Below are 144,179 nucleotides of genomic sequence, written 5' to 3'. Positions count from 1 at the left end.
TGATAGAGGGATTTCAGATCATGGGAAGCCTGGGTGCTGTGGATAAAAGCTGAGTGTCAGCATCATTATCCTGTACCCCGAGTGTCAGTGTCATTATCCTGTATCCTGAGTGTTGGTGTACGTGGAGGGGGGGCCCCGGTCCAAATTTTGCACCAGGGCACATCAAACTCTTGTTACGCCACTGCATGTGTGTTCGTGTTATTTAAATCCTTACCTTGATTGATTTGTTTTGCTGTTTCTGAGATATCCAGCTTTTAAATTGTACACTAATGAGCAGCAAGTGCTGCAGGATGGGACATTGCTCCTTCAGCTTTTATCCCCTCCCTCTTTATTCCCCACCTCCTTCCTGTGTCTGACTGACAGGTCCTTCTTGTTTCTGTGACCTGCCTCTGCTGACCGAGATCTTGCACAAGTGCTGTCTGTGACTGTGGCATAGCATGTAATGTCCCTCTTGATTTCAGGTCAGGGTAGTGGCTTGTCAGTCAGACACAAGAGGCAGGTGGGGAATGTGGAGGGGGGCAGGAGAGCTGCAAGGGCATTCTCCAACTCCCAAAATCTTGCTGCTCATTTGTATAAGATTTTAATGCTGGAATTCTCTGAAATTCACTTTTGTTCTTTCTCTCTCCATAACATTTTTATTTTTTCCGTGCACATAGCTGTATGAGGGCTTCTGTTTTGCAAGTAGATATAAATGATGCCATTCATTTTTAATATTCATGTTAATAGAAAACAGGAAAAAAAAATGTCAAGTGGGATGAAATTGTGCAAAAAATGCAATTCTGCAGCTGTTTTTTTGGGTTTTGTTTTCACAGCGTCTATTGTGCAGTAAAAATGACCTGGTAACATGATTCTTCAGCACAGTATAAGTAAAGTGATACCAAACATGTAAACCTGTATAGATATTTTTTTTTCACTTGAAATTAATAAAAGAAAAAAAAATTGTGTCATCATTTCTGATAACGAAATGTTTTAATTTTTCCATTAATGTACCTGTGTCAGCGATTGTTTTCTACTTGGTGCTAACAAAGCAAGGACTAAAATATAACCTTTAATTCAACACTTTAAAATCAGTATATAAAGTCCAGTGCAGAAAACAGTGCAGAAATCACGAGAATATGTGTGACGCCCTGGACTAGCCAGGTAGTCACAGATAGCGCCCCGCACAACACCAGTCCCACACAGGTAACACCAGCCATACACATAAACCCTAGTCACCTCCCTCAGTGCTTAATGGACACACCAGGGGGGCGGAGCCAGGCGGTTGGCACGCCTACCGAGGAGTTCAGAGGGCCTGAGGCAGGAAACACAGTCAGTCTAAGTAGTTGTCAGTGGAGTGCTGTCAAGACAGTGAGTTGGTGGTTGGAGAGTTGAAGTGCAGCAGGCCTGTGGTGACAGGTCTGCAGTTGGAACTGACAGGTGCCAGGGTCGTAGCCCTGGTACCTCGGCTAGGAGGCAAACGGTGGCCTTAGCCTGCAGGAGCCGGGAAGATAGCCAAGTGGAATCGTGGTGGACCGGGACAGGGTAGAGGCCCGCCGGTACCGACTCGGGGAACCGACTGGAAACCGGAGCACATAGGGGGGTACTCAGACCCTGAAACGAGGTCCAGAAGCTACTGGACTGAGTTAATTCACTGATTGAGGTCTGGACTATAGGTCCTTTCCCACCCAAGTCCCGACTGAAGACAACAGACTACCGAGGGGGATAGAAAGCCACCGCACAGGCAGAGAGATCCCATGGGCCAGCGTCTGCGGGCAAACGGGCTTTCCCGACACATATACCGCTGGGGAGCGGACTCCCGTCGCTGAAGCGAAGGCAGTCTACATACACACTACACGGTGCAGGAGAAAAGCAAAGACCACCGAACCGGGTGGGGGACCAGACGCAGCCGGCTGCGGGCACCAACCACCATCAACTTTGTTTACCAGAGACTTGTGTGTGTCAATCACAGTGAGTACCACAGTGCCATCCGGTCGCGCACCACCCTGCACCGCCCAGCTCCCCCCAACGGGTCCCGGGGCCATCATCCCTGCCCACGGAGGGGTTAACATCTTGCTGCATAACCATCTCCCCCGGGTTCCCCGTAACTGCAGCGGTGGTGTCTACACCTTCACCACATCCCATGGGTGGCGTCACGAACTCAAACACGGCTCCAGCCGTACACCTACCTACCACCCCCCTACGTAGCACCAGCATCCTTTCAGAGCGAAGTGACCCCGGGTCGGAGGCTCTCGAGCCACCCACCAACGAGCCCGGATACGAGCGGCTCGGCTGCGGCTGAGCGCAGGGCGGTACATATGTATAGAAAAACACGAGAATAATATATAAAAAGGATAGATCTTAGCCAAAGGTTCCACTGGCCACCTAGCACATCTGACCATTGCAGTGTGCCACTGCAGGCTGTATTTCTTTAGTCACCCTTAAAGGGAACCAATCACCAGGATTTTCGTAAATAAGCTAAAGCAAGGGCTATACTGGCACTATCAGGCTGATTCTATACATAAATGTAGTTGTCAGCTCGGATGCTAAGGTTTTGAAATCTGAGAAAGTAAAGTTTATAAAATCCTATAGATTGTAAGCCTGCAATGGCAGGGCCCTCTTCCCTCTGTACTAGTCTGTCTACTGTAACTTGTGTATGTATTCTGTATGTAACCCCTTCTCATGTACAGCACCATGGAATCAATGGTGCTCTATAAATAAATAATAATAATAATAATGATAATAATAAAATGAGCAGCTTCTTGAGTGACAGTTGCACTGGAGCAGATCATATATTCAGTGTTATCCCCTCCCCCTGTTAGAATTAGCATAAGTATTATACAAACGACTCACTGTGTCTGTGGAAGGACCTGTGTGAGGTCATACCCATGTGACCTGGTATCCAGCTTTGGGGGCTGAGGCCCTTCCCCTTCTGGTCACATGGGTATGACCTCACACAGGTCCTGCAAGACAAAATGAGTCGTTTGTATAATACTTATGCTAATTCTAACAGAGGGAGGGGATAACTATGAATATATGATCTGCTCCAGTGCAACTGTCACTCAAGAAGCTGCTCATTTTACAAACTTCACTTTCTTGGATTTCAAAACCTAAACATCTGAGCTGACCACTACAGTTATGTATAGAATCAGCCTGATAGTGCCAGTATAGCACTGGCTTTAGCTTACATACGAAAATCCTGGTGATTGGTTCCCTTTAAGGTGATCTATACCTGCCACTACAGGCTATTTATTTAATTTATCTCCCCTGATGAACTCTCTATTTAAAACCTGAGAGGGAAACGCGTTGGGAGGGTTCCCTTTTTTATATCCAGGGCAGCTTGCATTACTTGGGTGCTGCCCTTGTAAGGGCGGAAGCATTTGCATGGGGCACGACAGGGGTTAGGACTTCACTACCTGTTTGGACCCTACCTCTGTGTTACCCTCGTATCCGCCTATCTATTGGTCTGCAGATTTGGGTGAGATCTATCCATTTTATTTATTATTCTCGTGTTTTTCTATACATATTCTCGTGATTTCTGCACTGTTTTCTGCACTGAACTTTATATGCTGATTTTAAAGTGTTGCATTAAAGACTATATTTTAGTCCTTGCTTTGTTAGGATTATTAATCCAGGACTTTGGGCAATATTTTTCTGCGTGGCAGAATTGCTATATCCTTTTCTACTTGGTGAGCTAATGTTTTGTTTCTTATTGCATCTTTTTTTCATTGTGGCAACCAAAAAAGGAAATTCTGACATTTTGATATTTTTTATCTTTCTGGTTTGATGCAGCGATGCCACATTTATTTTTAAAATTTGAACTATTTATTTTTAATGGATGAAAAAGTGGGTAATTCAAAATTAAAAAAAAAATCCTATATGTTTTACTTTTTTTGTCCCATTAAGGGACTTTAAGGTGCGATTGTCTAATCACTTGTACTATACGAGGGGCTGCTGATAAGTCTTTGGCTTTGTGATCTTTTTTTTTTCTATGGTTACGAATGTTACATCACATGAAAGCCTTATGTGTCTAATATATGTTTTCAACATTTTGTGATTGTTGCTTATGGCAACAGTGTTTTACACACGTCGGAATACAAATGATGGAGTCCAATGCAATATTCACAGCAAGTGAGAGCAGAGGAATGATAAAATTCTTGTTTCTGCAAGGAAAGTCCGGGAAGGATATTCATGGTGATATGTCGCAGACATTGGGGGATCAATGCCCTTCATATTCCACAGTTAAGAACTGGGTTGCCAAATTTAAAACGGGCCACTTCAGCACCAATGACGGGGAACGTCCTGGACGACCGAGAATGGCTGTTCCGGAGATTGTCAATGCTGTGCACAACCTCATACTGGAGGATTAATGAATTTCAGCAAAAGCAATAGCAGACATCATGGGGATTTCCCGTGAACGTGTTTTTGTCATTATCCATTAACATTTGGACATGATGAAGCTATCTGCAAAGTGGGTCCCAAAATGTTTGACAACAGATCAGAGAAGCATGCAAGTGAAAACTTCCCGGTCCATTTGTCAGCGTTTTTGGACTGACAAGAATTTCCTGGATCGACTGGTCGCTATGGATGAGACCTGGATTTATTTGTATGACCCTGAAAACAAGGAACAGTCGAAAGAGTGGAGGCACAGTTGTTCTCCTCATCCAAAGAAGTTCATGGAGCAAAAATCAGCCACTAAGGTGATGGTGTCTGTGTTCTGGGATAAGCAGGGCATGCTGCTAGTGGACTACCTTCAAAAGGGTTCCACCATCAATGCAAGGTATTACATTGAACATTTGGACCAATTGAAGACAGCTCTGAAAGCCAAAAGCAGCGGCAAGCTGTCCAAAGGAATCTTGACCATGGCAAAACTGGCAGAGCTGAGCTTCCAGCTGGTTGACCACTCACCTTATTCACCAGATCTAGCTCCCCCTGACTATCATCTGTTTCCAAACCTGAAGAAACCCCTCAAGGGTACCAAATTTCACTGATGCCATGGCTGCTACGGATGCCTGGTTTGAGGCACAACCAAAATCCTTCTTTTTGCTAGGCTTACAGAGCTTGGAATACCGATGTAAGGCCCTGTGTCCACGGTGCGTTTTTTCATGCTTTTCTGCAGCGTTTTCAACTGCACCTTTTTAGTGCCCAATTGGCTGCATTTTGATTTCCCAGCAAAGTCTATGGGAAATAGGGTTTTCCTGTGCCCACCATGCAGTTCAAAATGCTGCGTTTAATTTGCATATTTTGTGGCAAAAACCATGCATTTAAAAAAGTAGCATGTCAATTGTTTTTGCCATTTGAGGTGCGTTTAGATAACATAGAAGTCAATGAGAAACAGGGAGTAACCAAGAAACATCAAAATTCCAGCGTTTTACCTGCTTTTTAGGTGCAGAAAACATGCGTTTTGTACTACTAAAACGCATGCTTTTTGCACATCAAAATAATGATTTCATATGTCCCTTTACATACACACATAGTCCGACAATTTATGTAAAGATAATTATCATTTTATTGCTATATTTCCGTTTTTTATTAAAAAACCGCTATAATTCTATTAAATCTTGCTATTTTCTTTTTTTTCATACAAATATTTGTGTCCCTTTTTTTTCTCTTTTTTCATTTTGTTTGACTGTTGTAACTTTATTTATCATTGTCTTGATGTTCAAAACGCATGTGTCAAAGTGCATTTGAAAAAGCATCTAAAAAGCGCTAAAAACGCACCAAATACGCGGCAAATACGCATGAGTTTTCAGCGCTAAAGTTCTGCAAAAGGCAACTTTGGCTAAGGCTATGTCCGCACGTTGCGTCGGAGTACCTGCAGTTTATTCTGCACGTTTTCCTTCCCTTGGTTTTTGACCATTTTTTTGCGCTAAAAACGCATACGTTTTTACCGCGTTTTTAGTGCGTTTTTAGCGCTTTTTACCTGCGTTTTCACTTGCGTTTCTGCAGATGTGTTTTTGAGATCAAGACACTGAGAAATAAAGTTGAATTAGTCAAAAAGAATGAAAAAAGAGAAAAAAAAGTATAAAATTTACTTTTAATAAAACTATATGGGAAATTATCATTTTTAATGAGAAAATAGTGGTTATGCACATTTTTTCAGAAAAATTGGTGAAGTTTCTAATTTTTTAACATTTAAATTTTCGGTTATTGTGTGTGTGTAAAGGAACATTAGAACCCATTAAATTTTGTCCAGAAAAGCATGCGTTTTTGGAGCCAAAAACGCAGTGGAAAAGCAGGTAAAAAGCATGAAAAACGCAGGAATTGTGATTTTGGTTGCGTTTTGCCATTTCTCATTGACTCCAATGTCAAGGAAACGCTGCAGAAATGGCAAAAACAACTGACATGCTGCTTATTTTTCAGCATGGTTTTTGACCACAAATATGCAAATTAAACGCTGCAGAAAAAAAAGCAAAGTGCAGACAGGATTTCTGCTTTTCCCTTAGACTTTGCTGGCAATCAAAAACGCTGCTGCTAAAAACGCTGCAGAAACGCGGAAAAAAACGCAATGTGCGAACATAGCCTTATTCAATTAAGGACAAAATGTGCATTTAGAACTGCAAGTAGGGAAAAGCAACGTGGACACATAGCCTTAGAGTGTGTTGACATCTGTGGAGAGTATGTGGAATAAATGTAAAGTTTCATCATCCTATCTTGTTTCTTTCTGGGTAAAGCCAAAGACTTATCAGCAGCCCCTTGCAGTATATAGAAAAAGTCCAGCTCACCCAATGGAGACGGCCAAATGTTTGATCGGTGCACGGAAAAGAAGGCAGTATCCCTCTGCAACAAGACGTAGTATAGAAAATTATCCAGCATCCAGATCAGTAAATTGGTTAAAAATCAATTTTCCTTTATTCCAAACTTCATAAAAGCATAAAATTCTCCATCATGATGAAGAACGCATCACAAGGCGTGTAAGGTGGACGCGTTTCGGACAAAAAACTAGTCCTTAATCTGAGACAACACATAATACATCTGAACACATACTTAGGCTGGACTCACACGAGCGTATGGCATCCGATGCGAGAGCATCGGATGCGATATGCTAATGTCCCCCGGCTCAGGCTCTGCTGCGAGCCTGAGCCGGGTGTCATGCGACTGTAACCCGATCTTGCGATCGGGTCACAGCTGTGAAGCTGAGTGCAGGCGCTGCGGAGGAGAGGGAGGGGTTAATCCTCCCATCTCCTCCATTGTCAGCCTGTGCGTAGATCGCACTGCACTGGGATAACATCCGAGTACAGTCCGATGTATCTCTCGCATCCATTCACTTGAACGGGTGCGAGAGATACGGCGGTAGCAGCAAAACGCAGCATGCTGCCGCTTTTCTCGCATCCAGAATCTGGATGCGAGAAAAGCTGACCAACAGCTCAACCTCATTGCCTAACATTGGTCAGAGTGCAATGCGAGAATTTCTCGCATTGCACTTGTCCGATTTTCACGCTCGTGTGAGCGTACCCTTATAAAAGGAACCACAGGAAGTCATGGAACAATCAAGGCTGAACAAGGCCACCTGATATGCTGAGTAATGAATCGCAGTAACCCTTACAGGACACTCAAAATTTCGTTTCTAACATTCATGCCTGTTGGAGTTCTACTTTGTAACATTAACATCCATTTTGCCTCACGGCGCAATAATAAATCATTTAAATCTCCACCTCCCCTCAGTTTCTGCACTTTCTCTATTGCATTAACTCTAAAGTGACTCAATCACCTCTATGTATATGCACAAAATGACGGGAGGCGGCTGATAAACTGCGTGTGGTGGTGTGACCTACGTCATAAGCGTGCTCCGATATGCGGCGTCTTAAAGTTCGTGAAGTATTCCCCACATACTGGATATTGCAATCCGTACACGCTATGACATAGATCACACCAGCAGAACCGCAGTTCATCAGAGACTGAATTTTAAATTCTTTTTTTGTAACAGAGGAAACAGTTTTGTCCGTATTCCACATGAATCTGCACAGCCCACAGTTTTTCTGGCCGCATTTGTAAGACCCACAAGTGGGTAGCCAATTCCTTGCAGTTATTTCGTTGCCCAGAGTGTTTTTATTTTTTTCTTTTTGGAGTGATCACTAGGGGACACTCTATTAGCGATAGTTTTATTCCTCCTAGACACGAATTTAACTCCGTTTTTTAATATGTTTTTTAACGTGTCATCTACATATAAAATCGGCAAGAATTTTTTAATGATATTAACAATCCGATAAAAATCGGTACTGTAGCTTGTTAAAAAAACAATAGGCATATGACCTTCAGCAAGAGCAAGGGTTTTTTTGGTATTATTTCTGCTTATTTTTAAATAATCCTCTCTAGTTTTCTCATCCGTTTTTTGTTTAGCGCTCTCTATATTTTTATTAGAATAGCCCCTCTTCTTAAAGCGCTCACCAATAATCTCACATTGTTTCTCATATATATGGGGTGTAGTACATGTTCTCTTGGCCCTTATAAACTCCCCCGTGAGGATATTAACTATTACATGGCGCGGGTGACAGCTGGTTGCATGCAATAACGAATTCCCTGCTATTGTTTTTCTGAAAATATCACAGTCAATTTTCCCTTCCTCCAGGTTTGCTTTCAGTAGAATGTCCAAAAAAGGGATTGTTTGAACACTATACTGATATGTAAACCGTATATTGCATGGATTATTGTTAATGTAAAAGGCGAAGCTCTCAATGTCGGCCACTTCACCATCCCACACGATTATAACATCATCAATAAATCTCTAAAAAAGAAAAATATTGGCAGAAAAAGGATTTTTTTCCGAAAAAATATATTCCTCCTCTCACCAAGCCATGAAGATATTGGCGAGAGAAGGTGAAAATCTAGAACCCATAGAACAACCTTGTACCTGTAAATAAAGATCATCCAGAAAAGAAAAAAAATTGTTTTTTAACAAAAAATAAGTAACTTCAATTAAATAGGTTTGTAAATCAACTGAAAAATTACTATATTTTTGCAGGTAGATTGTTAAAGCCAAAATGGCCAAGTCGTGGGGGATGGAGGTGTACAAACTTTGCACAACACAAGATAGCCAGCAAAAAGAGCTCCGCCACTTCACCTGTGAAAAAATATTCAGAACATGCTTAGAATCCTGCACGTAACTAGGTGAGATTTTAGCTAGGGGGCTCAATCTAACGTACAGCCACTCTGACAAGTTCTCATTGAGAGATCCTATGCCAGATATGATTGGGCGGAAAGGTGGTGGGAAAATTTCCTTGTGCACTTTTGGGAGTGCATGAAGCAAGGGGATTCTGGGATACAAAGGACAAAAATAAGCAACGTGGACACATAGCCTTAGGGTGGAAACACATCTATGCGAGTAAAATCGGTCCGACTGGGCTAAAAAAAACTCGGCTGATTTTAGTTCACGTTAGGTGCGAGTGCAACGCAAGTGCGATGCTATTTCTGAGATTTTACTAGCGTGTGTAATGCGTGTGTAATGCGTGTGTAATGCGTATTTTTTACTATGTCATCTGCCATTCAGCGCTGCTACATGGCCGCTAACAGCAGACACAGACAGCCATGTAGCAGAGCTGAATGGCAGATGACAGCAGACACAGACAGAGCCGCACTGTCATAATGAACTCGGGTGAACTTAACCCGATTTCATTGTGATGCTGCGGCTCTGTCTGTGCCGCGTCCTGATTAGCGGTCACCAGTGAAGGACTCACTGGTGACCGCTAATCCCCTGAGTGACTGAAGTTAGCAGCCCTCTCTCATATACTCACCGATCCCCGGCGCTGCACGACATTCACACTGCTCCGGCGGCTTTTACTATTTTGAAAAAGCCGGTCGCTTATTAAACAATCTCGTATTCCCTGCTTTCCCCGCCCACAGGTGCCTATGATTGGTTGCAGTGAGACACGCCCCCACGCTGAGTGACAGGTGTCTCACTGCACCCAATCACAGCCGCCGGTGGGCGGGTCTATACTGTGCAGTGAAATAAATAAATAATTTAAAAAAATGGCGTGCGGTCCCCCCCAATTTTAATACCAGCCAGATAAAGCCATACGGCTGAAGGCTGGTATTCTCAGGATGGGGAGCTCCACGTTATGGGGAGCCCCCCAGCCTAACAATATCAGCCAACAGCCGCCCAGAATTGCCGCATACATTATATGCGACAGTTCTGGGACTGTACCCGGCTCTTCCCGATTTACCCTGGTGCGTTGGCAAATCGGGGTAATAAGGAGTTATTGGCAGCCCATAGCTGCCAATAAGTCCTAGATTAATCATGTCAGGCGTCTATGAGACACCCTCCATGATTAATCTGTAAGTGACAGTAAATAAACACACACACATGAAAAAATCCTTTATTAGAAATAAAAAACACAAACACATTCCCTCATTACCAATTTAATAAGCCCCAAAAAGCCCTCCATATCCGGCGTACTCCACGGACCTCCAGCGTCGCTTCCAGCATGAAGGTGACAGGAGCTGCAGAAGACACCGCCGCTCCGGTCACCTCCAAGCAGCAACTGAGGTGAGTAGCGCGATCAGCTGAGGTGTCACTGAGGTTACCCGCTGTTTCTGGATCCAGCGGTTTTCAAAATAGTAAAAGCCGCCGGAGCAGTGAGAATGCCGTGCAGCGCGGCGCCGGAGATCGGGGAACGGTGAGTATGAGAGAGGAGGGGAAAATGACCGACAGACTGAGAGAGGGACAGAGATAGTGACGGACCGACAGAGAGAGAATAGAGACCGAGAGGGAGAGACCGACTGACAGGGAATAGTGATTGACAGACATTGGGAGACATCACTCGTTTCCAGTGTTTTAGGAAACATGCGAGAAATGTATTTAGAAAATCGCATGTCACTAGGATGGTGTGAGTGCCGTCCCGTGACATCCGATTTTTTACACGCTCCCATAGACTTGCATTGGAGAAACTCGCAGTAGAAACTCGCAAAAAAGCAGCATGCTGCGATTTTTTTCTCGGTCCGATTTGGACTGAGAAAAAAATCGCAGATGAGAGCTGAATCATTCACTAACGTGTCCGATTCCAATGCGAGTTTTTCTCGCATTGCTCTACTGCAAGAAACTCGCAAGTGAGAAGCAGCCCTTAGAGTGTGTTGACATCTGTGGAGAGTATGTGGAATAAATGTAAAGTTTCATCATCCTATCTTGTTTCTTTCTGGGTAAAGCCAAAGACTTATCAGCAGCCCCTTGTATATTGAAATACGACCACAGTTATATAAATGACAGTAGACAATAGCAACCCATCTTTGTTAGAGGCAAATACTGGCTTTGTGACAGAACCAGTTTCTGCCAGCAATAGTGCAAGCTTAGCACTTGACCTTGCATCAAAGAAGGAAGGGGTTAATCAGAATGAAACACCTATAGATACATGCCATTAGTTTGATGTATTAAATGCTTATGATTGTCCTCAATGCTAATAATATTAAACTGGTGGTCTTTCACCAGTACTCCCACTTATCAGTTGTTTCCATCTCTGGCAGTGGACACATGGGGAAGTAGAGCTCTCTTTACTGTGTAGTGGCCATTCTAAGTTACTTTATCTCAACTCCTATTTAAAGGGAATCTGTCACCAGGTTTTTGCCACCTAATCTGAGAGCAGCATAATGCTGAGACAGAGATCCTGATTACAGCAATGTGTCACTTACTGGGTTGCTTAGTGTAGTTTTTATATAATCACTGTTTAATCAGCAGTAGATTATCATTAGAGGACTACTTGGTGTGATGCCAGGTAGTCCAGCATATTCATGAGCTCTGTATAACTGCTAGATCTGCAGCAGAGAAAACATTGATTTTATCAAAATGACCGCAAACAGCTCAGTAAGTGACAACTCTGGAATCAGGGTCTCTGTCTCTACATTATGCTGTTCTCAGTTGAAGTAGCAAAAATCTGGTGACAAATTCCCTTTAAGTGAATAGGAGCTGAGCTGCAGTTCCTGGGACCGGCCACTACACAGTAAACAGAGCTCGGCTGCCACAGTTTGCATCTGTCCAGTGCCGGAGCTGGAAACAACTCACGCAGACAAGCGTAAAAATTGGATCTGTGTTATCCGATTTTTGATTGGAAAACAGCCTGACCCATGTTATTCAATAAGGCTTTTTAGATTAATTACCTTTCTCTTGGCCCAACCATTTGTGAAAACAAAAAGCGCTATCTTGGTCCAGTTCAGGAACCAAAATAGTGTATGCAAATGGCTGACAGCTAATACTCTTCTCTGGTATTTGGAAGAGCACATGGATCTGCTCTCGGAGCTAGTGATGTCTGCGATTTACGGAGGTTACTAGCCAGTTTTCATACGCTCGTCTGCGGCCTGTGTTAACCGCTTCAGCCCCGGGGCACTTTCCGTTTTTTGTGTTTTTGTTTTTTTTCGCTTTGTCTTCCGAGAGCCGTAACTTTTTTATTTTTCCGTCAATCTTGCCATATGAGGGCTTGTTTTTTTGCGGGACAAGTTGTACTTTTAAATGAAACCATAAGTTTTACCATATGGTGTACTGGAAAACAGCAAAAAAATTCCAAGTGTTGAAAAACCGCAAAAAAAGTGTGATGGCACAATAGTTTTTGGGATGTTTTATTCACGGTGTTCACTATATGGTAAAACTGATGTGTGGGTATGATGCCTGAGGTCGGTGTGAGTTTGTAGACACCAAACATGGATAGGTTTACTTGTATCTAAGGGGTTAAAAAAAATTCACAAGCTTGTCCAATAAAAGTGGCGTACGTTTTGCGCCATTTTCCGAAACCCGTAGAGTTCTAATTTTTTTGGGATCTATAGCTCAGTGATGGCTTATTTTTTGCGTCTCGAGCTGACGTTTCTAATGGTACCATTTTTGCACAGATGCTACGTAGTGATCGCCTGTTATTGCATTTTGCGTACAACTTGCGGAGACCAAAAAACGTAATTTTGGCGTTTGGAATTTTTTTGCCACTACGCCGTTTACCAATCAGATTAATTGATTTTATATTTTGATCGGGCATTTCTGATACCAAATATGTGTATATTTATTTATTTTTTAACCCTTTAATTTTCAATGGGGTGAAAGGGGGGTGATTTGAACTTTTAGGTTTTTTATTTTTTTTTTTAAAACTTTTTTTTACTTTTTTTTTTTTATTTTACTAGTCCCCCTAGGGGGCTATAGCGATCAGCAATCAGATTGCTCTTATCTATCTGCTGATCACAGCTATACAGCTGTAAACAGCAGATACAGTCACTTCCTGTTTCCCTCTGCTCCGGGCCGAAGAAAAACGAAAGTGAAACGTCATAGCTGCAGGCGTCATCACATGACCCTGTGCTACAATGGCAACTACCGAAAGTCACGTGATCACTCAAGTGACTTCCGGTGGGGGCGGCGGTAAGTGAAAATCTTCACGCGCGTATATACATCTCCCTGCCAGACTTTGGGAACGAGATGTAAGGGGTTAATGTTACAGGTGGAATGCGATTCCACTCGTAACATGTAGGCATACATGTCAGCTGTTAAAAACAGCTGATATGTGTGCCGATCCACACCGCCTGCCGCGGCAGGGGGCGGGGCTTAACGGGACACGCTCCATGACGGATACATCCGTCTATGGTCGTGAAGGGGTTAAAGGGAACCTGTCAGGTGCAATATGCACCCAGGATTACGAGCAGTTCTGAGTACATATTGCTAGTCCCTGTGTACGAGTCCTGGCTTCAAACCCATGTAGTGTGTAAGACTGAAAGTCCGCAATCATGTGCACTGAGCCGAAATCCAGGACTCGGACGCGATGGCAGCAGAGAGGTGAGCACGACCATCCTCTGAAGCTGCACATTCATTAGCATGTTAGCACATTCACAGGGCCAACTAGCCAGGGGAAATCACGCCCTAGTGACTAGTCGCTGGCCTCATTAGCATAAGATAAAAGATCTTTAGAAATACTTTTCCTAAAGATCCCTTTATATATGCTACTAGATAATGGGGACAGTTAGGCAGGGATTAGCAATTTGCACCCAAAACTGCTTGTGGCTCTGGGTGCATATCGCACCTGACAAGTTCCCTTTAAGCCTCGGTTCACATTTATCCTGTGCTCTATGCTGAGTTTCTACCTTGTGGTATAAGGGCATGAGAAAAAAAATGCTGACCGGCACTGCTCCAGAACCTCTTCACGACACATGACGTACTGAGTATGTCATGGATCGTGTGAGGTGAATCCCCGCGGGCTGCCGTGGTCAGTCCGCGGCGATTTGCACATATCTCAGCTGATTTCAACAGCTGACATGTGTGCCTGCCAGTCGCGAGTGGAATGGCATTCCACCCGTGCCTATTAGCCCCTTACATTTCGCTGCCAAAATCTGACAGCGAGATGTATCAGCGCACCGCCATTAGCATAACTTACCAACCCTATCGGAAGTCAAGTGACGTGATCACGTGACTTCCAGTGGTTGCCATGGTAGCACAGGGTCATGTGATGGCAATTGTAGCTATCATGAGTCACTTTCTCACACTGCCGGCAGAGGGCACTGTGTGAGAGTAAAGCCACTTTTCTCCAGATCTCAGCTGTGTAGGACTTAGTAAAATTTAAAAACAAAAAGTTTTACATTTTTTTCCAAAAATTAAAAAACCTAAACGTTCAAATCAACCCCCATTAGGCCCATTGAAAAATAAAGGGTTAAAAAAAAATAATATATACACATTTGGTATCGCCGCGTTCAGAAACGCCCGATCTATCAAAATATAAAATCCATTAATGTGATCGGTAAACTGCGTAGCAGCAAAAAATTCTAAACGACAAAATTAAGTTTTTTGGTCGCCGCAAATTTTGCGAAAAATGCAATAACAGGCGATCAGAACGTAGCAGCTGCGCAAAAATGGTGTTATTAAAAATGTCAGCTCAAGACACAAAAAATAAGTCGTCACTGAGCCATAGATCCCGAAAAATGAGAATGCTATGGGTTTTGGAAATTGGCGCTGAAAGTGCGCCACTTTTTTGGACAAACTTGTGATTTTTTTTAACCCCTTAGATAAAAGTATACCTATTCATGTTTGATGTCATCACACCGACGCATCAGTTTTATCATATAGTGAACGTGGTGAATAAAATATCCCAAAAAGTATTGTGCAATCACACTTTTTTCGAACTTGACATTCTTTTGCTGTTTTCCAGTACAGTATATGGTAAAACTCATGGTTTCATTTAAATGTACAACTCGTCCCGCAAAAACCAAGCCCCTATATGGCAAGATTTATGGAAAAATAAAAAATGTATGGCTCTCGGAAGAAGGGAAGCAAAATAAACCGAACGGCAAATCGCCCGGGGGTGAAGGGGATAATACAATATTGGGGCTAGTGCTATCCATTAAAACATCAGATAGCACTGGTCCGATTTATACGCAATGTGAGTGTACCCATAGGCAATATGTTGGAGGTGATAAGCTACTCAGTTGATAAGGAAATCCTGGGTATGGGTTCATTACTGCAATGAAGATAAGTGGCAAATTCTAACCTGACCAGGCGGGTGGGTGACCATCATCACCGGACACATTAGATGGACTTTCTGAGAGGAGAATTATTTTTTATTATATTTCATTGTTGGGCAATCCATAGTTAAAATAGGCATTTTGCTTTCTCAATGTAACGTTTACAGCCATAACATTTGTTTTTACACCAACATAGCTATATTAGCTTGGTAAATAATTAAAAGAGCTGTCTTTTTTAGGGGCCATTTTACCATACACATAAATATGCGTTTCATTTAAAGTGCAGATTAAATGCAGAAGAAAAGCAATTTCACCATGTTTATCCTCGACCATTTACTTATCATTAGAAATAGTGTCCACTGTATTGTACAGGGTTTTACAGTAATGGTAATAACACATATAACCTAGTAATCTATTGTTTTATGATGGTCATGTAATAAAGAAATTCTATTTATGGTGCTTGTTTTTATGGTGTTATTTTTTGTAATGTTAATTTTACTAAAAAAATTACTGGTGATGGTTACTTTTTAGCTTTTTTCTAACTAAATGTACTTGGATATATCAATACATACTGATAGATCAAGGCATTTTGTCTATGAAAAGGAAGACTAATCAAGTTCTTAGACAAAAAATAAATTCACCGATACCAGTGCAGCCTGTAACTGTTCACATCTATTTGTTTTCAGCAGTGGTGAATCAAGCAACAAACATTAATTTTGCTTGATATACCCTATTGATCGATATCAGAATCTTTAGGCTGGAAACACATCTATGCGAGTAAAATCGGTCCGACTGGGCTGAAAAAAACTCGGCTGATTTTAGTTCACGTTAGGTGCGAGTGCAACGCAAGTGCGATGCTGTTTCTGAATAAATTAATGATTTTACAAGCGTGTGTAATGCGTATTTTTTACTATGTCATCTGCCATTCAGCGCTGCTACATGGCCGCTGACAGCAGACACAGAGAGCCATGTAGCAGAGCTGAATGGCAGATGACAGCAGACACAGACAGAGCTGCACAATCAGAATGAACTCGGGTGAACTTCACCCGACTTCATTGTCATGCTGCGGCTCTGTCTGTGCCACGTCCTGATTAGCGGTCACCAGTGAAGGGCTCACCGGTGACCGCTAATCCCCTGAGTGACTGAAGTTAGCTGCCCTCTCTCATACTCACCGATCCCCGGCGCCGTGCTGCACGGCGTTCACACTGCTGCGGGGGCTTTTACTATTTTGAAAAAGCCGGCCGCTCATTAAACAATCTCTTATTCCCTGCTTTCCCCGTCCACAGGCGCCTATGATTGGTTGCAGTGAGACACACCCCCACGCTGAGTGACAGGTGTCTCACTGCAACCAATCACAGCAGCCGGTGGGCGGGTCAATGCTGTGCAGTGAAATAAATAAATAAATAATTAAAAAAAATGGCGTGCGGTCCCCCCCAATTTTAATACCAGCCAGATAAAGCCATACGGCTGAAGGCTGGTATTCTCAGGATGGGGAGCTCCACGTTATGGGGAGCCCCCCAGCCTAACAATATCAGTCAGCAGCCGCCCAGAATTGCCGCATACATTATATGCGACAGTTCTGGGACTGTACCCGGCTCTTCCCGATTTGCCCTGGTGCGTTGGCAAATCGGGGTAATAAGGAGTTAATGGCAGCCCATAGCTGCCACTAAATCCTAGATTAATCATGCGAGCCGACCTAACTGCACAGGCGCGAGATTTGAAAATGCGACGAGAAGGAGAAGGGCATCATCCCGTCAATCAAGAAAGGAGGACGGCGATCAGCGGCAGGAGGGGGGACAGGGGCAGAAAATGAGCCCGCCCATCTGGCCAACACAGGTAATTAGCATACCTAACGGACAGATTTTTGGGGGTTTTTTTTGGGGTCTGGAAGGGGAGTCGGGGCCAAGGTGCACCTTCATAGAATGCAGCCCAGGAGCTGCAGAAGGTGAGGCTTTTAGTTTAATAGGGACAAATCTGGTGACAGGTTCCCTTTAAAATTTTCTTCAAAGTAAACAACATAGGCAAGTCAGACCTAAAGGTTTTTGCCACCTAATCTGAGAGCTACATAATATAGAGACAGAGATTCCAACAATATGTCACCTATTTGGCTACTTGCCTTAGTTTTGATAAAATCATTTTTATCACCAGGAGATTATCACTAGGGGACTAGTAAACCTGCTGCCATGTAATCATCAATATTAATTAACTCTGTATAAACCAGAACCCACCAATTATTGGCAGCTTTCTGCCTATACACAGTGTACACACTGGAATCATTAACATCCATTACCATATTCTGACAATACAAGTGTTCTTTCTTATGGCATGGTATGCTTAATTTTTTTAGTAACATTAAAAATGTACATTGAAGTATTTGCTATCATCTGATGGTATCTTGTAGACTGTGAGCCCTCGCGGGCAGGGACCTCTCTCCTCCTATACCTGTTTGTGTCTTGTATGGTTTATGATTATTGTACTTGTGCCTATTATGTATAACTCTTTTCTCATATAAAAGTGTTAATAGAATAAATGACACTAAAATAATAAACACTAATATATGAATACAGTGTTACATCTATTAGTTAGAATGTGATTAATGCAGCATAAACTCAATTGTCAATGAATGAAGTTACATAGTGTTTATGAAATGTGCAGCTTTCCCCACTGATGTCTATGGGAGTCACAGGAATAACCAAGTGAGAACACTCCATCTTCTCTAATATAAGGCTGTAGCTTTGAGGTGCTGGAATGGATCAAGTTCTTATTGTGACACTGACAGGTGAGAGCCCTAGAGATGGGGCGCCCAGCTACAACCTGTACTCAGAGAACCCTCTAAGGCCAGAATCACACTTGCTAGTGCCTCGCGTGTAACTTGCGCGAGTCTCTCATGGTAGAACCCGGCATGGCCGCACACTCCCCTGACAGGAGCGGGTTGGTTGCATGTATCTCTATGCAGCTCAGACACTCCTGTATGCATAGTGTGCGGCTATGCCGGGTTCTACCATGAGAGACTCGCACGAGTTACACGCGAGGCACTAGCAAGTGTGATTCTGGCCTAAGGCCCCCTTCATGCGTCTGTGATAAAAAGGAATGTTTTTCATGGTCCGTACTGGCAATCTGTGTGCCGTGATTTTGGCACACGTGTTCTCCATGAGCTATCTGTGACAGCTCTCAGAGATCAGGAACTTTTTACTCACCTGTCACCGGCGCTGCTGCTTCCGGGTCCGCAGTGCAGTGAATATTCATGAGCATAATGAGCAGGCCTGGAAGCAAGTGACAGCAGCGCTGAAGACAGCAGGGCTGGAGACAGGCGATTATACACAATTAGAGTTGAACGGATCGATTATAATCCGGGTCCGGCGGATCCGGATCTGGTTGCCGCAGAAGTCCGGTTCCGATCCGGAATCCGCGTCAATGTAAATCAATGGGGAGTCGGATCCGGGACAAGAGAGGAGAGAGAGAGGAGGGAGAGAGAGAGAAGAGAGAGGAGAGAGAGAGGAGAGAGAGAGAGAGAGAGAAGAGAGAGGAGAGAGGAGAGAGGAGAGAGAGAGAAAAAAAAAAAAACGGATCCGGATCGTGCACCCCGAATCCCGGGTACTGGTCGGACTCGGATCGGGCTCTCAAACCGTGCGGATCCGGATTTTGCGGATCCGGGTACGCTCAACACTATACACAATCATTTTATTTCAAAGATACGTGTTTTCTCCAGTACATGTCACACCAATCACACCACTGTCTGGTCCGTGTGACATCAGTGCTGCTGGAGGAAAACAGACTTGCCTCTGTGCAGAACACGCAGTCACGTGTTTGCACCACATGGACACACGTCCATAACAAAAAACAAAACAAAAAAACAAAACAAAACAAAACAAAACACAGATGTGTGAACAGACCCATTGAAATGGTCTGTGTATATCCGAGTCTCCAGTACATATGAAAACTGACGTCATACGTACCGGAATCACTGAAGTGTGAAGGGGGCGTAAAGGAGTTGCTGATTAGTATGGCTACTTTCACACATCCGGTTTGAGCACTGCGGTTCAATCCGGCTGTGAAATCTATGCAACGGATGCGGCGAAAACACCGCATCCTTTGCATAAGTTTTTACATGCGGCCCGTCCGTTTTATTCTGGTTGCGGCACGCTACTGAGCATGCGCAGTGGAAAAAAACGCATGCGGCGACCGGATGCATTTTTTTCCGCATCGCGCCGCATCCGTCGTCCATAGGCATGCATTGAAAAATGTGCCGCAGCGGCCGGATGCGGCGCGATGCGGTTTTTATTGCCGTAGCAAAAAACGTTGCAGGGAACGTTCTATCCGGCCACGGCATTGGCTAAATCTGTCGCATGCGGCAAAAACCGGACCGAACGCAAGCCCCTGCGGCACAATACGGCACTAATGTAAGTCTATGCAAAAAAACCCGCAACCGGCGTAAAAAAAACGGTTGCGGTTTTTCTGCAGAGCGCCGTATTGTGCCGCAGAGCAAAAACCGGATGTGTGAAAGTAGCCTAATAGGCCTTTACTTTTTTCTTAGAAATAGTGTAATCTTGTCCATGGGTTTATCCCTAAAGGCAGAACTAAACAAAACCCAGCAAAAAGAAGTGAAGCTGTTTCTGAGGGGAAAAAAAGCTCTTTTGTGATCTGAAAAACTAGGCTTTTTAGTTATCATTCGTTTTATATTTTATATTAATATGCCGCTCCATTTTTAAATAATTAATACATGTATTCACTGCAATTCCTCAGCGTATATTTATGACCTGAATTAGGGAAGCAGTAGCTTATTCTGCCGACAACACATCCCGTTGTGTAAATAGGACTGTGCCGCTGACAATAATGGAAACTGTGGAACTAACAATCGTTCGTACAGAAGTCTGATAATTATTGTCACATGTAAATATCAGTAAACAAGAGCCCATCGGCTTTACCTGCCCATTACCGGGGCATCTCACTACATCATCCATCGGTGCTGGCTTACATTTACATGCTGTGATCGTAGTGTTTCTATAGGTTCTCCGCAGATTGGAATAGGCCGTTTTCACACGACTGTACAAAAATCATCAGCGTTTCATCAAGAAAATGTACATTTTTTTTCTTATCTGTCATTTATGTGAAATCCGTTTTTTGCAGCAGCATTTATTGATAATTTAGCTTCCTGTGTTACAGAATTGCAAAGTATCTGCAAAAAAAAAAAATGCCCCACTGCGGCACCATATGACATCCGATTTTTTTGTGACAGTCAATGAGAAAAAAAATCGCTCATCTGCACTGCCCCATTGAATGACATTAGTCCGTGTGCTACCCATTTTTTCATGAACACCCGGATATCCGCCTATGAACCTACCCTACAGACAAGTTCATTCGAGTGTATAAAAAATTCATCAGTTTTATCCAGAAAAATCTGGCGACTTTTTTCATCATTTGCACGCAATCCGTTTTTTACAGCAGCCATTAATATTTACAGTTTCTTATGTTACAATATTGTGATGTAGCCGTAAAAAAGAGGATGCTGTACTGTGGCTCCGTATGGCTTCCATTTTTTTTCCTGCACAACAATAGACTTGAGTGGGCGATCTAAACAGAAACACAGAAGAAAATAGTGCATGCCGTGATTTTTTTTTTTACATGAAAATTTGGTCAATGAAAAAAAAATTGAAAAAAAAATTGCTCACCCGAACAGCCCACTTGAATGACATTGCTCTAGTGCTGTCCAACCTACCCTTAGGACTCTTTCACAGGTCCGTGCAAAACGCACACGTTTTTCACGCTCCGTGGTGAAGATGCGTATGTGTGTGCGTGTTCAGCATGTGCTGTCAGTCTGCTATCCGTGTCACATCTGCATAGCACACAGACAGCATGAACTTCTATACTCACCTGTCCCCACCACTGCTGGTCCCTTGCGCTGCTGTCTCCAGCACTGCTGCTGCTTCCGGGTCTGCGGTGCAGTGAATATGCAATGAGCATAATGAGCGAGCCCGGAAGCAAGTGACAGCAGTGCCGAAGACAGCAGCGCTGGAGACAGGTGAGTATAGAAAATCATTTTATTTCAACGACATGTGTTTTCTCTGGTATGTGTCACACTGATGTCACATAGATCACATCAATGTATGGGCCGTGTGACATCAGTGCTGCTACAGAAAAACTGACATCGCCATGTGGAGCACACAGACATGCGTGTGCTCCACACGGACACAGAGTCCATGTCAAAACACAGATGTGTGTGCAAGCCCATTGATTTTAATGGGTCTATGTGTGTCCGTGTATCCAGTACATGTGAAAATGGACGTCACACGTACCAAAAACACGGACGTGTGAAAGACCCCTTATTCTCAGCAGCACATCTTTATCTACACAAGTGGATGTGCTGCACTTTATATGTTGTACAATTTCCAGATATGTTTACACAGTGCTGATGACCATGAACAAATGTTTGAAAAAATGTGTAGTAGGTTCACAAGAGTATTTGTGGTCTGAGTGAAACAGCACAAAGACACGTTATTCAAAAGACAAATGTCATCATGCACTAGTTTCTTCCATATGTCGGATGAGAATCGCCAATTCAAGTCTATGGGTACACAAAGTATAACAGATGCAATAGGGAGCCACCATGTAACATTGTTCGGGGTTTTTTTTACAGATACATTACAATTCTTTAACACAGAAAACTGTAAATGGTCTTGTACATTCTTAAAGGGAACGTGTCAGCAGATTTGGAGCCTATAAGCTGCGGCCACCACCAGTGGGCTCTTATATACGGCATTCTAACATGCTATATATAAGAGCCCAGGCCACTGTGTAGAACGTAAAAATAACTTTATAATACTTAACTAAACGGTCGCTGGTGGAGTTGGGTCATATGGGTGTTTCCGTTCTCTAGTGCCGGCGCCTCCTCTTTCGGCCATCTTTGTCGTCCATCTTCTGAAGCCTGTGTGAATGACACGTCCGACGTCATCCACACTCGCCAGCATTGAGGTCCTATGCAGTATTGTAGCGCGCCTGTGCGGGACCGGCAAGTGTGTATGGCGTATGATGCGTCATGCACCCAGGCTTCAGAAGGAGGATGAAGATGGCCCAAAGAGGAGGCGGGGCAATGGAAACACCCATCTACCCCAACTCCACCGCAGCGACCGTTTAGGTATTATAAAGCCATTTTTATGTTCTACACAGCGGTCTGGGCTCTTACATACAGCATGTTAGAATGCTGTATATAAGAGCCCAGTAGTGGTGGCCGCAGCTTACAGGCCCCAAATGTGCTGACAGGTTCCCTTTAACAAAAAAAAGAAGTGACAAGTGATTTCAAAAATTGTTCATGTTTTCTGGTTGAAATTCTGATGTTTATACACTTGTGTCAACAGTTATTTGGGGAAATTTTTGTTCCATGTAAATGCTCCTTTATAACTCATGCTTACCTTTGAATTGTTTCTTCATGTCGTACAACTCCGTTACATGGTTTCTACATGGGTGCACGACTTCGCTACTTATGCCTTCAATTTCTTATAAATTTCACAGCATGTATAAGCAATAAAACTGTGCATTGCAATCCGGTATAAGGCTAAGTGCACGTCCTGTAGTCATCTGTTAGAATGGATCCAGTGGGAAACTGATTTCTGCCGGATCCGGTTTTTTTAACATGGGAGACTATGGACAAAGATCCGTTAACAGATTGCTATTTAACCATCCATTGTACTTGTATTTGTAATGAATCCATTGTTTTCTTAACAGACCTGTTAAAATGGACGATAAATAGCAATCCGTTAACAGATCCGTTGTTCATAGACTCATGTTAAAAACCGATCCAGCGGACAACCGTTAGTTGACAATGGACAAAAAAGTTGTGTTTGCACAAATTTTTTGTAAACGGATCTCCAATGGATCCGTAATAATGATTACAGGACATGTGAACCCAGCCTCATTACGCTGCATGGCTGATGCATGCGCCCAATACCTCTCACTCTCTTCCCACTTCTTCTCCGCATTCTTTTTGTTGATAATTTCTTATGTCACAACTGGAGTCTTTCAGTTTAAGCCATTAATATTAATTATACGGTGGTCAGATAACGCCATATTGGTGTTAAACTTTCATGGTTATTTTCAAACAGAGTTAATTTAATTTTTTCCAAATTTATTTTTTTTCTACAAGAAAAGAATAAAAAAAAATATAGAAATCTCTAAACGTGGAAATGTTTTCTCAGCAGAATTCTAATCATTTGGGAATGTGGAAGAAGGGACATTTGCTTTGGAAGGGGAAAGGGCGTCTACCGGTGGCTGGGTCTGAAGAACGATCCAAATTATAATATCAAAAATAAAGTCTCAGCAACAACCAGAAAGAATTTTTTTTCTGGGACAAAATAATCATTATTACTAACATGTCTATGTATCCTTTATAAACCCTATGTCTAGTGTTTCTCATTCTATCACTAACTTTCTGTGATCCTATTTCTAGAGCTGGTTCTCGTCTCCTACCTCAGATATACTGCAGGCATCCTCCCTTACTCTTTCACTATAGACTTTACAATGATCTGCCTGCTTGCACTCTCCAAAATAGTCTTTCAGTCTGACATTTATTGCTTATTCTTGTTATTTTTGAAAACCAGTCGTTTTGATAAATCAGTTATCTCTTGACTGCTAACTGTACTGTCCTTACTGCCACTGACTGTCTCTCCCAGGAAAGGGTATCACTGACTGTCTCTCTCTCTCTCATATGCAATATATCTTTCAAGCCCAGCTATCTTCCCACAGTACCTTCCCTTACAATCTCACATTCGACCTCCATGTTTCCTGTCTCTGCCACAATCTACCCATTCCTAGCTGTTACACCCACACACCCATTTTCTATGTTCCGCAATCACTCCACCCAATTTCTAGCTGTCTCCTCTCTCTATCCATCAGAAGCCCTCGTATGCTATCTAACCATCACATTTCATCATGTCTAAACCTTTCATCTTTCTTTTTATGTGGATAATGGATTTTGGGCAGTTACAGGGCATTTCTCATACCATCTGCCCTTTAATGCTTAGTTCACTCAGTACTTTCACATGACTCTGGGCTGTCTCTCAGGCTAGGGCCTTGGGACTGCGGAGAAAGCACAGGTCGGGGTCTTCCTCTTATATAGCCTCCCTTTCTGCGTGATCTTCTCCCATGATGCACTTGGAGATGTAGGCTCATTAGCTCCCCTACAGAAGTTACAAATGGACAGTACATGCAGCGGTGAAAAGGGTTTCCTTGAGACAAATCCAAAGGCTCATGATCTGGTCTTCCATTGGTTGGCTGATGTGAGGGACTTCTCCTTCTCTGTCCACCTCTACCAGGCATGCGGGGAAATGCACTAGGACTCTGACCCTCAGTCATATGAAGACGAAGGGGTAGAGAGCTTCCATCTTCACAGGCTGCAGGCAAATCAGTGCAGGAATTGGCCCAAGCTGCAGACACAGGAAGTAGACGATCTTGCTGGGTTCCACCTTGCTGAATGTTCTTGCCCCTCAATGGGACACCTGCAGCAAGTTTGGAGTCCCGGTGATGTCTCTGGAGGTGGTATTTCAGAGACCCAGACTGAGTGCCAGCATATGAACAGTGAGGGCACTTATAAGGTCGTTCTCCTGTGCAGAAGACAGAACATAAGTAAGCATCAACAAAAAGGAAAGGAATACAATAACAAAAGTGTAAAGGGGAAAAAAAGTACAATGCATCACAAAGTATGTCTACCTCTGAATTTATTATCCACCTGCAGGCATGTTCAAAATAGTTGAAGATCCTTATAGAAATGCCATACATTTCACTGTTAGGAATACCACTTATAGAACAATCTCAGAAACAATTTCATACCTGTGTGTACACGGAGATGCACCTTAAGGTGATGGGAAGAACGGAAGGATTTGGCGCAAAATGGACAGTCTCTCCCAGTTGATCCTCGTTGTCTCTCTACCTGCGAGGAGTTGCCGCTCCATCCATTCTTATCTAGGGAAGAGATGAGTTGAGAGCTGAAAAATCAACTGATAAAATAGTACTTTTTTTTATGGAAACTCTACCTCAATCTCTATTTTGAAATGATACTGATGAAGTAGTATTTTTTATGGAAGCTCTACCATTATATACACTTCTCAACATTGAAATTGAAACACCAAGAAAAAGTCATGGTCATTATGGAAATCACAGGATAGATAGACACAGGGGCAGACTGGCCCATAAGAGAACCAGAGGATCCTCTGGTGGGTACTGGCACTGGCACCTGCTGGCAGGGCTGCCATTAGGGCATTACTGCCCTTACTGGTGGATCCTTCTTCACCAGGCCCCCATCTTCACTTAGTCCCAGTCACAGCTGTGCAACTACATGGCTAATTTCCATGTGAATCAATTCAGGCGTCTCGCATGTAAATTAGCCATGTGGTGGAGCCAGGGTCAGTGAGGCAGAGCATAGCGTGGGTGACGTCATCACACTGCTGCAGGCAACGTAGAGCCGTACAGGTGGCAAGGACCTGCAGCTGCCGGGCAAAGATGAGCACTTCTTAAGCTGAAGACCGGAGGGGGACGATTGCCGGGGTTCTGTAGGAAGGGCCCGCCAAACCCAGTCCCTGCTTTGCTTCAGCTGGATGTGCGTCTGAGGACGCACATCCATCTGAAATGCATTGAAACGCAGAGAGGATGCTGTGCGACGTTGGAGCTGGGGAGGGTGAGTAAAATGTTTTGTTTTTCTTTTTGTGGCTGACATATATACCAGAAAGAGCCCAGCAAGGGTTATATATACCAGGAAGGGCCCAAGAAGCAGACCTGTATACCCGGAGGGAACATATATACCAAAAGCGGGACATATGTACCAGAAGGAGCGCAAAGGGTGGAGATATATATATATATATATATATATATATATAACAGGAATGGCCCAGGAAGGGGACATAAATACCAGGCGAGGCCCATATATACCAGGAGGAAGGCATGTATACCAGGAGGGACCCAGGAAGGTGACATTCTATATATATATATATATATATATATTACCAGGAAGGAGTCAAATAAACCAGTATGGGGACATATATACCAGGAGGGGGACATATATACCAGGATGGGGACAAATAAACCAGGATGGGGGCATATACACCACGAGGGGCCCAGGATGGGGACATTTCTACCTGGAGACGGGTATATATACCAGAAGGTTCCCAGGATGAATGACTGAGCCCCTCCCCCTGTAACACCCCTGGCTGACTGAGTCCCCTCCTCCTGTATCACCCCTGACTGAGCCCCTTTCACCGAATTACCCCTGACTAGTGACTATATCCCCATCTCTGGTATCACCCTGGACTGACTGAGCCTCCTGTGTCTGAATCATCCCGGACTGACTGAGCCCCTCTTCTCACATCACCCCTGACTGACTGTGCCCCTTTCCCCCTGTATCACCCCTGACTGACTGCGTTCCCTCCCGCTGTATCACCGACTTTGGTTTCTTTTCCCACCACTGACAAAATTAGGCTTTTCATAAAAAGTAATGGTCTTATAGGTGACACAGTGATTTCTGTAAGGTGTATGGGGGATGTGAGGGAAAGCTCTCTTTTGATATCACTCCAATGCCACACATAACTGATTTAGGGCCCCCACCACTTTTAGTACATATAGCATGCACTCACATAATATACAGTTGAAACCAGGTTTCCATACACTATCTAAAGACACATATGCATGTTTTTCTCACTATCTGACATGAAATCAGAATAAACCTTTTCCGTTTTCGATCAATTAAGATTACCAAAATTATTTATATTTGACGAACGCCAGAATAATGAGAGAGAGAGAATGTTTTAAGGCATTTTTATTACATTCTGCAAAATCAAAAGTTTACATACGATTCATTAGTATTTGGTACTCTTTTCCTTTAACTGTATGACTTGGGTCAAATGTTTTGGATATCCTGCCACAAACATAGCACAATAGTTGGTAGGAATTTGGGCCCATTTCTCCTGACAGAACTGGCGTAACTGAGCCATGTTTGTAGGCCGCCTTGCTTGTACCTGCCTTTTCAACTTTGTCCATATATTTTCAATAGGATTGAGATCATGGTTTTGTGATGGCCACTCCAAAACATTGACTTTGTTATCCTTAAGCCACTTTGTAACCTGTTTGGCAGTATGCTTTAAGTCAATGTCCATTTGGAAGACCCATTTACGCCCAAGCTTTAAATTACTGGCTGATGTCTTGAGATGTTGCTTCAGTATTGTCACATAATCTTCTTTCCTCATATTGCCATATATTTTGTGAAGCGCTCCAGTCCGTCATGCAGCAAGATAACTCCACAACATGATGCTGCCACCCCCGTGTTGCACAGTTGGGATGTTGTTCTTAGGCTTCAAAGCTTCTCCATTTTACCTCTAAACGTAACGATGGTCATTATGGCCAAACAGTTCAATTTTAGTTTTGTCTGACCACAGGACATGTCTCTAAAATTTAAAATAAAAATTTGTTCCTGTGTGTATTTGCAAACATTAATCTGACTATTTTATGTTTCGTTTGAAGTAATGGCTTCTTCCTGGCAGAGGGGCTTTTCAGCACATGTTGATACAGTATTCATTTCACTGTGGTTAATGACACAATCTTACCAGCTTCCGCCAGCATCTTCACAAGGTCTTTTGCTTTTGTTCTTTGGTTGATATGCACATCTGACCAAAGCACATTCATCTCTGGTACACAGAACCCGTCTCCTTCCTGAGCAGAATGATGGCTAGATGTTCCCATATTATTTGTACTTGCGTAAATTGTTTGTGCAGATAAATGAGGCACATACAGGTAACTGGAAATTGCACCCAAGGATGGACCAGATTTGTGCAAGTCAACAATTCTCTTCCTGAGATCTCAGCTGATTTCTTTTGACTTTCCCATGATGCTGCACAAAAAAGCAGTGTGTTTCAGGTTTGCATTAAAATAGATTCACAGGTATGTCTCTAATTTACTCAGATGTTGCCAATAAACCTATTAGAAGCTTCCAAAGACATGACATCATCATATGGGCTGTCCCATATTGTTTAAAGGCATCGTACTCTACGTGTATGTAAACTTTGACTTTGCAGAAAGTAATAAAAATGACTTAAATATTCCTCTCTCATTATTCTGGTATTTGGCAAATATAAATAATTTTGGTTCCTAATTGACCTAAAACGGGAAATGTTTATTCTGATTTCATGTCAGATATTGAGGAAAAACATGAATATGTGTCTTTTTAGATAGTGTATGTAAACTTCTCGTTTTAACTGTATTTGCTGCAGAATTTCTACAATGGATGCCCCACAGCAAAGTAACAGCGGTAATATCTACGTAAATATTATGCAGATATTGCTGTGTTTACTAGTACGCAAATGGTTCATTCAACTTTACCACTGACCTATTCCTTTGTGTTGCAAAGGATGAAATCAGTGGTGAATATCCGCAGCATAAAGTGACACATTGTTCATGTCAAATCTGCAGCGGCGGTCAATTTGTTTAGCGGTTAATAGACATCAGTGGACATTTATCATTGACTTTTCACCAAAATGTGGGCGCCAGCTCTTTCTATAACATTAATCCACCACTCCAGCATTTTTGTTTTTTTCACCACTGGAGTGGTGCTTTTAACCTAAGGTCTCTGCCACTGTTTTATACTCACTCTCTGGCATTTTCACCTTTTTTTCCCCTGTGGTGTCATATTGTGAGTGCAACTTCTAACTGTCCTTAAGTCATAAATTACTTCACAACTGCTCAATACAAGTCTATGAGAGCCAGAACGAGGTTCTCATAAACTTGTATTGAGGTGTGACCTCTGGCTGCAAGAAACACTGGAGCAGCTGGCAGGTCACAAATTGTCGGAGACCAACAAGCTCGTCAGCACTAGAGGGTGAAGATGCCAGAAGGGGAGTATAAGAGTAAGGTGAGGGTCCTTAGATGAGAAACTCCACTCCAGCAATAAAAGTAAAAAACCCTGGAGAGGTGGTTTAAGAAGTGTATAACCTTGTATTGTATAGTAGCATGTTTTACTACACAATTGGTGGTCTTATATTTATTTCCATGTAGCTACATAGTGGGCCCCAAGATTGATTTTGTCTGGTGGGCGCAAGGTACTGGACAGACATGTTAATGATGTGCAAATAGAAAAAAAATGAATATACTTTTCAAAACATCTCAATTTATTCAGTCTTGAGTATGAGTGACATGCAGAAATACACAAACTCACATGCCTGGGCAAGCTTTTAATGAGGTTATTAATGGTTGTATGAAGAATCTTCTGCCATACTAAATGCACTTAGGTACGTAAATCATCAATATCCTCTACTGGCAGCAGCTACATTTACAATTGCTAACAAATGATGTCTCACACGTGTTCGAAGTCCGGAGACGCTGCAGACCATTGTACTACATTTACATGCAGGCTATGCACAGAAGCATGAGAAACATGCAGTCTGACGTTGTCATGTTGAAAAATAACTCCTAGGATACTTTGGAGAAATATCTGAATCACTGGTTCCCCGACCAAATCATTGTAAGGCTGAGCAGTCCGTGTCCCTGAAATGAAGATTACGTGAACCAAGCTAACAAACCTTTTGCTTCCGCAATATAAGCCCAGGAGTAGTACTGGTGTGATGTTCCCTCGTGAAGACCTCTTAATGGTGTTGCTCACATATTCACTAGACCAATTTACGACTATCATTGCAGCATCAAAGTCAGAAGTAAGGTCTGGTTCACACTAAGCGACAACGAGGTCGCTGTTACATCACCATTTTCTGTGACGTAACAGCGACCTTGTAAGTCGCTGTTATGATCGCTGCTTAGCTGTCAAACACAGCAGCCGAAGCAGCGATCATAACCACGAGAGCAGGGAGCCGCGCACACTGCTTAGCGCTGGCTCCTTGGTCTCCTACCTACAGTACACATCGGGTTAATTAACCCGATGTGTACTGCAGCTACATGTGCAGAGAGCAGGGAGCCGCGCACACTGCTTAGAGCTAGCTCCCTGCTCTCCTAGCTACAGTACACATCGGGTTAATTAACCCGATGTGTACTGCAGCTACATGTGCAGAGAGCCGGAGCCGGCAGCACAGGCAGCGTGAGAGCTGCGGAGGCTGGTAACTAAGGTAAATATCGGGTAACCACCTTGGTTACCCGATGTTTACCCTGGTTACAGCTTACCACAGCTGCCAGATGCCGGCTCCTACTCCCTGCTCGCTTCATTTCGTCACTCTCTCGCTGTCACACACAGCGATCTGTGTGTCACAGCGGGAGAGCGCCTTTGAAGAAAACGAACCAGGGCTGTGTGTAACGAGCAACGATCTCGCAGCAGGGGCCAGATCGCTGCTCAGTGTCACACACAGCGAGATCGCTAATGAGGTCACTGTTGCGTCACCAAAACCGTGCCGTAGCAGCGATTTCAGTAGCGATCTCGCTATGTGTGAAGCACCCCTTAGACTCATCACTGAAAAGGACAGACCTGTATTCCGGCCTCCATTGTCATCTTGCTCTGCACCATGATAGTCTTTGAGAGAGGTTGCGCAAGGTCAATGAAACACCTGTAGCTGGATGTCTGGATCACAGCCCATTGTTATGCAAACATCCTTTATTGGTTTGCCTAGTGAACACTCTTTGATGCCTAAAGCTGGGTTTACACACTGCAACATCTCAAACGACATCGCTGTAACGTCACCGGTTTTGTGACGCAATAGCGATGTTGTTTGCGATGTTGCAGTGTGTGAAACCTATCAGCGACCCGGCCCCTGCTGTGAAGTTGTAATCGTTACAAATCGTTCAGGACCATTCCTAGGTCCTTTGTTTCCCGCTGTGCAGCAAGCATCGCTGGAAAGTTTCAGTGTGTGAAAGACTTTGCAGCGACTGGTTAGCAACTTCCCTTTCAAAAGGCTGCTTATCAACGTCCCCAACAACCAGCTAGGTCGCTCTGCAGGTCCGGATCGCTGTTGAGTTGTTGGCCAGGTTTGCCTGTTTGACAGCTCACCAGCGACTTAGCAGAGACTTAGGGAGGTCGCTGTTACGTCACAAAACCGGTGACGTTACAGCGATGTCCTTTGCGATGTTGCAGTGTGTAAACCCAGCTTTAGACTTGGCATGTGATGTTCAATTTCAATTGGAGTACATGATGGATCAATCTCAGAACAAACAGTACGGCAATGTCTCCAAAATGTCACAGGAGATGTTTTTGAGCACAACAATACCAGGCTGCATGTTGCTAGTGTTAATGGGCATAGCATGTGTGGCCTAAACATGCTACCGTGGCCTGCAGGGTTTCAGTACTTGTTTATCATCACGTACATCTGGGACGTTACTGGTCAACAATTGTGAAAGGGGCTGCCAGAAGTGAATCTTGATTATTTCCGTTCCCAAGTGCATTCAGCATGGCAGAATGCTCCTCAATCAACCATTAATAACCGCAATAACCCCTTCATGACCTTTACATGTATGTCAAAGGTTGTGTCCCTGCCTTTGATACAGACTTGCATGCCAAGCCTGAATCTTTCCTAACAGATGATGGTTGATTTAATCAGCCATCATGTGCAGTTAACAGCTGTGAGTGTTAACATATTAAATGCCACCATCCGCCTCTGACAGTGGTACTTTAACTTCTCCGGCAGGGGGGTCATGTCATTCGGTCATTCTTCATGTCCATTGACACACTAGTAATGTTAATGTGGGGGCACTGACGAGTTGCTATCACAACAGAGGGTCTCCTGAAGCCCAATGTGTCTGTCATGAAGATAATACTGTAAGGCTATGTCCGCACATCTGCGTTGTGGCTTGACAACTAAACTGCAGAGTTTTGACAACTGTAAATACTGCGTTTGACAAAAAAAAAAATGCATCCAAAACACATGCATTTTGAATGCATTTTTGACAGTGCGGTCCCACTCGGCTCTGCTACATCTCAGAGCATGGCTGGCTGCTGACAGCAGACAGAGCCACCCGATGAGAATGAACTCGGGTGAACCTCCACGTAAGTGCCAGGACACAGGCAGTAGTGCGGGGTCCACAGCTGTCAGAAGTGGTTCACCCGAGTTCATTGTCATTGCACGGCTCTGTCTGTGTCGCGGCCTGATTTGCGGTCACAGGTGGACTCACCTGTGACAGCAAATCACCTGAGTGACGTCCCGCTGATCGCGTGGCTCCCTTCAGTGACTCAGGTGATTTGCTGTCACAGGGGGAGGACTCCAGCTGTGACAGCAGATCACCTGAGTGACGTCCTGCTGATAGCGCGTGACTCACTTCACTTGCTGCATGAAGCTCACAGCGAACGTTCGTGTTCTAAGGCGCTCCATGTGAATGTCAGATGCAGAGGTGCTGGAAGCGTCGTGGGACCTCGTGTGGATTACGTCGGACCTGGAAGTGATTTTGAGGGGTTAATAAAGTGGAGAGGGTTTTTTTTGTCTTTTATTTCAAATAAAGGATTTTTTGGTGTTTGTGTTAATTTACTTTCACTAGCAGTTTAGTGATGGGGGTGTCATTGATGCCTTCCATCACTAAGCTAGGACTTAGTGGCAGCTATGGGCTGCCATTAACTCCTTATAACCCTGATTTCTACCACCCCAGGGTAATCAGGATGAGCCGGGTAGAGTCCCGGGACTGTCGCATCTAATGGATGCGGCATTTCTGGGCAGCTGCTAGCTGATATCTTTAGGCCGGGGGGCTCCCCATAACATGGGGCTCCCCATCCTGAGAATACCAGCCCTCAGCCGTGTGGCTTTACCTTGGTTGGTATCAAAATTCAGGGGGACCGCACGCCGTTTTTTTAAAACTATTTATTCATTTTACTGCACGATATAGACCCAACCACCGGCGGCTGTGATTGGTTGCAGTGAGATAGCTGTTACTCAGCGTGGGGGCGCGGTCTGCCTGCCACCAATCATAGGCACTGGTGGGTGGGGAAAGCATTGAATATGAGATGAGCGGCCGGCATTTTCTGAAGCAGGAGAGGCCACGGTAGTAGTGTGACAGCAGTGCAGCACTGCGCCGGTCATCGGTGAGTATGAAGTAAAGAGGGAGATCGGTGTGGGAAAGAGAGATCGGTGAGAGCGAGAGATCAGTGAGAGAGAGATCGGTGAGAGAGCGAGGGAGAGATCCATTAGAGGGAGATATCGTTGAGAGAGCGAGAGGGAGAGAAATCGGTGAGAGAGATCGATGAGAGAGAGAGAGAAACCTGCGACACCTCATTAATTTCAATGGGTGGAACATGCAACCAAAACTCACTGAAGAAGTGACATGCTTTTTTTAGGCAACGAGTTTGACAAATATTTGACAAACAAACCGCTGCCTAATAAAAAGCATCGTGAACATGGAATTTTCTGATTTCTCATAGACTTTTCTGGGGAAGCACAACACATGCATTTTATCAATGACACAGGGCAGTTTTAAATGCAGCCAAAACAAAGAAAAAAAGCACACGTGCGCACATGGCCTTAGGGCTCGTGTGCACATTGCGTAATTTCATGCGTTTACGTAGCGTTTAGCACTATAAACACAATCAAAGACCGGAGGGAAAAATTCGGTAGGTGCATTATATAATCCAAGAATATATTTCAAAGTAATTCCCCAAATATTGGATTAATTATCCGGAAAAACTCCATCTATACAATTTACAAAAAATGTGTATAAACCACACACAAAGGAGTGCTATTTCCATAAAATATAACAATCTTTATTGAAAAAAGAACATACATATATGAATTTTAAAATCTCATTATTCATCAATAAACAAGATGTTTAGAGGTATAAGGAGGACTTCTTACCAGCAATCACCCCCCACATAAGTGTGTGTGTGGATCCCAATCAATAAATGCAGACCTGCATAATCAATACTGGCAGCAATAACAGAAAATCTGCTTTAATGAAAAGTATATCATCCCTGATGGGCCAGATTAAGTCAAAAAACTGCTGAACGCGTATCGCTCTCGCTTCCTCAGCAGGCTGGAGGCGGGGGTGGAAGACTTCCACCCCCGCCTCCAGCCTGCTGAGGAAGCGAGAGCGATACGCGTTCAGGACTGGGAGCTGCTTGTCTTCCCCCCACAGTTTGGATCTCCTGCCCCTTTTTTCTGTCCTGTATATGGGTAAGCCTTGATACATTCATAAACTCTACTTTGATAGTTATATAGAGTTGGGCGATTACCCTGGGATAGTCTCCAGGCTTCATCTTTTTACATATATGTGCAGCAGTTTTTTGACTTAATCTGGCCCATCAGGGATGATATACTTTTCATTAAAGCAGATTTTCTGTTATTGCTGCCAGTATTGATTATGCAGGTCTGCATTTATTGATTGGGATCCACACACACACTTATGTGGGGGGTGATTGCTGGTAAGAAGTCCTCCTTATACCTCTAAACATCTTGTTTATTGATGAATAATGAGATTTTAAAATTCATATATGTATGTTCTTTTTTTCAATAAAGATTGTTTTATTTTATGGAAATAGCACTCCTTTGTGTGTAGCGTTTAGCACTGCAGCGTAAGCGCGTGCGTCCCCAGCACAATCTATAAAGATTGTACATAATCCGTGCGCATGATGCTTTTTTGAACGCAGCAATTTGAGTGTCAAAAATTTGACAAAATCACTGTGTTTAAAAATGCAGCATGTCAATTATTCCGTGCGCTTTGGATGCAGCTCCCACTCTGTCTATGGCATTGGAAGCATCCCAAGCGCATGAAATCGGCATTTTTTCTGCAGAAACTTTGCATCAATGACGCAGTGTTTCTGCAGCGATTTGAATCGCACATGAGCTGTCAAATCACTGCAGAAATTTCTGCAATGACACGACGCAACATACGCTCGAGCCCTTAAAGATAGAGTTTAGTTGGCATTCATTTAGCTATATACATAGCAGTGCTAATGCACTGCTATGGATAGCACAAGTGATCAAATGATCGCAGCTTCAAGTTCTCAAAAAGGACTATTAAATAGAGTAAAAACATAAAAAAAGTTTAAAAAAAATATGAAAACCCCCCAAAATTTTAAATCACCCATCACCCCCATTAACTATAAAACCGTAAAAAAAACACACATAACTGGTATCACTGCATTTGTAAAAGTCTGATCTTTCAAAATATAAAAAAAAGTAATCCAATCTGTAAACAGTGTAAAAAAAAAAAAAAAAAAAAAAAATCGACAAACCAGAATTGTTTTTTGGATGCCGCAACATTGCAATAAGGCAATTAAATTATTGTATCTACACCAAAATGGTATCAGTAAAAATGTCACACACACAGCCCCATATCCCGAAAGTGTTAGGGGTCTTGGAAATGGCGACACAAGCAAAATGTTTTCAATTTTTTTTTCACCACAAAAATATATATACATATACATGTTTGGTGTTTGCGTATTATTACGGACCTGGAGAATCATATTGTCTGTCAGTTTTACCGTATAGTGAACATGGTAAATAGAAAATCCCAAAAACCATTGTGGAATTGTACTTCTTATTTTGCCATCAATGCACTTGGAATTTTTTTTCCCGCTTTCCAGTGCATAACATGATAAAATGAAAGGTGTCACTCAAACGTACAACTCTTCCCGCAAAATGACAAGCCCTGAAACAACCATGCCTGGGTTGTGATGGGGTTAATAGGAGGCCAAGGTCTGTTAGTGAGGGTATTTCTGCATGGGGTGCTCATACTGAATAAAATTGAGATGTTTGAAAGTTTTGGTCACATCATTTCCCATCATTTAAATATTAACATGTCTATCATTCTTATAATTTCCATAATTCCAAAATTTTTCCTTCTTGCTGATGCAAATTCAATCTCGAGGAGTGTAGTATCAGTGTTTTTCATAGGACACCAGAGAAACCAACCAATGTAATCACAAAGCTTTAAAAATAATTCCGTCTGTGTTACTGATGACTCCACTGTGTGGGCTTCTATCTTATGATACCTTTGTGTAAGATTAGTGTTGTCATGTAACCAAGTCGCAATTAGACCTTTTTCTATAGCATTTTGGTGATTCTTCTTTCTTTGAGATTTATTTACTAACAAAAGGATAAAAAAAAGTTTTCCAACATGTTAAAGAAATAGCTATTTTTTTATTTCACCCCACAGACCTGTATGTAATAACAGGCCACGATTACACCTTCTATGGGACCTTCGATCCCACCTTCTATGGGACCTTCGATCCCACCTTCTATGGGACCTTCGATCCCACCTTCTATGGGACCTTAGATCACACCTTCTATGGGACCTTAGATCACACCTTCTATGGGACCTTAGATTACACTTTCTATAGGACAGTTAAGAAACCCGCTGTAGAAAATAGGCAATATTTTCTGCAACATCTTCTTAATCTGATTGGTAACTATGGTAACATTGACGTTTTTGCCTTAAAATGTGTAATAATATAATTTATTTGAATATGTTCAATTTCTGCCCAACTGCAAAATTCACCGCCTCTATACTCATAAGGATGACATGTATGTCTGTCACACTGAGAAGAAAGCGATGAGAAGTGATTGACGGTTTATCCCACAACATTAAAGTGCTGCTGATCGCGTGTGTGGGCTGAAAATAGAAAGAAAAGATTAAAGCAGTTCTTTTACTTAAAAATCTGTACATATGTATTCCCACATGTAAGGCTCAGGTTTTAAAAATGTCTATCCACATCTTCTAGTCCTGTATTTCCCACTTCAATTTCTGATGCATGGACAAACGTAATGTCAATTTCTGTCAACTCAGGTGCTAAAAGGTGTCAGGCATTGTGTTCAATGAGACGGCATACAGACAGAACCATATTCCGCATATTGCGGCTACTTTAAAGTGAGGTTCCATTTTAAAGGGAATCTGTCACCAGATTTTTAACACCTAATCTGAGAGAAGCATAATGTAGGGGCAGAGACGCTGATTCCAGTGATGTGTCACTTACTGGGCTGCTTAGTGTGATTTTGATAAAATCCACTGATTAATCAGTAGTAGTTTATCATTAGAGGACTACTTGGCGTGCTACCAGGTAGTCCACCATATTCATGAGCTCTGTATAACTGCTAGATCTGCAACAGAGAAAACATTGGTTTTATCAAAATAATAGCAAACAGCTCAGTAAGTGACACATCGCTGGAATCAAGGTCTCTGTCTCTACATTATGCTGCTGTTAAATGGGGGAGCAAAAACCTGGTGATAGATTCCCTTTAAGAATAAATATTCCCACCTACTTGGTCCAATATCGACTAGGGGTCAGACTATATTGTGATCCCAATGTTATGTTTCTGAAAAACCAACTAACGATATGAAATGTGGTCCAGCCATGATCCACAAGTTGACAAGACCATGACAGAACAGTCAGCTGGTATCTAAACCCTCGGATATTAAATCCTACTAGAGAATATGTCCCATTTTTTTTAATTAAATGAGTGCCTATGTGTATGGTGTGTCGTATGAGTATATTGCTATACTCACCTACTGCTGCTCTCTCCGATGTCCAGCATCGCTCTTGCTATCAGTGATGTCACCGCTCTGCAGACTTGGAAGTGGTTTTTATAATGTTAAGGGGGCTTTACACGCTACGACATCGATAATGCAAATTCGTTGGGGTCACGGAATTTGTGACGCACATCCGGCCGCATTAGCGATGCCGTTGCTTGTGACACCTATGAGCAATTTTGCATCGTCGCAAAAACGTGCAAAATCGCTCATCGGTGACATGGGGGTCCATTCTCAAAAATCGTTACTGCAGCAGTAACGAAGTTGTTCCTCGTTCCTGCGGCAGTACACATCGCTCCGTGTGACACCGCAGGAACGAGGAGCCTCTCCTTACCTGCCTCCCGGCCGTTATGCGGAAGGAAGGAGGTGGGCGGGATGTTCGTCCCGCTCATCTCCGCCCCTCCGCCTCTATTGGGCGGCGGTTCAGTGACGCAGCTGTGACGTCGCTGTGACGCTGAACGAACCGCCCCCTTAGAAAGGAGGCGGTTAGCCGGTCACAGCGACGTCGCCGGGCAGGTAAGTAGTGTGACGGGTCTGGGCGATGTTGTGCGGCATGGGCAGCGATTTGCCCGTGTCGCACAACAGATGGGGGCGGGTACCCACGCTAGCGATATCGGTACCGATATCGCAGCGTGTAAAGCGGCCTTAAGTCCATGGAACACCATATCGAGGCTCCATATACTTTTATTGTAAAAGAGTCTTCTTCTTGCTCACGCATAGAGCGAGCCGGCTAGTTGGATTTGCAGTGACGTCACTGAGAAGCAGAGCAGAACGGTGCTGGACACCAGACAGGAAGACGATAGGCAAGTATTTTAACACATACACACTACATATCATGCACATATTAACACACTTAAGAAAAAGAAATATAGATAGGAGAGATTCTTTAATTTTGTGTTTACAGCATAATACTTTACTATTGTGCAAACCTAAACAGAGCAAAGATACTAAGAAAAACATAAAAAACCCAGTAGCTTATGTAGCACCCTTAGGGATTGTGCACACGTTGAGTATTTGCAGCATTTTGTTTTGAGAGCAGAAAATGCTGTGATCTAAAAGTACCAGCAAAACAAAAGACAGTTCTGAAATCTCATTCTAAAGCTGCTTTTTCTTCCTTCATATCTTAACCATCAATGCGTTTTGTTTTTTTAAAATTTGCAGCGTGTCAATTCTTTTATTATTTTTGCAGTATTTATCACCTAAATGCATAAAAATATACCGCAAGTAAAACTAAGCCACAAATCTGACTATTATACGCTGTGTTTTCCCTGCTAATAGAAGAAAACTCACCTGCAAATACTCAACATTGGACACACCCTTAAAGCGTAGCCGTCATTTTAATTTTTCTTTCATAAATCAATAGGGCACATGAAAATAAGTAACTTTGTAATATATCTTATCAGAGAAATCTGTTTCTTTCTGCCAAAATTGATCAGTCATTATTCTGAGGTAAAATCTGTATTCAGTGAAGACTTTCCCATTATGAGATAGGAGATGGCAGTTGGTACTGATGAGATTCTATGATGGCGGGAAGAGGGAGGAGCTAGAGACAGAGCTCTGCCCTCTCCTCACTCCTCAATATCATCAATACAGACTTTACCTCAGAATAATGACTGACCAATTCTGGCAGAAAGGAGCAGATTGATATTCTACATTTCCTCGAAAATAAGACAAGAGTTTATATTCTTTTCTGCTTTGAAAAATGCTCTGGGGTTTATTTTCAGGGGGTGTCTGCTGTATTAGTGCCCGAGGATTGCCGCACAGTCCTCGGTATCACTCCTGAGCTGACAATGACAGTTGCATAGATACACATGCTGTCACTCTCAGATCAGGAGTACCGCCGAGGATTGGAGTGAGAATGCGCTGGATAATAAAGTGAATGAATATTCAGCTTCATCCCCACATAATCCCGCCCACCACTGTAAACCCTGCACCCACACTCTATACCACCTGTGCATATCGCTGCTCGAGGATAGCACCAAAATCCTTGGTATCTCTCCTGAGCGGATAGTGACAGCTGCGCAGCTGCGCAGAAACACATGCTGTCACTCTCAGATCAGGAGTACCGCCAAGGATTGCAATGAGAATGCGCTGGATAATAAAGTGAATTAATATTCAGCCTCATCCCCACATAATCCCGCCCACCACTCTAAACCCTGCACTCACACTGTATACCACCAGTGCATATCACTGCTCGAGGATAGCAATGCAATCCTTGGTATGTCTCCTGAGCTGATAGTGACAGCTGCGCAGAAACACATGCTGTCACTCTCAGATCAGGAGTACCGCCGAGGATTGCAGTGAGAATGCGCTGGATAATTAAGTGAATGAATATTCACATAATCCCACCCACTACTCTGAGTCCTGCATGGGCACCCTAACTTTTTGCCTGCTGTATTACCAGTTCTGCCAGTCCAAGGATCGTATCGCAATCCTTGGCGACTCTCCTGAGCGGAGAGTGACAGCGTGTATGTCTATACACTCATCTGAGTAGACACTCTATGCCTGCTGTACTGTTTCACTGCCCAAGGATAGCACCACAGTGATATGGTACAGCAGGAAGAGTGTCGGTGCCTGTGCAGGCTTCAGAGCAGTGGGCGGGATTCTGGGTGGGGAAGAGGGTGAATATTCAATCATTTAATTAGCCGGTGCTTAGAGCAACACAAGGGGACAAAAAACTAACTTATCCAGAAATAGGGTTGCACAAGCCCTACTTCGGGATACTATTAGATTGAGTATGCAACTAAGGGCTTATTTTTCAAGTAGAACTTGCATTTTAAGCCTACTACAAAGCCTTACTCCAAAAAGGCCAACAAGTCCTGCTAGGGCTTATTTTTGGGGAAACAGTATTATAAAGTTACTTATTTTCATGTGTACCATTTATTTATGAAATAAAAATTAAAACGGTAGTTAGGCTTTAACGTTGTAAATGCAACTATACAAAACATGCCTGACGTTCTAAAGTGAAATCATCATGCAGACTTCTGCATGATTTAGTGATAATGTTTATGAAAAAATAGAATGAAAAAATGCACCATTAGGTGAGAGCGAGGAAAAATATACCAATATTTTTAGACTAGTTTCACATTTACGTCTTTATTACCACTTTTATGTCAAAATGTGGGCATAGGGTCCCTTTTATTGCCTCTCAGAATACTTTTAGGCTGGCTCCACACTTCCAAGTTTCGCAGCCTGTACTCAGTGATGCATGGTCTGGCTTAGGCTATGTGCACACAGTGCGTTTTTTTGACGCTGCGTTTTTGTGCGTTTTTGGCCGCTAAAAACGCACAAAAACGCACCTGCGTCGAAAAAACGCGATTTGGTGCGTTATTTTGCTGCGTTTTGCTGCGTTTTTGCTCACTGCGTCCTTATGCGTTTTTTATCAGTGAACAAAAAAAAAAGGTCTGATGTCATTTCCTTCTTCAATGTGTTCTTCATTCTCCACTAGTGTATGCAGAAGAGCAGACAGCTGCAGAACTACAAGGCTCAGCATCCTCCATCCAATAGTGTATGCAGGAGAGCAGACAGCAGCTGTCGAACTACAAGGCTCAGCATCCTCCTTCCAGGACTGTATGCAGGATTTCTTTGCCCCCCCAAACAAAAAAAATGACGTGGGCTTCGCCATATTTTTGTATGCTAGCCGGGTACAGCAGGCAGCTACGGGCTGCCCGCAACCCCCAGCTGCCTATTTGTACCCGGCTGGAACCAAAAATATAGGGAAGCCCTTTTTTTTAAATTATTTCATGAATTTCATGAAATAATTTTAAAAAAAAAATGACGTGAGCTTCGCCCAATTTTTGAGTCCAGCCGGGTACAACTAGGCAGCTTGGGATTGGAATCCACAGTGCAGGGTGCCCATGCTTTCTGGGCACCCCCACTGTGAATTGCAGTCCCGCAGCCACCCCAGAAAATGGCGCTTTCATAGAAGCGCCATCTTCTGGCGCTGTATCCAACTCTTCTAGCTGCCCTGATGCCGGGTGGCTAGCTAGGTAATAATGGAGTTAGGGCTAGCTGTATATTATCAGCTAGCCCTAAGCCCGAAATTCATGGTGTCACGCCAATATTAGACATGGCCACCATGAATTTCTAGTAAAGATAAAAAAAAAAACACAACACACAGAAAAATATTTTTATTAGAAATAAAACACAACACAATTAGTGACTCCATCTTTATTGAAATAAAGAACCCCCCTCCGCAGTAATCCTGGGTCAGGGTCCCGCGCCGTCCAATCCGGATCCAATATTATCTGATCGGTTTGCTGGAAGGCAAAGCGATCAGATGATGTGTCAGGATCAAGTGCCTGAATCCCATCACACATCAGCTGATTGTATAAAAGCCGATTATACAATCATCTGATGCATCGGTGCAAAAAAAAAAAAAAAAAAAAAATAATACTCACTTATGTGCTGATTACCGGCAGCTCCTGTAGCGATGGGGCGGGAGTCTGATCCTGTCCGATCGCTGCAGCAGCTGCCGGTAATCAGGGATGAAGTCTCCTGACGAATCCGCTGATGCCGGCCGGGCGCCCGCGTCACCGCGATACTTACGATCACCTGATGCGTCAGGTGACTGCATCAGGTGATCCATCGCCAGGTCCTGCATCTATCGGAGCCGGAGGTGTCCCAGCCGTCTGCACACAGCCACAGCGGCGATACCGTGAGAGGGGATGGGAGCAGGCATGGCACCGAGAGTCTGCAGACAGGTGAGTATAACTTTTTTTTTTTTTCTACTGTTCACTTTTGTTTTCGCAGCCGCTTCCACCTCCTGCCCAGACATGGCGCCGCACGGCAGCTGACATGCACAGGACGGGAGGTGGAAGCGGCGGTGACGGTACCGGGAGGATTCACGCTTCTGTATATACTGACAGAAGGAATCCTCTTCCTGTACACGTCACTTTGCTACCCACCTCCTGCGTTTATAGCTGCGTTTTTGGTCTTAGAAACGCACCAAAACGCAGCTATTTGCGTTTCTCATTGCGTCTTTCAACATCCCATTGAACTCAATGGATGAAAAGCGCAGTGAAAAACGCGGGAATAATTGACATGCTGCGTTTTTGTGGTCACCACAAAAACGCAGCTGGAAAAAAACGCTGTGTGGGGACAGCAAAAATGAAAACTCATAGACTTTGCTGGGGAAGCAAAGTCCTGCAGTTTTGAGGCCAAAAACGCACCCGAAAAACGCGCAAAAACGCCGAGAAAAACGCACTGTGTGCACATAGCCTTAAGGTCGCCTGACAAGCGACGAGTAGGACAATGTAATCTGAGTGCTGCAGCTAATCTCAGTGACTGTCATAGTTACATAGGTTGAAAAAAGACCTAGGTCCATCTAGTTCAACCTTCCTCCACCAATTTTAAATTTTGTCATTAAGTCACTTATAACCGACAATGTGTCTTGAGGAAATCATCCAGCGCTTTTTTGAAAGCTGTTATAGTATCTGCCATTCCTACCTCTTGTGGTAGAGCATTCTACAATCTGGCTGCTCTAACTGTAAAGAACCCTTTCCTATTTAGCTGCCAGAATCACTTTTCTTCCACTCGCAGTGAGTGCCCCCTGGTCCTTTGTATTGTCTTTGGAAGAAATAAGTAGTGTGCCAGTCCTTTGTATTGACCACACATGTATTTATACATATAAATGAGATCTCCTCTGAGACGTCTTTTTTCGAAGCTAAACATATCTAACTTTGTCAACCTGTCATCATATGGGAGGCCTTCCTTTCCTTGTAGTAGTCTAGTTGCCCGTCTTTGAACTAACTTTTAAATGTCCTTTTTAAAATGTTGAGCCCAAAACTGGATCCCATATTCCAGATGTGGCTTTACAAGTGATTTATAGAGGGGTAACAATACGTTGGGATCACGGGATCTAATCTCTCTTTTAAACACCCTAAAATCTTGTTTGCTTTAGCAGCTGCTGCCTGACATTGAGTGCTGCTGCTCAGCTTATTTGTAATAAGAATACCCAAGTCCTTCTCCTGATTTGTAGTCCCGAGTTTACTTCAATGTATACGCAGTTATAGGATTTCGCCTTCCTAGGTGCATTACTTCACATTTATCAACATTAAATTTCATTTGCCAAGTATCTGCCCATTCTGACATCTTATCCAGATCTTTTTGTAATATTGTACTATCAAGGCCAATTTTTAATATCCTACATAGTTTGGTGTCATCATCAAAGACTGACATTTTACTATCAATCCCATCCACAAGGTCATTAGTAAAGAGATTAAAAAGAATCGATCCTAGCACAGATCCCTGCGGCACCCCTCTGCTGACTATAGCCCATTTAGAGAATTTACCATTTATGACTACTCTTTGTTTCCTATCTTTTAGCCAATTCTTTACCCCTAGTCCTTGCTTCTGGAGCTTTAGTATAAATATAAATCACATCAGCTGCATTACCAATATCCAGATTTGTACTTACCCCCTCATAGAACCCCAACAGATTGGTTAGACACGCCTTATGTTTTATGAATCCATGCTGTCAGTTATTATATTATTTTCTGTAATATATTTTTGCATGTAATTCCTTAAAATGCCCTCAAAAACTTTGCACACTACTGATGTCAGGCAGTCGATTGGCTGCAGTGTTCATGTGACATAATGTCACGTGAGTTCTGGGAGATGCAGTGCCAGCATTGTGGAGCAACACCAATGTGGGGTGGTGAGTATAAGCTTTTCTTATTTTACTGAGGGACTCCGGCATTTAAGAAGGTGTCCAAGTAGTAAACATCCCCTTCAACTCTAATACCTACAAAACTTTATTCTGATGAATGTAGAAATACAGAAAACATTTGATTGTGATTATCCTACATGCTGTTCCAAAAGAGAGGCGTTGCTGTTCCTCTACAAAAAATTAACCAAATTAATTTGTTTTATTTCTATATAAGATATCTTTAAAAAGCTGGAACATGAATTTTTTTTAACAAAAAAACCCAGCAGCACATTTTTTATTTGTCTATGGGCCAGGAAACAGTTACCAATTTTCTGTCTACAACAATAAATACTTTCCGTTTTAAAATATCAGCTTCTGATGAAGATCAAACTTTATTGTTTGTTTGTATAGATTACATGGAACCATAAAAAACCCTAAAAACAAAGATTCTTACCTGGAAAACCCACTGTTTTCAGTACAATTCCAGATGACCCCTGGGGCAACATAACCTTGGAAGATGTTGCTTCCCCAATTGCTGCATTCATTGCTTGTCCCCTAGCAGATGCCCCTGCTCCATCCTGATCTCCATCCCCACTTTGCACTGCTCTTGCTGTGGCTTGAAGCATTTGGGAACAGGTGGCATCTCCAGGAGGAGGCAACCTCAATAAGAGGCCAGAATAGAAATTTTGATATCCAAGCAGCCTAGAAGAGGATGACGACGATGGGGAATTTGTAGTGGTAACATGTGGAGATTGTGATGGCTGATGCACAGGTGGTTCCTGACCTCCTACTCCTTTTATTTTGCCAAGATGGACCTTCATATGGTTCTTCAGAAACCATGATTCCTTGAAGCATCGTCCACAAACTGAACAACGATGATCAAAAGAATCTTTATGTTTACGCATGTGACCCTTCAAGAACCAGGATTGAGTGAAACTCTGAGAACAGATCTCACATTTGAACTCAGCAGGAGGCAGAGCTGGAGTGGGGGTGGGGGCAGGTAAAGGTGGAACAATCTTGGGCAGTAGCGGTGCTGAATGTCTCCTTTCAACATGTCCCATCAGCTCACTCTCCTGAGATGCTGCAAAGTCACACAAGTGACACTTATAAGGCCTATGAAGTATTCTGAGGTGACGCTCCAGTTCAGCTGCTTTACGAAATTTACCTTTGCAGAAAGGACAAGGATGGCGTAGTGTTGGAAGTGGAGCAGGTATAGACAAAAGAGGGACCGGTTCCTGAATGATATCTGGTGTGGCATTTTGTATATCAGAAGAATTAGGTTCTTTCCCATGCTGCTGCTCCAGGAACAGAGGCCTTTGTGAGTTTCTCTCAAAGTTCTTGAGGCCTCCACGACCTTGATTAAGAGCTCCACGCACCTTGTGCGTGCTTGCATGAAGTGCTAAAATGCTGATAAAACGGAACTGCTTTCCACATATTGTACATGGAAACTGACGAGATTTAGAGCTTGAACCATCAGAAAAACCATTGGAATGACGTTGAAGATCCAGTTCTTCATCAGCAAAAGAAAGGCTAAGGAGTGAAGAAGGGGCAGGGGGTGAAGGTGAAGCCTGAGATGGAGAGACGGAAGATGGAGGAGGAGAGGGAGAGGTTGGTGGTAATGAGAATCCTGGTGAGGCTTCAGTATTCTGTGGTGAGGTTGGAATAACTGTAACACATGGGGAGGATGGAGGTGAGGAAGGAGCAGAAGAGTCTGCAGGAGGGCAGAAAAAAACTGGTGAAGGGGAAGGAGAAATTGGAGGAGAGACAGAAGGAGGAGGGGGAGACAGGGCAATGGCAGGTGGACTAGGCGCTACAGGAAGAGGACAGAAAGTTACCTTTTCTGGAGAAAGACTCTCATGTGGGGAGCAAAGAGAGACAGGAGCAGGGGAAACTGGGGGAGAAGTGAGAAGAAGGGAAGTGGCAGGAGGACTAATGCATGCTAAAGGTGAAGATTTAGAAGGTGAATATTTGGAGGAAAGAGGCAGAGCAGTGACATGATGGATTAAATCAGTAGGAGGTGACGAAGGAGATTCTGGAAAAGGTGAGATGTGAATAGGAGATGAGGGTGTTGGAGAGGGTTCAGATCGAGATGATGCAAGCGAAATATTGATTTGTTGAGAAACAGATGGAGAAGGAGGAGAAGGGTTCATATGAGAAAGAGGAGGGGATTGCGAAGGCGGCAGTGCTTGAGTAAGAAGAGGTGGAACAGAGTCCATTGCTAAGATTTCTCAAAGGGTCTCTCCAGGGGTGCTGATTATTCTCCTAAAGAAACAAACAAAAAAAAAAAACAAGACACTTGAACAAATGAAGGCAACATATTAATGTTTTAATACTTATTTTACATACAACATTTTTCACCTCTCCTTTATTCAGTAGGTTATTACATTGTTAAGTGGCTATATGTGATGTCTACACAAAATAACTCTGTAAAGTCTTACAAGTTTTGGAATGTTATGGTATTAAAATGCCACCACTACTACCACAGTTCCTGAGGGAGATGTCAGGTTTATCCAAAGTGAAAATAATTTAAAGGAGGGATAATTCTGGTTCAGGGATAAACAGGGTTCCAACTCTGGATCCCTCATCTATTGAGAGAATGGAGGTACCTTACTCCTACAAAAGTGTTGACCTGTGGACAAATGTAAATAGAAACAAAATTTAGAGACAGCTTCGCATGTATAAGGTTATTTCCTTTAAAAGTTATAGGAATTAAAGGAAATAGATTTCAATCGAGAAGACCATTTAAACTCTTCCTATACAAGGCTGTTGCCTGCCATCTTGCCTAGCCAAATTGCCTATTCTTTCAATAGGAGTGGATACAAAAGATGATATTTCATATTTCTATAGATTACTTTGCAATAGAGGCTCAAAGGTTTTACATTTTGACTAGTAGCATAAATTCAGTGTTTTCAATGGGGTGCATGCGCTCAAATACAATAAAAATCAAACCGCATTGTTTCAGAACACAAACTATAATCATGTTCTCAATCTAAAAGTGTGTACTACCATTTTTCAGTCTGCATATGAGAGCCTTCCTAGAAAATGTATTGGCAGAACATTGGTCAAAACTGAAACACTGTGTTAGGGCTCGTGCGCACGTAAATGCTGAAATTTCTGCAGCGATTTGACAGCACATGTGCGCTTCAAATCGCTGCAGAAACACTGCGTAATGGATGCAGCGTTTCAGCAGATTTCATGCGCTCTGAATGCTGTTTCTCCCATAGACAGAGTGGGAGCTGCATCCAAAGTGCACAAATTAATTGACATGCTTTTTGAACGCACGGATTTGGGTCAAAATTTTAGGGTTTGTGCGCACGTTGCGTAATAGCATGCATTTACGCTGCGTTTAGCACTGCAGCATGAATGCATGCGTCCTGCGTCCCCAGCACAATCTATGTAGATTATGCATAATTCGTGCACATGTTCCTTTTTTGAACGCAGCGATTTGGGTGCTAAAATTTTGACCCAAATCCATGCGTTCAAAAATGCAGCATGTCAATTAATTTGAGCGCTTTGGATGCAGCTCCCACTCTGTTTATGGGAGAAACAGCATCCAGAGCACATTAAATCGGCATGTAATCTGCTGAAACACTGCATCCATTACGCAGTGTTTCTGCAGCGATTTGAAGCGCACATGTGCTGTCAAATCGCTGCAGAAATTTGAGCATTTACATGCGCACGAGCCCTTAGCATCCAAATCGCTGCGTTCAAAAAAGCAACGTGCGCACGAATTATGCACAATCTACATAGATTGTGTGGGGATGCATTTACGCTTCAGTGCTAATCGCAGCGTAAATGCATGCTACGCAACGTGCGCATGAGCCCTTAAACCTTAAGCCATTTGAGGGCTGGGCGGCTCGAGGTGCTCATCTCTGTGCCTTCTAATAAGGCCCCATTACACGCAACTACGTATCTAACGATATATCGTCAGGGTCACGGATTCCGTGATGCACATCTGGCATCGTTAGCGACGTCGTTGCGTGTAACACCAACGAGCGACTGTTAACAATGGAAAATACTCACCTAATCGTCCATCGTTGACACGTCGTTCCTTTTCAAAAAATCATTGATTGTTGAGGACGCAGGTTGTTAGTAGTTCCCGAGGCAGCACACATCGCTATGTGTGACACCTCGGGAACAACAAACTAAAGCTTACCTGCGGCTGCCGGCAATGAGGAAGGAAGGAGGTGGGCAGGATGTTTCATCCCGCTTATCTCCGCCCCTCCGCTTCTATTGGGCGGCCGCTTAGTGATGCCGCTGTGACGCCGCATGAACCGCCCCCTTAGAAAGGAGGTGGTTCACCGGCAACAGCGACGTCGCTAGGCAGGTAAGTCCGTGTGACGGCTCCCAGCGATATTGTGAGCCATGGGCAGCGATTTGCCCGTGACGCACAACCGACGGGGGCGGGTGCTTTCACCAGCGACATCGCTAGCGATGTCACTGCGTGTAAAGCCCCCTTTACTCTAGGTCATGTGTTTGACAAAGCACAAATTTACTTTTTTAACATAGGAATATTGGGCCTTAATTATCATATCTGATTAAGTCCTCATTTAGATGTCAGGATATTTCACGTACACAAAAAAATGATACGTGTGTCCTCAGGATTTTGGATTTGCGTGTCATCAGTATTTTTCAAGTATGGAAAAATAAATGACAAAGCTTCTCCTATACTTTACAATGTTAAACACGGACAGCACATAGATGCCATCTGTGTACTGTTCTTATTTTTGTCGGACCCATAGCCTTGTCTACGTGACAGACATGTCTCGGTGAGTTTTGCACTGACACACAGTTGGTGAGAAAGCACAAACAAGAGAACAGCCCTGTAGACTATAAGGGGTACATGTTGAGTCCCTAATTAACGCGGGTAGAACACATACGTGCAGCATGGACAGCTGAATGAGGCCTAAGACAGATGTATGGATAGGTATCACTAGCCACATTTTGCACTCTCATAGCCACAATTCAAACCAGTTGGCAAGCATGCAATGATTTTTTGCATGAAGTGTGTGGACATTTTGTAGTCTTCTGTCACATAGAGGGAACCAGGTGAATAAGAAAGAAAAAAACAAGGAAGGAAGCCTTAAGTCTAAGGTAAAACTAACAAATATCTAGGCTGGACTAAACAGCAGAAACAGATATTCTACACAAAATAATATACAAATATTGCATTTTTAATCTTTTTCATTGTACATTGGGAAGTGTTGCTGCTCCCTTGGCCACCTAACTATCCCACAGGTTTTAATTAAAGCTAACGCTAGGTATACCTAATGTTTGTGGTCATTGTCAGACGCATACGCTCTAGACATAAATGCCTGACACTGGCAACTGGCAGGATGGATACTGCGGCATCCTCTATTCCCCAGTTCATCTGAGGTATGGTGGGGCACATATAGAGGAAGTCAATAGTTAGGATCCATCCAATGAGGTCCCATTGTCGATGGTGGACACCTTACACAATTTTGAGCAAAACTAACTACCTCACTTATTTATATGTATTGCAGTAGTATAATTCAGGTATTAATTGCAGAGTGCTTGGCATAGCATTGGTATATACGTCTGTATATTGGTCATCATATACATTCACCTGCACGTTAACTCAATACTAAGAGTGCTGACTGTCAACATTTTTTTGTTTTATAATATTGTACTTAAAACTCAAATCTAGATATAATTCCCCCTTTTTTCAACATACTACAGAAATTCTAATCTGGTTTTTTAAAACTTTATTAGGTGTGTATGTCATGTGCCAGCATGTCCGTATCCTGACATAGCAATGACCTATGGGGTGTGATTAGGTAAATACATATATGTCAATAAACTGTGAATTAAACTTCACTACCTGATATATGACTCACCGCTCAGGTGCGCACACTGCCACTATATATGACTTGGGTCACATTGGGTTTTGCCACTTCACTTGGCAGCACCGATTAAAACATGTTGCCGAATGTACAATCATGAGAAAAACTCAGTACACCCACTCAGCGCATAATAAAAAAAAATCTGTTCCTTAGAAGGTAGTAAAATTAGGAAAATACAACCTCTGATGAAGAACGCATAAATTACCCAGTGTCATAATTTATTTACACATTATCACAAAAATAAATTTTTCACACATAAAACTGCAAAAACTTCTGCTTTTATTGGACTGATGAACAGTTAAGGGGGTAGTCTCAAGTTCGTATGTTTAATATATTGCAAAGGACTTTTAAAAAGGTAGCAACTTTGTAATTTATTCAAATTAAAAATTATCACCTGGCTCAAGAACGGACGGATTTTTAATTATAGTGTACAGCTCGTTGCCTAGATTACTGGCCATCCTGCAATTTCAGAGAGGTTGGTTACCTAGGTAAGGAGTTAGCACCGCTCTTAAGGTAGCCTGATCACTGAATCCGTCCAGCGTCAGTGCTCCGAGCTTCTCCCTTGCTGCAGAAGCAAAGCTGCCTCTGTTAGAAACCTGGGAGAGCTCAAGACCACAGCGTGACCATGCCACTGGTCCGAACTGTCAGTCTTCAGAAGTGCACCGGCAAAGAAGGAGGCCAGAAATGGTGAGCGGTGCACTAATGAAGAAGTTGAGACAACCCCTTTAAATCAAGGACATTTGATCAGCAGAGTCTGGCTGCTATTGACCCTCTTAATTCCTATAGAAGCAGTAAGAGTGTACTTAATTTTTCACTCACAGTTTCTACATTTTGGCCTATTTTTTGTTAAATATATAATGACACTGTGTAATTTGTCATGTGTCATCTGACGTTGTATTTACATCATTTTAAGATCTTCCTTCCAATAAGCAGAGTTCACTTTATGGCTTAATAGTAATTAATAATAGTTAATTGTAAAGCGCTGCGGAATATGTTTGCGCTATAGAAAGAAAACATTATTATTATTATTATTATTATTAATAATAAGTAAAAAAAATAGAATTCAAAGACCTAGTGGCCGATTAATTAAGAATGGTGTTGGAAGGGGCTTGCCGGAGTACGATGCACCACCTAATTCATTAAGAGGTGCATGTCACTTAATGAATTAGGTGCATCTGTTAAATGGCATGGGCTGATGCCAAATATATGCTCCATTCAGGGATGGGTGTATATTCTGGATTAAGTTATCCCACAAAAAGTGACATAACTTATCACGAATTTGACATGTGGGCACAGCCACGCCACATCTGAGTTACACAAAAATATTTCCACTTGTTAATGTTTTACAAAAATCTTAAAGAGAACCTGTCAGCAGATTTGGGGCCTATAAGCTGCGGCCACCACCAGTGGGCTCTTATATAGAGCATTCTAATATGCTGTATATAAGAGACCAGGCCGCTGTGTAGAACGTAAAATTCACTTTATAATACTCACCTAAACGGTCGCTGCCGTGGAGTTGGGTCATATGAGTGTCTCCGTTCTCCGATGCTGGCTCCTCCCCTTTCTGCCATCTTTGTCTTCTTCTGAAGCCTGTGTGCATGACGTGACGCGTCCTATGTCATACACACTCGCCGATCCAGCGCAGGCGCACTACAATACTTTCATCTGCCCTGCTCAGGGCAGATCAAAGTGCGTCTGCATAGGACCTCAATGCCAGCAAGTGTGGATGACTTAGGACGCGTCATGCACCCTGTCTTCACAAGAAGGACGACAAAAATGGACGAAAGAGGAGGCCTCGGCACCGGAGACGCCCATATGACCCCACCGCAGCGACCGTTTAGGTAAGTATTATAAAGTGATTTTTATGTTCTACACAGCGGCCTGGGCTCTTACATACAGCATGTTAGAATGCCGTATATAAGAGCCCACTGGTGGTGGCCACAGCTTATAGTCACCAAATCTGGTGACAGGTTCTCTTTAATTAATTGTCCTCTTAGTTTTCAAAAGAATTCAAGTACTTAGTTTTTCTTATAATTGAATGCCCCAGACAAATGTAACCCTATGCCTATACAGCTACACATATCTCCCGTGGATCCCCAATGAAGAAAACCAACTACACAGTATCCATTTTTTTTAATACAGGTGTACTGCAAAGCATAATTCACTGCACTTTCCAATACAGTGGTTAATCTGGCTAATCAGTCTATGGGCATATTACATGCTTATATTGCGCCCGACAAAGATTAAAAAGCTCCAATTTTCTTTGATATATACTATCAAACCATTTTTTTTTCTTTTTAAGTTGTACTGGAAAAATGTAAAATGGTATTTTTTGTCTATGCCCATTTTTATTCATCAGGCCGATCTCACATAGGGTTACCATCCTAACCTTAAAAGACTCCTGTTGCAAAAAAGAGCCGATAAAGACACATGTAAGGACGATGATTTTTCATTCCAATTGCTACTGATGTCATCATGCTTTACTAGATTCCCTACCGACTTCATTTATTTTATATAGATTGTACACAGCAAAAAAATTAAATGACAGCTGAAATGGTTGTTGTCTGTTGTGTCACTTTCTCGTGGTAGCATTTTGGTCAATATTTTGCATCAGTATTATAAGAACAACCTAAACCAGAAGTGTCTTCAAAACACAAAAGTCTTGATATTGCCATGATAGATTTCTCTGTTGTTTTTCCTCTCTTGGTTATGGCTTACAAATACTGATTTGTGGCCTGGAAAATGCTACATCTCTGTATGCAGTTCCCATATACCATAAATGATAAGAAGTTTAAAGCATAAACATTACACAAAAAAAACCTACCAAGATTATATAACGACAGATCCACATGGTGAGTGGGAGGTAGCATTCAATCATACTTATGATAACATCAATTGATGTGCAAACCGCCAGCATTAAAGGGGTCTTCCCAAGAATGAAATTTACTCCCTCTAAATACGAAAAGGGATAATTTACTAATCCTGGGGGTTCAAGTGCTGCAATCCTCGGAGGTCAAATATGTGAACCTCCAGTCAATTTACGGGCTATGCCGAAGATAACCGATAAAACACTGCTATTTCAGGCACTCCGAATGACAATAAATGGAGGGAAGGTGTGCATGCTTGACCTCCACTCGATTTAGATAGGACTCTGCAAAACCCCATTCTCCAAATCACTGGAGTTAGCAGTGGTTGAGCCCCCAGTCATCCGAAAGTTATACCTATCCTATAATATATGGTATCCATAGATGAGGTCACTCAATTTGACCTGACTGAAATGACACAACTTGCTTCTGACCACTACTGTGTATATTTGCATCCCATCACCATATGCTATTACTGCAAACTCATTCGGCTTCAAGAAGATTTCTAAGGGAGTTATATTATACTAGAAGGTGGCTCGATTCTACGCATCGGGTATTCTAGAATTTACGTATTGTGTAGTTCATGTATGATTTTTGTTATATATATATATGTTGTGTGTAGTTACCAAGTGTTTGTGTAGGCGCTGTACATGTTCTGGGTGTTGTCTGGGTGTGACGGGGGTGAGAGCGGTGTTGTATGTGTGTTGCGTTGTTTGTGGAGCGCTGTGTGTCTGTAGCGTTGTGTGTTGCGCGGTTTTTGTGTGTGTGGTGTGTTTTGGGGGGAGGTATGTTTTGTGCAATGTGTGTGTTGTGCGGTATGTGCGTATATTTGTGTGTGCCGCGGTGTTTGTGTGTTGGGTGTTGTGTGTGTGCAGCGTTGTCTGTGTGTGTAGGTGTCTGTGTAGGGCAGTTGTTTGTGGTTCCCAGTGTGTGTGTGTGTGTGTGGTGTGTTGTGCACTTCCCATCGTGCTCCATCCGCCATGCTGCGCACTCCCAAACGTGCACCATCCGCCATGCTGCGCACTCCCAAACGTGCACCATCCGCCAGGCTGCGCACTCCCAAACGTGCTCCATCCGCCATGCTGCGCACTCCCAAACGTGCTCCATCCGCCATGCTGCGCACTCCCAAACGTGCTCCATCCGCCATGCTGCGCACTCCCAAACGTGCTCCATCCGCCATGCTGCGCACTCCCAAACGTGCTCCATCCGCCATGCTGCGCACTCCCAAACGTGCTCCATCCGCCATGCTGCGCACTCCCAAACGTGCTCCATCCGCCATGCTGCGCACTCCCAAACGTGCTCCATCCGCCATGCTGCGCACTCCCAAACGTGCTCCATCCGCCATGCTGCGCACTCCCAAACGTGCTCCATCCGCCATGCTGCGCACTCCCAAACGTGCTCCATCCGCCATGCTGCGCACTCCCAAACGTGCTCCATCCGCCATGCTGCGCACTCCCAAACGTGCTCCATCCGCCATGCTGCGCACTCCCAAACGTGCTCCATCCGCCATGCTGCGCACTCCCAAACGTGCTCCATTCCCCATGCTGCGCACTCCCAAACGTGCTCCATCCCCCATGCTGCGCACCCCCCATTGTAATCCATCCCCCATGCTGCACCAGCATCAGCCTCTCTACCCGCAGCATCAGCCTTCTGTCCCCAGCATCATCCCCTCTCTGTCCCCAGCCTCAGCCCCTCTCTGTCCCCAGCCTCAGCCCCTCTCTGTCCCCAGCCTCAGCCCCTCTCTGTCCCCTCCTCTGGCGACACTCATACACACGATCGCATCCACTCACACACACGATCGCATCCACTCACACACACCCGATCCCGACACTCACACACACGATCGCATCCACTCACACACACGATCGCATCCACTCACACACACGATCGCATCCACTCACACACACCCGATCCCGACACACACACACCCGATCGCATACACTCACACACACAGACACTGACGATATCGCACATACGCGCTCACAGTCACAACATCCGGAGATACCACATGCTTCTGGCCATGTGATCCTCCGTCAGGTCCTGGAAGGTCACAACAGCACAGTATCGAGGCCGAGAAGCAAGGGATATCGCCGGATGCTGTGAGTGTGTGGATGCGATGTGATGTGTGTGTGAGGTGTGTGTGAGAGTGAGTGTGAGAGTGAGTGTGAGCTGATGTGTGTGTGTGTGTGTGTGTGTGCGTGTGGATCTTCCGCCGCTACAGGACCTCGATGCGCTTGTAACCATGCCAACGTATCCCGTCCCCCGCTCGCACGGGAGCCCACACCACTCCCGTGCGAGCGGGGGATGGGGGATGGGGGGGGGGGGGGAGTACAGTACTCACCCCCCTTAACAGCCGTGTCAGTTCGGGGAATGCGCGGGGGGGGGAGAGGGGGGGGGGGGGGGGGGAGTACAGTACTCACCTCCGTGACAGCCCTGTCAGTTCGGGGAATGCGCGGGGGGAGGTGGGCGGGGCCAGAGCTAACGTGCGTTGCGTGAGGGGGGCGGGGCGTGGCGTGGCGTGGCCGAATTGCCAATGCCTGCAGGGTGCCGGGGCGAGAGGCCAATCTGTGGGGGGGGCGGAGGCTGGGCGAGCGGCTGGCCAATCCGTGTGGGGGCGCAGCCTGGGCGAGCGGCCAATCGGTGTGGGGGGGCGGGGCCATGGCGAGCCCAGCGGCCAATCAGCGGCCAATCAGCTTTGTGTCACCGTAAGGACATGTCACGGTGACACTGTCACGGTGACACAATTTTGGAGCATGACAGACAGACAGACAGACAGAATAAGGCAATTATATATATAGATATCTTCTTATGTAATTCTACACTTTGGAGCACTTAACATTCTCATGAAGTCCCCCATACACATTAGACTAATGTCATCTGAATCCAATCGGCCACCAGTCTAATCTGTATGGGGCCTCCCAACCCTCATCCAATTACGTCCGGCAAGGTGAAGGATCTGGCAAGTCCCAATGCCTTTTTTCTGTAAGAGATGAGCAGTTGCCAGATGAGTCAGGCAGCGTCTTTTTCACAGAATATACAGGAGGGCTTGACGCACTCCTGTGTATGGAAGACTCGGGAGAGATAGCTGTTGGCGGAATGATCTGCCAAACAATGGTAGCTGAAGGGTATACATTGTGTATGGGGGGCTTTAAGATGCATTTGCATTGGGTGACTGTGGGTGACAAATGGCTACATGCAAGCCGACAGGCAGTTGTTGTATAGCCTGTTTAGACAGGATGACCACACAGAACAGTGCACAGAACAATCGTTAATACAATTGTTCTTTGAGTATAGACTATCATTGTACATGGCAGCACATGACCTGTTCACAAATAATGTGCTGCTGAGAACAGAAAATGTACCCAACAAATACATTTATCTGGTTTATCGGGTGATTGGTAGCCTGTAAATATACTTTAACCTTCATCCGGCTGAGTAACTATTCCGTTTTAAAATTGCAATACATTTTTTTCCAAAAGCCGTAGAGGGCTGAAATTTCGTGACATCTCTGCAGTTTTGGTAAAGAATATATTGGCCAAATTTCAATAAAATATCTCCACCCCCTTCCGAGATAAGGGGTCAACGTTGTAAACGTTGTAAAATTATGCAGCCTGACGAAGGTTAAGGACTCAATTACACTGGCCAATGGTGGATATTAAAGTTTCCAAATCGGTGGTCATTTAATATCCTATTTGGAAACGTTGACCGCTCTTTTGATACACATAGAATAATGTGTATATACACAATCATTGTCCTTGACAGCACATGTCCTGTTTACACAGTATATGTGCTGCTGAGAACGATGATTTTTAATCAAGTTTAAAAATCATTTCACCCTTCAGACGAGTGTTTACACTTGCCGATTATCAGGAAACACTCGTTTGTGATAATCATAGTGTAAATGTACCTTAAAGGGAATCTGTCACCAGGTTTTTGCCACCTAATCTGAGAGCAGGAAAATGTAGAGGTAGAGATCCTGATTCCAGTGATGTGTCACTTATTGGGCTGCTTAGTGTAGTTTTGATAAAATCACTGAGTAATTAGCAGCAGTCCAGCATATTCATGAGCCCTGTATAACTGCTAGATCTGTAGCAGAGAAAACGTTGATTTTATTACAATGACAGCAAACAGCTCAGTAAGTGACACATCGCTGGAATCAGGGTCTCTGTCTCTATAAAATGCTGCTCTCAGATGGGGTAGCAAAAACCTGGTGACAGATTCCCTTGAAGTGTGACATAAGACAAAGGGGTACAGGGTGACATGGTTTGTTTGTTTCTTGAATTTTGCCATGTACAAAAAGCAACTTATAGTGATCTAATAAACATGAGTTATTTTACTACCTTTATGATACATAGTCTGTAAATTAAGAACTGCAAGAAGAGCACGCGCACAATATTACCTACACCCAAAACCAATTTTAAAGATTTGTCCACAGTACACAGAAACATTTGTATAAAAAGCTAAATAATACAAAAAAATATAGAGTATTCCCCAAAAACACACAAAAAAGAATTACTAGTTAAAAAATAGAACATCGCTCCCATCCCCTGAACCATCATAACACACATGTAATAACCCATCCGTATCACACAAGAATGTACATTACAGACCCAGCCTTGTCCTGTCTGCTGCTACACCAACTATTGTACATGGCTGCTCCACACTCCTGTGCAGATGCAGCATATGATCTAATGGATGCCTAGAAAGACTGAGAATGACAATGAGACCTTTGTTCTTCAGCAACTACATCAGATATTGGATAAAGTGCACATTTTGGTGTCACTATACATGGGAGATTCTGAGCATTATTTTCAGATGTTATTGAGAAAAGGTAAAGAAGCTAGATTTGTGCTTCACATAAATAAGGATTTACTATGCAAACCTAAAATATAATCTATATTGTAAGGGTATGTGCACACGACGTCTTTTCTAGGTGTACAGACCTGATGACCTTTTAACAAAAAGACATTTCAGGAAATACCAGCATTTTTTTTTTCTGAAGTGTCTTTTTTAGCTTTTTTTGTCATTTCCCAAGTGCATATTCTATGATTTTGGCCATTAGTATTTTTATAGTGATTTTTTCAGCATTTTTGTGGTGTCTTTTGGACATTTTTTTTAATTCCATTTAACAATGAAGAAACCGCAAACATTTTTTTTTTAAACAAAATGCTCAAAAAGATGCAAGGGAGACTCCTGGGCTTCATTACAGACTTCCCATTGACTTGTATTTTATAACATAGAGCATCTTCAGAGCGAAAACTCCTGAAGAATGCTCGGTGACTTTGGAAACCTGAAGTGGTTGAGAGATGCTCAAACGACTGAGCACATGATCAGCGAGTCGTATTACGTAGAAGTTTCTGGGCACTTTTTCACAAGTGTATCAGAGCGGACCTGCCTGAAAAAGACGGCGACTGCACAAAGTCTAAGGGGTACTTTGCACACTACGACATCGCAGCTGCGATGTCGGTGGGGTCAAATTGAAAGTGACACACATCCGGCCTCGCTGTCGATATCGTAGTGTGTAAAGCGTTTTTGATACGATTAACGAGCGCAAAAGCGTCGTAATCGTATTATCGGTGTATTGTCCGACATTTTCATAATTGCGCGGCAGCGACAGTACGATGCTGTTCCTCGATCCTGCGGCAGCACACATCGCTGTGTGAGAAGCCGCAGGAGCGAGGAACATCACCTTACCTGCGTCACCACGGCTCACGCCGACTATGCGGAAGGACGGAAGTGGGCGGGATGTTTACGTCCCGCTCATCTCCGCCCCTCCGCTTCTATTGGCCTCCTGCCGTGTGACGCTGCACGACCCGCCCCCTTAGGAAGGAGGCGGGTCGCTGGCCAGAGCGACATCGCAGGGCAGGTGAGTGCATGTGAAGCTGCCGTAGCGATAATGTTCGCTACGGCAGAGATCACAAGATATCGCTGCTGCGACTGGGGCGGGGACTATCGCGCTCGGCATCGCAAGCATCGGCTTGCGATGTCATAGTGTGCAAAGTGCCCCTTAAGGCCTAGTCACACACAGAGATAAATCTTTGGCAGATCTGTGGTTGCAGTGAAATCATGGACATATTGTTCCATTTGTACACAGCCACAAACCTGGCACTGATTGTCCACAATTTCACTGCAACCACAGATCTGCCGCAGATTTATCTCTGTGCGTGACAGGGCCTTTAGTGGTACTAGTGAATGTCCATTCAACAATTACATTTACAATATACTAGCAAACCTAAAAATACGTAACTGAGCCAACACAACTACTAAACCTACAAAATAAATAATACATTCAACATAATTAGGATATATTCCATTAAAGTATAAGCTTAAAAAATGGAGTGGGGACCAATAGTTCTGGATATAATATATTACAGTAGTGAATAGTGCTAGGGAGCCCTACGGAAACATAACATGTATGGAAAGGAGGTACTGTCCCAAATTTTACAAGATACCGAAACCATAGGAATCTATATTAGAAATGCCAGGGAACTTCCATTATAAATGAAGCAATGTTCTACAGACCAGAATGCCATCACCCCCACCTCTCTCAGTGCACTTTTGACCACTGCTTTTTCTGGAGACCAGCACCTCTTTGCTATGGATCTTAGGTGTTCCCCATTAATATTCACTGCTGCAATGTATAATATGCAGACCGAGTGGCCTCCGCTTCATGACATATACTCTAATAAAGATGAATGTACAACATTTTAAATGGCGGCCTGTGTGCTATGGTCTAGAAATATCTGACAAATCAAATAAACAATCTTTCATCAGTGGTTTGAAACATTGGTTTCTAACTGCATTTTACATTTATAGCAAATATTTCCCTGTCAAACAGATCATTCCAATAGTACCATTAAGTCCTGGTCAAGAAGGGGTTTATGAGAGGCTTCATACAAAACAGGAAATTCACTTTTAGGTACTTTGCTCATTTTCTCATCCCTACTTCTTATTCTCCATACATTCCAAGCTATAGTGACGTGAAGTCTGGGGTTGGGTGGTTTGGAGTAAGGAGGGGTGATTCAATTTTAGTTTTTGTTGGTGTTACTCTTTACCAATGAGAAAAAAAAAACACCACTGTACATTCCTATCGTCCATGCACTTCTCACTAGATTTCTTGTATTTCTTATGAGGAGGAACTCTCTATCAAGCAAGCAGGTTCTTTATGATATTTCATTAATTGGTAGTGAAGAAATTTAGCTTAAAGTGGAATTCCAGCAAAAAAATATGCATTACCTGTACACTGCACAGGTGATAAATATTAGATCAGTGGGAGTGCAGCTGCTGGGAATCTCAAAGATTGCTAGAATAAAGGACTTTAGTCACCCACCTCATCTAGCCACAAGACCAGGAGGGGTATAGGCCGCTTTACACGCTACGACATCGCTAAAGCAATGTCGTTGGGGGTCACGGAATTTGTGACGCATATCCGGCCGCGTTAGCGATGTCGTTGCGTGTGACACCTATGAGCGATTTTGAATCATCGCAAAAATGTGCAAAATCGCTAATCGGTGACATGCCCCCCTATGCCCAATTATCGTTGCTGCTGCAGGTACGATGTTGTTCGTCCTTCCTGCGGCAGCACACATCGCTATGTGTGACACCGCAGGAACGAGGAACCTCACCTTACCTGCGGCCGCCCGCAATGAGGAAGGAAGGAGGTGGGCGGGATGTTCGTCCCGCTCATCTCCGCCCCTCCGCTTTGATTGGGTGGCCGCTTAGTGACGTTACTGTGACGCCGAACGAACCGCCCCCTTAGAAAGAAGGCGGTTTGCCAGTCACAGCAATGTCACTAGGCAGGTAAGTAGTGTGACGGGTCCGCGCGATTTTGTGCGCCACGGGCAGCAATTTGCCCGTGACGCACAAACGATGGAGGCGGGTACGCACGCTAGCGATGTCGCTAGCGAGATTGCAGCGTGTAAAGCGGCCTTATGAATATCCCAACTCCAATGGAGTGATCGGAACAGCTAATCATGTGGCTGTGGACAGTAGGGTTCCCCTGTACTAGTGGGTCCATCCCAGGGGTAATAAATCCACATATGTAAAGCTGGCCATACATAGGAGATAGCTGTCAGAAGAATGTTTGGTCGGCAATCAGCCATCTCTCCTGGCTACTCTACACACATAAGCGCTTAATTTAGCAAAGAGTTTTTGTGTTTTCAATGGGGAGAGGGGAGAAAAAGGCTGACAGACTCTTCTAGCAGTGTGTTATCTTCCCAGAAAACCAAAGACGCTGCCATTGAAATTCAAATCCCCAATTCTCCTCTCCCCTGATGTCATTTGTTCATGGGGAAGAGTCAGGAGGCCCCTATACACATCAGATGATTGGATGGTCCCACCAAATATGGTAGGTTTAGCTGACTTTCATCTAATGTATGGGGGGCTTCACATTTATGACTTATCAAGTGGATAGTTGATGATTTTAATAAGGTTCCACAGGAATCAGTACAATATTTATGGCAACAATCACACAAGCTTCAGTACAGTAAACTACATGAACATAATCATGAATACCACATGTTGACAAAAAATTTCAACTGAGCAATCCTGAAATGTAATTTATTGTTAGTTAGTTGCTGCCATTGTAAATCTCATGGAAGGCTGTCCTGGAGTTTGGCCCTGACAGAATGTAGAAGGTCATGCCGTTCATGAGGCCTTTACTGTAGCTTCATATATACAGATTTCATGCAGTGGCATACAGAGCATTTTTTTCCTGTCAGTTTTCCCAAAAATATGATATAATAAATGTGCCACATTCCACTGGATGCTGTACACAGAGAGCAATACTTCTAGAGGACGAGGGCCATATGGTGGCATGACACGGTCAAACACCAAGTGCCTCCAACAGGCTACCGGTAAATTCACAGATGACAGAATTGAAGCAGTAGTTCCCAATATCTATGACTGTTGTAGATTTCCCCGCAGCAGACAGATCTCATGGGAACGTATTATTGGGGTAAATACATGCTTCGACTATGCATGCATCCTTTTATGCAAAATCAGGGAAATTAAGGAGCCTCCTCGTTCCTATATATTTACTGCACATCCTAAAATATCTACTGTTCAAACAGGTCTGCAACAAATCCAGCTGTAAGTTTGATGCCAGTGTGCAATAAATATTTGTGCCACGACTCACCCTCCATTGTAACCGTGTGTCTCGCTGTCTCCTCTTTCTGCTCATTACCTCATTCCCCTTATTCTACGTTAACAGAGGAAATAATGAAGCATTGTGTCTATGATTTATTGAGCAGAACTACAGACCTATCCTCCAGACCTTCAGGGCTAATAATACAGTGACCCTATGAATTATTACTGGAAGCCTTGCAGTGATGTGGGGCATTTGTCTGATTTCTCACAATTCTATGTTCATTATTTGCCGATTTATTCAATATTTAATTTTCTATCAGGCATGTTATTACGACTCCTTTGTATGTGCATCTGTGGTGCCTTTTAATAGTAGTAGGAGAAAATAACGTCAGTCATGCTGTTTTTACCTTGCTGATACTAGGGGTTCCTTTCAAAGGGTTGTATGAGATTTTATTAGTCACAAAACTGGTCGCATGTATTAAAGATTAACTTAGACTCACCTGAAAAATCAGCCCCTGCTCTGGTGGTCTATGTGTACTGTCCTGCAGTGATGATGTACTGATATGGGCAGGTGACCACTGCAGCCAATCAATGACTTCAGTCATAATGATAGCATAGATGACAAGTCACAAGCATGGTTGACATGCCATCATTACAGAATAGTTCACAAAGACCCATTAACCCATTCCCTACTTTACAGCCATATTTTTATATTGTGGAGAACTCCTTTACAGTAAGTAAGTGGCACTATATGTGTTTCAACCAATCCTTCCCTCACCACCCTCAACAGCATCCATAGGGAGTGAAATTCATGTTCATATGAGCTGGACAAACCTTAGGATTGGAGAAATAAAATACAATCATGTGTTTATTCCATTTTTTTGTTCATGGTTAGAGTATACTCTGCTACCGTCTAGTAGAAAACATATATATTCCTTAACATGGAGGACTATGGGTGATGGATGCCCCTGTAAAGCATCTATCACAGGCATCCATTAAAAGTAAAAGTCACAAGCTTTCAATACCTTTGCATGACAAATCCTTTAAATGGATGCCAATATAGCCTATGGGCGACAGATACCTGTGCTAAATGCCTAACAGTGGCAGTCGTCATCCACAGGCTAATGCCATCCTTTGACGTTTCTGTTACACATGCTATTATAGCTTATGGGTGACAGATGCAACTGTTAGGCACCTGTTACAGCCTCCGTCTATGGTCAGGAAATGTTCCCCATATATACGTTAAACAGAGACCAAAATCACAATGTGAATATGGTCTTATGTTGGTGTGATTGTACACATAAATCATATCCGTGTGATCCATGGACTTCAATGGAACCATTCACACATCTTTTATTTTTAAACGGATCCAAGTGTCCACTCCATGAAAATCAGAGCATGTCCTAGTCTCATCTGTTTGTGCAGATCAGACTTGGCCATTCAAGCCTATAGGGTGCTTTAGACGCTGCAACATCGCTAGCGATTGCTAGCAATGTCGAGCGCAATAGCACCCGCCCCTCGTGCGACATTTGGTGATCGCTGCCGTAGCGAACATTATCGCTATGGCAGCGTCACACGCACATACATTGTAAGCGACGTCGCTGTGACCGCCGAACAATCCCTCCCTCAAGGCCAGCCAATAGAAGCGGAGGGGCAGAGATAAGCGGGACGTAACATCCCGCCCATCTCCTTCCTTCCGCATTGCCGGTGGACGCAGGTAAGGAGATGTTCGTCGTTCCCGCGGTATCGCACACAGCGATGTGTGATGCTGCAGGAACGACGAACAACATCGTACCTGTGGCAGCAGCGGTATTAAGGAAAGGAGCGACGTGTCAACGATCACCGTTTTTGAACAATTTTGCGTTGATCGTCATTCCTTGGTGTCACACGCTGCGATGTCGCTACCGGCACAGGATGTGCGTCACTAACAACGTGACCCCGACGATATATCGGTAGCGATGTCGCAGGGGGTAAAGCACCCTTATGTCGATCCGTCAACAACAGATAGAAAAACAAGGACATCCATTTTCCATCAATTTGCAATTGATCCTTTGCTCAATGCCAATAGGGAAAAAAGTTTACGGTTTAATGGCTTTATTTTTTCAAATTCGTTTTTAGATTGATGAGAGAAAAAAAAATCCAAGGAAAACAGAGACAAACCAGATGATGCATTGGAGAAAAACGCTCAGTTTTTGATGGATGTAATACCGGAGAGAGATGTGTGAATGCAACCTTAGGCTGTGCGGTGAGCACATGTTGAATTTTTGTCTCATTTTTGACACATTTTTTCGGTACAGATTTGGCACAAAACCTGATAGGTTTCCTGATGCCAGCAAAGTGAATGAGAATCCTGAAGTCTCATGCACACGTTGAGTATTTTCTCCTTGCAGATTTCGTGCAGAATTAAATCTACTGCATGTCAATTCTTTCAGCGTTTTTGCTGCAGATTTCCCCCATACTAAAGAAGAGGGAAAAATATGCAGCAAAAAAGTGCATATTTTCTGCTGCGTTTTTCTTGCCAAGAGATGCCGAAATTTCTGCACCAAATAGTTAACGTGCGTACATACCCATAGAGTTAGTAAATTACAAAACAGACCACTATGACTACATCTATATCCTGTTGTATGATATCAAGGGTTCTAGAATAGACACAAGTTGCCATCTTCAATCAATAAGCAGTAACGTAAATGTACAAAAATATCTGTATCACACTCACTATCAAATGCTAAACCTTAAAAATAACTCAACGTGACTCATTCAAGGAACCACATGCTTAGATACTATATATACACACACATTATATATATATATATATATATATATATATATATATATATATATATATATATATATATATATATATATACATACACGCGTTTTTATATATATATATATATATATATATATATATATATATATATATATATATATATATAGACACACACACACATTACACACCTACCTACACATTTTCAGATGTGTCACTCTAGAGTAATGCTCAGGTGAGTCATACGGGGGGCCCCCATGCTAATACTACTCACAGCATTATTTCTGCACTATTATATGTTGGTCTCAGTATGTTACTCTATGATTGCTAGTGGTGGCATGCTTATTGTGTGGTCTGGGCAATTATATATTCTCTAGAGGATTTAACATGTTGGTGTGTTTACAGTCTGCTGATAATTACCAAATACATGGGTAAGTGAATATGAGGTTGCCGAAGGAGAGGCTCTGATAGTTTGCTCCATACTGAGAATAGAACAGACCTATATGATGATATATCTCTATCATTAGTGTACTAAGTGATCAGGTGTACATTGCCTTCCTCTGTGCTTGCACTGTGAACACCAGGGCCAGTGATATCAGCTGTGTGGTCACCATGTGTTCCCTAAGGGGATGCACCATGTGGTTAGCACAGTTTCACCTGCCATTCCCTAGATGCACCAGATGGGTGGCTGGCTCTTCTATGATATTCAGAGCTCTGAGATACTTTGGAGAAATGATATGTGGCATGGAACATTTTCACACCAAGAGATCCTTCCACCTTCTGTATTACATCATGTCACATGCAGGGCTCTAATCTGTCATCAGAATAAATACATAATGTCCGTACTATCATTGTGGGTCTATATTCTCACATTTGTGTACGGAAACTTCTATTTCTAAGGGTCGGAGCTTGTGTCTGTACCTGGTTGTAGTCTGCCTATCCCTGTGCCTTTGTAACTGTGCATGCAGTCGCCATTAGACATTCTGGGGCACAGATGAAGTAGGAGGATCATGTCTCCTCACCACAGTGAATAATGTTATTCCTGAAACACAGTATGCAACACTTTACAATGCAGCATTATTCTCCATCCATCTCTACTACTTATACCATAAGAAGCAAATCTCCAAGGGACTGGAACATTTCATAGGATACACACTTCTTTCCTGGTATAAGATAAGGTTTCCTATATAAAACACTGCATGTTCCCTACATGTTATTCTACGGTTACAAGTCTTAAGTTTGACTACTAAGAGTTTCAGTAGCAGTCGTCACTGTGGATTTGTAACTTTTTCTTCATGCCTATTTTATCTGTAGTGTGCATCTCCCTAAGAAAGCATTAGAAAGTAAATCCATCATATTTCCTCTACATCTCGTACCTGTGTTCTTCACTATCTCATACATGTTCTGCAGGACGACAATTCTGTATATATTGACAAGAGATATATATATATACACATATCTGGATGTACGTGTGCATATTCCTGTGTGTATGTGTGCGCCCGTGTAATTTCATCACACATTCATTACTCAGACTCACTCAGCCATGTAATAGAGACAGAGAGAGCGAGAGACAGAAAATCACAAGGCCTCATTCTACCCCCTCCCTGCCCAGGCCCCAGACAGACAGGCGGGCATGTATATGTGGGGCGGGGGGTGAAAACCCACCCTTTGCTGCACCCCACTTAACCCGTTCTCAGCCAAAAGTAAATCAGGCAAGGGACTGCAGGCCTGCTGTCAGAAAGATGGGTTAAGGGACTTATAAAATGATCTACTCCTCAATCAAGTAATCATAGGGTTAAGACAGCATTCCTTCCCCTCCCTCTTGCACCCTGTCCTCTCTTTCTTTCACCAAAAACCCTTTCACCTTATTCTGTGGCTCCCCCTCCCTTACACTCTTCACCCCCCCACTGCTTCACAGTACAAAGACCCTCTCATTCCCCTAACCCTCCCTCCTTTATTCTCACATTCCCCCTCTTCCTACCCCCCTTCCCATGTACAGCAAGGAAGGAGTGAGAGAGAGAAAAACACACACTTAAAGGGAAAAAAAAGTTGCCCCGTTGTTCCGTTAATGTTTCTTTCGTGGATTTTAGCACACTTTTGGATCGGTCTACGTGAGATTCTGCATGTTGACACTTGTCTCCCATCTCTCTTTCGGATTCTGTCCGGTGTCTTTCTGCATCCTTCTGTATTCTCCGTCTCTCACTATCTCACATTCCTCTTTCTGTTTCTCTCCTTCTCTCTCACTCCCTTTCTCCGCCCCCTCTCTCTCCGTTTCCCTCTCTCCTCTTTTCCTCCCTTCCTCTTTCTCTCTCTCCCGTTTCTGTCTCCTATACCCTCCCTCTCCTTCCCTCTCCCCCTCCTCTCTAGTACCCTCTGCACCTGCTAAGTTTTTTTAACCAATAATTCATTTTTCCCTCTCCCTTCTTTTACAATTTCCGAAAAAAAAAGCAAGCCAAAATTCCCCCCCCACTTGAAATAAATATACCTTCCCATCCCTTACTTCGTCCGCACTCCCCAGACCCTCATGCAGGATGAGAGTAAAAAATCCCGGACAATAAATGGATAAAATAGTGTTCCCCGAGCAGGAAAGTCTGTGTGTTATACTCACACTCCCGGGCAGAGAAGAGATTATCTGCTCCCGACGTCAGCGCTACGTGGTTGGTGAAGAATTAAACCCATGGCAGGGACAGCGAGATGCCTCTTTGTGCTTTTCATGCGTGCTGCAATTTGCATTTTCTAAGGGCCTTTCATCAAGCATGCGATCTCTCAGGGAGAGTTACACAAAAGCAGCTCAAATCCCCGCCACAAAAATGGATGCCCCCCTTCCTCCCCCTTCTCCTCCTCTATCTCTCTCCTCTCACTGACTGCCTCTCTCTCTCACTTTCTCTCCTTTTCCCTCTCTTTTTCTAAACAGTCTCTCTTTCAGTGCCTCTCTCTCTCCTGTCTCTCTTCCTGTCTGCCTATTGATTAATTTCTGTCTGTCAACACTGCTCTGTCTCTCTCTCTGGGCTGATTTTTTTTCTCTTTCATTTTATAATCTCTCTCGCTGTCTCTTTCAATGTCTCACTTCATCGCTTGCTTTCTCCAGTTCTCCCTTTCCCTCAGCCTACTCACTTCTCGCTTTTGATCTACCTATACTTTTCTGTTGATTCGCTCTGCCCGTGGCTTTCTTACACATAGTTTTCCTGTCTGTATCCTAACATTGTCCCTCCCCTTTTACACCTAAATATCTGTTTTGAGGCTTCTCCTCTCACAATCTGTCTCACACCTGCACTCTCTTTGCCCTTTCGTCTGGCACTCTAATTCTCACAGTGTCTCTTTACACACACATACATTATATATAATCACTTTACACACACACACATATCTATATATTATATATATATATATATATATATATATATATATATATATATATATATATATATATATATATATATATATATATATATATATATATATATATCTATATATATATATATATATATATATATATATCTATATCTATAATTTATATATATATATACAGATATAGATATATATATATGTGTGTGTATGTGCATGTGAATGAGACGATGTGAGAAGAGTATGTACTTGTATATATATATAATATATTTATATATATATATATATATATATATATATACATACATACATATATATATATATATATATACACATATATATATATATGATGGATGATGCCTATGATGCCTATATATTATAAATATGTAGGCATCATCAAAATATATTAAAAAATAATCACCGCTCTTCTCTCACCTGCTTTCTTGCTCCAGTTGTTTCCATCTCGGCAGATTACCTCACATGCACTATATTTCCCCTACAAATCTGCTTGTCTCTTCCATCTCTCCTGCACATGCCCCCCTCAGTTACTTTTTTTCAGCCCTGTCTCTTTGTCCTCCACATTACGGGAGTTATTTTGATGGACAGACACCGGGCAGTTTTGCCTGTATGTCCTTTTGTGTGTGTGCATCATCACATGTCTCCGAGAACAATTTAATGTGCACGTCCTAAGAATACAAATGATGCTTTCTAACGTGTGTGGATGCTTGTGTGTGCCTCCGTATGACTGTGTGCCTTGAAGGTCACGGCTCAGTGCCACCTTACACACAATAGTCTCCTACCTTCAGACTGCAGCTTCAAAATAAACTCAGGGAAGTTTCGATTCTTCCTGGAAGAAGGAGAAAAGTGATCTGTTAGCTTCATATCACTTCATATGCTATTAACATCACTAAGTAAAAACTTGTTCATAGACCCAAACAGGTGCACCAGAGGCTATACTATAAAAGCAATGGCACGTCATCATCATAAATGTTATAGCCTACTAGCCGAATGCAACCACTACTAGCCCTCATGTCAAAAGAAATGTTAGGCCACCATTGACAGTAGTCTATATGCTGCACATCGGTAAACTAGTCTAATGCATGTTAATGGGTTGTTTGTGCTATGTCACTTCGCCCTGTGTTCTATTGCCATTACTCTAAGTACACCTCTGAAATAGAAGGCTATATATGTGTCTCTGAAGCACTGTGTCAGGAGAGGAATGACTTTGCACTTGACTATTACTATTCCCATAGAGATGATTAAACTGCCAGTTTTGTGCAATGCATTGAAATAATAGAATATCTGTGTTTTCCTCCCTGTACAGAGTCTGCTCCTCTGACCATGAGGTCTGCTATTCTGCACGTCTTCCTATCGCCCTAATATTCTCTCTCACCCCTCTTCACTGTCCTCTATATCTCACCTAGGCTATGTTCTTGTTCTGCACCGATTCATTCTGTGTATTACCTGTATCCTCCGCCTCCATTTCTCTGTGTTTCTGTTTATTTCGTGCCTCACATCTCAGTGAAGACTCAATTTATTGATCAGCAGATAATGAGGACACAGTCTGAATGACAACAGAGAGGAATGAGACAGAGGCAAGAAAGGGCTGTTACCTTACACACAGGCACATATACACATCTGGGTCCAGTATCAAAAACAGAAAGAAGACACCACTAAAGTTATTATGTGCTTCTCACTAACTAGACCGCTTTATATTTCTAAAGTATATATGTGTACTTGTACATGTGTGGTGAGGGCTGCGGGGTTTGGGGGAGAAAATACATTGATTTTGCCTATGATCTTTGCAGTCAAAGAAGCACAGATGCAATTTACAAACGGTATTAATCTAATAAGCAGTAGGTTAGAGTATATATAAATCAATAGTGGATATCTACCTATCTATTTATGTATAAATCATCTATCTACCCATCTATCTATTATCCATCTCTCTTTTTATGTATCTATTATCTATCTATTCATCTATCCATCTATCTATACATCCATCTATTTATGTATCTATTATCTATCTATCCATCCATTTATTAAATCACCTATCCATCCAGCTATCTATTTATTAATCTATCATTTATCTATCTATCCAGCTATTTATTTACCGTATCTATCCATTCATCTATGTAACTATCTATTATCCCTCTATCCATCCATTATCTGTCTACCTATCCATTCATCCATCTATCAGCACATGAACATATGTCCGAGCCGTACATATGGCTCACCATCACTATTGTCAGGTGTGAATGGAGTTATACCGCCTGATGTTAAACAATTGATCAAGTTAATATTTGCGATATCTATCTATTCTCCTAAAAAGATTAAATTCAATTAATTATAGCCTGTTTTCATCAGACTAATGCTATTAACACCATATTAAAAGCATGACCAGATTGTGTCTTGACAAGATTGACCAAGGTGAGCTCAAAGGGCACAGTACCACATAACTGAAGCTGCATAGGGCCAAAAACCATGCTCATATGTGCCAATGGTGGCACAATTTTAGCTGGTGAGTCCTCAGTTGATTCATTTTGTTCAGATGGTGTCAAAATCCTATGTATGGTATGGTGGAACTATATTATTATGAATTCCAGTAGTTGGCATATTGAAAGCAACCTTGGCACAAAAACAAAGTATACATATGGAAAAATGCTCTAGATTTGACGAATGTCAGTGGAGGAAGTTTTGCTCCCCCGCAGACTTCCTTCATTAAAAATTAATTCTCAAATCATGTCACTATGCCCTTATTGTGTAAATTAGCAGGATTACACTTTCTTCATCTCTCCCTCTCAAGAAAGCCTGCAGCCCCACTAAGACTTTTCTGTAGGGTGCAGGCTGTAATACTTCTGCCAGTTCTCAAACACTTATATGACATCTCATATAAACACTTGCCCTCACGCAGTCCTATTGCACCTTCTATTCTTGATTTGCTTTCTATAACCTTTTTTTACTTTTGCAAATCTTCCATTTTTCTTTTATCCAGAATGCATACTTCCTTTATTAAAAGGGTTGTCCACCTTTGCGGACATTTTTTATTTTTTTATCTCATGTATGTGGGGCAAAATACTATTTTTGCAGTTGGATTTCATTAAAGATTTTGTATCTATTGACTTTGATAATCTGTGTTGCTCTATGTTTATGGCTGCAAAATGAATTAACTGAGAATCTGTCAGTGAGCGCACTGCAACCGTCTAACAGGAGGTTGTTCTGAGCTCTGCTAAGCTGATTTATGATCACAGAACACATCAAAGTTGATTGTGCAGCAAAACAAAGCACCTGGAAAAGCCAAACCGTGAAAATGTTTTAATTGCAAAAATGATTTTTTTCCCCAAGTACATGCACTTAATAAAGAGTATCTCCAAAAATGGACAACACCTTTAAGTGCTCTTCCATTTCTCAATCCAAAATAGCCATTTACACACAAATATTTTACAAGCCAGCAATAAAAATCAATGATTGGACCACAGACAGAAAAGGGCCCCTGTGCACGTGTGACACCCTGGCAAAACCAGGGAGTCACAAACAGTTCACATCCTCCTTGTCACCACCAAAAACCCACACTTAGGCATAACACACAGCCATTAAACCCTAGTCACCCCCTCATGATAATAGGGACACACCAGTGGGCGGGATCAGGCGGATGAGAACGCCCACCTGGGGGTCCTGAGGTGTCAGAGGCGGGAACACAGGAGATCAAGTTTAGGCTTTAAAGTGGACACAGTCAAGTTCAAGTGTGGAGAGCTGACAGCAGTGTAGTCAGGGGTTGTAGCCCTTGGACTATCTGGCTAGGTGGCAAACAGTGAGCAGGGCCACAGGCGACGGAGATCCGGTAGCGGGAGACCTAAAGTGGACCAGGGGCCCTGGGACTATGCCTCCCCTACCCGTGGAGGGGATCCCACCTTGCTGCCCCGCTCCATCAGGCCCGGGCGCCCCATCACCAGGCAGCGGTGGTGCCACCATCCCTAACCGCAACCCACAGGTGGCGTCACAGACACAACAACTCCCCTGTAAATATCCCTTTCCGACGGTTGTGAGGACGGGGAGCCGTGAGAGTGAGAGCCCGGGTTCGGTCACCACTCGAGCTGTAGCAGCGAACCCGGATCCGAGCAGGCCCCCGAGAGAAAGAAGCGGCAGCGGCCCCCGCCCGCAACACATGAAGACTATATGGGCCCTTTGCAGCGCTAGACCTCATAAAAATGCAAAATTACACCTGCTTTGGAAGTAAAAATTTGCCCCCTTACCTCTTGGATCCCTGTGCAGAGGCACAAGTTGCACCAATGGTATGTCCACCCCTGGTTGGAACAATAGTCTGTTTAGTCATTTCCCTCAGAGCAATTGTTGCCCATATTGGAAACACTGTTTGTGTGTGTGTGTATATATATATAGATATGATACATTTTAATGATGATGAGCCAAAATTTCACAGTTGATCTTTTAGTGCAATCATAATTATTGCCCAGTTAAATAGATTTTAGGTAACCATATAATAATTCACAGAGTCCTGTGAATTAGTATTTCTCAATACAACCTTACTTCCAAACTCAGGGAACACCTATAGACTTCGTGAACAGGCAGAGCTGCGTACAGAAGTCCGAACAGCCACATAGTACTCTGTATACTCTGCCAAGTGCTGGTGTATGTGCATTCAAAAAGCTGCTGGAGCACGCCAAAGTATTTTTATTGTTCGATTTATACTGAATCCAGAAACAAAATGAGGAAAACTGAGGTACAGTGCCTTGCATAAGTATTCACCTCCTTGTCTTTTTACCTATTTTGTTATGTTACAACCTGTGTTTAAATATTTTGTGATCTGATTTGTGTGTGATGCATCAGAATTAGAGTTAAGGAAGTGAAGTGAGAAAAATATAGGCATAAAAGTACATTTGTGAGATAAAATAAGTAAAAATTGCCATGTGCATATGTATGCAACCCTTTTTGCTATGAAGTCTCTAAGGGTAAGCACACACGGCGAGAAAAAAGGAGCAAGTGGAATGCGATAAAAAAAAAAAAAATCGCATTCCACCCACACCCATGTTACTCTATGCGGTCGCTTCCATGAGTGATTTTTTTTCTCAGCCCTAATCGGACCAAGAAAACAAAAGCAGCATGCTTCGGGTGCAATCCGATTTGTTTTCACTCTCACCCATACAAGTCTATGGGTGCGAGAGAAACATTGCATTGCACTCGTATTACACCGGTGTAATGTGAGTGCAGTACGAGAATCGCATCAGCTGACAATGGAGGAGATAGGGAGAGTACTCCCTCCCTCTCCTCCGCAGCGCCTGCCCCCTCCTCCGCGGCTGTGCTGTGATCTCAAGATCGCACAGTGGCATTACACTCGGCTTACACTCCAGCAGAGCGTGAGCCAAGTGTCATGCGATTAACTCGCATTAATGCCATGTGTCTCCAGTATAAAAATTTCTGGTGCAAGCAATTATCTTCTCCCTCCCCACCCTGTTTTCACCTTCATGAAGAGGCCAATTTCTTCAATTTTGTCCGGTGCCACTTTATGGCCCCATATGCTAATTATACTTGGCTCAGGCGCTGCTGCGAGCGTGAGCTGAGTGTCATGCAACTGCGTTCTGATCCTGTGATTGGATCGCAGTTGCAGAGAAGAGGGAGAGAGTAATCTCTCCATCTTCTCCTCTGCCTGTCTGTGTGTATATCACACTGCACTCAGTTGACATCCAAGGGCAGACCGATCTTTCACACGCACTTATAAGGGTGCTTTACACACTGCGACATCACTAACGATATATCGTAGGGGTCACGGTGTTTGTGACGCACATCCGGCGTCTTTACAGACATCACAGCATGTGACAGCTAGGAGCGGCGATCAGTAATCGCAAAAACGTCAAAAATCGTTGATCGTTCACACGTCGCTCCTTTTCATAATATCGTTGGTGGTGCATGCCGCTGGTTATTCGTCGTTCCTGCGGCATCACACATCGCTATGTGTGACACCGCAGGAACGACGAACATCTCCTTACCTGGTCCCCCAGCAATGAGGAAGGAAGTGGGCGGGATATTACACCCGCTCATCTCCGCCTCCGCTTCTAATGGACGGCTGCCGTGTGACGTCGCTGTGACGTTGCACAAACCGCCCCCTTAGGAAGGAGGCGGTTCGCAGGCCACAGCGGCGTCGCAGGGAAGGTAAGTCCGTGTGACGGGTGTAAGCGATGTTGTGCGCCACGGGCAGCGATTTGCCCGTGACGCACAACCGACGGGGGCGGGTACGCTTGCTAGCGATATCGATAGCGATATCGCAGCGTGTAAAGTGCCCTATAGACTTATATGAGTGCATGTGATGCGAGATTTGCTGACAAACTTAGCATGCTGCAATTTCCTTTTCTCATGACGATTTGGCATGAGAAAAAAATTGTAGATAGACACTGTCTCATTGTTTAATCCGATGTTTTATCGGATTGCACTTGATGGTGTTAAACACAAGTGGCAGCGAGGCCTATGAATAAATAACTCTGGAACGCTTCAACAGATCCCACTGATTTTTAGACTTTTTTTATCGTGACATATTGTACTTTATTGTAGCGATAAAATTAGAACAATATTTTTTGCATTCATTTGTGAAAAAAATTAGAAATTTGTAGAAAATGTCGCAATTTTCCAAATTTGAATTTTTATGCCTTTTAACCAGAGAGTTATATCACACAAAATAGTTAATAAATAACATTTCCCACATGTCTACTTTACATCAGCGCAATTTTTGAAACATAATATTTTTGGGTTAGGAAGTTAGAAAGATTAAAAGTTTATCAGCAATTTCTCATTTTTCCAACAAAATTTACTAAACCATTTTTTTAGGGACCACATCACAATTGAAGTGACTTTGAAGGGCCTTGTGACCAAAAAATTCCCAAAAGTGACACCACTCCATTCTAAAACCTGCACTCCTCAAAGTACTCAAAATCACACCCAATAAGTTTATTAACCCTTTAGATGCTTCACAGGAACTAAAGTAACATGGAAGGAAAAAATGAAAATGTTACTTTTTCTCTAAAATTTTTTACTTTAGCCGCAAATTTTGTATTTTCTCAACAGTAACAGGAGAAACTGCACGACACAATTTGTTGTGCCATTTCTCCTGAGTACGCTGATACCTGATATGTGGTGGAAAACCACTATTTGGGTGCATGGCAGAGCTTGGAAGGGAAGGAGCGCCATTTGACTTTTGGAATGGAAAATTGGTTGGAGTTGTTAGCAGATTCCATGTCACAGTTGGAGATGTGATGTGCCTAAACAGTGAAAACCCCAGACAAGTGACCCCATTTTGGAAACTAGACCCTCCAAAGAATTTATTGAGATGTGTGGTGATTATGTTGAATCCCCAGGTATTTAACAGAAGTTTATAATGCTGAACCATGAAAATATACATTTTTACCACAAAAATATTGCTTTAACCCAATTTTTTAATTTCCACAAGGGTAACAGGAGAAAATGGACCTCAAAATTTGTTGTGCAATTTCTCCAGAGAACGGAGATAGGCGATATATGGTGAAAACCCACTGTCATGTCAAGGCTAATAAGGGAAGGAGCGCAATTTGAATTTTTGAACGAAAATTTTCTGGAATCATTAAGGAGACTCAATGTCGTGTTTGGAGAGCCTCTGATATGTCTAAATAGTGCACCTCCCTCACAAGTGACCCCATTTTGGAAACTAGACCCCTCAAGGAATTTATTTAGATGTGTAGTGACCATCTTGAATCTACAGGTGCTTCACAGAACTTTATAACGTTGAGCTGTGAAAGAAAAATAAAATAAAATAAAAAAAAAAAATCACATTTTTCCCACAACATGTTGTATTGGCCCAAAATTGGTATGCTGATTGCCCATCTATGGTGGAAAACTACTGTTTGACTGCATGACAGGGTTCGAGATGGAAGATGCGCCATTTAACTTTTTGAACCCCAAATTGTCTGTAATCGTTAGTGGACACCATGTCGCATTTGGAGAGCCCCTGATGTGCACAAGTAGTGGAAACCCCACACAAGTGACCCCATTTTGGAAATTGGACTAAAGGTGTGGTGAGCACCATGAGCCCGCAGGTGCTTCATAGAATTATATAATTATATAACGTTGAGCTATGAATATGAAAAAATATAGTTTTAACCCCCCCACAAGTGAATCCATTCTGGAAACTACATCTCTCAAGGAATTCAACTAGGGGTGTAAGGATAAATTTTAACCTTCAGTTCATTCACAGAATTGTACAACATTGGGCTGTGAATATAAAAAAAATTACCATATTTTTACACTAAAATGTTGTTTTAGCCCCAAAGTTTTCAATTTTGAAAAAGGGTAACAAAGAAAATGGACCATACAATTTCTCCTGCTTTCAACAATACTTTATTGGAGCGCTTTATTGGAGTGCAGATTTCGTTGGAATGGTTTGGGGGTGCCATGTTACCTTGGCAGAGCCCCCGACATGCCAGGAAAGCAGAGCTCCTGATAAGGAACACCATTTTAAAAACTGCCACCGTCAATGAATTCATCCAGGGGTGCAGTGAGCATATTAACATCACAGGTGTGTCACAAAATTATATAATATTGTACAGTAAAAAAAACATAATGACACAAAGGGAATAGGTAAAAGGTCTCATAATATGTAACACAATTTCTCATGAACATGGTAGTACTGCACATGTGAATGTACATAACTGTTTAGATACACAGTAGGGTTCGGAAGGGAAGGAACATCATTTGACTTCTGGAGCACAGATTTTTGAAGAATAGCTTGCGATCTCCATTTGCACAGCCCCTAAGTGCCAGAAGAGCAGAAACCCCCTTAAGTTACCACTAGGGATGGGTGAACCCGAACTGTAAAGTTCGTTGTCCGTACCGAACACATGGTTGTTATGATCCGGAACCATGGAAGACCACCATAATTCATTGGTAAAAGGTGACAAGAGCATTGGCAACTAATCTGGCCGCCATCCCCTTAATAACCATCAACACTAGAAATAGCCGAGGGGTGAACTAACATCCTATGCACCGCGAACCCAGCCGGAGAACTAGCTTTCCTGAAGGAAGGAAAGATTAATAACTCTCTGCCTCAGAAAATAGATAAAGAATAGCAAGCCCCCAACATTCAAAGACTGCGGTGATATAGGAAAACACAATACACAGATAGATGATAGGATTAGCAAAAGGTGAGGCCCCCACTGACTAAAATAGGAAAGGACAGGAAAGGGGCTGATGGTGGCCAGAGAAAAACCCTGCAAAATTCCAAATTCCTGATAGTACTAAAAGGCCCTCAGATCGCACGATCTGCACTCCGTCCTATACCAGGCGCTCTTGTCATACCAATGAACAGAAAACAAGAATCATTACAAATTCAAAAAGCCACAAACACATGGACTTATAGGAGCAATACTCCAAACATAACTGCAGGGAGTTTCCCAGCTGAGCAACTGCAAGGGAAGATCCCTGAATGCAAATAAACTGAAAACAACAACAGTAAAAGACAAACTAGATAAGAGTAAAAGAACCAAACAAATAAAGAGCAAAGCACTTATCTGGGATAGATGTGGTGTGGAGCAGAATGAAGCAGGCTGGTGAACAAAGAACAACTGACATCCGGCATAGCCTGCCATCAGACCAGGATTTAAATAAGAAGAGAGTTAGCAATGGAAACGCCCATTGCTCAACACACCTGGTCTATGTCCAATCCATTCCTGGCCACAAGAGGGAGCCTCCCAGCAGCCAAAGCATAACTGACATTCACAACACATGGTGTTCGTGCACACGAACACGAGCTTTCTGGGACATTCGTGTTACAGTTCGTGTCCAGGGGCTGTTAAAAAAAAGCACGTTATTAAAAAAACATTACGATCATACTTACAGGTCCCACGACGTCCTGCAGACTCTGCCTTCTGCTGACAAGTCCGGCCGATCATTGATGTTCCCCCCGGTAAGCACCTCTGGCTAAAAGGACCTGCCGTGACCGTGACGTCATACCCATGTGACCAGCCACGTGTGAATATTGTATTACCTCATTGGCTACAGACTGGTCACATGAGTATGACGTCATGACAGGTCCTAGCGGCCCGTGATGTGAGTGTCATTGCATCACGGTGCACAATCTCCCGACGGCAGCGGGTCAGCTGCATGTATTTCCACAGCTGAGGCGCTGCTGTCGGGAGAGTGGGGTGATGCACTGCAAGATGCAAGTGCAATCATCCCCTCACTGTCAGCCTGCTGCATCGCTCTGTGCAGAACGATGTAGCAGGCTGACATGGCTCCCTGTGCTTCACTGTGCATAGACTGTCTGTGCACAAGATGAAGCAGAGTTGACTTTGCCCTTTGCTTTGCTTCTCACTGTGCATAGACTGTCTATGCACAAGATGAAGCAGAGTTAACTTTGCGCTTTGCTTCTCACTGTGTATAGACAGTGTCTGTGCACAGTGATGAAGCTGACTTTGCTGTCCCTGTGGATTTACGTCGGACTAAGGATTTTTGCATAATAAAGATGGAGTCTCTAAATGTTTTTTGTTTTATTTATAATAAAAAAATGTTCTCTGTGTTGTGTTCTTTTTACTGTTTCCTAGAAATTCATGGTGGCCATGTCTATTTTGGCGTGAAACCATGAATTTCGGGCTTAGTACCATCTGAGAATACAAAGCTGGTATTAACCCCTTTATTACCCAGTGAGCCACCGCCATCACGGCCGCTGGACAAGCCAGGTAAAGTGCCTGGATATGGCGCTAAGAAACAATGCGCCATTTCCAGTGTGGAAGAAAAAAAAAAGAAAGAAAAAAATTATTGTAGGTTCATGCATATATGATTTTCTTTTCTCTTGTACATAATTTTCTTTGTTCACTTTTTGTGGAATACTTTGTATCATGTGTATTTTGTATATTATCTACCCTGTGAAAGCAAATGTGTTTTTCTGATTAAACTCACCCCTCCCATTGGTAGGAGTGAGTTTAAAAGCTTGTGGGTAACATTCGTTTACTCAGACTTGATAACGCAGGTAGCGTTCGAAACGCATTGCCGCACATGGGCTCCCTATTTTGTCCTTGTAATGATACATATTTTTCACGTCCTTTAAAATAAAGCTTGCACAAGATTTTATATTATTCCGCAAGCTGGATTATCTTTTTTCTTCAATCAAAATACAGGGAAACCCATTTTTTTTTTAAATAATAATTTAAATAAAAAATTTAAAAAAAATACGTGTGCTCATTTTCTGTATTGCTAGCTAAGGGTAATCCAAGAAGCTACTGGCTGTTAACCCCCACTGCTTGGTGTTACTTACTTTAAAAAAAAAAAAAAAAAAAAAGACGCGGGCTTCGCCATATTTTTGTATGCTAGCCAGGTACAGCAGGCAGGTACGGGCTGCCCCCAATCCCCAGCTGCCTATTTGTACCCGGCTGGAAACCAAAAATGTAGGGAAGCTCTTTTTTTAATTATTTCATGAAATTATTAAAAAAAAAAACCCACATGGGCTTCGTCCCATTTTTGTGTCCAGCCAGGTACAACTAGGCAGCTGGGGATTGGAATTCCCAGCACAGGTTGGCCCAAGCTTTCTGGGCCCTCCCGCAGAAACTGCAGTTTGCAACCGCCCCAGAAAATGGCGCTTTCATAGAAGCGCCATCTTCTGGTGCTGTATCCAACTCTGCCAGTGGCCCTGGTGATGGGTGGCACACTGGGTAATAAGGATTTAATACTAGCTTTGTTTTACCAGCTAGTATAAAGCCAGGAGATTCTTAATGTCAAGCCAAGTTTGACTCGGCCATTAAGAATGTCCAATAAAGGGTTAAAAAAAAAAGACACTACACGGAGAAAAAATACTTTATTAGAAATAAATACAGACACACTTAGAGACTCCATGTTTATTACTCCCTCTCACCCATACACCATCCTGGTCTTCTTTCTCCTTCAACCCATGCAGCTCTGCTACATCAGACAGCACTGCATGGGAGGAAGAAAGCTTATGCTCCCCGTGCAGTCTAATCACTCAGTGAGTGAGCAGAGGCTGCAGGTTGTAAGCGGTGATGTCACTGCTGCCACCGTTGCAATAGTAACCTGACAGGCGGGTTACAATAGCAACGGTGATCTCCGATCACTTGATTCTCGGCGACGCTATTCACCGGCAGTGGCAGCCAGTCCCTACATGTGGGCTGCTCTGTAAAGAGCGCCGACATGCAAGGACAGGGAGCCGACTATGTGCCCGAGCACTCGCCGGTACACGGCGCTCACTTGGGTGAGCACCGCGTACCGGAGAGATGCATTGAAAGGACCTAGCATGACGTCATAGCCATGTGACCAGTCTGTAGCCAATGACATAATACACACGTGACTGGGCGCATGCTATGATGTCACGGAAGGTCCTATCATCAGTGCTGGTTACCGGGAGGGCACAGCGATGATCGGAAGGAGAAGCAGCGGGAGACAGTCTGCAGGACGCATCGCGCGACCTGTAAAGCCTGCTTTACACGTTGCAATTAGTTGTACAATCGCATTTGCGATGTGACACGCCCAGGTTGCATACAAGATCTTATGAGATTGCACGTAGGTCGTTCATTTGCTGTCACACGTGCGTTAGTAGTCTATGTTAAATTGATCAATTTTGTGTGCTATCCTTTAGATCATGTGTTCTGTGACGTATGCATTGGGCACCTTTTTTTTTTTTTTTATTTATTGACTTGCCAAGCGTGTGTAATGTGTAGAGATGCGTTTTTACTATGTCATCTGCCATTCAGCTCTGCTACATGGCCGCTAACAGCAGACACAGACAGCCGTGTAGCAGAGCTGAATGGCAGATGACAGCAGACACAGACAGAGCCGCACTGTCAGAATGAACTCGGGTGAACTTCACCCGACTTCATGGTCATGCTGCGGCTCTGTCTGTGTCGCGCCCTGATTAGCGGTCACCTGTGAAGGGCTCACCGGTGACCGCTAATCTCCTAAGTGACTGAAGTTAGCAGCCCTCTCTCATACTCACCAATCCCCGATCCCCGGCACTGCACGGCATTCACACTGCTCCGGCGGCTTTTACTGTTTTGAAAAAGCCGGCCGCCCATTAAACAATCTCGTATTCCCTGCTTTCCCCGCCCACCGGCGCCTATGATTGGTTACAGTGAGACACGCCCCCACGCTGAGTGACAGGTGTCACACTGCACCCAATCACAGCAGCCGGTGGGCGTGTCTATACTGTGTAGTGAAATAAATAATTAAATAATTAAAAAAAACGGCGTGCAGTCCCCCCCAATTTTAAAACCAGCCAGATAAAGCCATACGGCTGAAGGCTGGTATTCTCAGGATGGGGAGCTCCACGTTATGGGGAGCCCCCCAGCCTAACAATATCAGCCAACAGCCGCCCAGAATTGCCGCATACATTAGATGCGACAGTTCTGGGACTGTACCCGGCTCTTCCCGATTTGCCCTGGTGCGTTGGCAAATCGGGGTAATAAGGAGTTATTGGCAGCCAATAGCTGCCAATAAGTCCTAGATTTATCATGTCAGGCGTCTATGAGACACCTTCCATGATTAATCTGTAAATTACAGTAAATAAACACACACACCCGAAAAAAATCCTTTATTAGAAATAAAAAACACAAACATATACCCTGGTTAACCACTTTAATCAGCCCCAAAAAGCCCTCCATGTCCGGCGTAATCCAGGATGCTCCTGCGTCGCTTCCAGCACTGCTGCATGCAGGTGACTGGAGCTGCAGAATACACCGCCGCTCCGGTCACCTCCACACAGCAACTGAAGAGTGCCGCGCGATCAGCTGAGCTGTCACTGAGGTTACCCGCTGTCACTGGATGCAGCGGTGGCCGCGGGTAACCTCAGTGACAGCTCAGCTGATCGCGCTACTCACCGCCTCTCCTCTCACCTCCACGCAGCAACTGAGGTGAGTAGCGCGATCAGCTGAGCTGTCACTGAGGTTACCCGCGGCCACCGCTGGATCCAGTGACAGCGGGTAACCTCACTGACAGCTCAGCTGATCACACGGCTGTCTTCATTAGCTGCGTGGAGGTGACCGGAGCGGCTGTGTCTGCTGCAGCTCCGGTCACCTCCATGCAGCAGCGCTGGAAGCGACGCTGGAGCATCCTGGATTACGCCGGACATGGAGGGCTTTTTTGGGGCTGATTAAAGTGGTTAACCAGGGTATATGTGTGTGTTTTTTATTTCTAATAAATGATTTTTTCGGGTGTGTGTGTTTATTTACTGTAATTTACAGATTAATCATGGAAGGTATCTCGGGGAGACGCCTGACATGATTAATCTAGGACATATTGGCAGCTATGGGCTGCCAATAACTCCTTATTACCCCGATTTGCCAACGCACCAGGGCAAATCGGGAAGAGCCGGGTACAGTCCCAGAACTGTCGCATCTAATGTATGCGGCAATTCTGGGCGGCTGCTGGCTGATATTGTTAGGCTGGGGGGCTCCCCATAACGTGGAGCTCCCCATCCTGAGAATACCAGCATTCAGCCGTATGGCTTTATCTGGCTGGTTTTAAAATTGGGGGGGACCGCACGCCGTTTTTAATTATTTATTTCACTACACAGTATAGACACGCCCACCGGGTGCTGTGATTGGGTGCAGTGTGACACCTGTCACTCAGCGTGGGGGCGTGTCTCACTGTAACCAATCATAGGCGCCGGTGGGCGGGGAAAGCAGGGAATACGAGATTGTTTAATGGGCGGCCGGCTTTTTCAAAACAGTAAAAGCCAACGGAGCAGTGTGAACGCCGTGCAGCGCCGGGGATCGGGGATCGGTGAGTATATGAGAGAGGGGGAAAGACTGACATGGACAGACAGTGAGGGACAGAGATAGTGACCGACTGACAGAGATTAGTGAATGACAGACATTGTGAGGCGCTTCAGAACACAGCTTTTCAGCTGCGCTCTGAAGCGGACCTTTTTTAAGCTGCGGTGCAGAGCGCACACCTGCGCACATAGCCTCAGACACCAAAATCGTATGAGGGATGTCACACATTACAATTGACTAGGTTCGTGCAACAAAACGCTCAATTCTAGACAAAGATACGATGTGTTTGCGATCAACGGTTTTGCGTTCAATCCTGATCGCACGTAGCTGTCACACGCAGATACCTCACAAACGATGCCGGATGTGCGTCACTTACAACTTGACCCCAACGACGGATTGTGAGATATATTGAAGCGTGTAAAGTGGGCTTAAGTATAATGACAATGTATATTATTAACTGTATTCTTTATTTTACAGCCCCCCCGCCCCATCACATAACAGTAAAGTCCACGTTCGGTGTTCGGACGCAAGTTCACGTTATATCAGAACCCGAACTTTACAAAACGTTCGGGCGAGTCTCCCGAACATGAACATCGGGGGGTTGGCCCATCCTTAGTTACCACATTTTAGAATTTAATCCCCTCTGGAAATTCATCTACATGTGAAGTGATGATTTTGTCTCTGGAAAACACCTGTGGAGTCAAACACAGTGAATGTTTCAAAATTAAAAATAAGCCCTTGTAGTGTACATTGCAGTAACCGTACATTGTGCCCAGCTCGTGCTTCTGGAGACACATACCCCATACATCAAGCGGTCTTCCTGATTACAAGAATGTCAAACATGGGGACATTAACTGTGGTTTAGGAACATTGTGGTGCTCCAAAGGGAGGGTGGTATTTGGATTCGGAAATGCAGATTTTTCAGGATTTCTTTTTTGAGGGGGTGCAAGAGTGCTTTTCCAGAGCCTTTGTGCTGTTAGAAACGTGGAAGCTATATATCCGTTAAGAGATGACGAACATGAGTGGGGACTTTTTTTGTGGGTTAAGTTGAATGCTATTGATGGTAATTTGAGCACAGAACATTTTTGATCAGTTCACATTTTTCCTGTGCTCCATGCTGAGCACTTAGGGTTTCCATTTACATCTCCAAAATACGTGATTCAGGTGAAACCCTCGACAGATCCATTCACTATAATGAGGCAACAGAGTGAATCCCTCTGCCTAATTACAGTGAAGTGTCCACTGTTAATTTGGTCTGAATCATGTTTTTCAGAGATTTACACATAGTCTCTGTTTTAAGTGCTCAGCGTAGAGCGTAAAATAAATGTGAGTCGCGCCATACTGCGATCTTTGGGAGACAGAATAAACATCTTCGAGTAGTTGAACATTTGGCTTTATTTATTTGTTTTTATGCTATGCCCTGTTTTTAAAAATTATTTTTTTTAAAAAATCAGCGTGAGATACCCTCTATTCTGGATCAGCAGCCAAAAGACAGTTGAGAACTAAGGTTAGCAGCCCACACATGCTGCTGTACCTGTGATGGTTATGAAAATTAGGGGGGAACCTCAATTTTTTTCCCTGTAAATTATTTAATAACTCTGCTAAATAGCTGTACAAGCTATCTATCTATCTACAGTGCCTTACGAAAGTATTCGGCTCCCTTGAATTTTTCAACCTTTTCCCATATTTCAGGCTTCAAACAAAGATAAAAATTTTAATGTTATGGTGAAGAATCAAAAACAAGTGGGACACAATTGTGAAGTTGAACAAAATGTATTGCTTATTTTAAACTTAAAAAAAAAAAAATAACTGAAAAGTGGGGCATGCAATATTATTCAGCCCCTTTACATTCAGTGCAGCAAACTCACTCCAGAAGTTCATTGAGGATTTCTGAATGATCCAATGTTGTCCGAAATGAGTGATTATGCTAAATATAATCCACTTGTGTGTAATCTAGTCTCCGTATAAATGCATCTGCTCTGTGATAGTCTCAGTGTTCTGTTTAAAGCACAGAGAGCATTATGAAGACCAAGGAACACAACAGGCAGGTCCGTGATACTGTTGTGGAGAAGTTTAAAGCCGGATTTGGTTACAAAAAGATTTCCAAAACTTTAAAACATCCCAAGGAGCACCGTGCAAGCGATCATTTTGAAAAGGAAGGAGTATCCTACCACTGCAAATCTACCAAGACCCGGTCATCAATGCAAACAAGAAGACTGATCAGAGATGCAGCCAAGAGGCCCATGATCACTCAGGATGAACTGCAGAGATCTACAGCTGAGGTGGGAGAGTCTGTCCATAGGACAACAATCAGTTGTACACTGCACAAATCTGGCCTTTATGGAAGAGTGGCAACAAGAAAGGCATTTCTCAAAGATATCCATAAAAAGTGTCATTTAAAGTTTGCCACAAGCCACCTGGGAAACACACCAAACATGTGGAAGAAGGTGCTCTGGTCAGATGAAACCAAAATCGAATTATTTGGGCACAATGCCAAACGATATGTTTGTTGTAAAAGCAACACAGCTCATCACCCTGAACACACCATCCCCACTGTCAAACATGGTGGTGGCAGCATCATGGTTTGGGCCTGCTTTTCTTCAGCAGGGACAGAGAAGATGGTTAAAATTGATGGGAAGATGGATGGAGCCAAATACAGGACCGTTCTTGAAGAAAACCTGTTGGAGTCTGTAAAAGACCTGACACTGGGACAGAGATTTGTGTTTCAAAAAGACAATGATCCCAAACATAAAGAAAAATCTACAATGGAATGGTTCACAAATAAACGTATCCAGGTGTTAGTATGGCCAAGTCAAAGTCCAGACCTGAATCCAATCGAGAATCTGTGGAAAGAGCTGAAAACTGCTGTTCACAAACGCTCTCCATCCAACTTCACTCAGCTTGAGATATTTGCAAAGGAAGAATGGGCAAGAATTTCAGTCTCTCGATGTGCAAAACTGATAGAGACATACCCCAAGCGACGTGCAGCTGTAATCGCAGCAAAAGGTGGCGCTACAAAGTATTAACTTAAAGGGGACGTATAATTTTGCACGCCCCACTTTTCAGTTCTTTTTTTTTTTTTAAAGTTTAAAATAAGCAATAAATTTCATTCAACGTCACAATTGTGTCCCACTTGTTGATTCTTCACAATAACATTAAAATTGTTATCTTCATGTTTGAAGCCTGAAATGTGTGAAAAGGTTGAAAAATTAAAAGGGAGCCGAATACTTTAGCAAGGCACTGCATCTATCTATTTATTGTATGTAGTATCTATCTATCTACAGTATCCATCATTCTTCAGGCTTTGCACATGGTTTACACATAAAAAAACCCATCAATTCCGTATCATGCTTTTTTTTCCAGTACCGGTCACACGGATTTCACATGGACGTGTCACATGGACATACGGATGGCACCCAGGTGTCACAGATGACACATAGATGACAAACACTGACACACGGATGGTCATACGGATGTCCAAAAAGAATCGTGCAACAGGTGCTTTTTTAAATAGATGTGTGAATGAGGATTAACTTGAAGGAGCTGGAGAAGTTTCATTTTGAGGAAAGGGTAAAAATCTCAGTGGCAATATGTGAAAAGCTCATAGAGACTTATACAAAGTGACCTGCAGCTGTAACTGCCATAAAGGAGGCTCTACAAAGCACTGAATTTAGGGGTTGAATAGTTATGCACACTGATGTGCCGCCCCCGTGCCGGCAGCCTGCCGCTGCTCGGGTCCGGGCCTTCCAGTGGGTGGCTCGAGGGTCTCCGGACCCGGGGGATCCCACGGACACTCCGAATGAAAAGGGTTTGGGGGTGGTGGATGTAGGTCGTACAGTCATATGAAAAAGTTTGGGCACCCCTATTAATGTTAACCTTTTTTCTTTATCACAATTTGGGTTTTTGCAACAGCTATTTCAGTTTCATATATCTAATAAATGATGGACTCAGTAATATTTCGGGATTGAAATGAGGTTTATTGTATAAACAGAAAATGTGCAATCCGCATTTAAACAAAATTTGACCAGTGCAAAAGTATATCAACATAAAAGTGACATAATATTTTGTAGATCCTCCTTTTGCAAAAATAACAGCCTCTAGTTGCTTCCTGTAGCTTTTAATGAGTTCCTGGATCCTGGATGAAGGTATATTTGACCATTCCTGTTTACAAAACAATTCCAGTTCAGTTAAGTTTGATGGTCGCCGAGCATGGACAGCACGCTTCAAATCATCCCACAGATTTTCAATGATATTCAGGTCTGGGGACTGGGATGGCCATTCTAGAACATTGTAATTGTTCCTCTGCATGAATGCCTGAGTAGATTTGGAGCGGTGTTTTGGATCATTGTCTTGCTGAAATATCCATCCCCTGCGTAACTTCAACTTCGTCACTGATTCTTGCACATTATTGTCAAGAATCTGCTGATACTGAGTTGAATCCATGCGACCCTCAACTTTAACAAGATTCCCGGTGCCGGCATTGGCCACACAGCCCCAAAGTATGATGGCACCTCCACCAAATTTTACTGTGGGTAGCAAGTGCTTTTCTTGGAATGCCGTGTTTTTTTGCCTCCATGCATAACGCCTTTTTGTATGACCAAACAACTCAATCTTTGTTTCATCAGTCCACAGGACCTTCTTCCAAAATGTAACTGGCTTGTCCAAATGTGCTTTTGCATACCTCAGGCGACTCGGTTTGTGGCGTGCTTTAAGAAACGGCTTCTTTCGCATCACTCTCCCATACAGCTTCTCCTTGTGCAACGTGCGCTGTATTGTTGACCGATGCACATTGACACCATCTGCAGCAAGATGATGCTGGTCTTTGGAGGTGGTCTGTGGATTGTCCTTGACTGTTCTCACCATTCGTCTTCTCTGCCTTTCTGATATTTTTCTTGGCCTGTCACTTCTGGGCTTAACAAGAACTGTACCTATGTTCTTCCATTTCCTTACTATGTTCCTCACAGTGGAAACTGACAGTTTAAATCTCTGAGATAACTTTTTGTATCCTTCTCCTGAACAACTATGTTGAATAATCTTTGTTTTCAGATCATTTGAGAGTTGTTTTGAGGAGCCCATGATGCCACTCTTCATAGGAGATTCAAATAGGAGAACAACATGCTAGTGGCCACCTTAAATACCTTTTCTCATGATTGGATACACCTGCCTATGAAGTTCAAAGCTCAATGAGGTTACAAAACCAATTTAGTGCTTTAGTAAGTCAGTAAAAAGTAGTTAGGAGTGTTCAAATCAAGAAATTGATAAGGGTGCCCATACTTTTGCACTGGTCAAATTTTGTTTAAATGCGGATTGCACATTTTCTGTTAGTACAATAAAACTCATTTCAATCCAGAAATATTACTGAGTCCATCAGTTTTTAGATATATGAAACTGAAATAGCTGTTGCAAAAACCCAAATTGTTATAAAGAAAAAACGTTAACACTAATAGTGGTGCCCAAACTTTTTCATATGACTGTATATGTACAGGCTGGGCCCTACTAGGTTCGTGACGCCACCCACGGTATGTGGTGAGTTTGGACACCACCGCTGCAGTTACAGGGCACCCGGAGGAGATGTTGTGCAAGTTGTTAACCCCTCCATGGGCAGGGATGGTGGCCCCGGGACCCGTTGGGGTTTGTTGGTGCAGGGAGATGGGCGACCGCAGGGTACTGGTGTACTCACTAGTGAAGGAAACACACGAGTCTCTGGTAAACCAAGGTGATGGTGGTCGGTGCCCGCAGCCGGCTGTGTTCTGGTCCCCCACCCCACCCGGCTGGTGGTCTCTGTCTTTCTCCTGCACTTTTGTGTGATGGTGGACTGCCTGTGCTTGTAACTTCAGGAGTCCGCTCACGGCTGGATGTGGCCTAAGGAGCCCTTGCCCGCAGACGCTGACCCGTGGGATCTCTGAGCATTGGCGGTGGCCTGTTATCCCCCTCGGTGGGCTGTTGCCTTCAATCGAGACTTTGGGTGGGACAGGACCTCTAGTCCTGGCCTCAATCAGTTAATTAACCAGTTCCAGTCGCTTCTGGACCTAGCTTCAGGGTCTGAATACCCCCGTGTGCTCCAGTTTCCGGGTCTGTTCCCCGGGTCGGTATTGGCAGGCCACTAACCTGTCCCGGTCCACCTCGGTTCCACTGAGCCGTCTTCCCGGCTCCTGCAGACGGAGACCGCCGTCTGCCTCCTAGCCAAAGGCACCAGGGCTCCTACCCTGGTACCTGTCAGTTTTCCTCATGCCTGACACACAGGCCTGACCTCCACTCTCCTTGAACTCTCAAACTGATCTGACTGAACTAAACTGTTACTTTCCCGCCCCGGGCTGTCTAGACTCCTTGGTTGGAGTCTTCCAACCGCCTGGTTCCGCCCCCTGGTGTGTCCATTTAGCCCTGAGGGGGCTGACTCGGGTTTTAAGGTTGGCATATGTCACCTGTGAGGGAAAGGTGTAGTGCAGGGGCCTATCTGTGACTACCTGGCCCGGGCGTCACACTGCTCCTTGGTTAAACACAGACCGTCCGCGGGCTGTCCGACCACCGGTTTATTTTAACTGAAAAAGATAAAATGGGGTAAAACATTTACAAGCATAATAACATATTTACATTCATGGAGATTTTGGTTTCTTCCCTTAACGGGAGGCATGTTACTTAAACGTTGCATAACATTTTTATTAACCGGGACGGGACGTGAACATGTCCTTTTCACCTTAGCCCACCCAAACAAACCTAGCCCTGGTGCCACCACTAAGCACTGGTGCGCACCCCTTTTCCCCAGTCCAGGAAACGGGTCCGGGTGTTGCCCACACGGGCTGGGTAATAAGTTCCTTATCCGGCAGTCTCTCTCAGAGGCCCCACGTCCAGGGGACCCCTGACCCGGAGGGTAGTTACCGGTTGCCATGGTGACGGGACCTCGGCCTAGTCTGCCGCAAGCCCTTCCTCCAACCAGCCTTTCCGGAGACTGCGGCGTGATGAAAAAGGGTGGTCTGGGGCTATTTACAAGACCCAATAGTTTTAGAGTTGGTCTGCAAGTTCTCAGCCATGTCTTTTCATAAGTGTAACTAAAACGGGAACATTAACAGGGTCCCAACGGGGACTTGCAGAAAGGTAGCCGGGAACCACTACCTCTTTAAAGGGAACCTGTCATCAGAAATTTAGCTTGAAACCTAAAAGATTCCCCCTCTACAGCTCCTGGGCTGCATTCTAGCAATGTTCCTGTTGTTTATGTGCCCCCTTTCTGATCAAAATAAAGACTTTGTAAAGGGGTACCTTTTTGTATTCAGATCTTGATAATGGTACACGGGGGCGGGCTCTCTGGTGGCCGTTAGTCTGCCTCCTGTCGCTTTAGGCCGTCCCCCATCGCTCCATTCCATACTTCAGGACGCCGCCCACTGTGCCCGAGGTCCCATGCACGCGAGGACTGCTGGTCACGTGTGCGCAGGCACGAGGTTATGGGCGGTGCTGTGATTAAAAAAACGCTATAATTTCATGAAATATAACTTTCTCTTTCGTTTCATTGGGGGACACAGGACCATAGGTGTATGCTGCTGTGACTAGGAGGCTGACACTAAGTAGACAAAAAAGGTTAGCTCCTCCCTAGCAGTGTACACCCTGAGCCGGAGGCGGACTTAAATCAGTTTTTGCTTAGTGTCGTAGGAGGCTGATGTGTGCTCTCTCAGCCCCCCTCAGCCACATTTTTCTTGCGGATTTTTTTCATTTTTTCTCGGCGACGCTCATCGCTCTCATTCTCCTGCTTCTCTGTTTCTGCAGGTGTCGCCTTTTTTCGCCCTCATTCCCTCCAGCCTGTGGGTACCACTCCCCAGGGTCGCAGTGGTTTGAGATGTCGGGCCCTCTCCCCCGTCCATTCCCGTGGTACCACTCCCGGGTTTGCATGTGGGGCAGATCTTCCACGGGCACCCCTGATTCGCCCTGCGGTATCATCCCAAAGGGCGCACAGGGACAAACTACAGAGGCTGGACCCCCGCAGCGTTTTCATCTCGGATGGGGCCCGCATTGCTGCCTACAATTGCAGGGGAGTTTTTCTACCCCCACCCGGCATCCACCTCTCTGGACGCCTCTCCACGCGTCCCTGGAGCCCACAGCCTTACCTTCAGGTGTGCGCTGCACACAGGCAAGTGCAGAGCCCTCTGCCTGCACACCGGACCATCCCTGGAGCGGCGCCGCAAATGTCAGGTAGGACAGTCTTCCCCTACCTTCTCCCCCTCGGGCGGCTGAAAATGTAGGCACCAGTCTCGGCCTAGTCTCCCTGAGTCCCAGCCACGCCCCCTGCTGCAGCGCTATTGGCTGGCCGGCCGTTCTGCCCCCGACTCCGCCCACTGCTCAGCCTCCAGGCATCACAGTGTGGGCGGTGGATGCCCTGTGTCCCACCCTCACACGGCCCCTCCCCCAGCCAACTCCAGCTTCCCATCGCCATTTTGCTCACACAGGCAGATTAGCTGTAATCTGTCAGTTATGTGGTTGTAAGCAGAGTGTAAAGATCTCTAATCACACAGGATCGATTTCATGTGAATGAACTGCTGATGTATGACAACTCACGATATAATACATGTAGAATTTACAAATTAGGTGAAAAATCTCAGTTTTATGTGGTTTTTAACCCCAGATGTTTTTTCTACAATTTAGTAAAAAAAAAAAAAAAAGATTTATTTCCAGATTTCATGATTCACTTTCAGCATGTCTATAGCACCGTTCTGCGGTGCGTCGGCCAAGATGCCGCCTCCTATTGGATTCTGCAGGTCTCTGGGTATAATTAGGATTTAATTGCCCTAATGTTGGTTTCTTGATTCTCTCATATTTTTAAATAGACAGAATCTGACACGAACTGTATTACCAGGAACGCCCTCAGGGGAAGGCTACTGCTTCTAGCAAACAAGTAGATATGCTTAGTACCAGACAACCCCTTTAGATCATTTATCTGTGGGGCTTCAACCCTGTCTTTTCCTAACAATGACGCAGGAGCGCCCTGATTTCCCTGGCTCCGGCGTGACCGGGATCCCTCTCTCTCGACTGGTAGGCAGCACACAGGATCTGGGTACGATTTGCTCCTACAGAGATAGCCCTCATGTATCAGCGACAGTTTAGTCGTTCTCCTCTCTCCGGCCTAGCAGTCCCAGCGAGAGTACCTTTGCATAATCCTGCCCCGCCCAACCCAAACAGTTTCCCGTGCCTTGGTGTAGTTCCCCTAGGTCAGGATGTCCAGCTATGCTCTGGCTGCTCTGCAGACCCGTAGCATCCACAGGACTCCTCTCCCGACGCCTCAGATGCCGCCGCGCAGTCTCCAATCCTGCAGGGCCCTGCGTTCCGCCCCCTCCCGTCTAGTTGGCGTCCCTGTCGCAGTCCGTAGGTTTCCTCTCTGAGGTCTCTCGGACCATCGCGCAAGCTCTGCGTCGCCTGCCGTCGCGCGTTCAGCCCTCCACAGGCCTAGCGCAGTCTCCTCAGTAGGAAGTGAGCTCCGGCCCACGGTTCTATGCTACTCGGAAGCGGACCAGTCAGGTCTCGTCTTCAGCGCCTTCCCAGGCTTCACTCTCATCCCCAGGTCCAGACTACCACTCCTTCCTGGAGTCCTCCGACCTCTCGGGTGATGATTCAGATGCAGCACCTCTGCTGGATTCCGTACAAGCGGCTGATGTTCGGCGCATGGTGGATAGCCTGGTAGAAGCGGTGAATCAGTCTCTGAGGATACAGGTAGATCCCGTCTCTTTTCAGAGCACCCATGTCCCTTTTCAGCGGACGAGGCGAGTCCATAACGCATTCAGTGGACATCATGAGTTTGCTGAGTTATGAAGCAACCACAGGCAACAGCCAGTCACGGTATGTACCAGCGGTAAGTCCATTATTTTACATTATCCCTTCTCTGAAGGGCTCCGAGAAGAATGGGCAGACTCCCCTGTGGCCAGCCCGCCAGCTCCCGCCTGACTTCTCACTCCTAACAGTGCGTCTCTCAGGGACTCCACAGACCGTACCATTCACAGTTGGGCCCGCTCTGCCTTCGAGCCATCAGGAACTTCCCTTTCCCCGGCCCTTGCCTTGGTTTGGGTTGCGAAGCCGCTATGTGCTGGACGGACATGCTGCGCAGGGACTCTGTGCCTTCTCTGCCGTTCCGGTACTGGCTGACATCTCTTCGCAGATCACACTCGCGGGTGAGTACCTTCGCTACGCAGCCCTGGCGCCTGCCAATGGAGCGGCCCAGGTCCCTGCAACAGTGTAGCTATCCGCCGAGCCCTCAGGCTCAGGACCTGGAACGCGGATCTGGCTTCTGAGGGTAGCTGGCTTCCCCTCCGTCTTAGGGGAGCGCCTTTTAGGACCTAGGCTAGTCCAACTGATCTCTGAGGCTACGGGAGAAAAGAGTTCTCTTCTACCCTATTTTCGTCCCAAGCCGTCGGGAACTCCTCATCCTCAAAAAACATCCTCCCCTCGGAGGGACAAGGGGGCCCCGTCTTTTATGCCCAATCCCTCCTGGCGTTCGCGTCCCCACTAGTCCACGAAGTCCACTTCCAGGTCTCAGCGCCGCTTCTCCAAATGACTTGGGGTCTGTGGATAGCTGCGCAAGTCTAGTGGGGGGCTTCTGTCCCCCTCCAGCAGATCTACCTCCCATTAGAGGCAGATCCTAGGTCAGAGAGATCAGTCTCAGACTACGAAATAGATTCGATTCATTGCCACAAGACATTTTTTTCATTCTCGCCCTCCTGAGTCTCCTGTGCGTGGGTGCGTGTTCCTCCCCTCCATGGGGTCGTTCCTTCACTCTGGACTTGTGGCAACAATCCCGCCATCAGAACTTTTCCAGCGGGTTTTATTGCAGTCTCTTGTGGTCCCCAAGAGGGTCGGCTCGGTCCGCCCCCTCCTCGACCCGGAGTTTTTCTAGCAGGTCCGTGAGACCTCAAGCATTTTGCATGAAGTTCCTCCGCTCTGTGTTCACCTCCATTGAAGTCGGTGAGGTTCTGACGTCGCTGGACATTCAAGACGCCTACCTGGCAGGTAGTCCTCGCTTCAAGCAAATGGTCCCTCAACAGGGAAAGCATCAACCAGATCGGCGGCAGATAAAAGACTGTGAAGGTGGTCCTAATGACCTCCCGATTCGACTGGCAGGTTCCATGGTTCATCGCGGGCTACCACGACCACCTGCCGCTAGGGGTCGACGTGCGGACCCAGTGCAGGCCCCCGTACTTCTTTCCACTGCCCCGGATCCCAAAGGTTCTTAAGAACATCAGGGCGGAAGGATTTCCAGCCATTCTAATGGCTCCAGAGGGGCCCAGACTAGCATGGTTCGCGGAACTTCTTCAGGACCCACGCTGTCCTCCCGGGACGCCTTCCAGACCATCCAGCTCCTTGTTGGCAGAGCCTTATCTCTCTCTTTCTCTCCTACGAGAACCCAGAGGTCCTAAAATTTGACAGTCTGGCTACTGTATCCTGGGTAATACCTCAGGCAGGCTTTTCGACAGAGTTAATACAGACAATGATTACAGTCAGGTTTCTATCTTCTGCGAGAATCCACTACCGCACGGGGAGTGTTCTTCCTTCGGTGGTCTGAAGAACACAGCATCTCTTCTCCCTCCCATCAAGGCAGGTCTAGATGCGAGTCTCACATTCTCCACACTTAAAAAGCCAAGTGTCGGCTCTGTCAATCCTGTTTCAGAAGTCTCTCGCTTCTCATCCACAGATCAAGGCCTTCATTCAGGGATTTGTCCATCCAGCTCCGCCGTATCGTCGGCCACTAGAACTGTGGGGTCTTATGCTAGGGCTGGATTTGCTTCAAAGTCCGCCGTTTGCACCGTTCGAGTTTCCTTCCTTCTCACCGGTTGTGGAAGAGTGGTGTTCCTCGTTGCCATCACTTCTCTGCGAAGAACATCAGAGCTAAAGGGTCTTTCGGTACTTACCCCTTTTCGGATTTGTCTCCAGGACAAGGTCGTGCTCGGGCCGGCTCCCTCCCTTCTGCCTAGGGCAGTCTCGCCATTCCAGTCAAATGAAGAGTTTGTTTTCTCTGTCCTCCGGTCCTGGTCCTTCTCACAGCCTCAAGAAGGTCTTCCATACTCTGGACCTGGTGCGAGCCCTCACACTCTGTGCCTACAGGACCGCACCTTCCCGTGAAACAGTCGTGCTGTTCATCATCCCATCCGGACCCAAAAGGGACATGCTGGTATCCAGGGCCTCAATTGCCAGATGGATCCGTTCCGCCATTTCCGAGGCCTCTTGGATAAAGGACAGATCTCCACCACGGGCAGTAAAGGCGCACTCTACTAGTGCAGTGTGAACCTTTTTGGCCGATTACGCATTAGACATCGGCCGACCAGGTCCGTAGCGCCGCCGCCTGGTCTAGTCTGCATTCCTTTAACAACTTCTACCAGGTTCACACCCAAGCATCGGCAGAGGCCAGTCTTGGGAAATAGCTTTTGCAGGTGGCAGTAGCACACCTGTACAAGGCGGGTACATTCACTTCTTGGGCAAGCCCGCCGAGGGAGGCCGTTTTCCTTCCTATCCGCGGGACTTGCCGCTCCCCACCTAGGGACTGCTTTTGGACGTCCCATGGTCCTGTGTCCCCCAATGAAACGAAAGAGAAAGAAGGATTTTTGTGTATTCACCGTAAAATCTCTTTCTCTGAGTCTTCATTGGGGGACACAGCACCCACCCTGCTTATTTTGTTACATATTGACTGTCTATCTCAGTGGCCCGTGTTCCCTGGACTCGGGTCGCACGGCTACTTTGTTGAAATAATTACCTTGTCTTATGTATGGTTGTGTTTTTGTTCTCCTCCTACTGCTTGTGCACTAAACTGATTTAAGTCCGCCTCCAGTTCAGGGTGTACACTGCTAGGGAGGAGCTAACCTTTTTTGTCTACTTAGTGTCAGCCTCCTAGTCACAGCAGCATACACCCATGGTCCTGTGTCCCCCAATGAAGACTCAGAGAAAGAGATTTTACGGTGAGTACACAAAAATCCTTCTATTTTCTTTATTAATTCAAAAATTATGTTTTGCTTTTTTTTTCTCTTTTTTCATTCTGTTTGACTATTTAATCTTTATTTAGCAGTGCCTTGATGTTCAAAACGCAAGGTGAAAAGAAAAGCATGTAAAAAGCGCTAAATAGGCATCTAAAACGTGGTAAATACGCATGCGTTTTAAGCGCTAATTTAAGGAAAAAGGCAACTTTGGCTAAATCAATTAATACCAAAATGTGCGTTTAGAAATGCAACTAGGACGACGCAAAGTGCGGACATAGCCTTAGACAGCAGCCCTCCATTCTGACCAATAGTTGGAGGAAACCCTACTATAATATCATATGTACGAGACAAGACATAGGATGGCTGACAAGAAGTATGCCTTAGGCCTCTGCCACACTCACGTGAATTTCACGCACGTGCCGAGAGACACGTATTTTCCCTGCGTGTTGCGTGCAGGTAAGTACGTGTCTCTGGTACGTGCGTGACACGTGTGTTCTACGTGTGCTATCCGCGATAGCACACGTAGAATCAGTAATTATTATACTCACCTGGTCCTTCCTGATGTCCGCGCTGCTGTCTGTGGTGCTGATCCTTGGTCTCCAGCCCTCCCGTCTCCCCGCTGCTGCTGCTGCCAGGCAGTGAAGTGAATATTCTATGAGATTAATGAGCGGCGGTCGGCAGCAAGAGGCAGCAGCGGCAGAGACAGGAGGGCTGGAGAAGGTGAGTAAATGTTTTGGGTTTTTTTCACTGACATGTGTGTTTTCTCCGGCGCGTGTCACACGGGACCGCATCCACACTACACCCGTGTGGTACGGGTGCGGGCCGTGTAACACCCGTGCTGCCGGAGAAAACACTGACATGTCAGCGCTTTGAAAATCGCACACACGTACAAACGCACACGGACACACGTTCCGTGTGGTTTTACGTGTGTGTGCCTGCTACAATAGGGTAGCATTGGTTAAAGTGTCTCCGTGCCGCCGGTACGTGTAAAAAAATGACAAACACGTGCCGGAGGCACGGATGTGTGGCGCAGGCCTTAAGAAAGTTGTAGACAGTGTGCAATTAAAAATGGGTCATCACTAACTAACAATTCTATAGGTACACAGCCATATCTCTTCTTTAAATTCTATATCATCTTTCCATTCGTGAGTAAAATAGTTTCTCTCTGGTATAAGCCATCATTTCTTTGTTTTATTAGCAGCTCTAGTTTGTAGGAAGCTTACAGTATGTGCCCACGTGGCTGCTACAATCACCAGTTAATACATTTCACCATTATTGTACGGACAGCATCTTCACAATGGGAACATATAACATGGCTTCTGCATGCAGATGGTTACAGGTAAAATATATCTTTGTATCGTGTTAGCCAGTAGAGATAAAAAAAAGTTTGTTTAAAAGAACTGAGAGTCCTCAGTGGTTGATACCTTTTAATGGCTAACTGAAAAGATGGTAATAATAGCAAGCTTTCGAGACTACTCAGGTCTCTTCATCAGGTATGGTGTTATACCATAAAGAAACAACAAAGAGCCAGCACCAATGTGCACTAAGGCATCAAATATTCCAAACTGCATTATAAAAAAATTTTTTTTTTTTTTTTGAGATTTTTGGCAAAAAATTGCAATTTCTTGAGCTGCTTCGCCACGTCACGGCAAATCTCATTTGAAGCAGTCCTACACTAAAATATTTTTATAAAATGTGCCATGCGGCCTCACACATGAATAACAGAACTGCTCTCAGCAGCACTCACCTGGTCTATTGCAGTCCCGTACCCATGACTGAGTCACGGTTGTGGGCGGGACAGGTCCAAGCAAATGCTGCATGAAGTATATATATAGCCTGTGGACAAAGCCTGATGACCCAATGTGAACAGTCACCAAACGCCAAAATCTATACAGATGGAATACATCCCAAATTGGGGTGCGTAGCAAGGTGGAGGTCAACCACCGACCAATTCAACAAAGAAACAACAAAGAGCCAGCACCAATGTGCACTAAGGCATCAAATATTCCAAACTGCATTATAAAAAAATTTTTTTGAGATTTTTGGCAAAAAATTGCAATTTCTTGAGCTGCTTCGCCACGTCACGGCAAATCTCATTTGAAGCAGTCCTACACTAAAATATTTTTATAAAATGTGCCATGCGGCCTCACACATGAATAACAGAACTGCTCTCAGCAGCACTCACCTGGTCTATTGCAGTCCCGTACCCATGACTGAGTCACGGTTGTGGGCGGGACAGGTCCAAGCAAATGCTGCATGAAGTATATATATAGCCTGTGGACAAAGCCTGATGACCCAATGTGAACAGTCACCAAACGCCAAAATCTATACAGATGGAATACATCCCAAATTGGGGTGCGTAGCAAGGTGGAGGTCAACCACCGACCAATTCAACAAAGAAACAACAAAGAGCCAGCACCAATGTGCACTAAGGCATCAAATATTCCAAACTGCATTATAAAAAAATTTTTTTGAGATTTTTGGCAAAAAATTGCAATTTCTTGAGCTGCTTCGCCACGTCACGGCAAATCTCATTTGAAGCAGTCCTACACTAAAATATTTTTATAAAATGTGCCATGCGGCCTCACACATGAATAACAGAACTGCTCTCAGCAGCACTCACCTGGTCTATTGCAGTCCCGTACCCATGACTGAGTCACGGTTGTGGGCGGGACAGGTCCAAGCAAATGCTGCATGAAGTATATATATAGCCTGTGGACAAAGCCTGATGACCCAATGTGAACAGTCACCAAACGCCAAAATCTATACAGATGGAATACATCCCAAATTGGGGTGCGTAGCAAGGTGGAGGTCAACCACCGACCAATTCAACAAAGAAACAACAAAGAGCCAGCACCAATGTGCACTAAGGCATCAAATATTCCAAACTGCATTATAAAAAAATTTTTTTGAGATTTTTGGCAAAAAATTGCAATTTCTTGAGCTGCTTCGCCACGTCACGGCAAATCTCATTTGAAGCAGTCCTACACTAAAATATTTTTATAAAATGTGCCATGCGGCCTCACACATGAATAACAGAACTGCTCTCAGCAGCACTCACCTGGTCTATTGCAGTCCCGTACCCATGACTGAGTCACGGTTGTGGGCGGGACAGGTCCAAGCAAATGCTGCATGAAGTATATATATAGCCTGTGGACAAAGCCTGATGACCCAATGTGAACAGTCACCAAACGCCAAAATCTATACAGATGGAATACATCCCAAATTGGGGTGCGTAGCAAGGTGGAGGTCAACCACCGACCAATTCAACAAAGAAACAACAAAGAGCCAGCACCAATGTGCACTAAGGCATCAAATATTCCAAACTGCATTATAAAAAAATTTTTTTGAGATTTTTGGCAAAAAATTGCAATTTCTTGAGCTGCTTCGCCACGTCACGGCAAATCTCATTTGAAGCAGTCCTACACTAAAATATTTTTATAAAATGTGCCATGCGGCCTCACACATGAATAACAGAACTGCTCTCAGCAGCACTCACCTGGTCTATTGCAGTCCCGTACCCATGACTGAGTCACGGTTGTGGGCGGGACAGGTCCAAGCAAATGCTGCATGAAGTATATATATAGCCTGTGGACAAAGCCTGATGACCCAATGTGAACAGTCACCAAACGCCAAAATCTATACAGATGGAATACATCCCAAATTGGGGTGCGTAGCAAGGTGGAGGTCAACCACCGACCAATTCAACAAAGAAACAACAAAGAGCCAGCACCAATGTGCACTAAGGCATCAAATATTCCAAACTGCATTATAAAAAAAAGGCTTTGTCCACAGGCTATATATATACTTCATGCAGCATTTGCTTGGACCTGTCCCGCCCACAGCCATGACTCAGTCATGGGTACGGGACTGCAATAGACCAGGTGAGTGCTGCTGAGAGCAGTTCTGCTATTTATATGTGAGGCCGCATGGCACATTTTATAAAAATATTTTAGTGTAGGACTGCTTCAAATGAGATTTGCCGTGACGTGGCGAAGCAGCTCAAGAAATTGCAATTTTTTGCCAAAAATCTCAAAAAAAAAAAAAAAAAAAAAAAAAAATTTTATAATGCAGTTTGGAATATTTGATGCCTTAGTGCACATTGGTGCTGGCTCTTTGTTGTTTCTATGGTGTTATACCATGCCTGATGAAGAGACCTGAGTAGTTTCCGAAGCTTGCTATTATTACCATCTTTTCAGTTAGCCATTAAAAGGTATCAACCACTGAGGACTCTCAGTTCTTTTAAACAAACTTTTTTTGCAGATGGTTATTTATTCATTCATTGCAGCAACCAGACATGCATACCCATGTTAGTGAACAACAAAGTCTGTCATAGTCATTGTTATCAGTCTTTTTATACAAATGAAGGCCTCATTCAGACATCTGGTTTTTTGACATGTGAGAAAAACTAAACTTTCATCAGCGCCATCAGATTTTCCTCAGTTTGGTGATAGTTTGGTCAGTTGTTTTCATTGATGAATAAAAAAAGTCTCTCCACCTTCTCCTATCCGTCAGTCAATGAAAAACGGGCCGCACACAGATGGTATTCACGTGCTGTCCAATTATTTTCATGCACCCATTGACTTTAATTGCCAAGTTTGATCCCAGACTCAGATCAATAGCAGAGATGTCTCCACAATATTTCACAGACCACTCAGTCCGCAAAAAATCACAGACATGTGGAAAGCCCCATAGATTTTCATAGGTTAGAGTGCTATCCAAGGAAAACACGGAGAATTCAACTGATGTGTGAATAAGCCCTAAACGTGTATCAGAGTATATGTAGTATATAACCCCTAAACATTTTTAGAACTCCTAACTGCAAAAATATTAGAAATTCCATAATTATTTTTAGAGTACCCCTTTACCTACTTGCTAAATGTGACACATTATATCTTATATTCCGCATGATTTTGATTAACAAAATATATTTAAGTGACCCATGTAAAGCTTCACTACAGCAATTTTTTCTATTTCAGTGCTGGAGTGGTTCTTTAAATCTACGTCCCCTACCGCATTTCTTAGAAACAACCTCCAGCGGCTTTTCTTTTTTTTCAGCGCTCCTGCAGTCCAGCGGCGCAATCTGTCATAGAGTTGCATTACGTTGTAACCTCCAGCGCACGCCATGAAACACTGGAGTAGCTGGTAGGTCACAAATTGCTGGAGATGGAGCAGCGGTGATAGAAGGTGAAGCCGCCGGAGGGCGACTATGAGACCGAGGTCAGGGGACAGAGATTTAAAACACCACTCTTGCAATGAAATAGAAAAAAAAAAGCTGGAGTGGTGATTTAAAGGTGTTGTCCACTACTCGGATAACTCCTTCTCAATCACCGGATTTCTCCAGTTAAAATAACGCTTAGGCAGGACTTACACGAGCGTATGGCATCTGATGCGAGAGCATCGGATGCGATATGCTAATGACCCCCGGCTCAGGCTCTGCTATGAGCGTGAGCCGAGTGTCATACGACTGTGACCTGATGTTGCGATCGGCTCACAGCTGCGAAGCTGAGGGTGGGCACTGCAGAGGAGAGCGAGGGTTTAACCCCCCATCTCCTCCATTGTCAGCCTGCGCGTTTATTGCACTGCACTGGGATAACATCCGAGTGCAGTCCGCTGTATCTCTCGCACCCATTCACTTGAATGGGTGCAAGAGATACGGCTCTTGCAGAAAATCGCAGCATGCTGCTACTTTTCTTGCATCCAGAATCTGGATGCGAGAAAAGCTGACCAACTGCTCGCCCTCATTGACTAGCATTGGTCAGAGTGCGATGCGAGATTTTCTCGCTTTGCACTCGTCCATTTTTCACACTTGTGTGACCACACCCTCATACTCACTTAAAGTGCTGATTTAGTAGTGTCAGCACTCACTTTCCTGGGGCTTACAATGATGCTAACACTGATTGGGCGCAAGGCTCGCGTAAACGTAACAACTTCACGTGAACCCTTGGAGAGTGAATGCTGACACCACTAAAAAGGTTCTGGCACCAGAGGTCAGTATAAGCGTTCTCATTTTAAGGGGGCAAACATGGAGATGGAGAAGGGTTTGGCTGAGAAGTGGACAACTCATTTAATTTATTGGAGAATATAAAATGTTGAAATATCATGTGCTTAGATATTTTACTAATTGGTTTTCTATCATTTACATTTTCAAGTTAACCTTTACCTTGTATTTGCCATTTTACCTGTAAGGACAGATACACATATGACCATTCCGTGTAGTATTTGCAGCAAGATAAACACAAAGTCCACATATCTGCATTTTCCTATAAAAATGAAATAAATATGTTAAAACAGTAGAGACACAGTTTACATCTCATATATTGCAATGTGTAGTGATAACTTACTGTGCAACACACTGATCACATAACTAACACATTATTTCCCAGAGTTCTACCAAGCCTTAAACAATTTGTTTTGACAAGTTACCGACTAGAGATGAATCAAATTTAAATTGAATATTATGAAATTTGCAAGTCCTGTAGTTCATATGCGCATGTTGCCCCCAAAAAATGCCCGTTGGCTTTTTACACATTGCACAAGATTGCACTAGCCACAGAAGGCTGATATGACCTCAGATGTGACCGTTACGCCTTCCCCATAATATCTCTCAGTTATTACATCACGAGGTTTAGCGCAGCCAATCAGAAGGGAATATCATACCCTGTTTAACCCCTTCATGACCTTTGATGTACTGGTACCTCAAAGGCTGTGTCCCTGCCTTTGATGTGGGCTCGCACACTGAGCCCACATCTTTCCCTGGGCATGATGGCTGATTTAATCAGCTGTCATGTTCATCTAAGAGCCTGTGGAGATACTCCTGTGGCTGTCTTGCACCATGCCCCTGAAGACCTCACTCGAAGTAGAGAATAATATACATAATGTTGATGTGTTTATGCTTGTGTTGCACATGTGACCATCTAGTGGTCGGTTTTATGTACTACTCCTTGAGAAGATATTTGAGTTTGCCTAGTGACAGGAGTAGTAAAATAGTGAACAGTTAGGCTATGTGCGCACTAGAAAAAGGATTTTCTTAAGAAAAATCTGCAGCCTGTGGGAGAATACTGCACCCGCGTCAAAAACCGCGGTAATAACGCACCCGCGGTATTGCCGCGGTTTTACCGCGGTATTGCCGCGGGTTGGTACATGTGTTTTAATGCATTCAATGCAATAAAGCACATTGGAAAAAAAAAGGCATTTCCTTCTGAGATATATAGTAGATAGATAGATAAATAGATAAATAGACAGATAGAAGAATATATAGCTAGATAGAGGGATAGATAGATAGATAGCTAGATAGAAGAATAGATAGAGGGATAGATAGAGGGATAGATAGAGGACAGATCAATCAACACGCTGCATTTCTCCCGAGCGGTAGTGTGTTCACATTACCGGCCGTGAGAAATGACCTGTGGTTACCTCTGCAGGTTTGTTGCGAGGCTGCATTCAGTACAGTGTCAGTCGCGGCTGGATGCAAGCGTCGTGGGACCTCGGTGGATTACACCAGAGCTGTGTGTTTGGGGGATTAATAAAATGGTGAAAGAGGGGCTTTTTTTGTCTTTTATTTAAAATAAAGGATTTCTCGGTGTGTGTTTATTCACTTTACGTACGGGTTAATCATGAAAGCTGTTTCATAGACGCTGTCATGTTTAAGCCTGGACTTAAATGGCAGCGATGCGCTGCCATTTAACTCGTTATTACCCTGATTGCCACTGCATCACGGCAATCTGGAAGAGTTGGCGACACTCCGGGACTGCCGCATAATGGATGCGACAGTCCCGGGGCAGCAGCGAGCTGATATTCTCGGCTGCAGGAGGGGGAGGGCATTAACCCTGGCCCTCGCCCTTCCCAGCCTGAGAATACCGGGCCGCCGCTGTGTGTTTACCTCAGCTGGACGGTAAAAATACAGCGGAGCCCGCGTTTTTTTTTTTTGCTTTTTTTTTTTATATGTACGTTTGATTTGTATGTGTATTCTATATGTCTGTGTGTGAGTGTGATGTGTGTGTATTCTATGTCTGTGTCTGTGATGTGTGTGTGTTTACTTTTTGCTCCGCTTCCTCTTCCTGTCATAATGACATCACTTCCCTGCAAACCGCAGGCAGTGATGAACATTACCGCAGGTAAACCGTGGCTATACAGAGGGTATACTGCACATCATTTGCTACCTGCGGTATACCCGCGGTATTTCGCGATTACATTACAGTGAATGGAGTCAAATACCGCAGGTACCTGTGGAAAAGAAGTGACATGCACATTTTCTCAAGAAAATTCTGCGGAAAGAATGTTCTTGAGAAAAAAACGAAGTGTGCGCACAGCTATGTTTTTTTTCCCATAGGTTTTGCTGGGAAATGTCTGCAGAAAGGTTACAAATATTTCTCAAGAAATTTCTGCAGCAAAACCGCGGGTAAAAACGCAGTGTGCGCACAAGGCTTTAAAGGGCTATTCTCATTTCCAAGATCCTACCCTCATATTCATTAGGTATAATAATAATATTATCAAATACCTCCAAATAAAAATGTGGTATAGTTATTCTGATTCACTATGTTGCTTACCTCATGTTCAGGGCATTGCAGGACCTTAGGTATCCATGGTTGTGACCACACATATACTCACAGTTAGTTAGTTGCTAGTGGTCATAACCATGGATGCCTAAGGTCCTGCAATGTCCTAAAAATGATGTATGAGACATGGCTATGTTAGGAGCAATACTACATTTCTAATTAAAGGTATTTGCTAATATTATTACACTTACTACATATTGTGATAGGCTCTTGGAGATGCAATAACCCTTTAAGGACACTAGAAGGATTTAAGGACAATATTTAGATGGGGTGAGACAGAGTTTAAGTAGGAGTAGTGTAAAGAATAGTGTAAAGGAAACTGGTAGTCTGCAAGCCAGAGAGTGTTGTGTGTGAAAGCCATACCTCTATGTAGGTCCTCCACCAATCCAGGAGATACCCGCCAGGTACTTCTGCCACATCATTACTGTGGGCACAACACTTGAACATTGCTGGAACAGTACACTTTACTTCAAACCACATTTGTACTTCCAACTACTCCTTAGCTCTTGGTACTACTGCTACTGTTACACTGTCATTTCCTTCATTTTAGGTAATAATACTGTGGAACAGAGAAGCGCAATAGTTATAAGCCATCAAACAAAGAAGAACTGCTCAAATTTTTGCACCAGGAGTGGCATAAGGTCACCCAAAAGCAGTGTGAAAGACTGGTGGAAAGCTAAAAATATTGATTTCTGAACTCTTCCTGAGTTAAAACATTAGCATTGTTGTTTCTACACTGTGTGCAGAAATATTAGGCAAGTTGTATTTTAAAGGATTTTTTTTTATTATTTATCAACAACTATGTTCTCAATCATCCCAAAAGACTCATAAATATCAAAGCTTAATATTTTTGGAAGTTGGAGTGGGTTTATTTTTAGATTTGGCTACCTTAGGAGGATATCTGTTTGTGCAGGTAACTATTACTGTGCAGAATTCTTAGGCAACTTAATAAAAAACAAATATATTCTATCTCACTTGTTTATTTTCACCAGGTAAACCAATATAACTGCACCAAATTTAGAAATAAACATTTCTGACATGCAAAAACAAAACCCAAAAAAATTAGTGACCAATATAGCCACCTTTCTTTGTGATGACACTCAACAGCCTACCATCCATAGATTCTGTCAGTTGCTTGTCTGTTTACGATCAACATTGCATGCAGCAGCCACCACAGCCTCCAGGCACTGTTCCGAGAGGTGTACTGTTTTCCCTCCCTGTAGATCTTACATTTCATGAGGGACCACATGTTCTCTATAAGGTTCAGATCAGGTGAACAAGAGGGCCATGTTATTATTTTTTCATCTTTTAGACCTTTACTGGCCAGCCACACTGTGGCGTAGTTGGATGCATGTGATGGAGCATTGTCCTGCATGAAAATCATGTTTTTCTTGAACGATACCGACTTCTTCCTGTACCACTGCTTGAAGAAGTTGTCTTCAAGAAACTAGCAGTAGGTCTGGGAGTTGAGCTTCACTACATCCTCAACCCAAAAAGGTCCCACAAGTTCATCTTTGAGGATGCCAGCCCATACCAGTACCCCACCTCCATCTTGCTGGCATCTGAGTCGGAGTGGAGCTCTCTGCCCTTTACTGATCCAGCCTCTGGCCCATCCATCTGGCCCATCAAGAGTCACTCTCATTTCATCAGCCCATAAAACCTTTGAAAAATCAGTCTTAAGATATTTCTTGGCCCAGTCTTGACGTTTTATCTTATGTCTCTTGTTCAAAGGTGGTCGTTTTTCAGCCTTCCTTACCTTGGCCATGTACCTGAGTATGGCACACCTTGTGCTTTTTGATACTCCAGTAACGTGGCAGCTCTGAAATATGGCCAAACTGGTGGCAAATGGCATCTTGGCAGCTTTACACTTGATTTTCCTCAATTCATGGGCACTTATTTTGCGCCTTTTTTTGCCCAACACGCTTCTTGCGACCCTGTTGGCTATTTGTCATGAAACGCTTGATTTTTGGCTGACCAAAAATTTGGCAATTTCAAGACTGCTGCATCCCTCTGCAAGACATCTCACAATTTTGGACTTTTCAGAGCCCGTCAAATCTCTCTTCTGACCCATTTTGCCAAAGGAAAGGAAGTTCCCTAATAATTAAGCACACCTTATATAGGGTGTTGATGTCATTACTAGAGATGAGCGAACCAGTCGCGGTTCGGCTCGAGCTCGGTTCGCCGAACGGAGCTCCCGTTCGAGTTCGGTTCGTCGAACGTTCGACGAACCGAACTCGAACCAATAGGCTATAATTGGAGGCAATCACAAACACATAAAAATGCATTATAAATGTACACATACAGTTAATAAACATTGCCATAACACTTACCGGTCCCCGCGATCCCTCCTGCACTCTGTCTCCTGCCGCTATTCCATCCGATGATCGCTGAATCCTCCCGGTGACCGGCACTGCCAGCAGTGATGCAGGACCTATCGTGACGTCAAAATAGCCATGTGACCAGTCACGTGGCTATTATCTCATTGGCTACAGACTGGTCACATGACTATGACGCGTCATGTAGGACCTGCGAGTGCATCTCTCCGGTACACGGTGCACATTTGTGTATCGCCGTGTACCGGCGACATGCTGTAGCACACGGTCGACTCCCCGTTCCGTTAGGGACCGGCTGACACAGCCGGTCATTAACGGAGATCACCGTTGCCATAGCAACGCAGTTAGCGGTGACGTCACCGCTAACCGCGGCTCCGGGAATCACATGATCGGAGCCCTGTTGCTATGGTAACGCATCTGTCACCGCCAGCAGCACTGATCTCTCACTCCGTGAAGGCTGCAAGCTGCTTTCCGTGCAGCCATCACGGAGTGATTTCTGCACAGGAAGCAGCGTCTTCCCCCATTCAGCAGTGATGGAGCAGAGCTGCATTTGTTGAATGAGAAAGACAGAAGACCATGGATCGTGGAGGGCTGACAGGGGGTAATAAAGATGGAGTCTCTAATGTGTCTGTGTATTTATTTCTATTAAAGTATTTTTTCTCTGTGTGGTGTCTTTTTTTTAACCCTTTATTGGAGATTCTTAATGGCTGGGTCAAACGTGCCTGACATTTAGAATCTCTGGCTTAATACTAGCTAGTAAAACAAAGCCAGTATTAACTCATGATTACCCAACAAGCCACCCGGCTTCAGGGCTGTTGGAAGAGTTGGATACAGCGCCAGATGATGGCGCTTCTATGAAAGCGCCATTTTCTGGGGCGGCTGCGGACTGCAATTCGCAGCAGAGGCGCCAAGAAACCTCGGGCTAACCTGTGCTGCGGATTCCAATCCCCAGCTGCCTAGTTGTACCCGGCTGGACACAAAAATGGAGCGAAGCTCACGTCGTTTTTTTTTTTAATTATTTCATGAAATAAGTGAAATAATTAAAAAAAACGGGCTTCCCTATATTTTTGGTTCCCAGCCGGGTACAAATAGGCAACTGGGGGTTGGAGGCAGCCCGTGGCTGCCTGCTGTACCTGGCTAGCATACAAAAATATGGCGAAGCCCATGTCATTTTTTTGGTGGGCAAAAAACTTCTGCATACAGTCCTGGATGGAGTATGCTGAGCCTTGTAGTTCTGCAGCTGCTGTCTGCTCTTCTCCATACAGACAGACAGCAGCTGCAGAACTACAAGGCTCAGCATACTCCATCCAGGACTGTATGCAGAAGTTTTTTGCCCCCTGAAAAAATTATGTGGGCTTCGCCATATTTTTGTATGCTAGCCAGGTACAGCAGGCAGGTACGGCTGCCCCCAACCCCCAGTTGCCTATTTGTACCCGGCTGGGAACCAAAAATAAAGGGAAGCCCTTTTTTTATTATTTCATGAATTTCATGAAATAGCTAGAAAACAAATGACGTAGGCTTCGCCCCATTTTTGTGTCCAGCCAGGTACAACTAGGCAGCTGGGAATTGGAATCCGCAGCACAGGTTGGCCTGAGATTTCTGGGCCCCACTGCTGCGAATTGCAGTCTGCAGCCGCCTCAGAAAATGGCACTTTCATAGAAGCACCATCTTCTGGCGCTGTATCCAACTCTTCCAGCACCCGCCTGCTATACCTGGCTAGCATACAAAAATATGGCGAAGCTCACGTCCTTTTTTTTGTAGTTTTTTGGCAAAAAAAAAATAAAAAATGCTTCCCTGGATATTCCATTGCCAGTGAAGGTAACACCAAGCAGTGGGGGTTAGCAGCCAGTAGCTGCTTGGATTACCCTTAGCTAGCAATACAAAAAATGCAGCGGGAGCCCATATATATTTTTTTTAATTATTTATTTAAATAACTAAAAACAAAATGGGCTTCCCTGTATTTTGATTGCTGGACATCACAGTGCTGTAAAAATAAATCTTTAAAAAAAATGACGTAGCGCTCCGCGGTATTTTTGATTCTCAGCGCAGATAAAGCAGATAGCTATGGGTTGCCACCCCCATCTGCCTGCCGTTACCTTGGTTGGCAATCAAAATACAGGGAAGCCCATTAATTTTTTCTATTTAAAAAATAGTTAAAAAAAAAAATGACGTTGGGTCCCCCCATTTTTGATAGCCAGCTAGGGTAAAGCAGACGACTGTAGCCTGAAAACCACAGCTGGCAGCTTTACCGTGGTTGGGGATCCAATGTGGAGGTTCCCCCAGGCTCTTTTTTTTATAATTATTTTATAAATATTAATAATTACACAAAAAAAGTAGGGTCCCACCCAAATTGGATCACCAGCCAAGGTAAAGCGGACAGCTGTGGTCTGGTATTCTCAGGGTGGGAAGGTCCATAGTTATTGGGCCTTCACAGCCTAAAAATAGCAGGCCGCAGGCACCCCAGACGTGGCGCATCCACTAGATGCGCCAATCCTGGCGCTTCACCCCAGCTCATCCCGTGCCCTGGTGCAGTGGCAAACGGGGTAATAAATCGGGTTGATACTAGCTGTAAGGTCACCTGACATCAAGCCCAGCAGTTTGTGATGTCATGGCGTCTATTAGATACCCAACATCATAAACTGTCAGTACTAACAAAAAAAAAAAATCGACAAAACAAATTTATTTGAAAAAACAGTCCTCAAAACATTCCCTCTTTCACCAATTTATTGTAAGAAAAAAAATAAAGGGATCCCACGACGACTCTGGACCGTCTAGAATATGGGGGGGAGACACTCAGGGAACGTATCCCCCATTTTCTAGGAGTGCTGTCACGCTCCCCGGCTCCCCTGCCACGCTCCCTGGCTCCCCTGCCACGCTCCACGGCTCCTTTGCCAGGCGTCCCCCGCTCCACGGCCTCCATGCTCCCTCACCTGCATCCTCCAGGCAACCCGGTCCCCGGTCCCAATCTGCAATGCTGAGCGCTCCTGCCTCCTGTGCACCGCTCCCTGCTCTGGCTTCTGGCACCCAGGCCTCGCGCATGCGCATTAGGGCGCGCGCGCGGTTATTGACCCTCTCTTAAAGGGCCAGCGTCCTCCAACAGGATATTGAAGATTCAGGTGCAGGGTATATAGGGGGTTCCTTTCCAAGTGGGCGGGGCCTGTTCTTCGTGTTTGCTATGCTAGGAGTCAGGTCTCCCTGTGCCATTATCTCGCACTTACCTATCTCTCTTGTAGAGCCGCTCCTGTCTCGCCAACCGGTCCTGACGGTTTCAGAACCCCGAACGGACTGTCCGCCATCTTCTCAGTTCCTACCGTCTCCGATCCCTGGATCTGTGTGGTGACCGACCTCCTCGTTCCGCTGGTTTCGGACCCTGCCTGACATCATCTCGGCCTCCGAACCTGCGCTCCGTCACTCGGACTACCTTCAGAGACTCCGTGGTCCCAGGGTGCCCTCGGCGGGGTGCTCAATCCAGTGGATCCACCTCCTGGGCCTACCCGTCATCCTGGTCCTAACAAGTGCAGACCCTTCATGTGAGGAGTGTGGGTGCAATGAATCTGCACTCACTCTCCCCGGGTCCACAGCAGCAGAGTCCATGTCGTAATGGTTGCTACCAAAGCTGCAATGCCCTGCTCATGAGGTAAGGGCATGCCTAATCAGGAGAACTATTCTACACTTCCAAATATTGGTATTTGCTGATATTATTGCTATTCCACCTACTATATATTGGGGATAGGATCTTGGAGATGGAATACCCCTTTAAGTCCAGTTATCCAGCTGAATGAATACTTAACAACAGAGCTCGCTATTTAGATGTGTTTTCTTGTGGCGTATAACGGACTCTCATGTTTGGTAGTCATTCAGCAGGGCAACTATAAAAGCAAATCCCTCCATTTGGAAATGTAGTATAGCTCTCCTGATCAATTATGTTCCTTACCTCATGAGCAGGGCATTGCAGTAATAATAATAATTTATTCATTTATATAGCGTTATTAATTCCATAGCGCTGTATGTCTTTGGAGTGTGGGAGGAAACCGGAGTACCCAGAGGAAACCCACGCAAACACGGGGAGAACATACAAACTCCTTGCAGATGGTGTCCTTGGTGAGAATTGAACCCAGGACCTCAGCGCTGCAAGACTGCAGTGCTAACCACTGAGCCACCGTGCCGCCCATTTAGCTTACAGATGCATAACCACCACTCACTGTGTCTGAACACAGGAAGCTGAGCTGACAGCCGCTCTGTGCATGCGGCAGCGTCTATTGTGAAGGAGAGGGCCGCGGGGGATCAACGCTGCACAGGTACCGTGGGACACCGGGGAACACCGGTGGGGTTATAGGGGGTGACCTGGCTGGCAGGGCCTGGGGAGGAGTTTTCTGTCGCATGTGTCATGGCACATGCGACAGAAATCAGAGGAGTAGGGTGAATGCGGCCGGCGCGCTGCTGTGCGCGCGGCCATCTTGGATTTCTGGGAGGGCATCAGAGGGGGCACTTTGGCGACATCGGGGGACCGGGGAGGAGATTTATCATGTTTGTTCATGCCAGATGGGAGATAAATAATTTTTTACCGGCGCTGTCATTTACTGTAACGTGATCATCGGTGTACGGTGTATACCTGTGATCACGTGAGCGGGGACCGGAAAAACCATCCTGAATCATGATCTCCAGGGTCTCAGCTAGCCCTGAAACCCCGGAGATTTTCTGATGCTGGGGGGCGCTATTCACATATTTCTGCCTGCTGTTTATAAACGGCAGATCAGAATAAGGCTACATTAACACGACCGATCCATTTTTGCGGTCTGCAAAAAAGTCCGTTTTTTTCACGGGTGCATCCGTGTGGCATCCGTTTCCGTTCCGTAGACGGTCCGTATGTCATCTGTTTGTCATCCGTGTGCCTTCCGTTTTTTTTGTGTACTGCAAAAAAACTGAAGGAGGGTAAATGCATAAATTTACCCAGGATCCATAGCTTCATCCTACATGAGGCGGTCACATGTTCACTCCAGTGCCATTTTCTACTGCTTTTCACAGCGTAGAGCGCTCTGGTGATTTTCTTGTGCTTGTACACTTCATATCAGTCTTTTCTGTCATTATAATGGCAGAAAGACACATAATGTCCCACTCTCCTGCATTTTGTAATTTTGCACCCTTTGGTGCCTTTCATGTGGCACTAAGGGGTGCTTAGCTTTGTATTTAGCCAAAAAAATGACGTAGGGTTCCCCCTAGTTTTGTAGCCAGCTAGGGTAAAGCAGACGGCTGCAGCCTGCAGACCACAGCTGGCAACCTCACCTTGGCTGGTAATCCAAAACTGAGGGCACCCCACGCTGTTATTTTAAATTAAATAAATAATTTAAAAAAAAAAAAAAAAAAAAAAACACGTAGGGGTCCCCCCAAAATTGGATCACCAGCCAAGGTAAAGCAGACAGCTGGGGTCTGATATTCTCAGACTAGGGAGGTCCATGGTTATTGGACTCTCCCCAGCCTAAAAATAGCAGGCCGCAGCCGCCCCAGAAGTGGCGCATCCATTAGATGCGCCAATCCTGGTGCTTCGCCCCAGCTCATCCCGCGCCCTGGTGCGGTGGCAAACGGGGTAATATATGGGGTTAATACCAGATGTGTAATGTCACCTGGCATCAAGCCCTGGGGTTGGTGAGGTCAGGCGTCTATCAGATACCCGACATCACCAACCCAGTCAGTAATAAAAAAAAATAGACGACAAACACATTTTTATTTGAAAAAACACTCCCCAAAACATTCCCTCTTTAACCAATTTATTAGAAAGAAAAAAAAAATCCAGGTCTGGTGTAATCCAAGGGGTTGCCATGACGATCCACACTGTCTCAGTCAATGAAGAGCAGAATGTTCCCCATTGGCTGGGAGAGCAATGCAGTGACCTGAGCTAACATCAATGGGTCAGCCCGGGTCAGCCCAGGTCACTGCAGGGCATGACAAGTGCTGCTGTCAGCGAGATACATTACCTGCGCTGATCTCCAGCACACTGACAGCACCTGTCACTGAGTTCAATGACCGCCGCCTTCACAGCCAAGTATCGCGAGAGGCCCGTGACGTCACCGCTAGTCAGTCTCGGGTCGGAAGCGAGAGAAGGTGATGTGACAAGCGGCGGCCATGGAGGACAGTGACAGCGCTGAGGTCGGGATGGCGGGACTTCATCACCGCAGGTAAGCCGAGCGGGACCATGTGTGCAGAGTGTGTGTGTGTGTGTGTGTGTACACATGTGTACATGCCGCGGGCAGGAGGGGGCGGAGCGAGCTGAGCGGGGAAGTGTGGGCTTCCTGCACGTAACTAGGATAAACATCGGGGTACTAACCAAAGCGCTTTGGTTGGATACCCGATGTTTATCTTGGTTACCAGCTTGAACAGCCCCAAAATCACTCGAACCGCGAACTGGAGAACCGCGAACCGCGCTCAACTTTAGTCATTACACCACACCCCCCCTCATTACAGAGATGCACATCACCTGATTTACTTAATTCTTAGTTGGCTCTCAAGCCTATACAGCTTGGAGTAGGACAACATGTATAAAAATTATCATGTGATCAAAATACTCATTTGCCTAATAATTCTGCACACAGTGTAAATGATTATGAACTTGTTTTCTTTGCATTATTTGAGGTCTGAAAGCAATGCATTTTTTTTTGTTATTTTGACTTTTTCATTTTCAGAAAATGAATACAAAATTTCTTGCTTGGAAATTCGGAGACATGTTGTCAGTAGTTTATAGAATAAAGGAACAATTTACATTTCACTCAAAAATATACCTATAAAGAGAAAAATCAGAAAAACTGACAACTTTGCAGTGGTCTCTTAATTTTTGCCAGAGCTGTAGTACAGTAAGGTCCAGAAATATTTGGACAGTGACACAATTTTCGCGAGTTGGGCTCTGCATGCCACCACATTGGATTTGAAATGAAACCTCTACAACAGAATTCAAGTGCAGATTGTAACGTTTAATTTGAAGGTTTGAACAAAAATATCTGATAGAAATTGTAGGAATTGTACACATTTCTTTACAAACACTCCACATTTTAGGAGGTCAAAAGTAATTGGACAAATAAACTAAACCCAAACAAAATATTTTTATTTTCAATATTTTGTTGCGAATCCTTTGGAGGCAATCACTGCCTTAAGTCTGGAACCCATGGACATCACCAAACGCTGGGTTTCCTCCTTCTTAATGCTTTGCCAGGCCTTTACAGCCGCAGCCTTCAGGTGTTGCTTGTTTGTGGGTCTTTCCGTCTTAAGTCTGGATTTGAGCAAGTGAAATGCATGCTCAATTGGGTTAAGATCTGGTGATTGACTTGGCCATTGCAGAATGTTCCACTTTTTTGCACTCATGAACTCCTGGGTAGCTTTGGCTGTATGCTTGGGGTCATTGTCCATCTGTACTATGAAGCGCCGTCCGATCAACTTTGCGGAATTTGGCTGAATCTGGGCTGAAAGTATATCCCGGTACACTTCAGAATTCATCCGGCTACTCTTGTCTGCTGTTATGTCATCAATAAACACAAGTGACCCAGTGCCATTGAAAGCCATGCATGCCCATGCCATCACGTTGCCTCCACCATGTTTTACAGAGGATGTGGTGTGCCTTGGATCATGTGCCGTTCCCTTTCTTCTCCAAACTTTTTTCTTCCCATCATTCTGGTACAGGTTGATCTTTGTCTCATCTGTCCATAGAATACTTTTCCAGAACTGAGCTGGCTTCATGAGGTGTTTTTCAGCAAATTTAACTCTGGCCTGTCTATTTTTGGAATTGATGAATGGTTTGCATCTAGATGTGAACCCTTTGTATTTACTTTCATGGAGTCTTCTCTTTACTGTTGACTTAGAGACAAATACACCTACTTCACTGAGAGTGTTCTGGACTTCAGTTGAGGTTGTGAACGGGTTCTTCTTCACCAAAGAAAGTATGCGGCAATCATCCACCACTGTTGTCATCCGTGGACTCCCAGGCCTTTTTGAGTTCCCAAGCTCACCAGTCAATTCATTTTTTCTCAGAATGTACCGACTGTTGATTTTGCTACTCCAAGCATGTCTGCTATCTCTCTGATGGATTTTTTCTTTTTTTTCAGCCTCAGGATGTTCTGCTTCACCTCAATTGAGAGTTCCTTAGACCGCATGTTGTCTGGTCACAGCAACAGCTTCCAAATGCAAAACCACACACCTGTAATCAACCCCAGACCTTTTAACTACTTCATTGATTACAGGTTAACGAGGGAGACGCCTTCAGAGTTAATTGCAGCCCTTAGAGTCCCTTGTCCAATTACTTTTGGTCCCTTTAAAAAGAGGAGGCTATGCATTACAGAGCTATGATTCCTAAACCCTTTCTCCGATTTGGATGTGAAAACGCTCATATTGCAGCTGGGAGTGTGCACTTTCAGCCCATATTATATATATAATTGTATTTCTGAACATGTTTTTGTAAACAGCTAAAATAACAAAACTTGTGTCACTGTCCAAATATTTCTGGCCCTGACTGTATTACTGCAACCATATTCTGAAATGTCAATAAGCATATAAATGTCACACACACTGTTCACAAATAAAGACTTGAATGATCTAGCTTGTTTTCTGACATACAATCTTTCCGCCAGCTGTATCCAGCTGGTTCCATGCCCACCCATAGCTTGAATATCCCCACAATAGTTTTGCCCCCAGTTTTGCAAGTTTTATGGATGCCAAATGCTTTATACCAAAAATAAACTGTTGAATTTTTTTTATTACTTTTATTTTGATTTAATCCTAAAATAAACAGGATGTTCTCTAATTTACAAACATTTAAGCAAAATAAAGTTATAGTGGATACACAGATAAATTAAAAAAATAATGTGGATCTACTCAGACTTTGCTGCCCCATGTAGGAGCAGCATAGTATGGGGACAGGTCTGCTTTCCTATTACCCAAAATGGCTCAAAAAATGATATCGTTAGGAAAGTATATTCATGAGGAAGGCCTCCATTAATCTATCAACAAAAGAATACAGCAGCACTCTGTAAATGCCAATACGTATGCAAATATTGCATATATGATATTGAGTCCTCATTTACACATCCATCTTTCAACTCATACGTGAAAAAATAGTACTGCTGTCATTGTTTTGGATCAGTGTGTTATCCCTGTGTCCATATTTATCATCGGTAGTTTTCATGGATGGATCAAGAAATAAATAAATTACAAAGCTTCTCCTATACTTTCAATGTTAAACACATACAGTATATGGATTGTACACTCTTGCCATTCGTGTGCTGTACGAGTTCTTGACAGATCCATAGACTTGTAATGGCCATTGTCATCTGTGCTGCCAAAATAAAATGAACATGTCTCAGTGTATTTTTCATGGACATAGACATGTGAACAGCACCATATAGTATAATAGGTACCTATTGTATCCATGAAAACAACGGATATAGTACATACATGCAACAGATATATCTACAAGAAGCCTAAAGGGGGTGTTACACGCAGCGATATCGTTTGTGATATCGCTAGCGAGCGTACCCGCCCCCGTCGTTAGTGCGTAACGGGCAAATCGCTGCCCGTGGCGCACAATATCGTTTGGAGCCGTCACACGTACTTACCTGCCTAGCGACGTCACTGTGGCCGGCGAACCGCCTCCTTTCTAAGGGTGCGGTTCGATCGGCGTCACAGCGGCGTCATTAAGCGGCTGCCCAATAGAAGCGGAGGGGCGGAGATGAGCGGGACGTAACATCCCGCCCACCTCCTTCCTTCCTCATTGCCGGGGCCGCAGGTAAGCTGTACTTCGTCTTTCCCGAGGTGTCACACGTAGCGATGTGTGCTGCCTCGATAACGACGAACAACCAGCGTGCCCAACAATCAACGATTTTTTGAAAAGGAACGACGTGTCAACGATGGACGATAAGGTGAGTATTTTCCATTGTTAATGGTCGTTCCTTGCTGTCACACGCAACGACGTCGCTAACAATGCCGGATATGAATCACGGAATCAGTGACCCCGGCGATATATCGTTAGATACGTCGCTGCGTGTGACGGGGCCTTTAGACTGCACTACTACTATATAGGATATGCTTATAAAATTAAGATATCTAGCACACAAATTGTCCAATAAATAATAGCTCATCTGCCACGCCACGACAAGGTGACTTTTCTCTGATTGGACCCTAAACCAACATTTATCAAACAAGCCTCACTTGGGGTAAAATACTACAAATTTAAAGGGGAAGTAGGTTCCAACAATAATTAGAAAGAGCCATTGGCTGAAGTGAGCAGTGCTCAGACACATATGGAGGCAGTCACTAGCTGCAACAATATAATAAAAGAAAAAATACAAACAACTGAACAGCACCTCAAAACAGAATAAAGCAAGGGTGAACAGGTGCAAGCTGCTATGATGACAAAACATAGAAACAAAAGAACACAGCAGCACTATGTAAGCCTCAAAATGTATGTAAATATTGAATATAGGAACTTCGAACTGCATATCGCTATATTGAATATACCTGTAAAATAAAGGTGCTTAAAGGGAACCTGTCAGCAGATTTGGGGCCTATAAGCAGAGGCCATCACCAGTGGGCTCTTATATACCGCATTCTAACATGCTGTATATAAGAGCCCAATGTTACGGGGGGCTGTCTGATAATAACCAAAAGGAGTATCAGACAGTCAGGGTCCACCGTGCAAAGACTTTGCTGCAGACTATGGCAGAGTGCAATACCTCTGTTAACTCACAGAAGGATATAATAAGAAAGTAAAGCAATTCCTCCCTTACTTGGAGGGTGTGTGGAATGATCTCTGTTAAATCACAGAGACAAAGGCAATGTGTGCGAAATGGCACCTACCTAGGTCCGCTCTTCTAGTGGTGCAAAAGAGACGAACAGCAGCGTAAGCCGCACAAAGCTCCTACCTGCGTTCGCTCCACTAGTGTGCGAGGACACGAACCACTAGATATGGCACCTGCCTAGGTCCGCTCTTCTAGTGGTGCAAAAGAGACGAACAGCAGCGTAAGCCGCACAAAGCTCCTACCTCTGTTCGCTCCCCTAGTGTGCGAGGATACGAACAACTGCCAGACGCAGTATAAGGAACATTACCCTAGCGGCAAAGTCCACCTACGAGTAGAATCACAAGGCCCAGCCAGACCATGTGCCTCAGGCACCTGCCTATGTCCGCTCCCCTAAGAGGTAAGGATACGGACAGCAGCCGAAGCTGTAAGGTATAAGAACGCTACCCTGCCGGTAGCGCTCACCTAGCATAGACAGAGGAATGCCTAGAGGAACGCGCACAGAGCGTCTACTCATATGCATGAACCAAGAGGACTGAGTACCATGCGGCGTGTGTCAGGGTCTTATATAGACTCTGTGCCTCATCCAAGATGGAGGACACCAGAGCCAATCCGCTGCCAGAACGACAGGAGTGACGTCATGCTGGCCTATCACCGAGCAAGACGTCACAAGCACATGACCAGCGACCAATCGGCATAGAAGGTGTCAGAGACATGTGACCTCGAGTCAGCGATGATGTCACCCGCACATGTGCAATGGCTCCAAGATTGGACTTAGTCTCCGGCGCTCGCACATGTGCAGTAGCAAGAAATCTGGACTTAGTCTCCAGCGCTCGCACATGTGCAGTAGCAAGAAATCTGGACTTAGTCTCCAGCGCTCGCACATGTGCAGTAGCAAGAAATCTGGACATAGTCTCCAGTGCTCGCAGCAACCGTAACAGTACCTCCCCCTCAAGGGCCCCCCTCCCGGCGACGCAGGTAATCGGCAACTAAGTCGGGAGCATGGACAGCCTCCTCAGGCTCCCAAGAGCGATGTTCCGGGCCATAGCCCTCCCAATCTATCAAGAAGAACCTGCGCCCTCTAACCATCTTAGAACCAACTATGGCTCGTACCTCATAGCTAGAGCGAGAGGAATCAGAGGCAGGAGAGTGCACTTCACGAGCGTGAGGTAAAATAGCCGGCTTTAGCAGTGAGACATGGAATTTGTCATGAATCCTAAGATGGACAGGTAACTTCAATTGATAGACTACAGGATTTACTTGTCGAAGAACCTCATAAGGACCCAGGAAGCGAGGAGCAAATTTGACAGAGCTCACTCTAAGTCTCACGTGTTTTGCAGAGAGCCACACAAAGTCCCCTGGAGAAAAGACAGGAGCCGGGCGACGAAACCGATCGGACACCGTCTTCATACGGTCCTTAGCTGCTTGGATCGACTCTTGAGTCCGATCCCAAACCTCTCTGGCATTAGTTGCCCAGTCGGCCACAAGAGGAGGAGGTGCAGCAGCGGGAAACGGTACCGGTACCCTAGGGTGTTGCCCATTATTGAGTACGAACGGTGTCTGCCCAGTGGCCTCAGCCAGCGAATTGTTAAGGGCAAATTCTGCCCAGGGTAGGAGGGAGGACCAGTTATCGTGGTTCTCAGCAACAAAGTGTCGAAGGTATATAATCATAGATTGATTGGTACGTTCAACCAAACCATTAGTCTCCGGATGGTATGCCGAAGAGAGATTCAACTCAATTTGCAGAAGGCTACAAAGATCTCGCCAGAAACGGGAAGTAAATTGCGGGCCTCTATCACAAATGATACGATCTGGCATCCCGTGAAGCCTAAAGACATGCTTGAGGAATAGTTTGGCTAGTACCCTGGAAGATGGGATTCTCGATAACGGTACGAGATGAACCATCCGGGAGAAATGGTCCGTAATGACCCACACAAATCTATGTCCCTGTGAACATGGAAGATCACCCACAAAGTCCATGCCTACCACCTCCCATGGTCTATCTGGCACTGGTAAAGGATGCAAGAGCCCAGCCGGTCTCTGCCGTAATGGACGGTTGCGAGCACACGAGTAGCAGGAACCGACATATCTCTTGACGTGGCTGGCTAAGTGTGGCCACCAATACCACCTCTCCAGTAACTCTCGTGTCCGCCTAATACCAAAATGCCCACCCACCTTTGAGGTGTGGGCCCATGACAGTATATCATTCTGTCGATCAGGCGGAACAAAGGTCTTGCCCGGTGGGATTTGGTCTAACGTCACAGGGGAGAGCGTATGAAAAACCCTGGAGGGAAGGATAAGACGAGGTTCGTCAATCTCTTCCTGGGTAGAAAGCATAGAGCGAGACAGGGCGTCTGCCTTGTTATTCTTACTCCCAGACAGATAGTTGATGGAGAAGTGAAAGCGGGAGAAAAACAAGGACCAGCGGGCTTGGCGAGGATTCAGACGCTGAGCTGTTTGTAAGTACGTCAGATTCTTATGGTCTGTATAGACCTGGAAAGGATGTTTCGTTCCTTCCAGCAAGTGACGCCACTCCTCCAAGGCTAATCTCAAGGCGAGCAGTTCCCTATCCCCAATGGTATAGTTTCTCTCTGCCGGTGAAAAGGTTTTAGCAAAGAAGAAACACGGCCTTTTTCTACCTGCACCGTTCTTTTGATACAAGACCGCACCAGCACCCACTGAAGAGGCATCAACCTCTAAGAGGAAGGGCTTATTCTCATCGGGTCTTTGAAGAACGGGAGCAGTTGAAAAGTGTCTTTTTACTGTCTCAAAAGCCTGAGATGTCTCAGTAGACCAGGCTTTGGGATTAGCACCTTTCTTAGTCAAGGCCACCAAAGGGGCCACCAAAGTAGAAAAATGGGGTATGAACTGCCTGTAATAATTTATGAATCCTAAGAAGCGTTGCACCGCCTTCAAGGAATGAGGTTCGGACCATTGCAGGACAGCAGAGAGCTTCGCAGGATCCATAGCCAGACCCTCTTGTGAGATAATGTAACCCAAAAAAGGCAATGAGGACTGCTCGAATACACATTTCTCGAGTTTAGCAAACAATGAGTGCTCCCTTAAACGGGAAAGGACACGAACGACATCCTGACGATGAGTCTCCAGATCAGGAGAAAAAATCAGGATGTCGTCCAGATACACCACTACTGAGGATAACAGTAAATCCCTGAACACATCGTTTACGAAGTCCTGAAATACTGCGGGTGCATTACATAACCCAAAAGGCATGACGAGGTATTCATAGTGACCGTCTCGGGTGTTAAAAGCGGTCTTCCATTCGTCACCCTTTCGAATTCGTACCAAGTTATACGCACCCCGCAGATCCAACTTCGTAAAAACTTGAGCTCCTCTCAGTCTGTCAAAGAGCTCCGAAATTAAAGGTAATGGGTATTTGTTCTTTATTGTGATTGCGTTGAGACCCCTGTAATCTATGCAGGGACGCAAATCACCCTCTTTCTTCCGAACAAAGAAAAACCCAGCTCCCGCGGGAGAGACAGACTTACGAATGAACCCCTTCTCTAAACTCTCTCTTATATAGGTCGACATGGCCTCCGACTCAGGTATCGACAGGGGGTAAACCCTGCCTTTAGGTGGAACCGAACCTGGGATAAGGTCTATGGCACAGTCATACGGCCTATGGGGTGGAAGAACCTCAGCACCCTGTTTGGAGAACACGTCAGCGAAATCCAAATAGGGTGTAGGTATGGGAGAGAGATCAGTTGATGCAACCGCAACGACCTTAGGTGGTAAGGGAAGGCATCGGGACTGACATTTCGAACCCCAACTAATAATGCTGTCAGACTCCCAGTCAATGTGAGGAGCATGAGTCCGAAGCCATGGAAGACCCAGAAGGACGTCGTCTATACCCTCAGGCAAAACAAGAAAAGAAATCTCCTCTATGTGACCCTGAGACAGGGAAAGGCGCAAGGGAACTGTCCTCAATGTAATGGAGTCAGACAACATAGTTCCATTAACAACACGGACAGGAATAGGCGCCTCTAACATGATAGAGGGAATATTGTGTCCCTTTACAAATCCTGAGGACACAAAAATCCCGTCAGCTCCGGAATCCACAAAAGCCATAATAGGCCATGTATTCTCAGATAACGAGAGCTGACCTGGGATACAACACTTAGAGGGTGCAGAAGACGTCTCTAGTAACCCCCCTCTAATGGTTACTAGGCCACGGAGTTTCCCTGACGACTAGGACACTCGTTGGCATAGTGCCCAGCCTGACGACATACATAACATATAGGAGGACCAGACTTGCGTAGTCTGGAAAACGTATGACCTAACTCCATAGGAGTGGGAGATGTTTCAGATGTTGAGGAAGATGGTAGTGGACACTCAACCACTGGAATAGCCCGATGCTTAGGGCGTGAGGAAGAGACCTCGAGTCTACGTTCCTTATGGCGTACATCGATCCTCGTTGCTACTGTGATCAAGTCCTCCAGAGAAGCAGGGACCTCACGAGTAGCAAGGGCATCCTTGACATAGCCTGCCAACCCTCTCCAGAAGATAGGAATCAACACCTTCTCTGGCCAATCTAGTTCTGCCACCAGAGTTCTAAAAGCAATGGCATAAGAACTAGTGGATAACGAACCCTGAGATAGATCTAACAGTCTCAGGGCCGCATCATGGGTAACCTGCGGACCCATGAATACCGTCTTAAGAGCATCAAGAAAGTCTTGATGTCTCAGAGTAACCACATCAGAGCGCTCCCATAGGGGAGTCGCCCATTCTAAGGCTTTGTCCTGAAGTAAGGAGATGATAAAGCCTACTCTGGACCTCTCCGTAGAGAAGCGAGAAGAGTTGACCTCTAGGTGTATCTGACACTGACTAATGAAACCACGACATGATCTGGCATCGCCAGAATATCTGTTTGGCAGAGCAAGTCGAGGATCATGTGCAGATGTCACCATGGTCTGAGGTTTATCCTCTATACTCTTGAGCCGCGACTCAAGTACTTGTATGTAACGGTGTAACTGCTGATATTCTGCCATAACTGCCAGACCCTTGGCTCAGTCCTAATGTTACGGGGGGCTGTCTGATAATAACCAAAAGGAGTATCAGACAGTCAGGGTCCACCGTGCAAAGACTTTGCTGCAGACTATGGCAGAGTGCAATACCTCTGTTAACTCACAGAAGGATATAATAAGAAAGTAAAGCAATTCCTCCCTTACTTGGAGGGTGTGTGGAATGATCTCTGTTAAATCACAGAGACAAAGGCAATGTGTGCGAAATGGCACCTACCTAGGTCCGCTCTTCTAGTGGTGCAAAAGAGACGAACAGCAGCGTAAGCCGCACAAAGCTCCTACCTGCGTTCGCTCCACTAGTGTGCGAGGACACGAACCACTAGATATGGCACCTGCCTAGGTCCGCTCTTCTAGTGGTGCAAAAGAGACGAACAGCAGCGTAAGCCGCACAAAGCTCCTACCTCTGTTCGCTCCCCTAGTGTGCGAGGATACGAACAACTGCCAGACGCAGTATAAGGAACATTACCCTAGCGGCAAAGTCCACCTACGAGTAGAATCACAAGGCCCAGCCAGACCATGTGCCTCAGGCACCTGCCTATGTCCGCTCCCCTAAGAGGTAAGGATACGGACAGCAGCCGAAGCTGTAAGGTATAAGAACGCTACCCTGCCGGTAGCGCTCACCTAGCATAGACAGAGGAATGCCTAGAGGAACGCGCACAGAGCGTCTACTCATATGCATGAACCAAGAGGACTGAGTACCATGCGGCGTGTGTCAGGGTCTTATATAGACTCTGTGCCTCATCCAAGATGGAGGACACCAGAGCCAATCCGCTGCCAGAACGACAGGAGTGACGTCATGCTGGCCTATCACCGAGCAAGACGTCACAAGCACATGACCAGCGACCAATCGGCATAGAAGGTGTCAGAGACATGTGACCTCGAGTCAGCGATGATGTCACCCGCACATGTGCAATGGCTCCAAGATTGGACTTAGTCTCCGGCGCTCGCACATGTGCAGTAGCAAGAAATCTGGACTTAGTCTCCAGCGCTCGCACATGTGCAGTAGCAAGAAATCTGGACTTAGTCTCCAGCGCTCGCACATGTGCAGTAGCAAGAAATCTGGACATAGTCTCCAGTGCTCGCAGCAACCGTAACACCCATGCTGCTGTGTAGAACATAAAAATCAATTTATAATACTTACCTAAACGGTCACTGCGGGGTGGAATTGGGTGATATGGGCATCTCCGTTCTCCAGTGCCGGCGCCTCCTCTTTCGGCCATCTTCGTCCTCCTTCTGAAGCCTGTGTGCATGACGCATCCTACGTCATACGCACTCGCCGGTACTGCGTAGGTGCACTACAATACTTTGATCTGCAGATCAAAGTGCGCCTGCGGGCAGATCAAAGTGTGCCTGTGCAGGACCTCAATGCCGGCGAGTGTGGAAGACGTAGGATGCGTCATGCACACCGGCTTCAGAAGGACGACAAAGATGGCCAGTTATCTGATAAGATATAGATTGCTACATGTGTACAGGATCAGAACCAATAAGAGTGCCCACGATCAGTGTTTGCAGCGTTTTGGACGCAGCATGCATTGTACAGTACAGGCATAGTGGATAGGATGTCTAGAAATCCCGTGCCCACTGTACTTGTTTTTTCCGCAGCAAAAAATGACCTGCGGTGCGTCTTTCCACACCGCAGCATGTCAATTGTGTGCTGCGGATTCGCATGCGTCTTCTGTAGGGAGAGCACAAGCGAGAGATCACAGTGCACTGAACCCTGATCGTGAGTAAAAGCAGCTGCGGTCTCCTGTCTTCTCCTGTGGAGGAGACTTGCGGCCCCGCAGGTCAGGACCCGCTGCTTCCAGGATGCAGTGAATCCTGATCGGCACATACCCTAAGGCTAGGGCCCCACTTTGCGTTCCTCCTACTTGCAGTTCTAAACGCACGTTTTGGGCTTAATTCATTTGACCAAAGTTGCCTTTTTCAGAAATTTAGCGCTGAAAACGCATGCGAATTTACCGCGTTTTAGATGCCTTTTCAGCGCTATTTACATGCTTTTTCACCTGCGTTTTGACAGATGCGTTTTGAACATCAAGACACTGCTAAATAAAGTTTAAACAGTCAAAGACAATGAAAAAAGAGAAAAAAAAAGGAAAACATAGAATTTTAGAAATAATTAAGGAAATAGAAATATTTTTTAAAATTATAGCGGTAATATATTATTTATTGGAAAAATAGCAATAAAATATTATTTTTCTTAAATTTAATTGTCGGACTATGTGTGCGTGTAAAGGGACATATGAAATCATTATTTTAATGTCCAAAAAGCATGCGTTTTGGGTAGTCCAAAACACATGTTTTCTGCACATAAAAAGCAGGTAAAACACAGGAATTTGAAGGAATCTTTGTTTTTGCAACTTCTCATTGACTTCAATGTTAGCAAAATGCACCCAAAATGGCAAAAACAATTGACATGCTGCTTCTTTGAACGCTTGTTTTTTGCCACAAAATATGCAAATTCGCAGATGCGTTTACAAACGCAAAGTGGGGTAGGTAAAATAAAAAATGCAATTGAAATGGCTGGAAAATGAAAATGCAAGCATTTTGGCATAAAAAAGGAGCTTCTTAAAATGCACCCAAAAAGCACCTGAAAAGCAGGTAAAAACGCAAAGTGGGGCCCTAGCCTAACAGTACCAAAAAAACACAAGACCAGAAGCACAAATCAATACGAGAATACCTCACTAGAACTATCATTAGTACAGGAATACAGCACAATGCTTAGTATAGCAATCAATTGCAATGTCACGTCAGCGCCATATATAATTCTATTTTATTAATCTACAGCTCTCAGTATGTCCTTAACCATAGTAAGGAGATACAGGGCGTTAACAGCCTACATCAAACTGCGGACCATACAATAATCACAGTACTGATGAGACGTACCGTATTCTTCGGACCATAAGACGCACTTTTTTCCCCCAAATGTTGGGGGAAAGTGGGTGGTGCGTCTAATGGTCTGAATGTAGGGCATGGCTGCGGGGAATGAGGGTGCTGCGGTGGAGCAGGTCATCGGGGGCATGAGCAGGCAGCAGCAGTGCCTGCCGTGACCACGTGGGCCCGCTCATTACATATGCACGCCCATCCTCCCGCCCATATCTCAGCGCTGAAGCCGGGGCTGACAGGTGGGCGGGATGATGGGCGGGGACGCGCGCATAATTAACAGCCGGCCGTGATCACTCCTGGCAACTACAGCCTGGAGTGATCATGCTCGGCTGTATTCACTGCCCCCCGCGCATCATCATCAGCGCGGGGTGCAGTGAATCAATGTACTCACCGTTCCCCTGCAGCACCGCAATGTCCTCCAGCCTGCCTGCCGCGCTGTGTGGACTGGAGACTAGCGGTGCTGACAGCGATGACGTCATCGCTGTGCGCACGTGTGTCTTCACAGTCGCGCCGGCAGACTGGAAGATACAATACATCGCAGTGCTGCAGGGAACGTGGCCGGCTCAATACAGCACAGCCGGCACAGACAGGAGGAGGAGTGACGCTGCGTGGAACAAGGAAAGGTGAGTAAACTTTTATTTATTTTTTTGTGTGTGCCGCAGGATGGGGGTATATGAGCAGGATGAAGGGGGTATATGAACAGGATGATGGCATATAGCAGGATGATGGGGGTATATGAACAGGATGATGGCATATAGCAGGATGATGGGGGTATATGAACAGGATGATGGCATATAGCAGGATAATGGGGGTATATGAGCAGGATGATGGGGCCATATACCAGGATTGTTACGGGGGGACCGGCAGATTAGGACCAGGGGGTATATATCCTAATCGCCAGTCGGGGCCCACCGTGCTCCAGATGACAAAGGAACTGCTGGCACCTGAGGGTTAGGCGGAGACTATAGAGCTGGATGGCTCTGAGATAACCCAGGAACTCTGGGAACCGGTCACGTGTGTTGGGACATGTCAGACCGGACGACAACCCGATTAGCGTTTTGGTGCACCTAGCGCTACACCAACCACGTGTGCAGGAAACACGTCAGGCCGGGTGGTAACCAGGTAGCGTTGACCGGAAGACCGCCACGAAAGCGCCCTGTCGGCCACGTGTGTAGGACACGTCAGGCCGAGCGGTCCTCTGATTAGCGTTTCTGGCCACCTCTCGACTGGCCACGTGTGTGTAGGACACGTCAGGCCAGATGGGTACACCAGTAGCGTTGACCGGGAAGCCGAGGAAAATAAGGAACACCCTGTTAACTCCACAGGGGTCCTGGAGTACGCTGTCCGTGCGCGTAGGGGGCACAACCGAACAGGTGGCGCAGCAGGTGCGTTGTCCGTGTGCGTAGGGGACACAATCGGACAGGTGGCGCAGCAGGTGCGTTGTCCGTGTGCGTAGGGGGCACAATCAGACAGGTGGCGCAGCAAGTGCGTTGTCCGTGTGCGTAGGGGGCATAATCGGACAGGAAGCACAGCAGCCGCAGCCCAGTTAACGCCACTGGGCTGCTGTAGCAAGACTGGAACGGCAGGAGGGAAGCACGGCGCCTGACCCTGATGTGCCGAGCCACGAATCTTGGCGTGACAGGCACCGTTCGCCTAACCCTACCTACTGCTTCCCAACATAGGCTTATGCCGCAATGAGGCTCTAACATGGAGGTGTGCTCTGACTGAGCAAAAGTGAAGACTGCGCACCTCCATGTTGTCTCCAGCCCCTTTTATAACCTGGGTCCGCCCCAAACCCAGGGTGGAACCACCAAGGTCCAATAGCAGAGTGCCATGTCATCAGTGACGTCACATGCGACCTATCCAGAACCGCCACGTCATTGATGACCTCATGGCAGCCACGCCCCAAACACTTCACCAGTCATCGTCTGACGACCAACACTGAGGTGCCAGATCATAGGGGCGGGCCTCTGCGAGCCAGTCCGGAGTTGCCACGTCATCAGGACACCTGACACCCTCTGCCCTATCAGGGCCTGCCACCTCACGGACATGCTCAGTGAGGTCCCTACCGGACCTAGCCTCTGATGCACCAAGTGCCCGAGCATGCTCAGTAGCCTGAGCCACAGGCTTAGAAAGCAGACTATCAGTTTGAGCATGCTCAGTAGGCACATCCCAGAACTTAGACACAGCACGAAGTCCAAGTACCTGTGCAAAGAGGCTGTTAGGGTTAATTGTGGGAGCATGCTCAGTAGCCTTAACTGAGGACTTAGTCTCAGACATAACACAAACAGGCTGAGCATGCTCACTAGGCAAAACACCGGGCTTAAACTCTGGCTGGGGTAAATCGGCGCACGCATGCGCACTAGCCGCCTCTCCACACTTAGACGTAGTGGAAGGAACAGCCAACTGGACGACCCGAGGCACGGCCAAGAACGGCAGCCGGCGCCTGGGCGCAACAGGAACCGCAGCAGGCTGCTTGCGGCTATGGCGGCGCCGGTTCGTAACAAGGATGATGGGAGTATATGAACAGGATGATGGCATATAGCAGGATGATGGGGGTAAATGAGCAGATGATGGGGGCATATGAGCAGGATGATGGGGCCATATACCAGGATGATGGGAGTATATGAACAGGATGATGGCATATAGCAGGATGATGATGGCATATAGCAGGATGATGGGGGTATATGAGCAGGATGATGGGGGTATATGAGCAGGATGATGGCGTATATAGCAGGATGGGAGCACATACCAGGATGCAGTATATAGCAAGATGGAGCTATACCAGGATGAGGGACATAAATATATACACAAGGCAGGAAGATCATTACCAGGATGGGGGGTACCTTAGTAGAGAATTTGGGGACATTACCCCCATAACAGTGTCAGCAGCAGATCCTCGCCCCATAACAGTGTGTCATGACTACATTTTTTGCTTAAAATTTTATTTTCCTTCTCTAAAACCAGGGTGCGTCTTATGGTCCGGTATGTCTTATAGTCCGAAAAACACAGTAGTCAATATCACAAGTAGACTTTTACATCCAGGTGCCTTATAGGTGACATCTTCTCTGATTGGAGTTGTTCTTTTTCTTTTCCATCTTGTCCAGACGAGACGAGACGATGACTTTTCACATCCACAGCTTGCTTCTGCAGACTTCGTTTTACTGGTCTTCTGCTAGACATTTTGACACGGTGCCCTTAAAAATAAGTGTCATTATAATTCTCCTTAATAAAAAAAAAATATCTGCCCTACACTGTGCTCCTTTCCATACTGGGACCCCTCTTCATATCGTATCCTCTGTGTCCCACCGATATTGCAAAGACATTATATTGTACCCCCTCTTCACATCCCCTCTTCTGCATGCAGTCACCTCCATACTTTCTTCACACTGTGCCCTCATACTGCACCCACACACCACCCAGTCTTTTATACTGTGCCCCCTCATGCTTTTCCCCATTATACTGACAAATCACACTTTTTTCCCTCATACTGTCCCCTCGAAGGCTCGAACTCTACACTGCCCCCATACTGCCCCTCACACTTCTCTCCTTCATGTTGTCCTCTCCAAATCCTCCTCCCCCCAATAACATTCCTGTTTCTTCAGCTCCATTAATGTACTTACCTTACTTCCAACCATCTCCTGTGTGGCACAGGAGTAAAGTCACCAGCATATTCAGTTGCCCCAACCTAAAAAGGCTGGCGGTCAGAGCTTCAATTGTTCTCATGCCTGAAATTACTGAAATTAAATGCAGAGAAACAGAGTTTTACATGTTCTCTTAGCCGGCTGTCAGTCTGACAATCTGCTTGGAGAACGGCCGAAATAGTCTCTTAGGGGTTAGCGAAATGCTGTAGTCTGGAAGACACCTCGGACCGTTGCATTAGGCGGCCCAATAGCTCCCCACTGCTGGTTCCACCTTGGCCAAATGCTGTGCCTGCCCCCTGCTAGATGTTCATAGCTCCATTCATCCACAGTCAATGAGGGTTTTTTTGTGTAAATCATATTTTATTCGAATAAAGAATATGTTAACAAGTTATAGGATATGCAACATATGATATAGAGGAGAATAACTCAAATCTTGGAGGTAATAAGTAATACAACACTTTTCTACTTTCATAAGTCCTTTGATTACACACTTCAGGTCAGACCATCATCACCCATGTAAGTCATTGAGTTTTTTATTTTTAATCCACTACTAAACGCAATACTAAATACAGTAGAGGGTGGACCAACTATCAGGCTACATGCGCACGCTGCTTTTTTTGCTGCTTTTTTGGCTGCAGTTTTGTCAGCAGATCTTTCTGACATTTGACTTCCCAGCAAAGTCTATGAGAAGTCAATTTGTCATGCGCACACTGCAGTTTGTCAGCTTTTTTTGTCAAAAGTTTGTGACAAAAAAGAAGCAGCATGTTCATTCTTCCTGCGTTTTTGTCAACATTTGTCACCCAATGAAATCAATGAGGGCATCAAAAACGCAGGAAAGATGCATGCTAATCAAAAGTGGTGCATTTTACCTGCCTTTTACCTGCGTTTTTGGTACCAAAAACGCAGGTGATTTGTCAGGAAGTGAGGTAACAGGCAAGTGGTCCCGTCCCGTCCTCCACGTGTTCCCCAAAGTACCGCTGTCCCCAGGGGAGATGATGTGAAGGACGGGGGACTATCAGCGGCGGCGGCAGCGAGAGGGAAAAATCAATGTTTTCAGCTGCCAATGTCCATCCCCCTCTCGCTGCCGCCGCTGATAGTCCCGTCCTCCACGTGTTCCCCGACGTACCGCTGTCCCCAGCGTGCACACACAGGGGAGATGATGGACCCCTCTCGCTGCCACCGCCGCCACTGAAAGTCCCGTCCTCCACGCTCCTGTCAGCTCCACACAGTAGCGCGATCAGCTGAGCTGTCACTGAGGTTACTCGCGGCCACCGCTGGATTCAGCGGTGGCCGCGGGTAACCTCAGTGATAGCTCAGCTTATCGCGCGGCTGTCTTCAGTTGCTGCATGGAGCTGACCGGAGCGGCGGTGTCTGCTGCTTCTCCGGTCACCTTCATGCAGCAGAGCTGGAAGCGACGCTGGACCATCCTGGATTACGCCGGACATAGAGGGCTTTTTGGGGCTTATTAAATGGGAGAACAAGGGAATTTGTTAGTGTTTTTTATTTCTAATAAAGGATTTTTTCAGGTGGGTGTTTATTTACTGTAACTTACAGATTAATCATGGAAGGTTTTTCCGGGAGACGCCTGACATGATTAATCTAGGATTTATTGGCAGCTATGGGCTGCCAATAACTCCTTATTACCCCGATTTGCCAACGCACCAGGGCAAATCGGGAAGAGCCGGGTACTGTCCCAGAACAGCCGCATCTAATGGATGCGGCCATTCTGGGCGGCTGCTGACTGATATTGTTAGGCTGGGGGGCTCCCCATAACGTGGAGCTCCCAATCCTGAGAATACCAGCCTTCAGCCATATGGCTTTATCTGGCTGGCATTAAAATTGGGGGGAACCGCACGCCAGTTTTTTTTAATTTATTTATTTCTAAAAAAAATGTTTTCAATTCAACAAGCTTTATGGGCTTGTTTGAACTGAATAATACATGAAACAATTGTTGACAAAACTGCAGCCAAAAAAAGCACCAAAAAAGCAGCAAAAACGCACCAAAAAAGCACCTACATTTTTTGTGACATTTCCAGGCTCTCTCTGACAAGGTGCAGTTTTGGCTGCAGTTTGTGAACACGAAAAAGAAGCAGCGTGCGCATGTAGCCCAAGTCTACAGGAAAACTAGCAGGGGCCCCAACCACAACTAAATGTAGCATTTATACAAATAAATACACAAATTCAATGGAAGTATATTAAAATATGCTTCATTTGGAGATTATCCATGAAGTTTTAAAAAATACTTTTCATGTGATAACCCCCCCCTTTAAGTATGCAGGTGTTTTGCCATCAGACATCTAACCTCAACATTTCTGGGAAAACTTGAAGAGCGGGAAGGACAAGTATTCAGTCACATTATGAGATAATATTTGGAACATTCTCATATTATGGTTTGTTTTTTTTTAATCAATGCAAGCTAAAATGCACACTATCAATAGAGCAACAGGGGCATAACAGGATCCATGGAAGAAATCCAGCACTGATACTAGGATTTCTGAAGGCATTTTATAGTGCATCCCAAGATATATTAGCTTTATGTCTTAATTAGATGTCCGTTTTTTATGTGTGTGTTATATTTGCATTCTTACTAGTGATGAGCGGACTCGCAGATAACCAGGACGTGCTGATCTGGTTTCTAAAATCCGGTTCCGGGACGGATTCCGGTCCCCATATAAGTCTATAAGGACTAGAATCCGGCGATTAAAAATGGTGGTAGAAAAAATAGGGGGATGGGTGCAGGCGCGCTGTACTTACTAAGACACCAGCACAGCTGTACACTGCTCCCAGGTCATGCATTCACTTCCGGTGCCGCGCATTAGACTAATTTCATATTCACTGCTTTCCCCGCTCACCAGCGCCTGTCATTTGTTGCAGTCAGATGCACCCCCACACTGAGTGTCAGCTGACTGCAACCAATCACAGGCACCAGGACGGCCGGTGGGTGGGGAAAGCAGTGTAACTTTCTACGGGTCTATATCATGGTATAAAATAAATGAAAAAATAAAACAATTTACGTAGAGTCTCCCCGTATTATGATACTGCACAAATGCACAAATAAAGCCCACAGCTACAGGCTGCAGCCCCCAGCCCTGCGCTTATCTTGGCTGTGTATCAAAATAAGAGGAACTGCGTGCACCTTTTTCTCTCTTTTTTTTAATAATTAAAAAAACGGCGTGCAGTTCCCACCAATTTTGATACCTAGCCATGATAAAGCATAACAGCTGGAGACTGGTATTCTCAGCCTCGGGAGTCCCATGGTTACTGGAACCCCCCAGTCTAAGAATAGCAGCCTGCTGCTGCCCCAGAATTGTCGCATCCATTAGATGCGACAAGACCGCCGCTTTACAAGACTGTTCCCGATTGCCCTGGTGTGGTGGCAATCGGGGTAATATAAGAGGTTAACAACAGCCCACAGCTGTCACTAAGCCCTAGATTAGTAATGGCTAATCTGTGAATAAAAGTAAATAAACAAAAACACTGATAAAATCCTTTATTTAGAATAAAAGACAAAAAACACCCTCTTTAACCACTTTATGAACCCCCAAAACACCCCTGAAGGTCCGAGGTAATACACACAAGGTCCCATTCCCCACGATTCAACTCTGCTACATCTGAACCTCACAGCGCGCGATCATGGAACATGACTGCCCGCTGTGAGCTCCAGAGAATGAATGAGCCATGCGATCAGCAGTGACATCACTCAGGTTAGTTACGGTTACAGCTGGAGTCCTCCACCTGTGACCGCAGTCTCCTCCCCCCAGCTGGCACTATTAGTGGTAAAGGGCTGGCGGGGTGCACTTTAAGCCAGTGTTTTAGGTCACCAGAGGTCATACCGTGGGAACCCGGGTATGACCTCCAGTGAACTGCGTGACACCACTGCTGCCAGCCGGTACCCCATGTCAGTGTTTCCCGGAGCCTGCAGAGATCAGACAGTCGTGGGATGTCATGTGGATTACATTGGAACTTCAAGGGTCTTTTTGGGTGTTGTGTTTTATTTTAAATAAAGTATTTTTCTCTGTGTTTGTGTTTATTTCTTTTTACTTATAGGATTAGTGATAAGGGGGTCTCATAGACCCCCTACCCATCACTAATTCTGGGCTTGATGACAGTTGTGCACTGTCAATAACCCCTATTACCCCAATTGCCACCACATCAGGGCAACCGAAAAGAGCTGGGTAAAGCGCCAGGCTTGTCGCATCTAATGTATGAAACAGTTCCAGGGCGGCTGTAGGCTGCTATTCTTAGCCTGGGGGGTCCAAATAACCATGGGACTCCCCAGGCTGGAAATACCAGCCCCCAGCTGTTTGGCTTTATCATGGCTGGATATCAAAATTGAAGGGGACGGAATTCTGTTTTTTTAAATTATTTATTTAAATAATTAAATAAAATAAATAAATGATGACGCATGCAGTTCCTCTTATTTTGATACGCAGCCAAGCTAAGCGCAGGGCTGAAGGCTGCAGCCTGTAGCCATATGCTTTATCTGTAGTGGGTATCATAATATGGTGGGGTCCTATACCAATTGTTTTATTTATTTTTGCACCGCAATACTGACCCGCAGACAGTGCCTGTGTTTGGTTGTAGTCAGACGTTGTCACACAGGCTAGGGGCGCATATGACTGCATCCAATTATAAACGCCAGGATGGCCAGTGAACAAGGAAACAGTGCATATGGATGAGTAATGATGAGTAGCCCAAGAAGTGAAGAAGTTGCAGCGTACAGCCGCGCCGGAGCAGCGTACAGCTGCGCCGGAGCTTTCGTAAGTATGTAGTGCTTGCTTCATTTTTATTTTCTTTATTTTTCCCTTTTTTTTTTTTATTTCCTCAGTGCAGTATCTGGTTGGCAACCGGGCATCTTTGAAACCGTGCGGATCCGGACTTTTACAATCCGGGTCCGCCCATCACTAGTTCGTACCCAATATAATCAAAAGAGCTGTCCATATCTGTATTTGTTTGTGAAATATGTGAATGCAAACAATCACAGACCACGTCTATTTTTATTGAGTCATGGATCAAAATCACCAATAGAAGTCAAGGGTCTATGAAAACCCCTGAAAGCACCATGTATCGGCTGTTTTTGAACATCAGAATAAACAGGAGTAGCTTAGCATTTTTTTTCTTTTTGCATACAAGAAAAACACCAATAAAACACTGATACACAGACCGAACACTGATGAAAAACTGATCCATCGCAGTGAACGTTTTTTTGTGTATAAGATAAAGCACTGACATCTGAATGAGGCCTTAATAAAAGTGAGTTTTTATTGTGGGATCTGTGGGGAAAAGTAGCATGCTACCTACTGTTTATTTTTTTCCAGCACCATTGACAAATATTTGCACAGAACGTTTCCACAGCATGAAGAATGGTGTTTTGGTAAATATATTCAGGTGAGTTTGGAACTGCCGACATCCTCAGTGACGGTGCGATCAGAACCTTGATTATAAAGAAGTTACTATTCCAACTGAAACCCTACGTTGCATGCTCACTGATTTAACACCAAAAGTTTGTAAGTACAATGTTCAAGAAACTAGCATCTTACCTCTTGGATGTCTACGGATTCACAAGCTGGCCTCCGCCCGGGGCCCTCATATGTTCTCTAAGATTGAAAAACTGAACTAGAAAAATATGAAAATGAGGTTTGTGATGATTAAAAATGATTATTAAAAATGGCACTATCTGATACACATAAGAATAGCTGTCTGAATTACATTAGCATGCATTCACACAACTATATGCATGTTGATCTGTTACATTCAATTAATCTGCCCAGAAAACTCTGACACATGTCTGAAGTGGTTATATTGTTCACCGAGATGAAAGGATTTTTACTCAGCCACTGACTACTATTAAGCTAAATTAAATACTAAGTGGCCAGAGACACAATGTGTATTCTGGAGCAAACCTATGTACGGTAATAAGGCATGAGGAGCGGCCTACCCTGAAAAACCGAAAGAAAATTCAGTTTACTGAGACAGACGAATGAACGGACAGACAGATAGATGGATGGATGGATAGATAGATAGATAGATAGATAGATGGGTCTGCCTTTTTTGGAGGGGTAAACTTACCCCCAACATGTTTCCCCAAGAATAAGATCAACCCCAAAAATAAGCCCTAGTGCTTTTTTCGGGACAAAAAAAAAAACTATAAGACAGTGTCTTATTTTTGGAAAAAGAGGGTAGCTTGATAGATAGTGGATAGATAGATAGAGGGATAGATAGATACCGTAGATAAATGGATACTAGAGGGATAGATAGATAGAGGGATAGATAGATAGAGGGATAGATAGATAGAGGGATAGATAGATAGAGGGATAGATAGATAGAGGGATAGATAGATAGAGGGATGGATAGATAGAGGGATGGATAGATAGAGGGATGGATAGATAGAGGGATGGATAGATAGAGGGATGGATAGATAGAGGGATGGATGGATAGATAGAGGGATGGATGGATAGATAGAGGGATGGATGGATAGATAGATAGAGGGATAGATAGATAGAGGGATGGATAGATAGAGGGATGGATAGATAGAGGGATGGATAGATAGAGGGATGGATAGATAGAGGGATGGATAGATAGAGGGATGGATAGATAGAGGGATGGATGGATAGAGGGATGGATGGATAGATAGAGGGATGGATAGATAGAGGGATGGATGGATAGATAGATAGATGGATGGATAGATAGATAGAGGGATGGATAGATAGATAGAGGGATGGATAGATAGATAGAGGGATGGATAGATAGAGGGATGGATAGATAGAGGGATGGATAGATAGAGGGATGGATAGATAGAGGGATGGATAGATAGAGGGATGGATAGATAGAGGGATAGATAGAGGGATAGATAGAGGGATAGATAGAGGGATAGATAGAGGGATAGATAGTGAATAGATAGAGGGATAGATAGTGAATAGATAGAGGGATAGATAGTGAATAGATAGAGGGATAGATAGTGAATAGATAGAGGGATAGATAGTGGATAGATAGAGGGATAGATAGAGGGATAGATAGAGGGATAGATAGAGGGATAGATAGAGGGATAGATAGATAGTGAATAGATAGAGGGATAGATAGTGGATAGATAGAGGGATAGATAGAGGGATAGATAGAGGGATAGATAGAGGGATAGATAGAGGGATAGATAGAGGGATAGATAGAGGGATTCGTAGAGGGATAGATAGAGGGATAGATAGAGGGATAGATAGAGGGATAGATAGAGGGATAGATAGAGGGATAGATAGAGGGATAGATAGAGGGATAGATAGAGGGATAGATAGAGGGATAGATAGAGGGATAGATAGAGGGATAGATAGAGGGATAGATAGAGGGATAGATAGAGGGATAGATAGTGAATAGATAGAGGGATAGATAGTGAATAGATAGAGGGGTAGATAGATAGAGATATATAGATAGATAGAGGTATAGAGGGATAGAGGGATAGATAGATAGAGGAATGGATAGATACTAGATAGAGATAGATAGATATAATCATAGATAGATAGATAGATAGATAGATAGATAGTGAATAGATAGATAGATAGAGGGATAGATAGATAAAGATATATAGATTGATAGTGAATATAGAGGGATAGATAGATGGATAGATAGAGAGATAGATCATGAATAGATAGAGGTTTAGATAGTGGATAGATAGATACTAGATAGATAGAGATAGATAGATAGTGAATAGAGGGATAGATAGATGGATAGATAGAGATAGATAGATAGATAGATATATAGATAGATAGATAGTGAATAGATAGATAGAGGGATAGATAGAATAGGATAAATAAATAGGCAGTAAGTGAATAGATAAAGGGATAGATAGTAGATAAGATAGACAGTGAATAGATAGGCAGATAGATAGATAAGGAGATCTGGACAAGTGAATTGGAGCGAAGAGAACATATCCAATCCGCCTTGATACACCATGAATGTACAATGTGCAGCCATCTATATATGTGCACTATAGCCGTTTACAGGGCATCATTTTAAGCCTTGTGACAGGCGTTCTGTGATCCTTAAGACAATGTACATGGGGCGTAGCTTTTCTTTTGGTGACATTCCCACTGGATAGACATTTTTTCCATTATACATTGTACATGCTGAACAATAATTGAAATAGCATAGTATTCCCGGGACGGCTTTATTAGGAGAAGAGAGGTAACTGATTTTTAGCTTTCTTTGCCTGTAAAATCTTCCCCTTGGCTTTCTATACATTGTGACAATAGTCCTGCTCTGTCATACACGCCACCCGAGTGCAATGGGTAATGTGATGCTTCATTTGCTGCCTCAATCAGCAGAATGGTTACTTCCACCACTGACACATAAACATATATCATTTTTATAGACTGCAGTGCAGGCTATGAAATAATACAATATACAGATGAGCATTTTGCATGACCTGAATGTACGCTGCTCACTGTGTCCCTCGTATATGAAATTTAGGGCTGGATGAAGAGTCAGAGCGGCAGGGTATTTTTGGGGAAGGTCACCCCTATGGATCCCGTTATAAAGTGATGTTAGTGAAGGTGCACTATATGTGCAGCCCTCAGCAGGCTGCAGAGTTTAGGACTGAGGCCCGGTGCATGGAGTGCTGGAATAGCACAGGGTGCATCTGTGTCTGATTGAGGTGCTGTGACAGAGCTGTGTGTGTTTGTTTGGGGCAGGGTGGGGGGGGGGGTGGAGGGTAGATGGTTGCCATAGAAACAAGTCGTCTAAAACAGGACGATGAATATTTATCATCTCTAATGAATATTAATAAGATTGATTGAATAATCAGGGCTTCTCCTCTCTTAACGCAGCTCTGCAGATGGAATATTAACACTACAGTCGCCCTGTTTATTTCTTTATCAAAGTCACCCGAGTGACGCAAGAGGCAATCGCCATCTTCAAATACATCAAACAATGTAGTCCACATTTCATTTCTATTGTGTAATGTTTACTCCAACACTTTTCTCTACATGACAGATTATTTCCAGTCTTGATGCACATAGGATTTGGCTGTTTCCTATTCAATGTATTTATATATAATGGTTTGTATGTAACTGTATACCTAGGGGGAAATTGTACAGATATAGCTGTCCGCATCCTGGGTCACAGACATCCTGGGTTCCTGTTTGTACTTGCCTTCTTTCCATGCACAGACAGATTTATAGTGGATCCACTGTAAGAGGCCACGTAGGACACAGAAATGCACATATCCGAGCTATAGAAAGAAGAGCTGACATCACAGCCCTTCCCAACATGTCTGAAATAATTCCTGGAACTGCAGTATAATGCTCTTTATTACATATTCAGCTGCTGCAGAACCTCTTTTTGAAAAGGAAGGAATAGTCAGTAAGTAGCTATTCTTCAAAAGGTGATTTTACAATAGCTTATTAGCTCATATGTAAAAAAAAAAGGGACCAATTTCCATCGGCGTACTGAATCAGATTTTCATTCAGTGTACATAATTGCACTATTAGTGCACTATCAGTTTTTCTCATATGCAAAAAAAAACTGATGATGTTTCTGCTATCAGTCAGTGATAAACACTAGGATGCAACTAAGTGCCATCAGTGAGCTGTCTGAGTTTCTCATTTTAATTGACAAGTTTGATAAGTGACTCAAATACCTTTTAATTTTTCTTTGTAGACGTGGTCCACAAAAAAAAGAAGAAAAAAAACAGTCAGGGGAATAGCTCAATGAAAGAAGGGAATTTTGTTTACTTACCGTAAATTCCTTTTCTTCTAGCTCCAATTGGGAGACCCAGACAATTGGGTGTATAGCTTATGCCTCCGGAGGCCACACAAAGTATTACACTAAAAGTGTAAAGCCCCTCCCCTTCTGCCTATACACCCCCCGTGCATCACGGGCTCCTCAGTTTTGGTGCAAAAGCAAGAAGGAGGAAAAAATTATAAATTGGTTTAAAGTAAATTCAATCCGAAGGAATATCGGAGAACTGAAACCATTCAACATGAACAACATGTGTACACAAAGAACAACAGCCCGAAGGGAACAGGGGCGGGTGCTGGGTCTCCCAATTGGAGCTAGAAGAAAAGGAATTTACGGTAAGTAAACAAAATTCCCTTCTTCTTTGTCGCTCCATTGGGAGACCCAGACAATTGGGACGTCCAAAAGCAGTCCCTGGGTGGGTAAATAATACCTCATAATAGAGCCGTAAACGGCTTCGTCCTACAGGTGGGCAACCGCCGCCTGAAGTACTCGCCTACCTAGGCTGGCATCTGCCGAAGCATAGGTATGCACCTGATAGTGTTTCGTGAAAGTGTGCAGGCTCGACCAGGTAGCTGCCTGACACACCTGCTGAGCCGTAGCCTGGTGCCGCAAGGCCCAGGACGTTCCCACGGCCCTGGTAGAATGGGCCTTCAGCCCTGAGGGAACCGGAAGCCCCGAGGAACGATAAGCTTCGAGAATTGGTTCCTTGATCCACCGAGCCAGGGTTGATTTGGAAGCTTGTGACCCTTTACGCTGGCCAGCGACAAGGACAAAGAGTGCCTCCGAGCGGCGCAGGGGCGCCGTACGAGAAATGTAGAATCTGAGTGCTCTCACCAGATCTAACAAGTGCAAATCCTTTTCACATTGGTGAACTGGATGAGGACAAAAAGAGGGTAAGGAGATATCCTGATTGAGATGAAAGGGGGATACCACCTTAGGGAGAAATTCCGGAACCGGACGCAGAACCACCTTGTCCTGGTGAAACACCAGGAAAGGGGCTTTGCACGACAACGCTGCTAGCTCAGACACTCTCCGAAGTGAAGTGACTGCTACTAGGAAGACCACTTTCTGCGAAAGGCGTGAGAGAGAAATATCCCTCATTGGCTCGAACGGTGGTTTCTGACGAGCCATCAGCACCCTGTTCAGATCCCAGGGTTCTAACGGACGCTTGTAAGGAGGGACGATGTGACAAACCCCCTGCAGGAACGTGCGTACCTGTGGAAGTCTGGCTAGGCGCTTCTGAAAAAACACAGAGAGCGCAGAGACTTGTCCCTTAAGGGAGCCGAGCGACAAACCCTTTTCCAATCCGGATTGAAGGAAGGACAGAAAAGTGGGCAAGGTAAATGGCCAGGGAGAAAAACCCTGAGCAGAGCACCACGACAGGAATATCTTCCACGTCCTGTGGTAGATCTTGGCGGACGTTGGCTTCCTAGCCTGTCTCATAGTGGCAATGACCTCTTGAGATAACCCTGAAGACGCTAGGATCCAGGACTCAATGGCCACACAGTCAGGTTGAGGGCCGCAGAATTCAGATGGAAAAACGGCCCTTGAGACAGCAAGTCTGGTCGGTCTGGTAGTGCCCACGGTTGGCCGACCGTGAGATGCCACAGATCCGGGTACCACGACCTCCTCGGCCAGTCTGGAGCGACGAGGATGGCGCGGCGGCAGTCGGCCCTGATCTTGCGTAACACTCTGGGCAACAGTGCCAGAGGAGGAAACACATAAGGGAGCTGAAACTGCGACCAATCCTGAACTAAGGCGTCTGCCGCCAGAGCTCTGTGATCTTGAGACCGTGCCATGAATGTCGGGACCTTGTTGTTGTGCCGGGACGCCATTAGGTCGACGTCCGGCATGCCCCAGCGGCAACAGATCTCCTGAAACACGTCCAGGTGAAGGGACCATTCCCCTGCGTCCATGCCCTGGCGACTGAGAAAGTCTGCTTCCCAGTTTTCTACGCCCGGGATGTGAACTGCGGATATGGTGGAGGCTGTGGCTTCCACCCACAGCAGAATCCGCCGGACTTCCTGGAAGGCTTGCCGACTGCGTGTCCCGCCTTGGTGGTTGATGTATGCCACCGCTGTGGAGTTGTCCGACTGAATTCGGATCTGTTTGCCTTCCAGCCACGGCTGGAACGCCTTTAGGGCAAGATACACTGCCCTTATCTCCAGAACATTGATCTGAAGGGAGGACTCTGTCTGAGTCCAAGTACCCTGAGCCCTGTGGTGGAGAAAGACCGCTCCCCACCCTGACAGGCTCGCGTCCGTCGTGACCACTGCCCAGGATGGGGGCAGGAAGGATTTCCCCTTCGACAGAGAAGTGGGGAGAAGCCACCACTGAAGGGAAGCCTTGGCTGCCCGAGAAAGTGAGACGTTCCTGTCGAGGGACGTCGACTTCCTGTCCCATTTGCGGAGAATGTCCCATTGAAGTGGACGCAGATGAAACTGCGCAAAAGGAACTGCCTCCATTGCTGCTACCATCTTCCCTAGGAAGTGCATGAGGCGCCTCAGGGGGTGTGACTGGCCTTGAAGGAGAGATTGCACCCCTGTCTGTAGTGAACGCTGTTTGTTCAGCGGAAGCTTCACTATCGCTGAGAGAGTATGAAACTCCATGCAAAGATATGTCAGTGATTGGGCCGGTGTCAGATTTGACTTTGGAAAATTGATGATCCACCCGAAACTCTGGAGAGTCTCCAGAGCAATGTTTAGGCTGTGTTGGCATGCCCCTTGAGAGGGTGCCTTGACAAGTAGATCGTCTAAGTAAGGGATCACCGAGTGTCCCTGAGAGTGTAGGATTGCCACCACTGTTGCCATAACCTTGGTGAAGACCCGTGGGGCTGTCCCAGGCCAAAAGGCAGTGCCACGAACTGAAGGTGTTCGTCCCCTATGGCGAAACGCAGGAAGCGCTGATGCTCTGGCGCAATCGGTACGTGGAGATAAGCATCTTTGATGTCGATTGATGCCAGGAAATCTCCTTGGGACATTGAGGCGATGACGGAGCGGAGCGATTCCATCCGGAACCGCCTGGTTTTCACATGCTTGTTGAGCAGTTTTAGGTCCAGAACAGGACGGAAGGATCCGTCCTTTTTTGGCACCACGAACAAGTTGGAGTAAAAACCGTGACCCCGTTGCTGAAGAGGAACAGGGATCACCACTCCTTCCGCCTTCAGAGTGCACACCGCCTGCAGAAGAGCATCGGCTCTTTCGGGGGGCGGAGATGTTCTGAAGAAACGAGTTGGAGGACGAGAGCTGAACTCTATCCTGTAACCTTGAGATAGAATGTCTCTCACCCATCGGTCTTTTACCTGTGGCAGCCAGGCGTCGCAAAAGCGGGAGAGCCTGCCACCGACCGAGGATGTGGTTTGAGGAGGCCGAAAGTCATGAGGAGGCCGCTTTGGGAGCGGTTCCTCCGGCGGTCTTTTTAGGACGTGACTTAGACCGCCATGAATCGGAGTTCCTCTGATCTTTCTGAGGCCTTTTGGACGAGGAGAATTGAGACCTGCCCGCGGTCCGAAAGGACCGAAACCTCGATTGTACCTTCCGTGGTTGAGGTCTGTTTGGTTTGGACTGGGGTAAGGATGAGTCCTTTCCCTTGGATTGTTTAATGATTTCATCCAATCGCTCACCAAACAAGCGGTCGCCAGACAATGGCAAACCGGTTAAGAACTTTTTGGAAGCAGAGTCTGCCTTCCATTCACGTAGCCACATGGCCCTGCGGACTACCACCGAATTGGCGGATGCTACCGCCGTACGGCTCGCAGAGTCCAGGATAGCGTTAATGGCGTAGGACGCAAACGCCGACGCCTGAGAGGTTAAGGACACCACTTGCGGGGCAGATGTACGTGTTACTGAATTAATCTGCGCCTGACAAGCTGAGATAGCTTGGAGTGCCCATACGGCTGCAAATGCTGGAGCAAAAGACGCGCCGATAGCTTCATAGATGGATTTCAACCATAGTTCCATCTGTCTGTCAGTGGCATCTTTGAGTGAAGCCCCATCTTCCACTGCAACTATGGATCTAGCCGCCAGTCTGGAGATTGGAGGATCCACCTTAGGACACTGAGTCCAGCCCTTGACAACATCAGGGGGGAAGGGATAACGTGTATCCTTAAGGCGCTTGGAAAAACGCTTGTCTGGACAGTCTCGGTTTTTCTGGACTGCCTCTCTGAAGTCAGAGTGATCCAGAAACGTACTCAATGTACGCTTGGAAAATCTGAAACGGAATTTCTCCTGAGAAGCTGACTCCTCAATTGTAGGAGCTGGGGGAGAAATATCCAACACCTGATTGATGGTCGCTATAAGGTCATTCACTACGGCGTCACCTTCAGGTGTATCTAGGTTGAGAGTGGCTTCAGGATCAGAATCCTGATCTGTTACCTCCGCTTCATCCTCCAGAGAGTCCTCCTGCTGAGACCCTGAGCAGTGTGATGAGGTGGAGGGAATTTCCCAGCGAGCCCGCTTAGGCGGCCTGGGACTGCGGTCCGTGTCAGAGACCTCACCCTGGGACCTATGGGTCACCCCAGTGGCACTTTGCTGTTCCAATTGAGGGGGACCAGGGGTCAAAGATTGAACAGTGCCCGGGGCCTGAATCACCGGTCTGGACTGTAAGGCTTCTAGTATTTTAGCAGACCATTTATCCATACTCTCAGACAGTTTGTCAGCGAATACTGCAAACTCCGTCCCTGTCACCTGGACAGTGGTAGCAGGTGGTTCCACCTGCGCCACCCGTAGCAGAGGCTCCGGCTGAGTAAGTGCCACAGGGGCCGAGCATTGCACACAATGAGGGTCAGTGGAACCTGCCGGTAGTATAGCTGCACATGAGGTACAGGTTGCAAAGTACGCCTGTGCTTTGGCACCCTTGCTTTTTGCGGACGACATGCTGTTGTCTCCTCTGAGAACAATCCAGGAGGGTATATAGCCAAAAATCAACAGAGCGACCGTACAGTGCAAATGTATAGCCTATAAGCCTATATATATATATATATATATATATACACACTTCGGTACTCAGTGGGGCCAGCACCACAGGTGCTGCTTACCGACCGCTCAGAGCGGTTGTGTGATCACCAGATTCCCTGCCTGGGTCTCCCTGTGTTGTCTCTCCTCTCCAGCGTCTGAATCGCCGACAGGAATGGCTGCCGGCGTTCTGTGGGGAGGAGGGGACCGTGGG

General features: G+C 44.8%; 1 protein-coding gene and 1 long non-coding RNA gene across 5 annotated transcripts; both read right to left on the bottom strand.

Annotated features, from left to right (window-relative positions):
* Positions 1-23,466: 23,466 nt before the first annotated feature.
* Positions 23,467-69,880, bottom strand: ZNF219 (zinc finger protein 219). 4 transcript variants are annotated; one of them, XM_075341470.1, is made up of 5 exons: positions 69,835-69,880; positions 69,171-69,217; positions 44,898-46,705; positions 25,204-25,335; positions 23,467-24,977 (listed from the first exon to the last, which is right to left on the bottom strand). In XM_075341470.1, exons 3-5 carry the CDS (start codon positions 46,657-46,659, stop codon positions 24,400-24,402), a joined length of 2,472 nt encoding a protein of 823 aa, XP_075197585.1. In that variant the 5' UTR covers positions 46,660-46,705; positions 69,171-69,217; positions 69,835-69,880; the 3' UTR covers positions 23,467-24,399. The 4 variants fall into 4 exon arrangements, with proteins under 4 accessions (XP_075197585.1, XP_075197586.1, XP_075197582.1 ...); XM_075341471.1 differs by lacking the exons at positions 69,171-69,217; positions 69,835-69,880 and adding an exon at positions 68,806-68,879; XM_075341467.1 differs by lacking the exons at positions 69,171-69,217; positions 69,835-69,880 and adding an exon at positions 67,634-67,858.
* A 35,232-nt stretch (positions 69,881-105,112) lies between these two features.
* LOC142297200 (uncharacterized) lies at positions 105,113-134,888 on the bottom strand. The gene is made up of 3 exons (XR_012751741.1): positions 134,831-134,888; positions 116,179-116,260; positions 105,113-105,178 (listed from the first exon to the last, which is right to left on the bottom strand). It is a non-coding gene; the product is annotated as an uncharacterized LOC142297200 (long non-coding RNA).
* Between the last annotated feature and the right edge of the window lie 9,291 nt (positions 134,889-144,179).

Source organism: Anomaloglossus baeobatrachus, chromosome 1 (assembly GCF_048569485.1).
Source record: "Anomaloglossus baeobatrachus isolate aAnoBae1 chromosome 1, aAnoBae1.hap1, whole genome shotgun sequence".
NCBI lineage: Eukaryota > Metazoa > Chordata > Amphibia > Anura > Aromobatidae > Anomaloglossus > Anomaloglossus baeobatrachus.
The sequence above is the reverse complement of the archived record's forward strand: the minus strand, read 5'-3'. Positions and strand labels throughout refer to the sequence as shown.

Coding starts and splice junctions, on each gene's coding strand:
- ZNF219 (XM_075341470.1), bottom strand. CDS start 46,659: ATGGACTCTGTTCCACCTCTTCTTACTCAAGCACTGCCGCCTTCGCAA. Junction 25,336..44,897: donor GAAAACAGTGGGTTTTCCAG/GTAAGAATCTTT, acceptor TCTCTTCCCTAG/ATAAGAATGGATGGAGCGGC. Junction 24,978..25,203: donor GCATCTCCGTGTACACACAG/GTATGAAATTGT, acceptor TCTTCTGCACAG/GAGAACGACCTTATAAGTGC.